At 39.1% G+C, this 129,768-nt stretch overlaps 1 protein-coding gene across 1 annotated transcript; it reads left to right on the top strand.

Annotated features, from left to right (window-relative positions):
* The first annotated feature begins 56,695 nt into the window (after window positions 1-56,695).
* LOC126191509 (nucleolar protein 9) lies at window positions 56,696-106,965 on the top strand. Its single transcript, XM_049932404.1, has 8 exons — window positions 56,696-56,900; window positions 56,981-57,207; window positions 65,163-65,370; window positions 68,938-69,272; window positions 78,539-78,667; window positions 85,980-86,153; window positions 99,049-99,192; window positions 106,590-106,965. Exons 1-8 carry the CDS (start codon window positions 56,723-56,725, stop codon window positions 106,869-106,871), a joined length of 1,677 nt encoding a protein of 558 aa, XP_049788361.1. The 5' UTR covers window positions 56,696-56,722; the 3' UTR covers window positions 106,872-106,965.
* The last annotated feature ends 22,803 nt before the right edge of the window (window positions 106,966-129,768 follow it).

Raw genomic sequence — 129,768 nt, 5'->3', positions numbered from 1 at the left:
ATTCGAATACATTCAGTGCTACATTTTTTAAAACGCAATTCTGCTCTCTGCTGAAGTTATCGATCTAATGGAACTTTGAACATAATTCCCTTCACTTCTCAACCCAAAGTAGTCGCATGTGGAAAAAGGACTAACTACTGTGACATTTTGTTCTATTCAGGTTTAATAGACAGCAGGCAGCAGATGCATCTCGAAGATGTGCAAGGAGAGCACATCGTGCCATAATATGTCAGAAAAGTATTTTCTACATTAGCCGTCGTGTGGTAGTGATATTTTATTCTTCTTCAAACTTTGATTGACAGCTTTAACTCAGAACAAATTTTCTACATGCATGTAATCAATAAACTGCATGTGCATTGTCAGACTGTCATAGGTAACATCAGAGAATTCGCATTTATCGTTGATGATTAATTTCTCTCTCATGTTTACTATTGTTTTAACAACACTAAAGGAAACCTTACGAAAATTGTGCACTGTATTATAAGAAATGAAATAAAACTAACCTTACGACGAAAGTATCTGTACACAAGCATGCCTCTATCGACATGAATTAGTAAAATACTACTCACTTAGATTTTGATTGGGTCTGTGTTTAATCGGTATGCTGTGTCATACTCAAGAGGTATGCAAATGTGGCATTTCATAAATATAGTTACGTATTCCTAGAAACCCAAAATTCGCTGGTCAGCAGCGGAAAGAGGCGTTACCTGTTGTGCAGCATTGTAAGTTTTTCAACATTGCACTATGAGCTGAAAGCATTTTCTTGCGATTTCCTTATTGATGTTTGATCTGACTGCTTGTAGCTCATTCACAGAAGGGATAAAAACGTTTCAGTCAGTGAGACTGGAACTGCGAACCGTAACAGACGCTGTTTCACAGGTCAGCACGTTACCACAGAGCTGGCGAGGAGGTATGGGTCTCAGCTTCCTATTACGACGGCAATAGTAACTAGAACTCGTAAACCGCTATTTAAAGGTTGAGATTAGTTGCGATTTCCACCTGCAACGACTTTCCTGGGCTGAAAACCGTAAATTTTCAATCTTTTGTTACCCTTCAAGCTATAATACCTCAGATTATTCAATGGAAATGACAGGTAAAATCAAGTGAACTTTGAGGCTTAATTCCGTGCACACCAGGAAGTAACTCGTCGATCACAGAGTTGCCAAACATACGTTGCCTTGTTGCCAAATCTCAGTTACAGTACCAGCAGGAAGAAGACGAACCGATGTGATCCTACAGCGGTCTGGGAAGTGACCATAGCTGGTGTCTCCAAGTCGCGGCTGCTACGGCCTGGAATACGTAATGCGTCTGATTCGCTTTCTGTAACAAGGTTTAGGGACTGGAGCGTAGTTACTAATAATACTCAGAACTGACTGCAAACTGAGCATCATAAATCAGTAACTCTCATTGTTGTTTTTATATTTCTTTCGTAAGTGCACTCAAAACTAAGAAAGTCATTCACAGGCGTTTTCGTGCCTCGCTGATAGTCGAGCACAACATACAAATAAAAAAAAAAAAGAATGTGTGTGTGTGTGTGTGTGTGTGTGTGTGTGAGGGAGAGAGAGAGAGAGAGAGAGAGAGAAATAAAAAGCAATGAGAGAGAGTGTAAAAAATTGTTGTAAAGAAACTGAATCATGGTATTTAAAGAAATCTTTCATTAAAATGACACGTTCCACATCATTACGAAATGTCGTATTCATGATCTATGGAACAAGAGTTAATCTAATGTAATCTAATCTAATCTAATCACATCATATTGATGATTAGCCATGAAGAGTCGTGAATTACCGAAAGTTTTGCCAATACCAGTAACCAAATCTAAACTTGAAAATAAAAGACGACAATTTTTGTAATAAACCGTGACTCCTATCAAGACCCTTTCATCCCTGTTATCTAACCACGAAAGATGTCGGATATACCTCCATTCTGAAGTAACAAAGTGTGCATGCATTTAAAGATGAAGTGCATGATGTGAAGTTCTGTGACGGAGATACGAACCCAACACGTAATCCGATTGTTAACTAAGAAAAATCAAATGTTACGTATCGGTTTTTCTTACGAGCCGCTAGATGTCTGAATCTAAAATAAGGATACAAACGTTTGTGCCTAAGCGACAATCGAACTGCACACCTACCGTGCATCCACGAATATAGCTTAAGTATCAGTTGCTTACTCATGAACAGTAAGATGTGTGCGTGTTTGACCATAAATAACGACACCTGTTGCGATTGTTGGCAACACATGAACAGACATTGAAATTGCGCGTTAATTTTCACTAGCAGGTGGGTGTGCACTTGATAAAGCTAGAAATGAAATTATGAATATTTTTGTACTGGATCATGTTTCAGACCCACATACTCACCTTTGGAGGAGACCTAGAGAAGATTGCAGTCTTGGGAAAAGGAACGAAATGACTGAACTATACTGTTCCGAGAGATTCAGATCCTCGAAAGAGGAGATACGAATTCGAATCACAATCCAGCACCAAATTTTTGAACGTCTCTAGTTCAATCAAGTACAAGTAAAATAAGAGCCCTGTCCCTTTAAATGGCTATCGGTTCATCAAATAAAATAAAATTTTCTAATGTAAGTAAGCTTACTGGCGACTGTATTTCTTTTTACCATGACTTCCGCTGTGTCATTTCCCAACGTAAACCGGCTCTGCCCAGTTGTTAATGAAGGAACGTGATGTTTAATGCGGATTCTGGATTATAAAGTCTTTCTCTTGAGGTTACCAGAGGTAAAATAAATCTGTTTGTGCCTCTTAAAAGTAAATGCCTGAACCCACGCATTGCACCTGTGATAGCTCGTACCACCAGACCATTGTGGCCACATTACCCAGCCCCAGGAGTGTGCTGTAACGGATGATGTGCTTAGCTTACAAAATTAGTCACGGTGGAAAAAATGCGTGTCTATTAAATGGTCAAGTAGAAGCAAGCTTCTGACGCAGAGATTATGCTATTCTCATGTCAGCAGGATGTAAAGACTCTTCTAGGCATCATAGGCTGGATGTGAAGCCATTTTGATTTTTCACATATTCAGCAAATTTCTTAGTTCGAGAAAATCCACTGTGAAGTGTGAAGTTGCCGGATAATTCGATTATTACTGTTATTATTAATATCATTTTATTCATACCGCTGATGGAACACGACCGTAGTCTTGAGGTAAAACGCGAGACCAGCTAATATGACGTCTGGCGACCGAAAGCACATATCGACAACATTTTTATCGCCCCTTTCCTCTCGGTGCTGAAGCTATGAGTGTAATTCAAGCGAATTACAATATCATATTAGCTGGTCTCGCGTTTAACGTCAAGACTACGGTCGTAGTCAAGAGTAATGTACTAAGATTGGAGTCAAGACTTCCTCTGGGAAGTGCCGCAGTCTACATGTTGCTAGATCGAGCATATTGCCAGACATAGAATTCTGAGAGGAGCATGACTGTATTGTCCACCTTACGTGAAAGACTCGGCGGTCAATTTTTTGGTCTGAGACTGTATCTACAACACATATTGCACGCTTAAGACCCAGAAGAATTAAAAAAGAAAGTAGTTTATGAGAGCAACGTTAACCATAGCGTTCGAAGTATTCATAGTATTGTATACGTGTGTGTAAACGCCTTCCAATGACCACTCAAGAAAGACAAGGATACACAGTCTAGCTTCAATATTGTAAATACGCCTCAGTTTGTGGATGAACTCAGACTTAGGTTGATTTCAACCAATGATTCCCACAGCTACAGGGATACTACTTGTGATACCTCTTAGACAAAATACTTAAGCCGTGTTATCAGACGAAAAGATCAACCTGACACAAACTGTGGGAAGTTTGTTTTACAACCTTCGTACCTGGATATTCAGCTTTTCCTGTTTGAGATATCTGTGAACGTTGCTGCTTAAGACGATTTAAGCAGAAAGTAAATTCCCTCAGCTTCGACAATGTTTAAAGAAATCGTCTTATCGGCACTAAATCGTGGTTTGTGAATTGTTTACCGGCCGTACTCTTCCGTATTTTGCCGGTTGGAAGGCGAAAGCTTACTGACAAATTTCACACAGAAATTACTGTTACAGTGTACTTATGGAGCCAAATGAGTCAATTGCGTATTTTCCGGTGAGAAAGAGCACTGGCAAACAGTCTTCGCTACATTAGGTTATTTAAACTGGTGTCACTCTGAGCTAGAATTTATGGTCAGCGACTAAGTGTAAGGTCAACGTTTCGGATGCGAGTTTTGCGACTGTGAAATATTTTTATACATTATAGAAGCGAATATTAAATTTGCACTAATATTGCGAAAATTTTGTACTTGGACAGCTTAGAATGAAAATATTTCTGTTTATTGCAAAGGGAAACAATAGATTTTCTAAAACACTGTCTGTCATACACTACTTGATACAGGTCATGTCGACCAAATCATGTGGAAGAACTAACAGCAACGTATATCGGAAGGCAGTAAGATCTCTTGCCTTTTGGTTTGTCAGTACTCGATAGCCATTTCTAGGCGAAAGTAAATGAAGAAAGGCAGTGCGTTTTTGTTACCAAGTAACGTCTTCGTCAATTACTTTAGTTTTAATGTAATCTACGAGTAATTGCTGGTGTTTGATATTAACATGAAAATGATTCCGTAGACAGGGAAAGAACCTGTTCTTGGAAACTACTTCTATAGTGACCAAAAGGCACTATATGATGTTCAAGCACTTGTTACAGCAGCAGTATGAATTAAATGATATTAATAATAACAGTAATAATCGAATTATCCGGCAACTTCACACTTCACAGTGGATTTTCTCGAACTAAGAAATTTGCTGAATTTGTGAAAAATCAAAATGGCTTCACATCCAGCCTATGATGCCAAGAAGAGTCTTTACATCCTGCTGACATGAGAATAGCATAATCTCTGCATCAGAAGCTTGCTTCTACTTGACCATTTAATAGACTCGCATTTTTTCCACCGAGACTAATTTTGTAAGCTAAGCACATCATCCGTTACAGCACACTCCTGGGGCTGGGTAATGTGGCCACAATGGTCTGGTGGTACGAGCTATCACACGTGCAATGCGTGGGTTCAGGCATTTACTTTTAAGAGGCACAAACAGATTTATTTTACCTCTGGTAACCTCAAGAGAAAGACGTTATAATCCAGAATCCGCATTAAACATCACGTTCCTTCATTACCAACTGGGCAGAGCCGGTTCACGTTGGGAAATGACACAGCGGAAGTCATGGTAAAAAGAAATACAGTCGCCAGTAAGCTTACTTACATTAGAAAATTTTATTTTATTTGATGAACCGATAGCCATTTAAAGGGACAGGGCTCTTATTTTACTTGTACTTGATTGAACTAGAGACGTTTAAAAATTTGGTGCTGGACTGTGATTCGAATTCGTATCTCCTCTTTCGAGGATCTGAATCTCTCGGAACAGTATAGTTCAGTCATTTCGTTCCTTTTCCCAAGACTGCAATCTTCTCTAGGTCTCCTCCAAAGGTAAGTATGTGGGTCTGAAACCTAATCCAGTACAAAAATATTCATAATTTCATTTCTAGCTTTATCAAGTGCACACCCACCTGCTAGTGAAAATTAACGCGCAATTTCAATGTCTGTTCATGTGTTGCCAACAATCGCAACAGGTGTCGTTATTTATGGTCAAACACGCACACATCTTACTGTTCATGAGTAAGCAACTGATACTTAAGCTATATTCGTGGATGCACGGTAGGTGTGCAGTTCGATTGTCGCTTAGGCACAAAAGTTTGTATCCTTATTTTAGATTCAGACACCTAGCAGCTCGTACGAAAAACCGGTACGTAACATTTGATTTTTCTTAGTTAACAATCGGATTACGTGTTGGGTTCGTATCTCCATCACAGAACTTCACATCATGCACTTCATCTTTAAATGCATGCACACTTTGTTACTTCAGAATGGAGGTGTATCCGACATCTTTCGTGGTTAGATAACAGGGATGAAAGGGTCTTGATAGGAGTCACGGTTTATTACAAAAATTGTCGTCTTTTATTTTCAAGTTTAGATTTGGTTACTGGTATTGGCAAAACTTTCGGTAATTCACGACTCTTCATGGCTAATCATCAATATGATGTGATTAGATTAGATTAGATTACATTAGATTAACTCTTGTTCCATAGATCATGAATACGACATTTCGTAATGATGTGGAACGTGTCATTTTAATGAAAGATTTCTTTAAATACCATGATTCAGTTTCTTTACAACAATTTTTTACACTCTCTCTCATTGCTTTTTATTTCTCTCTCTCTCTCTCTCTCTCTCTCCCTCACACACACACACACACACACACACACACACATTCTTTTTTTTTTTTATTTGTATGTTGTGCTCGACTATCAGCGAGGCACGAAAACGCCTGTGAATGACTTTCTTAGTTTTGAGTGCACTTACGAAAGAAATATAAAAACAACAATGAGAGTTACTGATTTATGATGCTCAGTTTGCAGTCAGTTCTGAGTATTATTAGTAACTACGCTCCAGTCCCTAAACCTTGTTACAGAAAGCGAATCAGACGCATTACGTATTCCAGGCCGTAGCAGCCGCGACTTGGAGACACCAGCTATGGTCACTTCCCAGACCGCTGTAGGATCACATCGGTTCGTCTTCTTCCTGCTGGTACTGTAACTGAGATTTGGCAACAAGGCAACGTATGTTTGGCAACTCTGTGATCGACGAGTTACTTCCTGGTGTGCACGGAATTAAGCCTCAAAGTTCACTTGATTTTACCTGTCATTTCCATTGAATAATCTGAGGTATTATAGCTTGAAGGGTAACAAAAGATTGAAAATTTACGGTTTTCAGCCCAGGAAAGTCGTTGCAGGTGGAAATCGCAACTAATCTCAACCTTTAAATAGCGGTTTACGAGTTCTAGTTACTATTGCCGTCGTAATAGGAAGCTGAGACCCATACCTCCTCGCCAGCTCTGTGGTAACGTGCTGACCTGTGAAACAGCGTCTGTTACGGTTCGCAGTTCCAGTCTCACTGACTGAAACGTTTTTATCCCTTCTGTGAATGAGCTACAAGCAGTCAGATCAAACATCAATAAGAAAATCGCAAGAAAATGCTTTCAGCTCATAGTGCAATGTTGAAAAACTTACAATGCTGCACAACAGGTAACGCCTCTTTCCGCTGCTGACCAGCGAATTTTGGGTTTCTAGGAATACGTAACTATATTTATGAAATGCCACATTTGCATACCTCTTGAGTATGACACAGCATACCGATTAAACACAGACCCAATCAAAATCTAAGTGAGTAGTATTTTACTAATTCATGTCGATAGAGGCATGCTTGTGTACAGATACTTTCGTCGTAAGGTTAGTTTTATTTCATTTCTTATAATACAGTGCACAATTTTCGTAAGGTTTCCTTTAGTGTTGTTAAAACAATAGTAAACATGAGAGAGAAATTAATCATCAACGATATATGCGAATTCTCTGATGTTACCTATGACAGTCTGACAATGCACATGCAGTTTATTGATTACATGCATGTAGAAAATTTGTTCTGAGTTAAAGCTGTCAATCAAAGTTTGAAGAAGAATAAAATATCACTACCACACGACGGCTAATGTAGAAAATACTTTTCTGACATATTATGGCACGATGCGCTCTCCCTGCACATCTTCGAGATTCATCTGCTGCCTGCTGTCTATTAAACCTGAATAGAACAAAATGTCACAGTAGTTAGTCCTTTTTCCACATGCGACTACTTTGGGTTGAGAAGTGAAGGGAATTATGTTCAAAGTTCCATTAGATCGATAACTTCAGCAGAGAGCAGAATTGCGTTTTAAAAAATGTAGCACTGAATGTATTCGAATTCGCGACATCTTATCTATGCTACAAGCTGACAGGTAGCTACAACAGCTCCAGAGCTCGGCAACTATTCCTCCAGAACTTTTGGATTCCACAGCACTGTGAGATTATGCATATGGCCAGGTCTTGACTTCTGAGAGACAAACAGTTACAGCTTTTCTTTTGGACTGAACGACGTTTTCTAGTAACAGATAGCACAATAGAATAGCTCAAGTGGAAAGAAACACTTCCTATTTAAACTTCTGCATCCAACAATGTTGGCAGTTGTGTGTAGGTGGCAGTAACGTGATTTTATTTCTGTGATTACAAAATAGTCGAATGTATGCACTGGGTAGCCGAGGCAGCTAGTTCATGGTGATTCGGTCAACAAAGTAAATGAATTTACTGAACATGCTGCAAATTACTACAGGGAGCCTGTGTGTCAGAATTCTCATCCAGTGTGGCGCAACTGCGTTACGATAGAAAAATGACTCGCAGAGAAGAGGATTTCGTGGTCTGTTGGACGGATGGTAGGTTGTTATACCTATGGTCTGGGTTCGATTCCCACTTCTGTCAATGATTTTAGATAGGGAGAGACAGATTCCATTCTCTCCTGGCTACACCAAGTGAAGGAGATATAATGGCTGCGTGATCTGAAAATTCACATTAAAGATGATATTCCTTCTTTACCAAGTAGACGGTAGGTTGAACCACAATAAAGTCTGGAGTGGCGATATGTAGAAACTCTATCACCAGTAACCTTTCTTATACTAGTTATTTATTTCAAGTGACGACACAAACGCTATGTATGGTCACAGGACACTTATTCCATCTTTTATTTGAGCTTCTGTATGTCGATAAAATTGGTTCTGAACTGGGAATGCAACTCAGACCGCCCTTAACGCGGAATTTGATCCCTTCGTGGCAATACAGCTCGGCTACAATTTGTTGTTTGTACAAAACTGCAGATTCCTCAACACCTTCACATATTATGCGTGAATGGGATCGAATCCTGGCCCGGCACTAAAGATTTAATTATGTATTATCAAGCTCTAGCATGAGAACACCTATCTGCTGGTGGATAATAATTTTGATTTTTAATGTATTTTCATTCGCTGTCAACACTAACGATATCCGACGTTTTTAACTCCCAGTGAGACACAGAACTATTTGCGAGATGACTGTAAGTTCAAGATGCTATTCTGAGCAGCTGGTGGAGAAAAATTCGGTAGCTGACGTCTCTTTGTGTGTAGTCAACAACGATATGTGTGGGGCTCTGTTCCCAGTGAGCTCTGAACTCTTCGTCATATTATTTCAGTTCAAACATGCTCACATGTCACTGCTGGTGCAACAAACCCATACTTAACGTTAGTTTTCTCTAGAATATAACAGCGATAGGTGCCGGGTTGGAGTCCTGGGAAGGAAAAAATTAATGTTTCGTCTCGTCATTTCAGTTAAAACATCTAGTTACTGCCGCGAAATTCCGACATGTCACATTTGACTGTGTTTCGATAGCAATCCGATTAGGTTCCGGGTTCGAATCCGTGTCCAACACACAGCTTTACCTCACGGCATTTCAAGTAAGTTACTTGTGAAGAAGCACTATTTAACATCTCTCGTAGTTCGTTAACAGGGACAATAGATGCTGGGTAGGAATTCGCGTCTGTTAAAAATGTTTGCGTTATGCAATTTAAAGTTGATATTTGCTAACTGATACTGTCTAAAATCGAGGTATATCACTCTCTGTATGCCTAATCAGGAATGACTGTTAGTTTCCGTCAGTCACGAGATCTTGGCTTAGTCTGCATGAGCTGGGTTTGAATCCGTATGCAGAACAAGACGGTTCGTCGTGTCATTTAATGTTCATACATATTCTCAACTAGCTGCTCGTGAATAACTTAAATTTTTAATGTCATTTTGTGTTAAATAGTTCAAATGGCTCTGAGCACTATGGGACTTAACTTCTAAGGTCATCAGTCCCCTAGAACTTAGAACTACTTAAACCTAACTAACCTAAGGACATCACACACATCCATGCCCGAGGCAGGATTCGAACCTGCGACCGTAGCGGTCACGCGGTTCCAGACTGAAGCGCCTAGAACCGCACGGCCACATCGGCCGGCCCCCACCATCTGGTATCAATGCATTACCTTATAATCCATTATATATAATCATTTTCAAAGTACACTTGATATTATAGATGAGTAGGACATAAGACGGGACATAGATAATGTCCGTTTGACGTCAACAGTGTGTAACATTTTACTTTTTTTGAATAGGACAATGTTCCTCTCCAATAATTTTTAGATTAGTTACATTAAGCTTACGCTGCAAGAGAATTCGCTTGTATTTTTCAATATGTGGTCTGTTGTCGGTTTGAAGGCCTTCCATAACATCGGCAACGTAGTGCAACTCCACCGAGAGCTGTTGGAGTAGGGTGGAGATACCAATGTGAAAGTTGCGAGCTGTCGAAGACGATCTTCATATTCCTAATGCGATTAGGACATCGTATACTCTTGACGACGTTTAGCACCTGTGCGGTCAGTCACCCAATTTCAGAATTCATTTTGAGTAATCCTGCTAAATTCCCAAAATATTGTCTTTTTATATTGATGAGTAATATGGATAGTCGTCACGTTCATGTGCCGTCTACAACGCAAATTTAATGTTACTATCCTAGGAACTAACCTGCAATACGTTTTGTATTTCATAATCGGAACTATCTGCGTTAACCGTCATCAGAGCAATGTCAGGGAACAGAATGCAGTAGTGCCTACTTGAGGACCTGCTTGAGCAGTGTTCTAAGGAAAGGGTAGTTGCTGGTTCACATTATATTACACTAGCGAGAAGTACCGACTTTTCCTTTTCTCTGCAAACATCCAGAACTATATTCAGTAACTAAATGCTAAAAATATATTTGCATTGTGCCAACTCAAAGATCAATAGATATGGATATAGATATAGATTTTTATATTTAAAGCCATTCTCGTTCTGCGTTGGAATAAACATCATTCATTATTTGCTTGTTCTTGTTACGATTGTTATTGTCATTCTCTCACTCGCAAGAGTCTTATGCTGATGCTGTATGAATAAATTATGCCATTGGATACAAAGCGGTTTAGTTTTGAGACCTAACCCACGAGGGGGGAAGGCACAGTGGTCTGCTTCAGGAATTCCAAGCAATAAAACACAAAAAACAACCCAGGAAGGGTTCGAACAGCTACTTTCACGCAGAGACATGCATTTGGAATCTGTTCATCGTTACGGGGTCAAACAAGAGGGTAGCATTACTGAAACAATGATCGGGCTACTTAGTATATAATAGAGCATACAGATTTCAAGGAGGAAACGTATGAAGACGCAGACTTCCTCGTTATCAATATGTGCGGCATATCTTTCGTGTTAACGAAAGTAAATTCCCGCTTTACCTCTTCTTACGTGTCAAATGAAATGAATGCCATGAGGAATAGAATATTTGTTGACTGCGTCTCTTCTTGCTTCCATCCTTACCAACATATTTCTTCATTCTCGTGGTAATCATGACATTCTATGTGCATGCTGCAAACGATTGCAAGTGGACAAATTCGACATCGAGGTGCAAAGCGTTTGGTATCTTACATTATATTCAATTCGAATAAGCTTCCGGTGTATTTTTACTTCGTTTGTATTTTTAAATGATTATGAACGTTACGGAAATTTATCTCACATGCTTTATGTTGAATGAGAAACATTGAATGATTCGTTTTGCTTTCCCTACGTTGAAATGATATAATGTCGGCGTCAACAGCCTTCTTCCACGCCGGAAGCTGAAACTTGTATCATTCTGGATTAATGATAATTGAATGTCTCATATGTATACATAGCCCACAAGGCGACGTCAGAAACCATCAGGGGAGAACGCCGCATAAAAACCAAACGTGCGCGCGCGTCTCCACTCTGAAGAACCGTATCGGAGAATCACGGCAAGCATTTCGCTGAAGAGCTGCCTCGTCAGAGAGCCAAGAAATGGCAGCGTCGTAGCAAGTATTTGTCAACACTCTGATAGTGCATTTACTTCCGGGTGTAGGTCGGCGTTACCTCGCTAAATTCACTTGACATTCGTTTTCCACATCGAAGACTCGTACGATATAATCCACTGCAAGATGACACAATTAGAAAGTATATTTAATTTCTGGACTCCAAGAACGGCGTTCTTCACATAACTAACACCTGTTTGTGTGTGCATTCGGGAAGACGACGGTGCAATCCCGCGCCCGGCCATCCTGATTTAGGTTTTCAATGATTTCCCTAAATCGTTTCAGGCAAATGCCGGGATGGTTCCTTAGGAAGGGCACGGCCGATTTCCTTCCCCATCCTTCCCTAATCCGAGCTTGTGCTCCGTCTCTAATGACATCGTTGTCGACGGGACGTTAAAACAGTAATCTCCACCTCCTCTGTTTGTGCGTTTAAGGTTGCGTTTTGAGGCTCAGGCAACATCGCAGTGACTATAGTCCGCCTCTGGCCGCCAGTGTGTCGTTAGCTCAGAGGTTCCCTTTGTGCGTTGCAGTGCTTGTACTATAAGTTCGAATCACGGTTGAAGCCGCTGACTACAACCTTTTATTTTCCATTTTAATTAATGGAGTTGCAAACTGCTAGTAAAAATTTCTTATGCGAAATCTGGAGAATGCCTTTAAACATCAATCTTCGTCCGATTTCGACTTAGTAAATTAAGTTAATATCATGGATTTCTGCTTTGCAAATTCCAAGGTGCTTCACTGTAAAATAGGTCCTGAATAGATTCAAACCGACTGTCAACGATATAAATTTGAGCTTTGTTCGTCATATAGGTCTAACATGTTGGAAGGTTGTTTATGAAGTGCACATGTTCATTAATATAGTTCCCATCTTCTAAATTTTTGCAATAGCATTTAACTGTAGACGTTTTCTAACACCGGCGTTAGCAATTCCTTTCCGTTCTCTGAAACCTTCAAAACAACACATTTTTCTGGTTTAAATCTGATGACCTTAACTATCACTTCCGATCAACAATAAATGCCCGCATCTCGTGGTCGTGCGGTAGCGTTCTCGCTTCCCATGCCAGGGTTCCCGGGTTCGATTCCCGGCGGAGTCAGGGATTTTCTCTGCCCCGTGATGGCTGGGTGTTGTGTGCTGTCCTTAGGTTAGTTATGTTTAAGTAGTTCTAAGTTCTAGGGGACTGATGACCATAGATGTTAAGTCCCATAGTGCTCAGAGCCATTTGAACCATTTGAACAATAAATACTTCATGAATCCATACATGGAACTCCAAATGTGCAGTGTGCCTGCACTGCTACAGAGCATGCATTGCAAGGTATTCACACAGTTTATCGCATAGACTTACCATAACGAATGAAACAAGAACTGTAATACACTTTACACCACAGACGCTCACTCTGGCTTGACGAAAACATCCAAACATTGACCAAACGTTGCACAAATAATTAAGTTTGAAAGGAAAAGAAACGAGGTATGAAGCATTTATAAATTCATCAAATGTAGTGAGGTGGTTTAATTTCGTCCCAGTCTATAAAATTAATTTCGGGCCATACTCAGCTCTTGCCGATTACCCGCCTACTAATCAGGGCGTCTGTCTCCGTTGCTTTTGAGCGTGAATGGAAATTGCAGAAATTTTCTGTGGAGCAACATTTAATAATAAAGCGTTTTAAATCATCAAAAGCGATGAGCGGTAGCAGGCGCTTTCGATAAAGAACGGGGGAGTGCAGCGCCGCTGCTGTCTCCACGGCCGCTGCCAGTAGCCAGCAAATGGATCCCGGAGCTTTGCCGCATACGGCGTCCAGAGGAGGACAGTCTGCAGGAAATCTGCCGCAAAATCGTTACGAGATAAAATTTTGATATCGGTGTGTCACAAAGCGAAATAGATTGAATCTGCGCTACCATTACATTCACGTCTTCAGCATTCAGACAGAAGAGGCTATAAAAATATTTTATGCCAGCTGCTCTCGATCCACTGACACTATGAACAGAAACAATGCACGCTACCGCTAGACCACAGGCGTAATCAGCCTAGAGTCTCTCTATCTTGGGACAAGTTTTCCTCCAGGAAGTGCCGCAGTCTACAGTGTTGCCAGATTGTGCAGATAACCGGACTTAGAGAATTAGCGAGTTGGCCAGTTTTTTTGTCCCATGTTGCGATCGGCGCGGACTTTGCCTCTGAAGCGGCCGGCCGCCGGTCGAGTTTTATGTCAAAGAGTGTACTTAATCATAGTTCACACATTTGTTGTTTTCTTTCATGATAATTAAAAGGAAAAACTGTAATAAATGCCTGATTTCAATTTAACATTAATATAAACTGGCAAACTGTGTCTGTGGTACTCAGCAAGCTAGGACTTCGTGGATCCATGTTTAGAATTATACCCGCGAAAGATAAACTCGAATGTATTTTCTCTCTTCCTAACTAAGCTTCATTACTACATAGAAAAATCATTTAACAGCTCTTTACTTCAAAATACCCAGTGTGATTTCTTAGAGAGATAAACCTTACATTACCTTTAGCCAGCCCTAAAATAATAATTGAAAAGTGGGTTAAATTTCATTGCAATAGTTTCAAAAAACAATTATCGTAGCTGTTGTTTTTCTTATACTTCCTTTCATCATAAATATATCATAATATTACTATTATGACAATAGAGAATTGCCTGCCACTATATACCTCCTCTGTTCGGTGAGTAACAATCCATCCATTTTGTACTGTCATCTTCTACACTTATATATCACAATTACTTTTTGCTACAGTATTATGAAAAGGGTTGCTACTCACCATATAGCAGAGATACGACAGGCACAACAAAAAGGCTGTCACAAATAAAGCTTTCGCTCATTAAGACCTTCGTCAACAATAGACGCACACATGCACCTGCATGCGCAACACTACTCACACACACAACTGCAGTCTCAGACAATGGCGTGGTTTTTTTTTTTTTTGTTGTGCCTATCTGGGACTCAGCATATCTGCTATATGGTGAATGGCAACTTTCTTTTTCATAATATTGTTACAGTCCACGCTGGATTTTCCATTGTTTACTTTTTTCTACATTTATTTTTGTTTAGCTGAGCATGATTCTATTAAAATTTCGATCTGGGTGGAAATATTGGAACCTTTCATGGACCATCCACTGAATTAATCTGGGTTTATAGCACTAGTTCTCACTGTACTACATTTCCACACTCAGTTTTAGTGTGCCCATCTCTCCCATGTGTGATTCTGTGTCACATAAAAAGAATAAAAGAGAACAAGGTTTCAATATGGTGTTGTCTAACTTATTATTCTGCACTTGGAAGAGAAAGCAATGGAATTCAGAATGATTAGAATGCATGATTTGTTATACCATCTGGCCAATCAGGCACAGGACTGCAGTAGCACATGCATAGGCAAACTTTCATACTTGTGCAGAAGCATCACAATCTTTACTATTGAAGGGGAATAGATACCTGTTAACACTTTCATGGTGTGTGCAGAGTGCAAAATTTATTGCAGTGGTGTTTCAGCAAGGTGATTAGGATTTGTCAGTGCTGAATTGTCAGTGCTGCACACCATCTGACATTTCTATCACCTTCATTGTAATTTTTTAATTGTTTGAAAGAATTAATGCCTTTTTGTTCAGTAGCAATAGTTATAGCACATTTCATTATGAAACAGTTTCTTGTTTTTTGAAATATGAAGGAATGCGCGATTCAGTACTGTAGCTTCGTTCCCACAAATGTGTCATGATTGTAGGCCCATCTTTTGTTTTACCATACACAACACATGCTCTCGTTGAGATTTGAATGTCAGCTATTTCAAATAGTCTTGAGAGTGGCAAACATGCTAATTATCTCTTTCACAGCATCCATGGACATTTTGCTTCAGACCTTAATCTTACCTGCAGCAGCATACGGGTTAAGATGAATACTAGAACTGAATTTTCAGCATTCTTAAATCTATGATGTAGTTTTCATTTCGCCCTAAATAAATAGCCCAAGGCACGTAGCATAATATGTATATATAGCAAGCAATTGCTATCATAGTCCGTTGTAAAAGTTAACATGTAACTGCATGTCTAGTGCAATATTTCATATCAAACTCTGTTTTGAAACTTCCTGGCAGATTAAAACTGTGTGCCGGACCGAGACTCAAACTCGGGACCTTTGCCTTTCGCGGGCAAGTGCTCTACCAACTGAGCTACCAAAGCACGACTCACGCCCCGTCCTCACAGCTTTACTTATGCCAGTATCTTATCTCCGAGTTCGAGTCTCGGTCCGGCACACAGTTTTAATCTGCCAGGAAGTTTCATATCAGCGCACACTCTGCTGCAGAGTGAAAATCTCATTCTGGAAACTCTGTCTTATTCATATGCAATTTTGAGTCGGGAACACGAGTTACTGCAAGCCTATCTAATTGAAGGAACTTAAAGTGAATGTTTGCTACATGTGGAACCCATTGGAGCTTGCTGAACGGGTTGAGAACAATCTCAAACATTAAACAGAAGCAAAGAGGGTAGCAAACAGAATTATTAAACACAAAAATGAAAACTGATTTTACAATGTAGAGGATAAGAGGAGTGGCAGCGAATCCATTAAATCAGTAGAGCTCTCATATAGAATAGTTCAAAGAAACTATGTGTGAATTCAGATGTTAATTTTAAATATAGTGTTGAACTGTAAAGAAATATTAACATACACTTCAACAGGTTTAAAATGTTCCGAAATTAATAAATCAGCTTTAACTGGAACTGCGATCTGCAATAAATAAAATTAAATGGAAGTTACCTATATTTCAAAGAGACAGTGTGTGAACATGTGGAAAGAGTTAATGTTGACTACAGCTCAGCAACTTTTTGAGATATATATATATATATATATATATATATATATATATATATATATATATATATATATATATATATATATATATATATATATATATATATGGTTATACTAGAAGGAAACATTCCACGAAGGAAAAATATATCTAAAAACAAAGATGATGTGACTTACCAAATGAAAGTGCTGGCAGGTCGACAGGCACACAAACGAACACAAACATACACACAAAATTCAAGCTTTCGCAACAAACTGTTGCCTCATCAGGAAAGAGGGAAGGAGAGGGAAAGACGAAAGGATGTGGGTTTTAAGGGAGAGGGTAAGGAGTCATTCCAGTCCCGGGAGCGGAAAGACTTACCTTAGGGGGAAAAAAGGACGGGTACACACTCGCACACACACACATATCCATCCACACATATACAGACACAAGCAGACATATTTAAAGACAAAGAGTGGAAACATTCCACGAAGGAAAAATATACCTAAAAACAAAGATGATGTGACTTACCAAATGAAAGTGCTGGCAGGTCGACAGACACACAAACGAACACAAACATACACACAAAATTAAGTAGGTGGTGGTGGGAGGGTGCATGGGACAGGTTTTACACTGGGGGCGGTTACAAGGGTAGGAGCCAGAGGGTAAGGAAGGTGGTTTGGGGATTTCATAGGGATGAACTAAGAGGTTACGAAGGTTAGGTGGACGGCGGAAAGACACTCTTGGTGGAGTGGGGAGGATTTCATGAAGGATGGATCTCATTTCAGGGCAGGATTTGAGGAAGTCGTATCCCTGCTGGAGAGCCACATTCAGAATCTGATCCAGTCCCGGAAAGTATCCTGTCACAAGTGGGGCACTTTTGTGGTTCTTCTGTGGGAGGTTCTGGGTTTGAGAGGATGAGGAAGTGGCTCTGGTTATTTGCTTCTGTACCAGGTCGGGAGGGTAGTTGCGGGATGCGAAAGCTGTTGTCAGGTTGTTGGTGTAATGCTTCAGGGATTCCGGACTGGAGCAGATTCGTTTGCCACGAAGACCTAGGCTGTAGGGAAGGGACCGTTTGATGTGGAATGGGTGGCAGCTGTCGTAATGTAGGTACTGTTGCTTGTTGGTGGGTTTGATGTGGACGGACGTGTGAAGCTGGCCATTGGACAGGTGGAGGTCAACGTCAAGGAAAGTGGCATGGGATTTGGAGTAGGACCAGGTGAATCTGATGGAAGCAAAGGAGTTGAGGTTGGAGAGGAAATTCTGGAGTTCTTCTTCACTGTGAGTCCAGATCATGAAGATGTCATCAATAAATCTGTACCAAACTTTGGGTTGGCAGGCCTGGGTAACCAAGAAGGCTTCCTCTAAGCGACCCCTTTCACGCCGATCACCTGCCACCCTACCTAAAACCTCTTTCCTCATTACCTTAGCCAGCTTCATCCTGACCCACAACTTCTTCACTTTTGAAAACCAGACATACCAACAATTAAAGGGAACAGCCATGGGTACCAAGATGGCCCCCTCGTACACCAACCTATTCATGGGTCGCTTAGAGGATATATATATAAAGTAACGAAAACACTGTGGTGATTGGAATACAAAAAATATTGTTCCATTTCCTACTTATGTACAAGGTGTACAACTTTGCTTCCACTGTTTTTCCCCAACATTTGAGGCTTTAATGATGCAAATTGGTTACAAATGTATCATTCAAAGTATTTTCCATCGCTGGCCACTACTTTCTCCCATCTTTCAGGCAGTGTACGAATCCCGCATCAAAAAAATTGTTCATTTTTGAAGCGGTCCACGAATCGATCCAATTTGTGAATTCTTCATGAGATTGGAAATGTTGGTCGGCCAAGCCATGCCCCATTGATCTAAACAGGTGATAGTCTGATGGAGCAATGTCTGGAGAATACGGTGGGTGAGGTAGGACTTCCCATTTTAACATTTCCAAGTACATTTTGACCTCTTTTGCAATGTGGGGTCACTGTATTGTGGTCGTTTGTCTGTTAATGCTTTCTTCAAGTGCATTAATTGTGTTCAATAACAAGCATCTGTGATTGTTTCACTTGGTTTTAACACCTCATAGTACACGACACCGAGATGGTCCCACCAAATGCAGAGCATGATCTTGGAGCAGTGAATATTTGGTTTGGCCGTCGACATGGAAGCATGGCCGGGATATCCTCATGATTTTTTGCGTTTAGGGTTATTGTAATGAACTCATTTTTCGTCCCCAGTCACAATGCGATGCAGGAATCCCTTCCATTTTCGCCTCAAAACCAACTGTTCACAAACGCCATTCAACGTCTCTTGGTTTCAGCTCACACGAGACCCAAGTTCCTTCTTTCTGAATCATGCCCATAGCCTTGAGACATTTTGAAATGGCTTGCTGTGTGACTCCCACTAATCGTGCCAATTCTTCTTCAGTTTGATGCGAGTATTCACTCAGCAATGTCTCCAATTCTGCATCTTCAAAAACATTCTCTCTTCCACCACTATGCTGGTCTAAGATGTTAAAATCACCATTCTTGAAGCGTTGAAACCATTCAAGACATGTCCTTTCACTAATGGCGTCCTTACCCTACATACTGAGAGCATTCGATGAGACTCAGCGCTGTTTTCTTCATATTGAAACAAAACAATTGAAACAAAACAGTAACACCTCCCGCAAATGACGAAAATTAGGCTCGTATACTGACATTTTCAATCAAGAACAACTTTATGATGCAGACGCAAATCGACTAATGTTTGAATGACGTTATGTTGACAGAGGCCCAAGCTAACTTCCTGATGTCTGCAATCTGTTTCTTTCGACTGCTACTTACTGTTGTCGCCACCTATCGGCAAACGGCGGAAGCAAAAATCCAGAGAAATCTAAACCTTTAGAAAGAAACTGAGTAAAACGGATTGTTTTATCCTCGTCAGTCTCAAGATGCACACATGTACACTCTGTGCCTTTGCTGTGTGGTTCATAGAACGACATTCGTTCTGAACTGAGATCTGATGTGCACAGCTGTGTTCTTCCTGCAGTTTTAATTTCTATCACTAAGTTTCATAGAGAATTCACTGTATCAGATTTTGAAACACGACAGAATGGACAGATTCAGTATTAGTTCCTTAGAAGAATTATTTTTATTGTTTCTCAACCAATAAGAGAGACCAACGGAGTGATATGTGTGTGCATGTAAGACTATAGTTAAGTAGTTTCAGTAGCAATGATTGTTGAATTTGAAGAACACATATGCTTACCTCAGTTCTTACACATAAACTATCAGCCAGGAGTGATTATGATCACTTTCTAAATTACAATTTACACTTTGTGATGCTGCAGTTAAGTACAAGACCCTTCAAATTACATTATGTGATACTGCTTCCATGGTATAATGCACAGAGCTCATGGATTTGATTCACAGTTGCAATTTTGTATTATTATTTGTTGACATAGCAGTACAGTCCTTTATTTATTACATCAAACTTTGCCTATTTTTGTTGGAATTTTCACATCTCAGCTCTAACAGCAGATAACAAAATTGTGTGGAGCAAATGATTTTAAATCCACTACAAGATGACGATGATGATGATTCATCATAAAAGCACTGGTGTGACTGATGAGGAGACGTCAAGTAAAGATTAATCAATTTTTTAATAAATCATCTGAATGATATTATTGCTGATGGTATATGAGTTGTAAAATATTCAAATTGTCAATACATCAGGTTTCTATACATCAGAAAGAGTCTTTCTTATTTAAAATGGGCTGTAATATTCAAAAAAGGAATTTAATATTGTTTAAATTTGCCCTATAATAGAGGTCTGTCATTGTTGATTTAACAAATTAATTAAAAAAGTTTATTTACTTTTTGTAAAATATGATTTGGCATTCTCTTTGCTTTTAAATTAAACAAAATCAATAGAGCTGGTTACTTACATTAAATCTATAATAAAATAGACAGTGGTAATACAATGGTTTTAAATTGTATTTTGAAATCACCAGCATTGATATTTTTAAAGCTCTGTTTAGTATCATAATTCAGTGTTGGCTGGAAGAGGCAATATTCAAAAATAGTGTCAGTTTACATACAATATCCACAGATCTTAAATAATTTTAAGATCTGCCAAAAGCTGTAGAACATTGAATTTTAAAACTGAGCCCGTCTTCCTTCTTTCTTTCATTCTTTCTCTCTACTACCCCCCCCCCCCTCTCTCCCTCCTGCAGAAGGTCTTATTTCTCTCTTTTAAATGTAATGGTTACACGATTTTTATGCATATATTCTCATTTAAATTGAGGAAATATTCTCATTTCCTATATTTTTGAGCAGTCCAATCAAAAATGAACGTTTGACAAGAAATTACTACACATACCATTTCTTGTTTTGCTGCTGTTGCTATGTCTGAAATTAACCCCTCTGCTGCGACATAATAAGTAACCCCCCCCCCCCGCCAAATGTCTCCGTGCATCAGTATTACAATCCATGCTTCGTTACATTTAGTTACTTGCGTCACACTCAGTAAAGAATCAACTTCATCAGTGGCTATCCACCAATTATTCGCACATGCAGCACTACATGGACTTAACTGATCAGTGGGACTCAGAAGATTGAGACACACAACTGAATTTAGACAAGTAGAGGAATTACTGACTTGGTGATAGGTATAAATGAGGTTGACTGACTGGGCAGCTATGTTATAGAGTGAAGGACATGAAAAGTACGATCCATACAGTCCAGGCACTTTAATGTGGCCACTGCCTACGTTTGATGTCAAAGGTGCAATAGCCACTCAGAGACGGCAGGTGGCAGCCCTAGCAGTGGAGGGTATATAAAGCATGTCAGGCAGGAGGTGGAAAAAATTACCGTTGTTGCCATGATGTGGAAATGGAGCAATTTATGTGATGTCCATAAGGGCATGATCATTTTCTTTTGGGCTAAGGGTGGAAGAATTTCTGAAAGAGCTAAGTTTGTAAAAACTACTCATGTGCCACCAAGGGGAAAGATTACCACACATTGCAAAATGGCACTATTCAGAATTGGCACCAAGGCAACTTGATATACAGGGGCCGTAGTTGACAGGGGTGATAAATGGCTGTGGAGATATGTAGGGGTGAACAGATGTGCAACTGTTGAGCAACTGACTACCCAGGTCAGTGTCTCCTCAACACTGCACAGTTTCTCTTGTTTGCATTCAGTGAAAGTTGAAAGTTGTAGCGTATGGGCCTCCACAGCAGGTGCCTGGTTCATGCGCCCATGTTGGCTACTGTTAGTCAGCGGGAACTTGTATACCAATACCGCTGAGTTGCAACAGGTGGCCTTTTCAGATGAATCGTGTTTTATGCTCTATCTGACAGATGGCCTTTGGCGTGCACAGCGTGAGATATCTGAAAGCAAACACCTTGCAACAATCATTGGATGGGTCCAGGGCAAAGGCGGGAGCATTATAATCGGAGGAATGTTTTTGTGGCATTCCCTGGGTCATCTCGTCATTCTGGAACTCACAATGAATCACGACAAATATGCATCTTGGGTGTATTTTTTCTTCCTGTTCTGCTGCTGTTTATTTTGTAAGATTTGTGGTGGGTCTTATACCAGCACTAGCGAGAAGTTGCGTCCCTGGCCGATATAACAGGGCAATGTTTTCGCGACCCCAATACACCACCAGATGAAAGTAGTATTACCTACATCCTCTCTTCTCAGAGTGGTCCAGATCCTTTGGTGCCACCTCCCTGCCGATCCAACTGCAGTGAAGATCCCTGGAATGCTTCCGCATGTTCTCTCTATTGTGCTACTAAATAAATAGCCACTCTTCTCACAAACTAACACTTGCATTATTACTTTCCACAACACAACTAACAATTGCTACGGTAATTCAAATGTCTATACATCCATACTGTAGGACGTGAGACAAAAACTAGAAAACCAACTACTGCTCTTCAATTGTTCATTATGCCCTTGTTGGTGCATCATTTACTCTATGGCTCTCGGATTCAGGCACTTGCTGCACCATGGCATAAATGACTCTTGGATGACCAGTGGTTGTAGTACCATTTCTACTGGTCCCCTTCTCGCTGGCTCCACCACTGCTCCACATTCACTGCATACAAGAAAGGAACACACAGAGTTTCCCTCTCCCACTACATATCCTTATTCAGTTTACTCATGAGCATCTCTTGTCAACAGCTTTCCAATGGTGCATTGGGATGTTTATAAATATCCCAAAACACTGCATATCCCTCCACTCAGACAAGAGATCTCGTGCTTGAGTCTCTAGTTACATAAACATTTTTATTAACAATTCTTTTATTACTATTATCCTACTTTTACATCTTTAAGCTGTCTTTACATTATCTCTCCAACATAACTTTTTATAATCATTAATGGTCACTCGTGACTATGTTCACTCTACTTTGTTCCAGTTTGGCACAATTCATTCATTTTCTTCATACTTGTAACGTTATTCCTCATATCTTATTACTTTCTTTAATTGTATGGCTGTCTTTTCTAGATCAGTCGAAGTATTTGAGGAACATGCATAATAATACGAACATTTTACTTGTCATTAATGTTATTCTTAAGTTATTTTTATTTGTGATCCTCTTGACCTCATAACCAATTACCCGTTTTCGATTTAAGACAATTTTACTATTTATCAACTGGATACTTGTGAGACATTTATTTTGGTATACTTAGACATAGTAATATTATTCCTCTTTAAATAGGAAATTCAACATTAACCTTCTTTATATTGGTATCTCATCTTTCATTATTACACTGATTATAAACTTCCAGAGTTTCCATTATATTGACATCTAGTTCTTCTCTTTTTAGAGAACTTAACTTCTTAATATCCACCTTCCAAGAGTACAGATTATTATCCCAAAGCCTTTGTGCGCAATTATGTTAAGGTGTAATTGACTTGACCAGTGCACTCAAATCCTTTCACTTCTTTACTATAAACAACTGGTAAAAAATCTCTTGTTCTTTATATCCAATTTTAAGAATAATCTGTGGATTATCCTTTTAACAAAACTTATCCTCACTTTCACCAAAGACCACTTCTGTCGATCATGTTTCTAAGTACTGTAAAATATTTCTATTTGATTCAATGTGGTAGTGCCCCATATTAATTCCTATTCTACTATAATACAGGTCATTCCTTTTCTTGATGCCCCTGCCTGCACAGTATAAGTCAACCTTTCATAAGTCCGCCTATGTGCCTTTTATTCGTCATTCCTAATTAGAGTGTACAATCTGCGTTTCAGATATATTTATATCTTCCATTACATTTTCTTCTACTTTTTCCCATATTACTTTGAGGTTCCCTTTTGACTTCCATGTCTGTACTCTATTTCATGTGTTAAGCCTTTTGCTTACAACCTTCTTCATTTTCAACTCATAGATTACCAATTCAAAATATTACTGTTTCTACTGCCCTCTTCTATTAATCCATTTTCTGTACCTGTACCCTATCTTTCTATTTGTCATCCTATTATTACAGTCACGTCAAATACTATTTAGTACTTAGTTTGTTTGTTCTCTCGCCCCTCCTAATTTATGACATGATAATTTTTAAGTTTAGTTATTGCACAGTTTGATTACATTTCTTTAGTTTGTCAGTATCATATAAACCTTTCTCCTAACCAGTTTGTGGGTCAATGAAATAGTATGCTCTCGGGTGTGGGCTATTATGGTCTTAAATTGTCTTGCATATTTCAGAAAAAAATTCTGTGATTCTTTTTTAAGATTATAACTATGATGTACTTCTTTTACCAACAAAAGGTCGTTTATTTCAAATGTTGGGTTTATTGCTGATGTGTTATTATTTCATTAATCTTTTATCAGTGGGCCTACACAATTGATTTGTACTATTTTTGTCTAAGTTAGCACTTTCTTCCTGCAGTACCTCTATCCATTTGAAGAATTTTAGTAGTGGTTTCCCTATAAATTTTCTTTATAGTATTTCTACAGGAGATAGTTCCGTAGACAAATGGGGTAGTTCATTCAAAACCATTTGAAATTCTGGCACTAGTTTTGCCCAAGTTGTATGTCTCGGTGAACAGTGAGTTCTGCATAAACATGCTATCTCTTTCATAACCCTTTCACATGGATTCGATTATGGATTATGTTTTGATATTATGGCCTGTATTATATCTCGTAAAAAAAATAATGCATACTATTTATTTAGACACTCTCCTAGTAAATTTGTTTGTCCTTTGATTTATCGTGATCTGTTACTGATTTTTAGTGGAGTTAGTTTTTACTTTTAACTTTCAAAAAAATACAAAAGAGATATAATAAGCAAAATAATGAATTTCGTAGGTTGCCAATTACGTATTATATCTGGTTTTATCGAGCGCCAGGCTCCCTACAAATTACTGTAAATCTAATAGCGTAGCACTACTCAGCTCCATATTACTATCACAGAAAATAGACAAGTTTTAATACAATTATTTCATTGGATTCCTTCAATTAATCTCACTGAATAGTTTTACATAATTTCTTCCGCTCTGGCTATCAGACATTGTGCTGTGAAAAAATATTTTTAAATGTACCGCGTAATGGCGGCTAATTGTTAACATCAGAGATCACTGTTACTCGCTCCACAGCAGCTGGAAACATGCTAAATAATTTTCATTAAATATTCTTTTCATAAGATAAATGTGGCGTAGGTTCTTGAAATAACACACGGAGATCACTTTATACTAATATATTCTTACTAGGACACAGTTTACACCATTAAATATTTACAATTACGTTACGACAGAAACAAATGCTAACGCAGCACAATAGCTTGCATACCTTATTCCAGCTAACACCAGAACGAACAGAACATAACAGACTAGACAGAAGAGTGAACATTGCATTGTTTTTTATACTCTTCCAAAGATAACAATACTCCTTTTAATTACTTACACATTATAATCTCATACAATAAACATGTCTTTTCTGCATCTATCGATCTATATTGCATATTTTTACAGTTAGTGTTATTACCTTTCGCAGATAAATCGATGTTTGGAATTCATTTGGAGTCACATACAGTCATTTTTATTTATGTTTCACCTCGATAATGGTGAATATTGCAAAAGGGACACTACACCTGCCTTACATTCTCCCAAGTTAGAAACACTTTAAATGAATGACTCACAAACTGTGAACCATTATACGTTAATAATCTCTTTCGTTTTCCTACCACTACAAAAAATTTGCACATACAATTTATAACTGTCTCTGTGTTGGTATTTTTAATTGGATATAATGTAACATATTTAAACCAACCCTTTAATAGATCATAAATATATTTGACGCCCACTTGGCTTGTTGGTAGTGGTCCATAAAAATCCGAAGCTGTTAAATCATGTAAAGCTCTAGATATTATAGGATGCGTTATGTAATGTGTTCCTTTATAATTTTCCTTCGCCTTTTGACAGACTTAACAGGTTTAATAGTAATATTACAACTTTCTTACCTAGGTGGATAAAACGGTAAAACTTTATGTTATGTTTTATACACTTCCTTATTCCAAAATGCCCATAACCCTTATGTATAATTTTGTGCACACTCAGGTACACACAGTTTCCAGTATGATATAGTTGTATTATCTCTCCAAAACAATACTTGGTTGAACATGTCCAAAATTTGTCTTCTGTAGGGGGTAACTCATTTTTCTCATACTTTAAGATTTTAAGATTTAACTCTTTTTCATCTTTCATTCATTGCCTCATTTTATTAGCTAATACACGTACTTCGTCTTTCATATAGCTTATTTTCATAAAATTTGTATTAAAAATCGTTCCTGGTCCAGTAGTTCTCTGAGAATTACTCATTCCTAACGGCAATCGTGATAATGCGTCTGGCATTCAATTTAATGTTCCCTTGATGTATACTATTTGTATCCAAAACTGTTGTAAAAACAATACCCACCTCATGAGCCTCTTACGTAATAAACGACTTTCCATTAAGAATATCAATGCTTGGTGATCTGTATAAATAACAATTTCTGAACCCCAACTCAGTGTTTCAGATTTCTTTAAGCTCATACCATAGCAAATAATTCTTTCTCCATTGCAGTATAATTCAGCTCATGTTTGTCTAGGCTGCGACTAGCAAAAGCAGTGGTTTTACGTTCTCCCTCTTGCACGTGCCATTTCCCTTGAAATACTTCTACCACTATGCCATATTCTGATGCATCTGCTACGATGCCAAATGGATCGCAAAGACTTTGGTTTAAAATATGAGCATTTACTAGGGTATCCTTTACTTCCTGGAATGCATTTTCTGCATTTTCATACCATACCCATTTTGCCTTTTGCTTTAATAGCGATAGTAGATGTGGGTTATTCATGACTTGACTTTGTATATATTGTCCATAAAATCCCACTAATCATAAAAAGGAATGTAGCTGATTCACATTGTGTGGATCTGGACAGTCTTTAATCACCTTAATGCGTTTTGGATCTAGTTTAATTCCTCTTATTCCTACGAGATATCCAAAGAATTTTAGTTCCTCTCGCCAAAAATGTGATTTAGTGAGCTTAGTAGTTATTCCCTTGGTATAAAATTTGTCTTGTGTTCTTGCAAGTAAATCACAATTTTCCCCCCACGTTTCTGAAACAATAAGTATATCATCTACATAAATCAATAGCTCTAGTAACAACTTTCTCCCTAATGCTTGATCTAATGCTCTCATAAACACAGATACTGGTATGTATAACCCAAATGGTAAAACTTTAATCTGGTATGACTTTCCATCATATAGGAATGCGGTATAAGGTGTAGATTCTTTAGCCGATTTTGCCTACCAGTACCCATCATGAGGTCCGGGGAACTAAAATAATTTGCTTTTGCAAAATGAGCAAGTAGTTCGTCAATGCTTATGGGATGATCTCTCTCCAGTTCAGTGTGATGATTCCAGGTTCTTGCATCTAGTAGTAGGTGCAGATCTCCCGTTGCCTTTCTGACAAATAAAAGTGGATTGTTGTGTACTTCTTTCTATAACATAGTTATCTACCATTTTATCTATTTCCTCCTGTAAGGCCAGTTTTATGTCGGCAGGTGCAGTGTAAGGTCTACAGAAAAAAGGTTCCTTGTTTTTAATTTTAAGACTACAAACATAATCTTCTATATTCCCTGGTTTGTCTGAAAATACATGTGAATATCTGAATAATATTCCGTATAGCTCTTTCTTTTGAGTAAGGCTTAACGGTAGCGATTCGTAAGCCATTGCATACAAATCAGCTTTATTTGCAATTTGTTGTAGATTACTTACATCCTTCTCCATTGAACTCGTATTCACTGTTAACTGTAAAGTATTTCTCCAATTTATCCTTGACAGCAACCTTTCCTAAACAAGATCTCTTTATTATAGTTATCTAGATGGCACTTAAAAGAACCACTCTGAAAGTCTATTACTACTGCATATTCCACTAACCAATCTACCCCTAGTAATGCGCATTTATTATAGGGACTATTAACATGGTTTGTTCAAACACCAGTTGATCTATTTCAAAAGTAATCCTTGTTTCCCATTTCACTACATTGCTCTTAATACCTACAATATGTACTCCCATAACAGGTAACTTAGGAAATTCCTTTATTCTTCCGAAATTATTGATACTTCGCTACCTGAACCAATGCTAATTTCCACTCCTCTATTTGCTTTTCTTCCGATTACAGTTGGTTTGCGTTACACATTTTCTAAATTTTCCTCTTCTGCTAATAACCAATTGTAAATAGGTGATATTTTGCTATAAGCAATTATTTTACTTATATGTGGATTGAGTATTGTTCTGTGACATCCTGGAGTCTGGCCCTTGGCCCAGGATTGTTCTCATTTTTCGTCACTATGACTGGATATCGGTTGGAACTTTCTTCAATAATAAGCTGATTTGCTTCTCCGTCATTATTTTGTTGCGTATTTATTTTCTGGTTTGAGCTGTAAACACGTGCGAGTTTATGTTATCAGTCTGATTTCTTCCCCTCTATGGCTATTGTGATTTAGATCATTCCCCCTTCTTTCAGTATTCGGTGTGTGTAAATCTTCCCCAAACGTTAATTACTCATTCACAGTTTTCCACCCTCTGTACAATATTCCTAGTCAAGCATGGTAAACGTCTAATGTGTAGTTTTATGAAGTGCACTTCATCTATTGGTTCATCTAAGTACTTCGATTTTGTCAAATGCCGTTCTATGTACTTTTTATATGTGCCCCCATGAATTATTGTATGGAGTAAGGTCTAATAACTTTAAGATTGATTTTTCCTGAGTACTTGATGACCAGTACTTCCTCTTAAAGCTTTCATCAAAATCTTTCCGGGACACAAATTCTTCTTCATGAGCATTTCCCCATTCCTCAGCGTCTCCCATTAAATATCCTAGTGTGAAATCTATTTTCTTTAAGTCATCCCACTTTTTAGGTAAAGATCTGGCAAACACACCCAAAAAAAATTGGGTGTACATCACTGTCTGGTTTATACTTTGGAAATTGCTTTGCTAAATTAAACCCATTTCCTGTACATAAATCCTCTATTGATCTTTAGTTACTCCTGTCACAGTTTCGGTTGTCTAAGAAAACGTAGTAAACACATAAGAATGGAAACTAATTTACTGTCACAAATCCGAAACAGAAAGAACTAATTTCTTTTGATTGTTGTTTGTTGCTTCCCATATCCTATCAAGTTCTTGTTTACTGCTAATTGTACCTTCCCTAGTGCAGTGATTCGAGAATTTCTGTGTAAAATCTAGAACCACTCGTCCTTCTACCGTCTCGAACACATGATATTCTAGATACGAGTGTGGGATGGTAAAATCTTACCTACTGCTTGTCACATGTCTGTGTGTGAAAGTTTAAAATCAGTTGCCGGAAGATGATTGACGCAGCGGTCAAACAGCACCAACAAGTACCTGTCGGATAAGCCATAGATGTGTTAGTGCATGTTTTTGGTAGAACCATGGAGTTGTTATGCAGCTCTGTGCGTATTGTGACACTGACTATTGTTATGTGAAGGGAGAACAGTTGAAAAAGTAATTTTAAAAACTCTTAATCCAGCCTTGGTAGAAGCAAGACCTTTCTTTATGATTCATGAGAAGTAGAGTCTTGGCTATAAATGTAATTAAATTTGTTTCTCACATTGGACAGAGTGAGTGACTTACTGGAGGTCATATATGTATGTGGAAAGTAAGAAGTCGATTCTGTATGGAGTTCAAATATACCGTTGGTTAATGAAAAGTAAAGTTCATGTATCTACAGTACTTATTTCACAAGTAGAGAGAGAGAGGCTTAAATATTCCCATACCTAGCATCATTCTACAGCCACCAGCTAGGCAGCAAAGAAAATCGGCTGCGAATCTCAAGTAAGTCACCTTGTATAAAAGAAGTGGGAAGTTTGTACTCTACTTCACACTTTAAATCGCCGTCAAAAACGTTAGACCAGAAGTGATTTTGTCGTTATTTATTTCTGTTTTATCTTTTACTTCTTGTTCTACGAATAACTGTAAACGTTTTTCCAAATGTTTTATAGCATAAGGTGTCCCTATTACAGCACTTTTCTGTATGGACATGATACGCTTATTTGCATCTGAAATACTAGCTCGTACTACATGGAATCGGGAATTCACAGTATCTACATAGCCTGTCTGCTGTCTGGTTGTTATTCTGTGTACACTTTCTTGTAAATCATTTGTTAATACGTGTTTAACAGCTTGTTCTACCTCTACTGGCACTGATTCTCATAATTCATTTACTTCAGAGTTTATTTCCATTATTTTAATGTTTTGATTATTAATTTGTGCGTTAAAGTTAGTTTCTAAGATAGCTTTAATGTCTTGTATTTTATGGCTTAGTATGTCCTGTATTGATTCAGTAATTTGTCCCTTAATGGACTTATTTAATTCTTCTTGTTCTGCTTTCAATCCTTCTTTGTCATTCTCTGCTTGTTCTTTAATTATACCTTCTATTTTCAATCTTAACTCCTCGTTTTGCATTGCCATCTTTCTTGTGATCGGCATTCACTATTTATTATCATTCGAGAATATTAACATTAGACTCTGTACTCACAAACTGTTTCTACTTTTTAAATGTTCACGGCTCACCCTTCTGTGTAACTGTGAACTGCATGCTGGTTGTAGAGCAGCTGATGCCAAAGCCAGTGCAGAAGCTGAAGCCAACGTCTGCTCTTGTGCTATGCACTGCCACTGACTGGACAACACAGCACCCCGTACTTGTGTAACTGCTCACCACTCTGTGTTGATAACTCCCCCCGGATCGACGTCTGCCATATGCATTATCCAGTTGAAAGATTTTGTTAAGTTTTGAACTAATTCTGTGCACTCATAATTGTTTCTAATATGGGTGCACTTTCTGCTGTCACTGTCTTCTTCTTTCTTTCTGTTTCAGATTTGCGACAGTAAATTATATTTTCCACTCATTATGTGTTTATTATTCTTTCTTAGACAATTCATTCAAAAGAAGCTCTTAATTATTTTTTATTTCTTGTTACATGCTTTATAAGGCACTGTTGTTGATCGCTAGTTGTCAGAGGCAATTTCTGTCTTCTATTCTTTGGAGTCATAATTATGACTCGAATCAATTTTCAACATTTAATTGCTGGTGCATTCTCCATTCACGTTTACCAGGTCACCGTATGGGGTGTATTTTTTCCTTCTTTTCCTGCTGTTGTTTATTTTGTAGGATTTGTGGTGGGTCTTATACCATCACTAGCGAGACGTTGCGTCCCTGGCCGATATAACAGGGCAATATTTTGCCGACTCTCGGACAACAAGTGGTTGTAATACCATTTTTATTGGTCCCCTTCTCGACGGCTCCACCACTGCTCCACATTAACTGCATTCAAGAAAGGAAAACACGCGGTTTCCCTTTCCCACTACATTTATCCTTATTCAATTTATTCATGAGCATCTCTTGTCAATGGCTTTCCAGTGGTGTGTTGGAATGTTTACAAATATCCCGAAACACTACAATCTATCCTTGGACGCCATGTCCACTCCTTTATGTGTTTTTTTTTCCACCCATGATGGCATCTGCCGGCAGGACAGTGCACGTGTCATGCAGCTCACAGTATACGTGCATGGTTGAAAAAGCAGCAGGATGAGTTCACCATCTTCCCCTGGCCACCAAACTCCTTGATTTAAGCCCAATCGAGAATCTGTGGTACCACCTCAATCAAGTTGGTCACATTAATGTGACTGCACATTGTATGTGAAGTGTCTAGATTGCTAAGACGACTTTTTCTTCACCTCTTTATAGATCACTCTGGGGTGCAGGTGTAAGGGTCAGTGGTTGCTCATAGACATTTAACTGGACCCGTTAATGAATGATTTGTTACTTTCTTCTGTGTTGTTTTGTAGTTATGTTTAGAATGATTACACTTCCCCTAAACATTTCTATAAGAATTCTACTTTCAACTTTCTCTCTGGGCAAGGTGGAAAAGTCTTGGTCCTCTCTCAAAACTAAGGGTTGGTTCAAATGGCGATAGCATTACGGAGATGATAGATAAACTCCACTGGAAGACTCTGCAAGAGAGATGCTCAGTAGCTCGGTATGGCCTTTTGTTGAAGTTTCAATTTCATACCTTCACCAAGGAGTCAATGGAGGTAATGGCCAGGTAAATTTGGAGTATTTATCAACAACCATTAAAATATATTTGCATCCATTATTCTCATGTGAATATTCCCTCATATCTACAAGATCAGCCAGCCATAAGTCATCCAAAGCTTTAATCATTACATGCCTATGAGGGTATGTTTTGCGTGCTGGTTTGTGCAGTTCTCGAACTACTGTCTCCATATGTGTTTGATGATACCTCCCTCTCTAAGCTCAGAGATTATTGAAACAGCCTCATTCGAATACGCTGTATTACCTGCAGCAGCTGATGCTATGAGCAGACCTAGTTGACGTATTAGCTCGCTGGTGTCGTCATAATATATATACTGCGGGATGCGATTGTTCATTTCTTTATGCTCAATATCAGTACCATCACCGCTGCTGCTGCTGTTGTTTTCACCATCAGGTATTGGTTTCATATTTCTTGTTGCTCCAGCTTCTTATGATCTTATGTACATCAGTCAAATGCAGTATTTCACACTACATTTCCCTATCATTAACTGACTAATTTATGGTTTTTTCATAGGTTTTAGGAAAATAAGATTCATTAAACCCAGTGTTCTCACAGTTACATTTATAGGCTGCATATCCAACATGTACAGTCTTCTCCTGCTGACGTCGAATGTCATATCTACCAGGCCAGGGGCGTGATGGATAATGAACTTGTCAATGGCAACACCATCGTTATCGCGTCATTTTGTTTTTTGCTGAGAGCTGCCTTAGAAGTTCATTAACCAGCTTAAAGGTCTCTCTTAGTGTTTGCTGTTGGTTCGAATGCCCTAACCTTAGCAACCATAATTTCTCTCGAAAGGCTTTCCACGCCTGAATGACTTTCTGCTTTGTCGACATCTTGGTGTATACCAATAAGATGTCTCTTCAGCGTGAGGCTTCGTATATCTGCTATTCTTCCTTTTATTATGTGCCTGCTCCCCTTCTCAACAACAAGGGCCCTACATCTATTTTGCTCTCAATAGTCCGAACCTTTACAGTTAAGTAGATTACTTTCTTACCGATTTCATTAAACAACTCATTTAACCCATTGATCATTCTAAGAGGAGTGTGGTAATACGTCTCTAGTTCCATGCCCATACCTCCAACTTTATGGACAATAGCCTGAATTTTTGTTTCTGTGTACAAGCGAATGTTATGTCTATATACACCCAGTCTCTCGGGTTGAGAGCTAGATATGAGCGTGAATTTGTCCATGGTGCAATGTGTACTCACCTCTCTTACCAGGCTATATATACAGAAACTCTTGGAAGTTTCACCTGTACCTACCTTCATCCAGTTCTCTTGTTTTATCAATAATGAGAAACCCATCCTGTGAATGATTCCAACAAGCGCCACATATCTTTAAAAAATCACTGAAAGACTTGTCAGTTCCTACATATGCCCGGTAAATGTCTTTTAAATTCAAATTGTCTTGTTTGAAGGCTATAATGAAGTTTGCATTATACGTAACTAACATTTTCAGCACTCTGGAATATGTTTGGCTTAGATAAAATAAATTGCCCATATGGCGATCGAAAAACATATGTTTTCGAATTTGGTAGTTGTTTTCTAGAGCATCATTATCAAATATAAACTCAGTGTTTGGCTTTACTTTTTCACGTGGGGCAATATAGCCGCTTCCACTGAAAGTCCTGTATGTTACGCCTTTTACACCACACAGTATCTCCTGTAATAGCTGATGCTTGGGCTGAAACGGTGTTTTTGAAAGTGCACAAACATTTTCAAATCAGACTCCACCTACATGTGTTAGCAGCATCATGAGGACATTAGTCTTGTCACATATGGGTTGACCTACAATAACTGCTTGTATATTATCAGGAAGGAGTATTCCATTCTTCTTCTTCTTGAGGTCTTCTTTTGCATCTTCACAGGACCAGTCACCAAGAAGAAAGTGGCAACGATGTTTCACCCATCCTGCCATGATACTGACTACATCGGGTACTGACAAGTAGTGGGCATATATGGACAGATACACTTGTAAGGATGCTAATAGTACGTGTAGCCACTATAGCTCTGTCACTTAACCAACTGAGCTATATTGCCTACATGGAGAATTCACTCAGGTGTTTGAGGCAATTGTCTGCTGCTGCATGATTATAGTGCAGCAATGAAAATAAAGATATTAATAACTGTAATACTTGGACTATAAATTAACATTAATATTATATTAAATAAAACACAAACACAGTTTGAGGTTATATATACACATTATTTATTTAATGTCGTACATCGGATGCAGTATTTCAAAAAAATCGTCAGACTCTTTCTTTATCTTCTTTGTACTTGTACAATATTTCCCAAACAAAGCTTTTTGATATGCAATAACTTCCATCCATATCTCCTTCAAACTGATGGGTAGCTCACAATACTTTCGATGTTCACATGCACACTTAACTTGTTTCTCTTTTGGATCTTCGCTCATGTGGAAATAAAGATACTGCTCCAAATGATCAACATGTTCATGCAGAAAGTTTAAAACATCATTGTATGTGGGGTCTATGCTTGGCAACCAAAGACTCAGCCTCACCAGTGCAAAGCATAGTGCATTATCCACAATGCATAAGTTCATAACTGAGGCATTCTATAGATAAACACACTTGTCACCCGATTTCACACAAGACGAATGTCCGGATGGGGGGGGGGCAGGGGGGGGGGGAGATTTGGATAATTTTCTGTGGTAATTTTCTGATTGTTGTAGCGCTCTGTGCAATATGTTTTGTCCCAGTCGAACTCAGAAATAGGCACTTTAACACCCTTCAACGCATTTGCTATTTCTATGCTCACATGCAAGCCAATGTCCTGATGTGCTTCTGTACCCACATTTACACGTTTTGTTCCATGAGGAGATAAATTGTAAGAGACTGAAAAGCATGGGCTCACTTAATAGCTGTTTATTAACAGCATCTGCACTCTGGCCCTGTGCTAACACAGGGATGTTCTGCTGGGATGGGTCGTATGTCGAGGACTAGTACTGTCCTCCATCTTGCTGTTGTTTAGGACCACCAGCAGCATTCAAGGCGATGGGAGCAGATCACCCATCCTCATCACACAAATAGATGAGTGAGACAGATAATGACAGCTCCGTATCCTGCTCCAGCTATGTGTGGAACCTTTTTCCACCACATCTGCACTCTGTCCCTGAACTACCACAGCAATGTTCTGATGGTATTGGTCATATGTTGGAGACCAGTACTGACCACCATATTGTTGTTGATTAGGACCCTCAGCAGCATTTAAAACGGTAGGAACAGACCAGGCATCCTCAGCACCCAAATCTATGGGTGGGATAGACAATAACTGCTTCTTGTCCTGCTCCAGCAAATGGGCTACATGCACTACAGGATTTCACGTGGTCACTAGAGGTTCGGACATTCTGGGGGCTGTTGCTACCACAGGTCCAGACGTCCGTGGAGGTCTCGAAAAGATGCTGGCTGAGGTTGCTTCAGATCCAGATGCAACAGAGGTCGACATGTTGGTGCTCGCTCCTGCACGCCTCGGCATGTCAAAGGCTACTACTAAACAAGAAAGTGGAGGAGGAAGCGTTACATACAGACCAAGACACGAAAGTAACCGATAATAGTAATGCTAACTACAGATAAAGATATGATATGAGATACTTGCTTTTCTGTTTCTTACTGTTCTGCAGGGCTGTGCTGGATCTCGACTGTATGCTGCTGACGCTTCATGGTTCTTCTTCTTCTGCTGCTGCTGCTGTTGCTGCTAGCTGTCTGAGAGAGACTGAGGCTGCAGAGCTGCTGAGCCTACCCTATATCCCCTCCAATGACGTCACCAAATAGTGTCATCCTATTGCCAAAGTCTATCATGTGACTGGATTCATGGTTCCGTTTGGTTCCCAACCTTTTTAATCTGGGCCATCATCTTGGATTACGTTCCAAAAGGGGAGTGGGGAAGGACCAACAAACACTGCACTCTGGTGGCGGTGTTGTGAACTAGGCTAGTTGGTCTACTAACCTCAAGGTGAAAGCTTATGGTTCATTGTGGAATAGGGCAAAGTTGATTGAGGTGTTGGGCAATTTAAAAAAAAAAAAATTAAAAAATGGCAGCGCCAGCAGAAGCATCTCTATGCGTGAGTACTGAGATACATCTACACGCCATTCTGCTGCATTCCCAATATTTTTTGGAAAGTATTCACTACACACTCATCTGTTATCTTTTCTTTCTACTTATTAAGTAGGAGGCTATGGATAAAGTCCTCAGCAGTGTGTTTGCATGTAGTACACATACTAAATTCATCTCTGTTCATCACCAGCATTTCCTCAATTATAGAAATAGCTGCTTGCACCAGACTGGGTGAATGCCTCTTATGGTTTGGAAAACTAAATGGACTTTTATCGAATGGTCTACAGTTACAGACCTACATTTATCAGCATGAGTTGCAAAGTGTAACTTAGCCCCGTCCTGCTGCATGTTCATTATTTGATGAAGCGTATTCCTCTTCTTCACACATTCACCAAATATCATTGCTTTCCAAACATCCATTGAACACATAATACACACAGTAAACAATTATGTCCGTCCTCCCAGTACAGCAGCTAGACACAGACTGAGCGAATTTCCCGCCACTTTTCCTCAGACCGCCATCTTGGATTACATCACGGGGGGAAGAAGGGCAGGGCCGACAGCGTCCTCTAGTGGTGGTTTTGTGAAATAGGTCACGTAGACTCTGGACCTCATGGTGAACGCACTGGATGGAGCTACTGTCTATGACGACTCAAATTGTTTAAAGAAACAATGCATACAAATTAAAGACTTCATCTTGTCAAGCAGCCCAGCCACCAATTTCCAGATGGGAGCGATGAGGGGGGAGGGGGAGTGAAGGGAGGGGATGGGGCTGGGGATAGGTTAGTGGAGGTAACCCAATTGGCATATTTTCCCATAAAATTTGAAATTCCCGCCATGACATGACTGCTACGCAGCCACATCTATGCCCGCCATCTTGGATCCGCAATCTTGAATAAATTTGGCTTCAGTGAAGCTTGGGGTGACATGCAGGTTGTCCGACTACTGCAATTATCTAGCTTGGCACTGATTAAAAGTCGTTGGATGTCCTCCTGAGGGATATCATACAAGATTCTATCCAATTCGCCTGTTAGATTGTGAAAATCTTGAGATGGGTTGTGGGCCCTGCCCGTAATGCTCGAAACATTCTTAGTTGGGGATAGATCTAGCGAAGTTGCTGGCTAAGGTAGGGTTCGGCAAGCATGAAGACAAGCAGTGGTAATTCTTGTTATGTGTGGGCAGGCATTATATTGCTTAAATGTAAGCCCTAGGATCGTTTACCATGAAGGGCAACAAAATGGGGTGTAGAAAATCGTCGACCTACCGCTGTGCTGTATGGATGTACGCGGATAACAACCAAAAAGTCCTGCTATGAAAATAAATGGCATCCCGGAAAATCACTCCTGGCTGTCGGGCCGTATGGTGGGTGGCAGTCAACTTGCTGTCCGATCGCTGTCTGGGGCGTCTCCAGACACGTCTTTGGTGGTCATCAGGACTCTGTTCGAAGCAAGACTCATCAATAAAGGCAATTCTATTCCAGTCAATGAGATTCCAGGTCGAAGACATGTCTGGAGGCACCCCGGGCAGCACATGACTGCCAACCTGACTGTCGCAGCGTATTTTAGCCGCGCACACTCATATTTACGGTAGCAGATTTCGCGCTTTTGCGTCTTCTTAGTCTTTATATCATTACTAGCTGACAAACCCGGCGTTTCCCAGGTATTCATTTTCCCAATTTTCCATTAGTTACGGAAACATAACAAAAAAACTGTTTGAGCGTAAAACCGGAAACATTTCATTTCCATGTATTCGTGAAAACATCTTTGAAATTATGAATCACTTATACACAGAAGTATGCATAATATACAAATGTATAAGTACAACTGCTTTGCATGTCTGCAACGCGATTTTGTAAGCGTCTCTATGGTAATGTGTCTTCATAGCTCTCTAGATGGCTATTGTTTTTGCCTACAGCTGTTTGCTCTTTGCAGGTGACATGATGCATGACGTCATATCTCCTGATGTGTGTGTCATACAATGACATAACTTTTTAGGTACATTCAATGGTATATATAGATACTATTGTCAAATGTGTTACGAATAAATTTAGTAGCAAAGAAGTAACAGATTTTAAGGGGCATGCATAAAGCAGCAGTTTTTCAAGCATCTCATTGTTTGTGATTTTGTATCTCCTGAATTATGATAGAAAGGTCGTCCTTACCCTGCTAGCATTTGTTGCCTGACAGTAACGGATCTTGTTGTGGTCTACAGACCAGAGACTGGCTTGATGCAGCTCTCCATGCTACTCTATCTTGTGCAAGCTTGATTTTTTACCCTCCATGCCGCCCTCCATTATTAAATTGGTGATTCCTTGATGCCTCAGAACATGTCCTACCAAGCGATCCCTTCTTCTAGTCAAGTTGTGCCATAAATTGCTCTTCTCCCCAATTCTATTCAATACCTCCTCATTAGTTATGTGATCTACCCATCTAATCTTCAGCATTCTTCTGTAGCACCACATTTCGAAAGCTTCTATTCTCTCCTTCTCTAAACTATTTACTGTCCATGTTTCACGTCCATACATGGCTATACTCCATACAAATACTTTCAGAAACGACTTCCTGACACTTAAATCTATACTCGATGTTAACAAGTTTCTCTTCTTCAGAAACGCTTTCCTTGCCATTGCCAGTCTACATTTTATATCCTCTCTACTTCGACCATCATCAGTTATATGGCTTCCCAAATAACAAAGCTAATTTACTACTTTAAGTGTCTCATTTCATAATGTAATTCCCTCAGCATTACCTGATTTAATTTGTCTACATTTCAATATCCTCGTTTTGCTTTTGTTTGTGTTCATCTTATATCCTCCTTTTAAGACACTGTCCATTCCGTTCAACTGCTCTTCCAAGTCCTTTGCTGTCTCTGACAGAATTACAATATCATCGGCAAACCTCAAAGTTTTTATTTCTTCTCCATGGATTTTAATTCCTACTCCAAATTTTTCTTTTGTTTTATTTACTGGTTGCTCAATATGAGCATTGAATAGCATCAGGGATAAGCTACAACCCTGTCTCACGCCATTCCTAACAACTGTTTCCCTTTCATGCCCCTCGACTCTTATGACTGCCATCTGGTTTCTGTACAAATTGTAAATAGCCCTTCACTCCCTGCATATTACCCCTGCAACCTTCAAAATTTGAAAGAGAGTATTCCAGCCAAAAGCTTTCTCTAAATCTACAAATTCTAGAAACGTAGGTCTGCCTTTCCTTAATCTAACTTCTAAGATAATTCGTAGGGTCGGTATTGCCCCATGTGTTCCAAAATTTCTATGGAATCCAAACTTTGGTTTCTACCAGTTTTTCCATTCGTCTGTAAAGAATTCTTGTTATTATTTTGCAGCTGTGACTAATTAAACTGAGAGCACCATAATTTTCACACCTGTCAACACCTGCTTCCTTTGGGATTAGAATTATTATATTCTTCTAGAAGTCTGATGATATTTCACCTGTCTCATACATCTTACTCGCCAGATGGTAGAGTACAGATATAAGTACCATTTTCCGTTCAAATCGGTTCAGTGGTTTAGGAGGAGTTGTAGGACACACACACACACACACACACACACACACACACACACACACACACACGCACACACACATAAAACACAAATTCATTCTTATAATATGTATGAATTTCGCTTTATTTTTGCGTCACTTTGTAAATGGATTTCAAGCAAGTATTGTTCTATAAAAAACTGATACCTAAAACCGAATAATGTTTTATGTGTTACAATATCTGGAGAGAAAATGCCTCCACTATGCCTAGATAAGTACATAAATTAATAATGCAGTTTTTAATAATTAGCCTTTTATCAACTGTGAAAAACTCAGCTCTATTGAAGCAGAAAAATACAGTTATTTTTGAAGTTATTTGGTACATACAAAGAAAACAACACGAAGGATGAGATAAAAAGACTCCATGTGTTGCCATCTATACATTGTTTGATGTGTTTGTGGTATACATTTTCTCTAACAAATAAATGCTGATGTTTTTTTAATGTTTGGACGACACTTTTCCTGTTGTTCCACTTCTCAGCAATTTACATAAAATTTTTATCATGAGCATGTCCTATGATGTGATAATTACTTTGTCCATTAACAAACTTGATCGTTACTGAGTGATACAGCAAGGGTAATTCGATAAATGATTCTCCAGTTTTTTTTTTTTTCCAAGCCCGGAAAACGGCTCTCAGGTGCATCAAATTTGACGTTTCTTCTATGTGTGTGTGAAGTTTAGAACAATTCCGACAGATGGCAGAGCTGTAGCGAACTATCAAAAATAGTGTCTACTCAAGATGGACGCTCGTTACGTGCAGTGTGCTGTAATTGAATTCTTGGTTGTGGAAAAGGAAACCTTGGTGACCGTCCATAAACGTTTGTGGACAGTGTATGTTAGCAATGCAGCTGATATGAATACTTAAGAGCGATGACTAAAGGGAGTTAAAGCTTAGGAAGTGCACAAGTGGAGCTCGATGATGGACTGTCGGAATGTCCTGTTACAGCCATTGCCCCCGACATGATGAATTGTGTGGATGCCATTACTCAGGTAGAACAATGCATTACGCTCTGCAGTTAGCTCTATAGTTTTCAGTTAGCACTTCAAGCACATGTGCAATGAATAACACACTTGGATATTCATACTGTATACAAGATGAACTCCACGAAATCTCATAACAGACTGCCACATTCAAAGAAAATCCATTTCATCTCAACTGTTGCAGTAGTTCGAGGCTAATGGAGAGGCGTTTCTGTCACAGACCGCTACAGAAGACGAAACCTGGGTGATCACTTTGAGCTGGAAATAAAAATGGCAAGTCACTAGAGCAGCACCACCTACAATCGCCTGAAAAGGTTATTATTATACGGGTGAGTGCCTAAATAAAACTGCTCTATCACTTCTGTGTAAGAAGGAAGGAATGAACGATGGACTGTGTTAATGACCAACACGAATTACTACCTCCACACACTCTACTGTTTTGTGAAAATATATAGCAGAACTGCACAAATGTCTACGCTGCATTAATATATGGCTACATTCCATGTCTGCAGTTGCAACTCGAAAGTTCACACACACACACACGTGTGCATAAACCGGTACAATTATAACCTTACAATAAACTTTAGTATTTTAGTCGGTAATCAGTTACGTCTCAAAGCAGGAAGAGTTGCTGCATTTTAATGTTGGTACTGCAATTTCCCCGGCATAAAACTAGGAACGCTTAACTTGCTAGAAATTATTTGGAATGTACTGAGCGGTCTGCGTTTAAATCGTGTTAACTGAATTGAAACTATAGTGTGAGGTAGCTGTAACAAAGTTACTACAGTGGTACATATAGTCGAATATGTCCAGTGAATACCTTTATTATTATACTGATGCAATCTCCCTATTGTGCTAATATCTGAGAAATAAAATTCAATTACAAAGATGAACTGTTTTAATCCAGAATGAACTAACACTTTTCCTTTGAGACACCTAGCAAGGTGGCGCAGTGGTTGGCACACTGGACTCGCATTCGGGAGGACGACGGTTCAATCCCATCTCCGGCCATTCTGATTTAGGTTTTCCGTGATTTCCCTAAATCGCTTCAGGCAAATGCCGGAATGGATCCTTTGAAAGGGCACGGCCGATTTCCTTCCCCATCCTTCCCTAAACCGAGCTTGCGCTCCATATCTAATGACCTCGTTGTCGACAGGACGTTAAACACTAATCTCCTCCTCCTTCAAGACGACAATTTCGGTTTTTTTTATACAGTAGTGTGAACTGGCAAACTGCGAGTATGATAATACTTTAACTTTTATGTGCAGAATATAATGTACTCAGTTTCATTATTTTCTTTGGTAATAGTTATCACTGTTCTGATTTACTTTGCTGTGGAACATAGTTACTCAACAGTGGCGTGTTCTTAAAGTAACATATAAAACCTCGTTGCCTTGTGTAAATGGCTGCGTTCATAGCTGCACAGCTTCATTTTCTCTTTCGCCTTGGACTGCAGGAAGAAGACTGCTGACTCTAGTTCGACAAATGCTTCGTTTTAAGTTAGTGGGAAGCTGCGTAGACAGTGACAAATCCTCGGTTCAAACGTTTGAAACTATAAGAAAATTATGTTCCTTCCAAATAGCTGTTCCAAAAAAGTGATATGATGGTGTAAGAGCATAAACTACTTCAGGTGAGGTATGGAGTGGGGTTTCTCTGAATTATATTGTGTACATGCAGTCCTCCGATTTCAACAATGGACGCTCACCTAATAATTTATTTCTGTGGAATTATGTCAATTGCACACCTAGTGATGGATGTTTCACCATCAGGCAATGACAGGTGCATGGTGTAAGGCTTTGCTGTGACTGCCGGTGGCCACACGGCGGTCAACGTGTTAAAATTTCCATGGCTATGGCCATCACATTAAACGATTTTAACAAATGCTGCATTGTTCCCATTCTGGCTTCAGTAAGCATAGATCCTTAAATAGCCACTCTCTGTGGTTTGTTTATTTCTCGCTGTATGTAAACATTGTGCATGGCACAGCGAAGGCGACGTGGCACTCGCACTGTTGGCGGGCAGATGGCAGTACAGTCTGTTTCAAGAGTTTATACTACTGAGATCTCGATATATTAAAAGATTGAGGTCTGTTCAATTTTTTTTTTTAAACTTCAAAGTTTGTTAACAGTCTACCAATGTCCAGTCGTTGCTGCTAACATATGCACTCGAAGAGCGTTCATATTATCACTGATTTGAGTGATTTATTACTGCTTAACAGTTTTAAAATGAAAAATCCAGTTTGTGCATATCCACTTGATTTTTTTAAGTTCTCATGAGACACATAGTACAAATATTGATTACTGCTTGGTCTCATAGTTCCACACAACAGACGATTTTTATATCACTTTACACTTACACAGCAATGATATTTGTTCATGACTACATTTGGTATTATTCCGAAACATGAAGACAAAAATTATGTACTATACTGAGCATCACATTAGAAATTAACTGATAGAATTTTCTAGATTTGTCTTGATCAATAGATCACTTTCGAACCGTGTAGATTTCAGTACATTTCCATAAGTTGCCATGTTTTATTTGTTTATTGTTATTCATTCACAATCAATTAAGTCTAATAATTAATATTTCGGAACAGATGCACATATTCGGCACAGTAAGTAGCTCAAAGTGCTCATGGCAAAGCAAAACCTGATTGTTAGACGTACCCAAAGTGGTATGCAGGAACGCAAATGCTCCAAAGAGAGCCAAATCGGAAGTAAGCAAACAAGGGGACTAGCACTCAACTAATATCTGTTCGTGTGTGCACTACATAAATCAAGGTAAAGTACATTCATGACTCATCCACATTCATAGATGCATGATATACTTAAAGTATATACATATTTACCCTAAAATAACTAAGATAGAAAAAATCAGAAAACCATATTACATTAAAACATTTACTCTTAACAGTTTAAAAAGTTTAGTGAATGAACTTTCAGTATTGAAACTTCAAGGCTAAAAATTCCTTGATTGTTCTCTTGTGGGAACTTAGATTTGATCAGGAATTGAAGTTACAGTTAAACACATCATCTGGTCATACATGACCTGAAATAAATCCTTGTAAACTAAGACACAGGAGTAAAAGAAATTACAGTAATCCTACTCTATAGCTACTATTTACATATTTTACAATGGTGCTTGTACACTGAATATTTTGTTACTTTCAATCAATGAACTGTGGTTCCTATTGCAAATATTTTTAAGGTCCCTATGAAAATAGAGTTCCTGTTTACTTTCAGTATTGATGTCTTGCAGTAAAAAGCAACTGTCATGACGAAATGAAACAATCTTGAATGGCCCTTTGTATAGTAGATGCCACTTTTTACTTTTCTTCTTAGTCATCATTGGCTTAGGACGCATTCTAAGCAGTACTAGTTCGTCGACTGAGTACTTCTGTTATTTCTAGGCTTTTTGTCGAATTTCATTTTGCGAATTTCGGTCTGGCGAGTTATATTGTCTAATGTAATATTGACCTCTTGTTGGTGGGTCATACTTTGGTCCTGAATCTTTGGAATGGCATTAACCTGCTCATTTACTTCATCTTTCTGTTCCTACATTAATTCAGTGTCTGTAAACCCAGTTGAAATGTGGGGTAGTTTATTATAGATTTCCATGAAGCTGTTGATATTCGACCCACTTGGCGTGTTTGTTGAGGGCATACATCCTAATGAATCGAGCATTTCTCAAAATGTCCTCTCCACTGGATTACTACTAGATGAGAAACGTGAGATGAGGACATGTCTGATACCATTTTCTTCTGTTAGAGCCTTCCATTTGTCTCCTGTGAATTATGAAGCATTATCAGCGAGCACAGTTACTGGGAAATCAAAAGATTTTATATATTCACCTGTTTGCTTTCTCCCAATGCTGCTTGCCATTGATGTCCGGAGAGGATACATCCTAATGTACTTTGTGAACAAATCATACACTGCTAAAATATACTTTACCCCTCCTCTTGCAGTAGGTAGGGGTACCGTTATGTCAATTGCTATGATTTGTCCTGGACATCCTGCAACAATGGGATCCAAATCGGCGTCCCTGCAAACATTAGTCGGTTTAACCTTTTGACAGATGTTGCAGGTTCTGATAACTCCTTGTACACTTTCTTTGGGTTTGGATGGTAACAGTATTGATTGATCTTCATGGTACATTTGGCAACACTGAAATTTCCCCATTCTCGGTGTGTAAACCACATTAGGTCTCTGGGTTGATCGGAAGGAATGCACACCCATCACTTACTATCTGGGTTGTCTGATTCGTAGAAGAGGATGTTGTTGTTTATTCGATGGAAGGTTGTTTATGACTGATAGAAGGCACTATCGTTTTGTTGCCGCAGTGTATTGTTAATTTTCCTCCACATTGGACCAATCTCTTGATATTGTGGCACATTCTTCGATAGTGCAAGAAAGATCTTCCGATATAGTTTATCTTTAATCAATAAGATCTTGTACTCGGTGGAGTTTTCTACTAATGGTGCAAACTCGGATATGCCTTGTGGCACTTTAGATAACGCATCAGCGACGACACTATCTGGACTGTGGGCATGCTTTATGTCAAAATTATGCTCCTGAAGCATGAGCGTCCACCTTGCTAACCTTCTAATCTTTTGAAAAGCAAAGACCACCGCTAATGCCTCAAGTTTGGTTACTGTATATGCTGTTTCGCATTTTGTTAGTATCCTGCTGGCGAACCCAATCATTTTAATCTTCAGCTTATCTTAATTCTGATTTGTCTGAAATAGGCAATGGCCGAATTTGTAATTTGGAGCATTGGTCGCAATGTAAAAGACCTTTGTCATGTATGGCTGGCTAAGAATAGGTGCATTCACCAGCGCCTCTTTAATGCTGTCAAAGTCCTTTTTACATTGTGGTGTCCAACATCACTGCGCATTTTTCTTCAATAAACCCAGTAGTGCATCGCTATTCAGCTGTTGCATTTTTAGGAACCTGCAGAAGAACGACGCTAGGCCGAGGAAACGTTTTGGTTGCTTCTTTGTGCGTGGGTAGGGAAAATTCCCTATTGCCTCCATTTTATTCGGATCCTGCTTGATTCCATGAAGCGAAATAATTTGCCCTAAGAATTTAATTTCTTGGCAGGCAAACTTTGATTTATTTAGGTGTACTGTGACACCCCTTGTTGAAAACTTCTCTTAATACATATTGTATCAATAATAGGGGATCCAAATAAGCAGTGTCCCGTTTTAGTAGCTGGGGTCCTAGTAGATTATCTAGGGCTGCTATAAATACTCCATCACTAATGTTTAAACCAAATGGGATAACACAAAACTGATTACTTCTTCCAGTGAAGACAAAAGCAGTATGCTGCCTGGATTCCTTTGATAGTAATATTTGCCAAAATGATGAGTGCACGTTGATGGAAGTTAAATATTTCTTGCCGAAGAACTTTTGTATCCGCTCATCGAGATTTTAAGGCCAAGTGCGTACCAGCACAGTAATTTTATTTATTTTCCGTGCATCTAAGACTAGCCGTATGCTTTTGTCAGCTTTCGTGACGGCTAATAATGGGCTAATATAGCGTGAATTTGATGGCTCGATAATTCCCCAATCTTGCATTTTTCTTATCTCTCTCATTACCTCATTCTTCTACATGCAAGGGACCAAATATGAAGCTTTACAGTAGGTCTGGTGCAGATATAGTTTCACATCATAAATACAGGGTTATTACAAATGATTGAAGCGATTTCACAGCTCTACAATAACTTTATTATTTGAGATATTTTCACAATGCTTTGCACACACATACAAAAACTCAAAAAGTTTTTTTAGGCATTCACAAATGTTCGATATGTGCCCCTTTAGTGATTCGGCAGACATCAAGCCGATAATCAAGTTCCTCCCACACTCGGCGCAGCATGTCCCCATCAATTAGTTCGAAAGCATCATTGACGCAAGCTCGCAGTTCTGGCACGTTTCTTGGTAGAGGAGGTTTAAACACTGAATCTTTCACATAACCCCACAGAAAGAAATCGCAAGGGGTTAAGTCGGGAGAGCGTGGAGGCCATGACATGAATTGCTGATCATGATTTCCACCACGACCGATCCATCGGTTTTCCAATCTCCTGTTTAAGAAATGCCGAACATCATGATGGAAGTGCGGTGGGGCACCATCCTGTTGAAAGATGAAGTCAGCGCTGTCGGTCTCCAGTTGTGGCATGAGCCAATTTTCCGCGGGCTACGCGTGAAACTTGCCCGCACGCGTTCAACCGTTTCTTCGCTCACTGCAGGCCGACCCGTTGATTTCCCCATACAGAGGCATCCAGAAGCTTTAAACTGCGCATACCATCGCCGAATGGAGTTAGCAGTTGGTGGATCTTTGTTGAACTTCATCCTGAAGTGTCGTTCCACTGTTATGACTGACTGATGTGAGTGCATTTCAAGCACGACATACGATTTATCGGCTCCTGTCGCCATTTTGTCTGACTGCGCTCTCGAGCGCTCTGGCGGCAGAAACCTGAAGTGCGGCTTCAGCCGAACAAAACTTTATGAGTTTTTCTACGTATCTGTAGTGTGTCGTGACCATATGTCAATGAATGGAGCTACAGTGAATTTATGAAATCGCTTCAATCATTTGTAATAGCCCTGTATAACCTTTTATAACACCTGGGCGGTCTATAAATACTTTTTCATAGTTAGAGAATAGATTTACTAATTGCCTAGCTTGGATTTTGTGAATGCAAGAAGCATCTTTCGCTTTCTCCTCAATCATGGCAGAGATGTCACTCACATTGTTGTGAACATCATCCTTTTGGCTAGTATGCCACTCTTTCGGATGATCATACTCTAATGTAAGCAATTTTCGTTTGCTGACCGATATACTTACAGGTCTTGTCAGCTGGAGGCCTGCCTCGATTTCCCTATTTAGCTGTAAGGTTATCTTTCACTCCTGGTACTTCAGTTCGCAGGCTCCTTGGGCGAGATCTTCCCTATACCAGAGAAATTAGAAGCCCAAAATTATTGGTACAGACAAGTTTTCGATAATTAGGAACGTGCACTTGAGGCTATCATTTCAGAAGGATAGCTCTATCTGCGTTTGGAACTTCACAATCTGTGACTTCTTCCCCAAAGCTCCTATAACTTTACAGTTATTCACTAGCAGAACTATTAATCGCTTGACTTGTAAAACCCTCTTGAAAGATTGCCCACTTATCACTGAAATACTTGCGCCAGTGTCAAGGAGTGCTGAGGTAACAATTACGTTTGCAGACACATTGACTGTTGCTTGTACACATTCTGCTCTTTCATTATCAGAGACGGTATCTTCTTGATATAATTTGTGCTCTGATTTTATTCAATACTGATATGTAATCAAATTAATTCTGTTGGGAATAGACCTATTGCTTTCATTTTATAGTGTGGTCTCCTGGTATAGGCCTACAGGGACCGAATCCAGTTTGTCGGATTCTTTGTTCCTTGTTCCGTGTCCTATGATACTTCCACTATTCTCATATTCTGGGTAATATTAGATGGAGGTGTTCTGTTTGGAATCCATGTCTGTGAAAACGGACTGTTTGGTACAGATACAGTCTGTATATAATTTACAGGCTTACCTTGGTTTGCAAAATTGTAGTGTGGTTGCCAATAACTCAGCTCTGGATGTTGCCAGCACTGATTGTTATTACGTATATTTTTCGCTCCATTCTTGTATGGACTTCCCGATTTGCTATCGTTTCTCCCTTTTTATTATTTTGATGGTTATTATTTGTATTTTCATTGGAATACTGCTTCTGATTATCATTCGCATGTTGATAATATTGGTTTTCCTGATAATTAGTATTACTGGGATTGTCTTGTTTCTTGCAATAATTACCGTTTCAATTGTAATTGTTACTATCATTAAATTTATTTTTATTCTTCTTTGGACTGTTTTCGACCCTAGTACTGTTGTTCCCATTCCAAGAGCTTTTTCCATTGGAATAGTTGGTGTTAGAATTTTCTGAATCTGAACTTTTCATACATCTTCCTGGACCAGGTCTACTGATTCTATTAGAGACAGACATTCGTTAAGGCCAGTGTCCATAACACCAAACAGCTTTCCTCTTTTGTTAATTGGTAACCTTGATTTTAATACTCTCAATAGATCTCGGGTAGTGACCCGATCGTCCCAATACCAAGTCATATTGGTGTATTTTTCAAAGTATTTTCATAGAGACCCGGTCTTTGGATTATATACTTCTGCACTGTAATCAATTTTTGTAAGTCTTTATTGTATTGAGGCTGACCAAAACTTATCAAGAAATGCCTTCTGAAAATCACTGAAAGTGTGGCGAATCTCAGCAGCATTTAATGAACAAAGCGAAGCGTCCCCTGCAGTTAGTGATACCACAAATTGTATCTTCTGATCCCACATCTAACGATTCAGAAGGGCACTTCTGAAGCTACGTATGAATACGACTGGATGGATATTATTTTTGCTCTCTTCATTGAAAATCTGATATTGACGATGTTTAATAAGGCTTTCCTCTTGCATCAATGTAGTCAAACCCATGGATCAGCTCTCAGTAGTAGGCAGTGTACTCATTTTTCTACAAGTACAGTCTGCTTCTAGTTTTGAATTTCTTGTATGTATTAGTGGTTGTAGTAATAAAGGTTGGCTACCATGGCATGATTCGTCATAAATTGCAACAGTGGGAGCTGGCAAACTTTGTCAATTACTCTGATTTATAACATGGCCAGTGGTCAAATGTTGTGGTCTATTCTGCACTGCCACACTATCAGTCGCCAAATGTACAATTTTGGTTTCCCCATCAGGACAAGATTCTTCATTGCTGGTTTCTGACATTACCTCTAAGTTTCAATTGTCTAGATTAAAAACTCTGGCTACCTCCGTTTGTACTTGTTTCTTCACTTTGGTTTGTATTTTACCTTCAGTTCTTCCTATGGGAGTAGCCAGCGTTTTAAAACTAATTTCTAAGTTGCTGATTTCAGTCTGAATGTCATTTACTTTGGTGGGAATGTTTGCTAACAGCTTGATTGTGTCTTTAACTACGTTTATCTCTCCCTTAAAAATGTGCTGACAATGCTTTATCTCTGTTGATTAACACTTGGTTAATATTTTGAACAATTTCTTTCTCCCACTGGATAAAGACCTCATTCATTTGTTCTAAGAATATCTTTCCTGTTCTTTTAATTCACGTTGCTTTTCTTTAAGGGCTTCTTCTTCCCTATGTCGATTTTTTTAAAGTCTTTGTTTCTAAACGCTGCTGCTCTTTAAGAGCTTCTTCTTCTCTACATTGCTTTTCTATCAACTCTAATTTCTGAAATAACATGGCTAATATATTACCATCTGGCAATGGCATAACGTGAACATTGCTAGGTCCTGCTCCTTGCCTGGTGAAATTACTATCAGTTGCTTCTAAAGCTTTCACCGCAGGCGTGTCACTCAATACTGGCAACTTCTCATTTTCAGTATTAGTTGACATGTCCGGTAAAATCATATTATCATCAACATTTAATCTATCTAGCTCCTGCACTGAAGTGTGCGGAATTTGGCTCACTTGAGCATCTGACACCAAATCTGTATCATCCTGCTCATTCAGTTTAGTCTGCTTCTTAGAACTAACATGTTAACCAGCAAATATTCCACACAATAAAGCAAACTACAACAAATTAAAATCCCCAAAAATATTCTATAACTAACACAAGAAATAATCACTATGACTAAATCTGTGTTTGTGTAACAAGAAAATATTGGAAAATGCTTCTCACAGTCAGAATATGATACTGCTACTTCTTATGGCTGGAGTGATTTTGGCTGAAGTGCTGCAAAAATTTTGTAGCACACCAATAGATCTTAGATGTATGCTTGTATACTGGGATAATATTTGCATGTGTTCCTACCTTTAGCTGACAGGCGACGCTATCAGTGAAACAGGACTGTGCACTGCTTACAAATTCCAAATGAGATCATATAGCACTTCAGATCCGGTTTGTTTAGATAATTACCATAATATTGCAGGTGTCAGTTTGATATTTACAACAGTATTTTGTACGTTCTCAGTTGGTACATGGAAAAGCAAACAAAGCAAGCATTAACACTTTACAGTGGCAACCTACACACAAAAAATACACTGATTACAATAAGTACAATTACAATATTTGTACTCTGGCCCCACGTGGCATGGTACCAATGTGCTGGGTTTTATTCTTTTTTTGAAGTTGTTATGGTGGTGTGTACATGTTGTTATAAAACGTATGAAAATGTAGCAGCAAGGATAACAGTATTATTAAAAGAAATAAACAATCTGTTATAATTCTTATTTATGTGCTGTTGAGCCCCACTATAATGAATTACTCTGTCATAACTTATCACTACAAATAAATATTGAAATGCTATTTCATTAATTCAGTAAGTAACATTAAAATGTATGCACCAAATAATTAATATATCACACCACAGCCTGTTCCCTTAACAACACTGGTGTCGTAAATATTTTTTTTTTTAATTCACTGATAATTTACTCTGAGAAAAATAAATCTTACACACACCCTCAAAAATTATTTCATTTACGTAAAGTTTATGATTGTTCTACTTTTATGTTGTTTTCACTGTTAGGATAGAAAAATAATAAATTACTGTGGTTCTTGTCTTCAGAGTTCAAATATTGTAATATCAATCGAAAGAATTAATGTCTGATTATTTCTGCAGTTTGAAATTGCCACTCCATACGCTCACATAAAACACAATCTTGGCTGGGTATTCTCACCAACGTAATTTTCCACAGAAAACCAATAACATCAACCTTTGTCTTTGTGCTGGATTAAATGTCAGAATCATACACCGTTCTGACTGTTCACATTATCAATATTATTCACCAGTTACCAATAGTTAAGTATCGCCATACCAGGCGCTAATGGCCGCTTTCCTGTCTACTGCGGGCACAAAACTTAAAACATTCATAGCGGTTATCTACTTACAAATAAAAGTCCATACACTAGAATTCCATTTAGTAAATTGTACTTTAGATTTTAGTTTACTTGTACCTCGCACAACACGATTATTTTTTACAGTATTTAAAAGAACAGACTTCAGCTTAACCTTTGATCTCAGCTGTTTCATACATCATAGAGAACAACAGAGGAAAAAAAACTTTCACAGACAATATAATACCAATTTTAGTGGTATTATCTTGCATTGTGTGATTATTCTTTGTACAAAACTGTTCATAAAAATAATAAAACATATTGTTGTTAGAAATTATTTACATTTCACAATAAAATAATAAGTCTTTTCTTTATCAGTTTGCACATATAGGGTCGAAAGACATTTCTGGAAAAATGTTCATCACTTCATGAATCTCGAGCACTGTTGGATACACTGGTGACACAAAATATTGGTGTTGAGATTATAGAGAATGTTTTGCACAGATGCTAGAAGACATTCCTCTGCTGACTAGGAGGAACCGGTGGTACCAACATGATGGCTGTCAAGCCCATAGTGCACGAAGTAGCACAGCTTGCCTTCACTAGTTGTTTTCAAATCTTTAGAGTGGATGCAAAGGACCTGTACCTTGTCTGATCTGGTCACTGGATTTGACGCCTCTTGACTTTTTTTGTGGGGAAAGCTGAAAGACGCTGTCTACAAAGACATACCAACTATAGGTGATGATATGCAATGAGGTATTACTGAGCCTGTTTGGATACCTCCACTGAAATGCTAGCACATTTGCAGCAGTCATTTATACCTGACTGTAAGTATGTATTGCTGCTGCCAGTGATCATTTTGAACACAACCTGTAATGGTCAGTTGTCCCATTACTGGTCGGAATCCACATAACTAGTATTTGCATTAGTGGTGTTCTTTAGTCTGTGCTGCCACAGGAACAAACACCACTGAAATTCTAATTCTAATTTTTAGTTTGTTGATGGCAATAGTCATTGTTCCTTTTGAAAAAGTGTGTGTTTGCACAGAAAGTATTGTGACAACCTGTTGTTGGCTAACAATCCGAGCCCCTGACTACCAAGCCACTCTGTGAAAACCGTACATCAACAACAATTTCCATTTCTGCAATATTTGCAGTGCAAGTTTCAGGTGAATCGCCCTGTGTAACAATTACAATATTGGGTGAACAGATCTTACTAACACATTAAGCCCTTCGTATTTTTTTTTCCAACTTATCACAGTGCAGCCCATTCAAGTTAACTGTCGTGCAGGTCCTCTAATCACCTTTCAGTACAGGTGTCTGACTATGCAAAAATCTATGTTTTTGGTACCTGTTTTCTATTTGCCTGTACCCATAAACAGATTTACCTCTCATCAACTTTGCGTTGTTTTTATTTTAAACTTTCAGTGTTTGAACATAAACCGTTTCTTGACATTATGAACAATAATTTTTAATGCATGCTCCTTTGTTATAAAATTTACTATCACAACTATACACATAGCACTACATTGAGAAATGTAGCCAATTTGCAGAAATTGTCACTGAGCCCTTTGGTTTGATTTATCGATAAAACCTTGTTGTTCACAGTAACTACTATTTCATATACTGTATTTAGCTCAGAGCCTATATGAAAATGAAGGTTCCTAGTACTTTTTTAACCTATGGTTCTGCATCAAACATTTTTCTCTACGAGGAGGAACTGTACAAAATTTGCAAATGTCTCTTGTTTCACTTCTTTTCTTGTGGGAGCACAGATTGTATAGTTTCTGGTACAAAATTTCTTTTTTCCACTGTCTGAAATGGACACAGTTTCACACTGCTTCATGCCATCTGACAACATTGTGCTCTTCCTGTTCCATTAGGGGATGGAGTGGACACATCTCTCCCTGGTCCAGAGATCATCATTGGCAATTTAGCTTTTCGCCACCAAGTCGAGAAATGCCTTATACTTTTTTCTCTGAATTCAGGGCATCATAAATCTGAACAAATTGAAAAGTCTACAGTTTATTTGATAACAGATGTCTTTTTCGTACATTTCATCAATTTCGTTAGAACAGGATAGCATGAAAGGTACTGGTCCACACAGTCACCTACCTAGTTTGATATGGACATTGTACTGGTTTACACACACAGGCTTCATTCAATATATTCTCTCTGGTTTTTCTATTTTTCTTTCTTTTGTGTACAACAGAAGCGCTATGAATTGTTGATATCATTCTGATATTCCGCTTGTCTTTCCTTACGAGGAGAAGAGTGTCTGTTTCTCTACAGAAAACCATTCTTGATGCTTTGGCTTTCAGAGTTTGTGGTAAACTTCTATTCATCCTACTAGTAACACAGACTTTGTTTTTCAGTAGTAACTCTGCAGCAGAAGTACTGTTATGTATGATAATCATCCTGGTCTGGAAGACCAAGAACTGAGAGAAGTTCTTCCAGTTTCACCTCTTCACCACTTATATTGCAGATAGCCTGTGTCATTCTCGCACACTATCCTAACAAGTAAACTGTACTTTGTAATCATTGCAGGGTTGAGTGTTCGAAACCTCAGGTGACGTCTCCATGGAGCCATCACTTCTTCCAGAGACTACTGTTGCTCTGGTTGTAAAATTCCTGAGTTTACTGAGGAAATAATCCAGGAAAGGTGAACTTGAAACAGCTATTGTTCCATTAAAGTGCCAGTATATCCAAATCTGTTCAAATCTATTGCACTCATAGTCTGTGAAAATGTTGGTGTAGCTATTAGAGGGTATCTTAACCAATAATCTTTCCGTATATCTTTTCTTGTTTGTCCCGTAAGAAGAATAAGGCCAAGGAATTTCTTCGTGTCTCTTTCTGTAAAAGGAGTCCAGTTCAGTGATTTAGGCAACATTTCACACTTCCCTGAGATTTAGTCATGGCAGGGGCACACCTCCTTGTGAAATAAGGCCGAGCGGTTCTAGGCGCTTCAGTCTGGAACTACCCTGATGCTATGGTCGCAGGTTCGAATCCTGCCTCGGGCATGGCTGTGTGTGATGTCCTTAGGTTAGTTAGGTTTAAGTAGTTCTACGTCTAGGGGACTGATGACCCAAAATGTTAAGTCCCATAGCCCTTAGAGCCATTTGAACCATTTTTTTCTTTTGTAAAACAATTCAAACAAGTTATCACTATACAGCAGGCTAATCACAGAAGCTACAGAGTCACATTGCACTGGAAATGTTATGACTCCATTATGACCTTCATGCGGTTGTAAGTGTAGATGAATGCCAGTTTCACATCAATCAAAAATGGTTCAAATGGCTTTGAGCACTATGGGACTTAACTTCTGAGGTCATCAGTCCCCTAGAACGTAGAACCACTTAAACCTAACTAACCTAAGGACATCACAGAGATCCATGCCCGAGGCAGGATTTGAACCTGCGACCGTAGCGGTCGCGCGGTTCCAGACTTTAGCGCCTAGAACCGCTCAGCCACTCCGGCCAGCTCACATCAATCACTCCTATAATTATGACAAAGCAAATAGGTAACCTTCATCGTTATTGTCAGAATCACTTGACAACACTCCCACCTTACGATTATTTACAGGTCCAGAAATGTCACTGTCACTGGAATCGTCCTCAGAATCACAAATACATTCCCTCACATACTCATCCAGATCTAAATTCTCACAGGGAACATCTGAACACTCATCGGCAAAGCCTCCGAAAGTATTTCATAGTTGTGCATTTCGTTTTCTGAATGGGGCCATCGCAGGAGGATCTTCAAGATGGAAATGGTAACTATCTGAAATGTCAAAATACTGTCACAAAGCAAAATATACCAATGGTACATGAAGACAAACATGTTTTCTATAATACTCACGATCGTAAAACCCAGCGAGATGAAGTCTATCAGCAGAGTTTATTAAATATAGTAAATAGTTATCTTGTGTCCCGTCCGCAAGAGTTGGCACACGGAACACACGTAAACCTGAGATTCGTCTGCAATTTGTTAACGAATCTCAGAACAGAACAGAATGATATTTCTACTCTCCTCCGTGTTCCAGGTTGCTAGCACACACAATTGACCTGGGGATAAGCCAATTCGAATGGTGGAAAAAATTTTTCACTGTCAGCATTTGGCTGGCGAGGGGAGGTGATGGCGTAAAGTTTATGATCACCAGACTTGTCCTTGTTTAAATACCAAAACCCCCGGCAGTGTCTCATGAAGTGAGGCCATGTGACACGTTTGATGATGATCCCTCTGTGGATAGGGACATTAAGCTTGGCGGTCCCTTGGTGCTACTCACAAGGTGTAGGCTATGTGTTGGCACTGGGTTTCACCCTCTCCCTTCTCTCATCATCATCATCATCATTATCACCACCACCACCACCATCATCATTATCATCATCATCACCACCACCAGTACGCCCCCCAAATACACACACACACACACACACACACACACACACACACACACACACAAAATACATACATGTGGTATTATAAATATTGTAGAGGAGCATGTTGCAAGTAAAAAAAAATGACTTTTCCCTTCACGGCTTCTTTCAACTGTCTCTAGGAGATTTCTTTGTAAGCCCTTTCATAATACCACCAAGATGCGACGCCGAAGCATAAGGGACCTCTTGATGGCACGCGGAAACGTCCAATCGCCGATGCGCCTTGGTGACGCTCTGTGTTCGCAAATCAAACCAGAGTGCGCCCAGTGGAAAGATCTTCGCATGCTAACTACCTAAACAGCGTCTTTACACGAACATCCTTCATCTGATTGCGAGGAAGAGATGGGACATTGAGTTAAACAATAATGCGAGTTAATCTTCATGAGTCGGTGTTGTCTGCAGGTATCATGACTTATCGGATTTATGTAGATCGTTCCTGATAGATCGACGTACTGAAATGATCGATGTTACTTGACTTCTATCGCAGCACTCAATCGACTGCAACTAAAGCGGCATGGACAACAAGACTCGTGGGTTTAAGCGCAAGAAGAAGTCGTTTTTAAAAAATGCAAGGAAATATGGCAAGAAAGGAAAATTTGGTAGAGGAAGTCACATAAATGAAGAAACGTACCAATATTTTCTTAGGGTTTTGGAGCTTGACAAAAGTGGTTTCGACAACGCGGAAGAAAAAAGTGAGTGAACGCATGTATAAAGAAAGTTTGTTTACAAACATCATTATGAAGTCTTACACGAATTTTCCTTTCTATTACAGAAATATTTGTGGAAAACGTCTTTCAACAGACTGTAGGAGAAGAACTGAATTATTCATACAATCAGCTTGCTTCCAGAGCTCTTGAAAACATTTTGCCTTTTTCAAGTGATGACGTGATTAACAGATTTGTCAAGGAATTTGATAAAGAAATAAGAGTCGTTTGTGTTGACCAGTTTGCAAGTCACGTCTTGCAGAAGTTAATTACTGTTGCTGCTGACAGGAATCTGGTAAGTATGAATGTTTGTCGTGTTTGCACTCCGTCTTCAGGCCACAAGTGGCCCATCGGGACCATCCAACGGCCGTGTCATCCTCAGTTGAGGATGCGGATAGGAGGGGCGTGTGGTCAGCACACCGCTCTCCCGGTCGTTACCATGGTTTTCTTTGACCGGTTTGTCGTGTTTGATTTGCTGTAAACGCTCATACGAACTGCCATTGTGCCAAAACAAGTAGTATAGTAGAAACTGGTACATCCTCAGTATCTGCGATACATTGCAATGTCGACAAAATTATTTGCATATGGTATCAACAATCCTGAGTTGGTGGTACGTTCTTTTCACACTACAATGTACACAATATGAAAATTCTATACCTAACGAAGTTTCAAGTTACAAGACATACACATGTACTTGGTCTTAATGAGTATTTTGTGCATATTATGTTGTAGGCTCTACTACATAATGTAGGCCTACAAAAATGATGAGGGTAAAAAATGCAAAGGGAGGACTCTACTTAAATGCCCATGTATCGAATCATGGTGCAAGTCTCCTACAATTTTGTTATGGGGTGAACGGTTAACATTTATTTCAGCAAAAGAATTTTACCAATTAATGTAGTTTCCTTATGCCTTATGAAATACGTATTTTGCAGTAGTTGTTGAAGTTGCGTTGCAACTAGCACTCTAATCTCTGTATTATATATTGTAGTTATGACATGAAGATTGCCCTAAATATTTGAGTCTTAACATGTGTAGAATATTGTTTTAGAGAATCTTTAGCTTAATTAACTGTAATGGAAAGACTTTGAGTGTGGTGCTGGTTGTGATTGTATGAAGACACCAGTTGTTTATGTAGAGAATGACCACACAAATGACAGATAAATTAGATTCCATATTTTTTCATTATAAAATAAGTTAGCACAGAAGTGAGTGAAAATTATTTTTCAATTGGGTCATATGATGTCTCTATCACTGTTCCCCCCCATATATTTCTATTTCCTTGTAAGTAATTTGAATGGCTGGATGTTGTAATTTAATTGTTAAAGGAACTATGATAGAGATGTTGGGTCAACAGAAGAGTCCGATCTCACCCGTCGTCATTGCTCCGTGACGTAAGGGTGGCCCCCTGCGGGTTCGGGGGTTAGAATAGGCCCGCGGTATTCCTGCCTGTCGTAAGAGGCGACTAAAAGGAGTCTCACATGTTTCGGCCTTATGTGATGGTCCCCTCTCGGGTTTGACCTCCATCTTTCTAAATTCTTCCGAAGAGCGAGCCAATTGGGGAAGGGCGCCTTACATGGTGCACTGTATCCGTCGTGCAATTAGACCTTTAGCCGTCTTTCTCGTCGTTGCAATGGTGTCCCGCTCGTTTTCGATCTCTTGGGCGATTACCACACTGCACTCTGCAGTGTTTCTTTTAACTGCGACGACGACCTTGGCCATTTTTGCACCTAAGATCCAGCACGGTAGCCAGTCCGTTGTGGTGGGGCCGCCATGTACCCTCTTGGTTGTAGCCCCCTGACAACACAGGGATCGCTCTACTGATGCCTGCGCCGTTAACTCCCCACGTATGCCAAGGAGTAGATGCCCATCACCCTGGGGCATCGGGACTCCCGGCAATGGCCATCCTGCCAGGTGGCCTTTGCTGTGGCTGGGTGGCACCCGTGGGGAGGGCCCTTGGTCGGAGTAGGTGGCATCAGGGCGGATGACCCGCAATGAAGCGTGGTACATCATCTATCGCTGGTGGGACTCCACCGGCAGTCTCTAAGCGATCGAGGTCTAACCTCAACGGGAAGAAATTGGATCAGAGATCGTTTCCCTCCCTAGCTACTCCATGGGAGGAACGTATTGCTAAAGAAGGCAGTGGAGAATATTCACCCCGGTACCTCGTGTGCACGCGGGTTGATGGAGAATCGTTCATGTCGACCAAGCCCCAGTTTTTTGTGGAGCATTTAGAGGTCCTGCACCTTTCCCTTTCTGTGTCTTTTGTCCTTGTGTCTGTTGCTGTTCTGGTGTGCCGTGAGAGGGTCCTGTTCTTGTCTGTAATGTTTGTTGCTCCATTTGTGTTCTTTTAGCGCCTGGGGGGACGTCTCCTCCCCCTTTGGTTTTTACCTGCTCCGTAGATTTTCGGCTCGCCTGATTTTGGAATGGGGGACTGATGACCTTCGCTGTTTAGTCCCCCTTAAACATCCCGACAACCACCACCACCACCACCACCACCACCACCACGTAAGGGTGTTGTGGTGTGTGACGTCATGATGGCGTGGAGTTTAGTTAATGAGTGTGTTGTGTTGGTAGATGTCGTCTTGTTTTGGTGTGGTGGTGTTCTCTGATGGTGTGTGTATGTATGGTCCGCATGTTACGTGGTGTATAGGGTTCATTTGGGAGTCAATGCTTGAAGTGTGCATTTATCGGTCGTTACTGTTATAAAAGAGCAGAAATTAGTTTCAGTGAGTTAAGAATTAAATTTCCATTGTGTTTATGTTATTGCCATGTCATTTGATGTTATTGGTTTGTCATGCAGTAAGTCATTTAATTCAATTTGTGGCTGCTTTTGTTAGGTATAGATATGACTTCTAAGTTAATAGTGCATGTCTGTGGACTGAAATGGGGGATGACATGTTGCCCGTCATTTAGTTTCTGCGACTTTTTGGGCTTGTGGCGGAGGTAGTGAAATGTGACGTAAGCAAGCAGAATATGCAAGTTGGGGGTTTGTTTTGGTTGTGTTTTTTTGTTTGCTTGTTTGTGTGTGTGTGTGTGTGTGTGTGTGTGTGTGTGAGAGAGAGAGAGAGAGAGAGAGAGAGAGAGAGTTTTGGTGGCTTACCTAGTGTGTAGCGGTGGAACTTTTTTGTGAAGTAGTAGTTGTTTTTTAGGTCTATTGTTCGCGTGTTATGATGTTCGGGGGGGGGGGTTGTGTGTTGTTGTCTTGATATTATTTACTGCATATGTTGGTGGTTGATGTTTTGGTATCGTCACTTGTGATTGATTTATTTATCTTATGGGAAGTACTCAGTTTCCATTTTTTTTTGTATCATCAGTTGTATTTGAGCTATATAGGTCAGGGGAAGTGACTGCTTCCAATTTGTCGTCATGGCTATGTGTATTTGGTATCGTGAGCTGTTTCTGACATATATAGGTCAAGGGAAGTGTCCGATTCCAATGTGCCCTAGCTGTGTGTATTTGGCACCGTGAGCTGCCGTTGACCTGTATAGGTAAAGGGAAGTATCCAATTCCAATTTTTGTTGTTTTAGATGTTGGTTTTGTGTTATAATTTTTGGAGTAGTTGGTTTTTATTTTGTGGTATCGACAACTGTGGTTGAGCTATGTAGGTGAAGGGAAGTGACCGATTCCTGTTGATGTAGTAAGTATAGCGGAATTTGGGAATTTAGTGGTGTTTTTATATCGTCGTTTTTTTGTGGTTTGGGATCGCGATGTGTGTCTGTATGTGTTTATATTTAGTTTGTCGCCGCCCAAAAACCCCAAATTTTCTGCACTGATCTCGTTAGTTTGATTATATTTTTGGATGGAGATGTGTTTGTTGTCATGTTTGTGTAATGTCATAGGCGCCATATTGGAGACATTAAGAATGGTTGTTTCCGCCATATTGGTGATGTCATGGGTCAGAGCAGTCGGGTGGAATCGGACATTTCTGTAATCCCCAGATGTGGCATACCTGTAGTGTTATGTATTTTACTTCTCATATGTATAGAAACTCATAGTATGTTATTGATTAGGTGTCGAAATTAATTTCTGTGTTTCTTTTTCTTAATAGATATTAATGCAGATAACACCCTGATGGAATTGTGAAATTGTTATATACCACTTTTGAATCAAAATGCTGTTTGCTGCTATATAGTGCAGCGAATAATCAGCTAGTTATCAATTGTTGCTGGATGTCAGTAATGTGCTTGATTCATGTTTTTATTACTTAACTAGCTGACAAACCTCATATTGACCAGATATTCATTTTGCCAATTTTCTATGAGAAAAGGCAACAAAAAATGAACTGTGTTTATAATGTAATATTAAAAAAAAATCTCATTTCTAGGTACTTGTGAAAACACATTTGAAATTATGAAACGGTTTACAAAGAAATATGCATAATGTACTGATACACAAGTACAGCTGCTTTGCGTGTCTACATCACAATTTTGTAAATGTCTCTGACAACACTTTTTCGCAGCTCTGTAGACAGCTACTGTTTTTGCCAACAGCTGTTTGAGCTTAATGTTTAAAAGCTGTCAGAAGCACTGCCAGTTGTGAGTGATTTCCTTGCATTGACTTGACGGTAAAAGTGCCTAAGTAGTAAAGGATAAATGTATTAAAACTTGATGCATGATGCAACATTTTTCACACATCTCAGTGTTTGATGTCATATCTCTAGAACTGTGTGTCGTACAATGATGTATTTGTATAGGTGCAGTCAGTGGCATATGTGAATACTGTCTGCAAAATATATTGCAAATAGAGTTAGTAGCAAAGAAATAATAAATTTAAACATAATGCATGATGCGGTAGTTTTTCACACATCTCATTGTTTGACATCATATCATATGAAGTATGATAGGCACTTGGTCCTTATACCAACAACAATTGTTGCCTGACAGTAAGTAATGTGTGTACCAGGTTTGGCTGAAATTGAACTAGTGGTGGTGATGTGAAAAACGCACACACACATTTTTATAAGCTGTATCGTCTGACCATTCATAGTGAAAACCACCTGTATTTCTGTTTACACCAAAGGTACAAGGAATACAGTGGTGTGGCATTTATGTTGCAAAAGAGGTTGTCTATCTTGTTTTATTAGTGTTCGTAACTAGGATATTCCCCATACCCCCCCCCCCCCCCCCAACGAAACTTTTACATCGATTTCTATGGACTTACCTTAGAAACATACCTAATACTTGTCCATTGTGCCATTGTGTGAGCACCTAATCTGTTAACATTATTCTCACTCACAACACAGTCAACAAATTCACCATTGTTTGTTATTTGATGAGTATATAGGCTAATGGATTTAATAGATAAATTGGACGGACTAATACTGAATGATAGGTTTGTCCTCTGACGTAACGATGTTGCAACGTTGCATGTGTGCAGATATTAAGAGAACAGATCATTGTCAATATTTTTTGCATCTATGTTATTTTTTTGGACTGTAGGTTCTGATGACAGCCTGATGTGCAAACGACAGTGTAGCCCAAGATTTGGTTTAGGCAATTTTGTTGGGGCTTTGCAAAGTGGTATCAAGGTCTTCACTTAGTGTGATATAAGTTGTCATTTGGGAAAGTAGTATACTTTTGTTGAAAATGTTGAGAAAACAGGCATATTTAGTTCCATCCAAAAACCCAGTGGAAGAGAGAATGACTGAACAAAAATTTATCATTTTTTGAACTGTATGTGAAAACAAGGCTCCAGAGATGAGGTGTCACCTAATTATCGTGTTGATAATACATCTTACCATTGTTCTACTTTAAATATTTCTTTAGTAATGCTTACTGTTATATACTCTAATATCTTGCTAGAGTCGGTGATTGTGTACTTTTAGTGTTGTGGGCAGCATTTTGGGTATCTATATCACTTCTCCTGTTCTTCTTCTGTTTTCAAGTGGTGCCTGGGAAGAATAATTGTGTGTTAGCCAAGGTGGCTTATATCCTGATTCTTCTGTTCCACCTGTTAATGTATTTTATAACAACCAAAATAATCAATTATTGATAATATAATATCAACGGGTAGATAAGAAATCTACTCACCAAGCGACGACAGGGGAACACATGCACAAAAGGATTTAATCATTTTCTGTGTGTGTGCCTCGTGTGCATTCCCCTCCTACTGCTTGGTGAGTAGATTTTTTTATCTATCCTTTCATGTTAATGTATTTTGTATTTAAGTGCTTTAAAGGTGGTTTTAACTATTAGTTTGATAACTTGTGAGGTAAAGTAATGTCAATACTGACATGTCGATGTTTCTTGGATAATTTCCAGCATACACAATGCAGTGTTGTTTTACAAAATACGCATTTCTGTTAAAGTATACTGTAAGAATGTTATATATTTTCATGATATTCAGTTAGGGCATCTGGGGAGTGGCAGCGTACTGTCAGTATTCCATTCGGAAGGACTTTGTGGTTCACAACAGGTACATTGGTTGTTTCATGATCATAAGTATTTGACTCAGTAGTGTGGAATAAGTGTGGAATAGTAGTTATAAAAGCTCACGAGGGTTAGTAGTGTGGAATAGTAGCTATAAAAGCTCACGTAAAAATGAGTGCTCTCCAGTGCTGTGTTTGAGGGTTATCAAAAGCTTTCAAACTACTGATTGCAGAATTTCATTGGCTGCAAAGCACAACCATGACTTCTGAACCTACATTTGTACTCTGTAAGCCAGTTTATGGGGAGTACATTTTGCACAAATGTCACTTTCCTTATTTTATGTTCAAATTTTAAATGATGCGCAGGCAGATAGATTGCTTGTAGTCTCAGTTCCCTTATTTTATCTGCAAGATCAGTGCTTTTACTGTCTTGAGATATCTAGGCACAACAGGTGACCCATTCTCAAAGCCTCAGTTTTCATAGTATCCAGGCTTCACAAAAACATCTTTGACTAGAGCAATTCCCCTGAAAGTCAGACACTGATAATCTCTCAGTTTTTTGCTGAAGGAAATTATGAATTGAATGTGATTTTGCAGAAGATATAACACAGTACTACTCTCTTCAGCATTGGTGTAACATAAGCTTTCATGTGCAACAATATCAGTTCTACAAAAAATAAAAACACTGTTTGCAGATGTGTTTGAAAAAATGATTGTTTTTGAAACTATTCTAAAAGCAAGAAAAGGTGCATTTGTTTTACAAATTACAAATTATTGAAACAATAAATGTTTTGTATTTGAAATTTATCTTTTATTCTTACACTCATTCATTCACAAATGACAAAGAAATACTGTTATTTCTCATTGACAAATAATGAATAATTTTATCTGTATTTGAAAGTCTTCATTTGAATAAACTTTGTCTGTATGTGCTGTCAATCCTACCTGGTAAGAGTCCAAGGCTGATGAGTAATACTCAAGTGTCTGATTACGAGGGTTTTGTAAGCCATCTCCTTCATGGGTGGACTAGACTTCCATGGGATTCTTCCTGTGAATCTCAGGTTGGTATCTTTCATTCCTGCAGTGAGTTTTATCTGATTATTCCACTTTAAATCCTCCGATATCAGTCATACAGGTCTATAGACATGTTTGTCTCTTCATCAACCTCTCTTGATGTCGGGAATGATCTGTGTATTTGTTGCTTGGAATATTTCATTCCTGCAGTGATCTATGGCATGGTGCTGTTAGAAGAAAAACAATGTTTTTTGATATATTCTTTGTAGACATGTGTAGGTATTCCATCAGGTTAAGTTGCCATTTCTGTGTTGTGCAATTTTAGTTGATTTTCTGTCTCACAGTCACTTATTTTGGTATCCGACATTTATGTGTTTGTATGACAGTTAAAAGCAAGAACTGTAGTACAATATCTTCTCCCTATCTTTGCCTCCTTTGATGCCTTTGTGATCCCTGAGTGTCAGGGCGGATGACTTCAATCCATTTTCTAGTAAAAGACCACAGCTTCTGTGGACGCTCTTCTTTTAATGTTCTTAAATGTTTGTCAAGAATTAAAGTTAAATTTTCAAAAATCTCACCAAAGCCATTGATACTGAGTTTGGCACATCCATTTCTGTAAATGAAGGTGGACAACAACATTGGAAGATTCATGCAAACTTTAGAGCTGTGGTGTAGATGATGAAACCCTATTGGAGAAGGAACTTGGAGGCACTTTTAACTTGTAGCAGATATTTTCTTCTTGGTTATATTGTCTTCAGTTTTTGTAGTACTCTCTGATTCACTAAGTTATGTCTTTGTAGTTTGCTGTGTTTGAAAAATGCTGAAACCATTGGATGTAATGAGCAATTCAATGTTACCTCTTTTAGCGTGAACCTGGAGGTGAACGGCTGTGGCTGACAAAGGTTGCGCTATTTGTATTGAACAATATAGAAGAGTTTGTGTGGGATCAGTATGCTAACCACATAGTACGAACTGTGATACAACAGTTAGGAACTCGTGCTAATAATCATGAGGAGTTAAAAAAAGTGTTGGTGAGGTATTCTCGTGTCCTGGCTGGTTTGCCTCAACTTAGGGGTAAGTAAAAGTTGGTGTTGTATGTTTTGTAAACTAAATAAGTGCTGTAATATAGTATCGACAGCAGTTGGTGTGAAGAAATTAGTTTTATTGTCGTAAAGGGTGACACATTTGAAATTAGAAGAATTTTCAGTCATGTATATTTAGAAAAAAATCACTTACACATTTAATATTTTGATAAACCATAGGCAGTGTTTTGTACTTAAGTGCTGGGCTGGCACTCTTGAAGACTATCTCAAATGCAAACAGCATGTACCTTGTAGGAACAAAAATTCGCTGTGGGTTGTTGTATAAAACATTGTTGGTATTCTTGTCACATCAAAATAGAATAAAAACATGACACACCTATGATAACTTCCATTGTTTTTGTCAGAAACAACAGACTGCTGTGTTGCAAGAGGTGTGTCTGTCTGTCTATGTCTGAGATTCTGGTGGTGGCCAGTGAAAAGTAAATAACTTGAAAGATATTTCTGTAGTCTCTCAAATCTGAGAGCCTGCTTCCGTGCACCACCTGGGTATTAGTTATTGTCCCAGTTCAAGTTAATGTTGCTTTTTCTGATCTCTATGGCCTCTTGGATGACATAGTCCCAGTGAGTGGATGCTTGGGTACAGTTTTTGGTTCATGAAATATACCCACTGTGCCATGTTAGCAAACTGCTCCGTAAACAAAGAGAGCTTCATGTCAGATTCAAGAGAAGTCAAAATCTAGCTGACAAACATAAGTCAGAATGAGCATAAGGAGAGCAGTGAGGGGAGCATGCAGTGACTTTGAAAGTAAAATTTTGTCAACCGATCTGTGTACACCCCGGAGAGGTTTTGGTCTTGTGTAAAACTAATAAGCCATTCAGAAACCTCTCTTTTGTGTAAAGTCAGCATTTCGTAATCCTCTATTCATTCACTCAGTGATCATACTGGCACCAAAACTAAAGATAACAGAGAAGGCTGAAATATTGAATTTGGTATTCCAAAAGTATTTCACTGTGGAAGATAGTAACACAGTCCCTCCTTTCACCCATTGTGCAAATGTCAAATGACAGATTTTGAGAATCGATCGCTTAATGGTAAAGGAGCTGAAGCTGATTAGTTGTGGAAGGGCATAGGAACCAGATGAGATATCTATAAGACTCTACAAAGATTATGTGAAAGAACTTGTTCCCTTCCTAGCAGCAGTTTAGCATATATCGCTGGAGCAATGAAGGTATCTAGCAACTGGAAAAAATCATGTCATTCATGTTGTCAAGAAGGGCTGCAGGACAGTTGCACACAATTATAAGCCTGTGTCATTGATGTCAATCTGTTGTAAAATTATGGATCATGTTTTATGCCCAAGAATTATGATGTTTTTCAAGACTGAAAATATCCTGTATAAAAATCAACAGGGATTCAGCAAACAGAGCTGTTGTGAAGCTCGGCTTGCTCTGTTCTTCGATTATATCCTTAGCACTGTAGGCAAAGGTGCATAGGTTAATACCATGTTCCTTGCCTTAAGGAAGGCATTTGACACTGTTCCCATATTGCCAGGTAGTGAAAAAATTATGAAATTTTCGAGTATCGGACCAGACTTGCAGATGGCTTCCTTGCAGATGGAACTCAACACATATTTTTTTAACAGAACAAAATCAGCAGATTAAAGGTAATTTCCAGAACCGTTATTGTGTATAGTGTGTATAAATGATCTAGTAGAAAGCGTCAGATGTTCTTTAAGACTGTTCGCAGACAATGGGGTTGTCTAAAAAAAGTGGCAATTTGCAAAATTATCTGCAGAGGATTGATGAATGGTGCATGCTCTGGTAGTTGACCATGAAGATGAATAAATGTAACATATTGAGCATACAATGTAGATGTACACACATAAGAAAAGAAAGCCACTACTTTACAACTACACGATAGATGGGAAACTGCTGGAAACAGTGTCAACCATAAAATTTCTAGGAGTAACTATCCAGAATGACCTTAAGTGAAATGACCACATAAAACAAATAGTAGGAAAAGCATATGCCAGATTGAGAGTCATAGGAAGAAGACAAATGTAATTCATTCCATGAAGGAATTGGCTTATAATGCACTTCTTTGACTGATTCTTGAGTATAAAATGTCAAATCCAGACACCTTCAGCTGTCTAAATTTCCAGTTGTATTTTACTCTTGCTACCAGTTTCAGCGTTCCCCTGACCGACATGTACCTCTTGTACAATAAAAATAGGTACCAGCAGACAGTCACTGGTATCCTGTAGACTTCTGCAGGATACCAGTGACTGTAAGCTGTCCCCTATTTTGATTGTGCAAGAGGTAGAATTGTTTCTACACATCGGTCAGGGGGACGGAAGATGGTGTAATTTAATGCTGTTACTGGTAGCAAAAGTGAAATGAAACTGGAAATTTAGACATTTGAAGATGTTTTGATTTGACATTTTACAATGAACCGCAAAGGTCTTTCAAAAGATGGACTAACAGATTCTTGAGTATTGTTCATCAATATGGGATCCTTACCAGGTAGGGCTGATAGAACAGGTGGAGAAGATACGATGACGAGCGGCATGTTTAGTCGCGTAATCTTTTAATTGGTGCGAGATTTTTACCGAGGTGCTCAGCAAACTCCATTTACAGAAGCTACAAGAGAGGCCTTGTGCATCATGGAGGGGTTTACTGTTGAAATTTTGAGAGAGCACTTTCTAGAAAGAGTTGGAAAACATGTTGTGTAATGACAATGACGAGAAATTTTGAGAAATTAGAGCCAGTACAGAGGGTTACTGATGATCATTCTTACCGTGCACCGTTCACAAATGGAACAGGATAGGAGGGATCAATTAGTGGTATCAGAAGTAGCCTGTGCCATACAAAATTAGGTGGCTTGTAGACATCCATTTTCCATAAAAAATGACAATTAGATCAGTGTTGATTAGCATATATTTGATGCCATAAGTATTCAAACTGAACAGAAAAAATGATCAAAGTTTTTGAAACAAGACTTGAACCAGTCTGTCTTGGGGACTATAGATTTTCTTTTTTTTTCCAGCTTTATGTATTTCATGCTTCACAGACATGCTCATAGAACATGCACCTTAAAAAAAAAAAAACAGACGTCAGTATACAAAAGCAAGCTGCCCATGTGACAGGTGAAGATTCTACCACAGAGCCAGGAGACCCATCAAAAAATCATCCTACCTATAGAGAATTAAAGATGCTCAGAGGACTTCAAAGACGTTTTTTTTAGAGTTGCATCAAACTGCTTTGGTGTATTGATATTTTTGTGAACGCAACATACCATAAATGTAAAAAAAAAAAAAAAATGCGATGTGCTCTCCTTGTAACATGATGACAAATTTGTTACTGTATTGTCTTACTAAATCATACCATATGTGTTTTGATTTCTGATGAGACACTTTCAATTGTCATAGGCTTCTTTTCATTATGTAGTCCTGAGCATAGTCTCATTTCATTTAGTTTTGAACAGAAGTAGATGGCAAATGTCAGTTAAAATTCCTATCAAAATTTGCATGTGAAACATTTGATAATTGCTCGTGTTGGACAGTTTACTCTATTCTGACAGTACCCCATTTGTTTTCAGATTTTGCAGGATCAACACTGCCTTCAGGGTTGTTGCAAGTGTCGTTACAAGCATTGGGCGAACACAGCAAACCTCTCATTGAGCGTCTTTTAGCTGACGTATTTAGATATGAACGTGCAGAAGACAGTGAAAGTGAAGTTCCCACAGAATTGTCATGCGAGGCAAGTTGTCGACTTGCTGAAGCAATTGTCGCAACTGTTGCTGCACACCATCCATCCCTGCTGACAACTGTTCATAATCAGCTGTCACATGGACGTGTTGCACTACTTTCTCTTCACCCAACTGCGAACTTCTTTGTCCAGAGGCTGCTGCAAAACTGCTGTGTGCCGTCTGAGGTGAGTGTCTTTCTACTGCATTGATGTATTAGTGGTCAGACGTTGGTAAGATATATGTTGAAAATCCCAAAAGTGACATTCTGCTTTAACCAGTGATGTCATTACATGATTTTTAATTTATTTACATAGATTGTGGTAACTATCTGATCTGCAATCAAGACAAGGTCTGGGATAGGTGGGAAAGTGGTAATTTTGTCTCGACTTGGCAAAGCCGAAGAATGTGTCATGACAGTCTTTTAGAAATGCATTATGCATTCAGTAGTTATATTTACATCCCTGATAAAAGCCACTATTTAGCCACTTTAATAATATTTTGAAGGCTTTAATAACAAAACAGTCCATCCAAGATTCTCATATTCTCTCTGTGGTCCTGATACTTTGATAGCTAAACATAGAGATTAAAATTCCATGCAATGTTGTTTGGGTAATACTCCGTATCAGTTGTTGATATAAAACTATAATTGGATCCTTATACCAACCTCCAGACACCCCCTCCTCACCCCACTTCCCAATATAACTGAAACTTCATCTCCTTATGTGTGGATGGGTGCTGAAAGAGAGTATTAATTGTCTTCCAAGCTACTTAAATCACATAAACAACTATACTTTGAACCTTCTGTATTCACAATTTCTTTTATAACATCACCATCTTTCACAACACAGGCTGTTATACTAAGGGAGAATCAAACAATGGAAACTCTTAAGTTGGAATATCGGGTCTGAACTTATGGAGATGGTGGTTGTGTGTGCGAGGTGTGCTTGCATGAATGAATGTGTGTGTACATTCTTTTCTTAAGAAGGCTTTGGCCATAAGCTAATGTGTGTCTTTTTGTTGTGCCGGACCATCTGTTTTTGTACTAAGGAGGTTGACAGGTTTCTTAAATATACGTAGCTTGTGCAAGATCAAGAGAATAAGTACATCTTTTTATAAGCCAATTTGACAGTCATTTTTCATGACATCTATTGCAACTATGACCTTTCCTTTCTTTTTCCTAGTCTTCTGAACACTCTCAGAGCATAATGCCAAGGAACAAGTGACCCCGCACAGCAGATGGAGTCGCTCACTTGCTCTCATGTCTCATGGAAATGATGAGTTAAAGTCATTCTCCTATCTGCACATATCATAATAAAATCTCCCACAGTGAGCTGTCCCAATACTTACTTATTACTAAACATCACAAACATCTTTCATCATTACAAAAGCTTGGAAGCGGAGCATGCCCTCCTAAAAATTTCAGCTTACACTTCAGTCCAATAGTCAACAACATGGCCTATTTGAGAATGTTCACTTTTAAACAGGTTTTAGTTAGCATGACTTAGTGCCAGCAACAATGATTACCAAAATACGAAGGGCAATGAAAACATGTTGGAAGATTTAGATATTAACTAGAAAAGAGGCTGTAGTGTTGTATCTCAAGGAAGAACTTGAAACTGTTAAATCTTGATGCATTATGTAGAACTGTAGTTAAAGGTTAGAATGATAATTGACCAAGCACTGGCTAAATTTATGCCTAATAGAAGCATTTGTGATTGGAAAGAGCTTACATAGTGCACAGTCTATGTGATGAAGCTTCTAAAGAAACAGCAACTACTGCACGATAGGTGTAAAACAAAGCAGAGAGTTAGAGAGATGCTAAATGAAATCCCTTTAGCTGTAAAAAGACAATGCTAGAAGGCTACAGCAGCTGCTATAATGGAATGTTATTCAAAGACAGCTCACAAAACCCAAAGAAACTTGGGTCATTGTGAAACTGTTAATGGTACAGTAATTAGTGTTCAGATACTCATGGATGGCATAGTATGTGAAACTGAGGATGACAGTGTAAACACAGAAATGTACCTCCATTTTCCAATGAAGGAACGAGGTATACTGTCCCAGTTTAACACTCACACCACAGCAAAGGTGAGCAATATAAGTGGCAGAGGCATGCTAAAATCACTAAAACTGAACAACGCCCTATGGTATGAGGAAAATTCCACTATATAGAATTTGCATCTGAGGTAGCCTCTGTTTTAACCATAGTATACCATAGATCCCTCACACAAAAGACTGTGCACAGTAATTGGAGGAAAGCACAGGTCACACCCATCAACAAGAAGGGTAGCAGAAGCGATCAATGAAAGCACCATCCAATCTCATTGACATTCATTTGTTGTAGAATCTTAGGACACATTCTGAGTTCAGACATAATGATTTATCCTAAACACAATGTCCTCCTTCGTACCAACTGTAATTAATTCCAAAAACTTTGGTCTCATGGACGGAACATGTGCTTCTTGTATGTGACATTCTAAAAACCAGGGATCAAGTCAGTCAGGTGGATGTAGTATTTCTTAACATTTGATTCAGTACCACATGAATAGTTACAACAAAAGGACTATAATAATGATGAACTTGCAAATTGCGATTATGGTCCCACATCAGTTGAAGAATATTTCAGAACAAATGAAAATTTGTGCCAGTTACGAGCGGTCACCTTAAGCTCTCTGGCTATCTTCTAGAAGCAGCCACTATCTCCATTTGTCTTTGTGTCTACTCTCCCGTGTGCTCCTGGAAGTGTGCTTGGATAGCCAATCTGGTTAAGGCAACAATTGAGAAAACCGGGCTCAAGTCTCAGTCTCACATAAATTTGCATTCATTCTTTCTGAAATATTCTAAGCTGATATAGAACGATAATCGCAATTTGTGAGTTCATTCTGTATTGAAATATTATGAGGAGGATAGGTTGCAATCACCATACAATGGAGATGTTGAGTCACAGACATGCACAGCGAAAAGACTGCTAAACAAGTGAGATTTTGGCCAAAAAGCATTCTTCTAAAGTAAACAACACACACACACACACACACACACACACACACAAAACCACTGTCTGTAGCTGCTGACACCTGACTGCGAATGAGAACAATACACTTGATGGGAGTAGCGATCTGGGTGGTGGGGTAAGGAGGAGCCTGCGTCAGGGAGGGGGTAGGGTGTGTGACGGTAATGTGCTGCTTGTGTGAGCATACTGGGATGTGGTGGGTCAGCTAGGTGCATTTGTGGGGTTGGATTGGAGGGGGAGGGGAAGCAGAAAAGGAAAGAAGTGGGGTGTTGATGGAATAAAAGGCTGTGTAATGCCAGAGTGGGAGGAGGGAAGGGGACATGTGAATGAAAGACAGTGACTAATGAAAGTTGAGTGCAGATGGGTTATATGGGAACATAGGGTATATTGTAGGGAGGGTTCCCACCTGCACTGTTCAGAAAAGCTTGTGTTAGTAGGAAGGATCCAAATGGTACAGAATCTGAAGCAGTCATTGAAGTGAAGAATATTGTGTCAGGCAGTGTGTTCAGCAACTGGGTGGTCCAAGCATCTCTTGACTACAGTTTGTTAAAGGCCATTCGTGTGGACAGATGTCTTGTTGATTATTATGTCCATATAGAACACAGCACAATGGTTGCAGCTTTGCTTTTAGATCACACAACTACTTTCACAGGTAGTCCTGCCGTTGATGGGATAGGTGATGGTCGTGACCAGACTGGAGTAGGTCTCTGTATGCTCACGCAAGCAGCACTTTATCATCCCCCACTTCTACTCTGCTATCCCTCCCCCTCCCTGACCCAGCCTTGTTCATAAGGTGCCTTGCAAGTAGAAGCACCCATGTGAGCACAGGTGTGAATGCAATCACTCACACCTCAACATGTTCAGGAACAGCCATTCATCTACATGCTTGCCTCTACTTCCACGTAGGGCAAGCACATTAGCACGGCACATAGGTGCAAGTTGTTTAGGCATAAATGCAACTTTACCTCACCACCCAGATTGCTTCTCCCATCATTCGCAGTTGCTCGCAGTTTGGCCTTGGCGGTCAGAATAGTGGTCGTGTATGTGTGAATTGTGCTTGCGTGAATGTGCTTTTAGATGTGGTGTCTGCTTTAGAAGAAGCCCTTTTGACCGAAAGGTGGCCTGGGAGAAGGAGAAAAAAGTCTTTAACAAGTTGACCGCCATCCCTCCTCCATATCGAACCTATCATCCACCAGCAATACCTCCACTTTAACAGCTGCCACCCATTCCACACCAAGAAGTCCTTTGCATAGAACATAGCCACCTGTGGCTGCCCCATCTGAAATGACAATCAGACCCTCTCCAAATATACCAAGGGTCTCACTGAGGCCTTCGCAGACCGAAATTACCCTCCCAACTTTGTACAGAAACAGACCTCCTGAGCCTTATCTCTCCAGTCAGCCAGCACTTCCCAGAATCCCACCATCCAGCCACAAAGGAGCATTCTCCTCGTGGCTCAGTACTATCCAGGACTGGAGCAACTGAATCATATTCTCTGCCAGGGTTTGTCATTCCCTGCAATGAGGGATATCCTACTCATTATCGTTCCAACATCTCCTACAGTGGTTTTCCGCTGGCCATCGGACCTACACAACATCCTCATACATCATTAGTCCACCCTTGCTCCCAACGCATTGCCTCATGACTCATATCCCTGTAATAGATGAAGAGGTAAGTTCTGTCCCATACATACTTCCACCACCACCACTACCACCCCCCCATTCCAGTTTGGTCCCAAGCATCACCTATCCAATCAAAGGCAGAGCTACCTGTGAAAGCAGCCATCTGATCTACAAGCTGAGCTACAACCACTGCAGCGCATTTCATGTGGGCATAATAGCCAATGAGATGTCTGCGTGAATGATCACCGACAAACTGTTGCCAAGAGACAACTTGACAACCCAGTTGCTGAGCATGCTGCCCTTATTCAGTTCAGCGACTGCTTCACAGTCAGTGCCATCTGGATCCTTACTATCAGCATCAACTTTTCTGAATTGCGCAGGTGGGAACTCTCCCTGCAGTATATCCTACATTTGCATAACTCCTCTGGCCTCAGCATTTGTTACTGTCTTTCACTCACATGTAGCCTTCTCTGCTCCCACTTAGGCACTATATTGCCTTCTTTTCCACCAACACACCCACAGTCTTTTTACTTCTCTCCTTTTTCGAACTCCCTTTCCTCCTATGTCGCTGTCCAACCTCCCAATGGCACATAGCTGCCCTACACTGTCGCCACCACGTCCCTGTATGCTCACATAAGCAGCACTTGACCACCCCACACCCCTACTGTCCTATTCTCCCCCTTCCCTGCCCCAGCCTTCTCCTCCCTCTCCCAGCCACCTCCTTATCCCACCATCCAGATACTTCTCCCATCATGTGTAGTTGTTTGCAGTCAAGCTCGGTGGCCAGAGATAGTGGTCATGTGTATGCTTGAGTGATTATGCATGCGAGTGTGTTGTCTTCTTTAGAAGAAGCTCTTTTTGTAGTGCCTGTCTGCAACTCAACATCTTGACTATGTAGTGAGTAACAATTGATCTCTTTCATATTGCCATAATTACATCCTGGATTTTTCATTGTTTGATTTAATTCTTAATAAATGTGGCTGTTGATCAGCAGTGCAGTGTCTCAAGACGCTGCATGCCATAACAAGGTAGTGACGAGAGAAAACAGCGTGTCAAGCTATGCGAGAATCACGCTGATATAGTGCAAACATGTAGGAGAGTAGACACCAGTACAAATGGAGATCTGAGTCACTCTTGGAAGCATGCTCAGATAGCCGAAGTGGCCAAGGCGACTACTTGTGACAACTGGGTAATCCAGATTCGAGTCCCAGCCCGGCGCAAATTTTCATATGTTCTGAAATATTCTACACACTGCACTGCACTATAATAAGGACTATGCCTGTTATCTTGCATGGTGAGTCATCAACAGGTGTAGAAATGACTTCAGGCTTGTCACAGGGAAGTGTGTGTGTGTGATCCTTGCTGTTCATATTGTGTATTGGTGACCCAGCAGACAATGTTAATATTTGAGATGATGGTGTTATCTACAATAAAGTACTATATGAAAAATGTTGCTCAAACAGATTTTGATAAGATAATGGTGAAAAACATTGACAACTTACTGTAAATGTTCTGAAATGTAAAACTGTGCAATTCACGAACTGTAAGAACATAGTGATACTGTGACTACAATATCAGTGGGTCACAATCGGCATAATTGAACTCGTACTGATGTGTAGGTTGGACACTGTGCTGATCTGAAATAGAATGATCACATAGGCTGTCATGGGCAAAACTGCATTATTGTGTTGCTACATTGACTAATATTTTGCCCACTGTTGCAATTTGCTACTATCTCAGTATGTACCAATTGTTGATCCTCTGCATGTCTGCATAGAAAAGAGAAAATAAATAAATGTTGTCAATTTTCCATTCAACTTCACGTTTGTGATCATTCTCAAATTTTTTAGAAAAAGTAGCATAAGCTCAACTTCTGCTAAAGGGTTATGACATTGTGAAGGCTAGCTACATATACAGTGAAAATGTACTAAATTCATTAGACAGTACATTACAGGCTACTGGTATATTTTGTGATGTGTCAAAGTTTCTCATGTATATACTGGGTGGTTATAATTAAACTTTTCCTATTTAACACCTTATAACACAAAAACCAATTACCGTATGAGTACCAGACTTGGTAGCATTAATGTCAAGAACATGGGGAAGAGAAATAATTTAGAATCAATTAAATTGAAGAACTTTTAATGTTCTGCTACGATATGTCATACCATTACATACCGGTACCATTACTGTCCATAGGTACGCCGGCTACCTTTTCTTGATATGCTGCACTTCAGATCCGCACATGTGTGAATGTGCCCTGATAAACCCTGTCCTTCAAGTAGCGCCACAACCAGAAATCACAGGGAGTGAGATCAGGTTATCATGCTGGCCAAGCTTTTGGAAACATCCACTGATAATTTGATCATTTCCAAATGTGTTTCAGAGAAGCAAGTGATCTCCACAATTTCACTAGCGATGTGCAGTGGGGTCCACATCTTGCATGAAAACTGTTGAGGTCAATGCATCTCTCTCCTGTAGAGCAGGTATGACATGCTGGTGAAGCATATCACAGTAATGCTGGCCAGTCACACTGCACGTCTTTGGTCCTTGAGTGCCAGCCTGTTCAAAAAAGAATGGGCCAATGATGAACGTAGCCATGAAGCCACACCATATGGTGACATGTTCACCAACCAGAGGAACTTCATGCACAGTGACTGGAGGTCAAGATCCCCACACTCGGCAATTCTGTGTGTTCGCCTCATCTGTCAGAGAAAAATGAGCTTCGTTTGCCCATAGGATGGTCCAGGGCCAGCCCTTGTCAACTTCAATCCTTGCGAGAAAGTGGAGAGTGAAGTCAGCATGTCGTTGCACATCCTGTGGTGCAAGCTGCTGTATGATATGGATCTTGTATGTAATCCATTTGAGAATGGTTTGAAGCAACTTCCATACAGTGGGCCATGGGATGTTCAACTGTCGTGACACAGCATGCATGCCGCCTGACAATTGGGAATTGCATGTAGCGTTGTCTGCCATAGCAACAGCTACCTGTGGTGCAACCGATTATTAGCCTCTTACCAGAGAGATGCCCAGTTCTCCAGCTGATTCAAACTTCATCATGCTCTGCGTAGCAGGTGGAGAAAGAGTACCATTTCATAATCCTTTAGCTGGCGATATCCTCGAAGTGCAGCTGCAGCATTACTATTGTTTTGATAATAGAGCTTCACCAATAATTCCCTGCTCCTTTTGTCCACGCTCATGTTGAGACGTCAACAAGTGCACTGTGACTGGTCAGGTGTGTGAGACTATGAATCACAGTGACTGATCACAGCACCTGGTGACTGTAGTGACGCATGGAAATCGTGCACCCCAACTCTGGACATTAATGCTACCAAGTTTGGTACTCATATGGTAATTAGTTTCCATGTTATAATATGTTAAATAGGGAAAGGTTAATTATAACCACCCAGTATAGCAGTGACCTTCCATCAGTTTACATTATCATGTGCAAAGTTTTTTTTTTTGTTTGCAGGTGATACGAACATTGCAATAAATAGTAAATCACGTATAGTCTTAGAAAGATCAGTGAGTGTAATTCTCATGGACATTAATAAATGGCTCCTAGCCAGTTCTTTGTCCCTAATCCTTGAGTCTGTCAGTGACCAAATAGGACTATGAACATCTGGCATTTACAGACTTAGTTCCAAGTATGGCGTTCAGTACATCGGCCATACACATTGTGCATCTCATGGTGATGTTTGGAGCATGGGAAGAACAGTTGCCTCGGTTAAACTTCAAAGCTGTGCTGTGCCAATGGCTTTAAGGGGTTTGGTCATCAAAAAGGCATTACAAATGTGATTACATGAAAGCCTTGTCAACTAGGACAGTAGTCTCTAGCTGAGCTCTGCAAGGGATTTGGCATTAGCAAAAATACATCAGGAATGCTGTAATGTGAAAGTGGCAGAGGCAGTGTGTGCAATAGACAAGCAGCAGGAGGGCTCAACACCTGGGCCCCTTGCACCGCGCCAGTCTGACCTCCCACCCCTTCCCTCTACCCACCCCGCCCCCTGGTCCCACCACCACTGGCCACAATATTTCTTCCAGAGGCTAGCAATTGTCCCACCTGTTGGGCCCTCAGCAGAGGAGTATGTGGTCCAGTGGCTATAAAGGAATGAATTGGACTTGAATACGACACCTCACCTGAAGACAATGATTGGGAAACCGGTCAAAACATTGCAACATCTGACACTACAACTCGGCTGATAACCTGAGAAGATTTCATTAGTGAAATTCAGCGATAAATTCTGCATTCCCATAATGCATTTTGAACATCACTGCTGCCCTGTGCAAAATACTTAATTCCTTTAGCTACCATGTTCCCTAAGTTTTATATTTAAGTTTAATAGTTAGGTGCACTTACTTTTCTTCTGTAACTTGTAGTTCCTTTTTTGCATTTGCAGACATAAAACACACCCTTTCACTTCACTGATGCAATGCAGCATTCTCCACATGGCCAGCTTATCTTTCTGAAATCCAGTTAGCAATGTCGTATGCTTGAATTTTAGTCAGGAATCTGATCCCTCATTTCTTCTTCTGAGCTACTACAACAGACTTCCACCAGGGTTAATATGAAGTTGTAATTAGTATACAAATTGAGCTCCTCTCGAGCTATTGTGTTCAAGAATTTTTACATAACTCTTTAAATATGGCTTTTCCATAGTGTTCAATAAATCAATTATATTGTAGTGTCACTACACAGAATCCTATACAGCATTCATTACTTCCTTGGTTGTTTTTCAAGACTTCCATCCATTTTTGAATTTATTACAAATAGCAGTGTGTAAACATGTAATGATGGGTGTAATGTTTCACTGTGCAGCTGGAGAAGATATTTGACGAATTGTCAGGAAGGCTAAGTGAAGTGCTGTCTGCACGTCATTCTGGTGTTCTCTTAAGCCTTGGCCAGGCTTGCCAGCGTCTCGGGGTACAGCAGCATCGTTTTATGAAGGTGAGAGGACACTGTCAGCCTTACTTCTGCTGACAGTCTTTTTATACCTAGTTAAATATTTATGAAAATTATGTTAAGGGTTTAAGATGAAGGATAGCAAATATAAAAAGTAAACCTAAGTCATTTATGCATTTTTTCAATCACTTCCCAATGTGTCAGGTGTTATTTGATGGCTGTAATATGTAGGCCTGTACATAGAAAAGATAACTAAGGTAATATTGTGTGCAGCACATAAATATGCTAGTTAGCTAATTGTTAAATTGAGCAAGGGACTCCTGGAGAGGTTGATAAATTTTGCTATCTCAGAAGTAGATCTGAAAGATGCCTGAATTGCATGAGGCAAAACGTATTTCTGTTGAAAAAAACACTATGAAGACCAAGGTGTGGATCTTGAGACCAGAAAAAGATTCATGGAAATCTGCTTAGAGCACAGTCTTTTGTAGGTGCAAAATGTAGACTATTGGGAAGACAGAAATGATAATAGGTGCAGAAGTGTTTGAAATGTTGTGTTACAGGAGGCTGTTAAATATGAGGTGGGTTGCTTAATAAATGAAGGAGTCATGCAATGAGTCAAAGAGAAAATTTTTTATTTAAGTTGTAGTTTATCTGTAGTTGAACGGATGGTGGAAGGAAAGGATTGCAGTGGTGGTCAGAGCAAACCTAGGGTTGAGGGCATCGTACTAGTGTAACAAAAGAGAATATTTTGGGTTTTTTTCAGACTATGTTTTTTGTGACCAGCCAGTTAGACAATGTAATTTTTCTTCATCATCATCATCATCATCATCATCATCATCATCATCATCATTTAAGACTGATTATGCCTTTCAGCGTTCAGTCTGGAGCATAGCCCCCCTTATACAGTTCCTCCATGATCCCCTATTCAGTGCTAACATTGGTGCCTCTTCTGATGTTAACATTGGTGCCTCTTCTGATGTTAAACCTATTACTTCAAAATCATTCTTAACCGAATCCAGGTACCTTCTCCTCGGTCTGCCCCGACTCCTCCTACCCTCTACTGCTGACTCCATGAGTCTCTTGGGTAACCTTGCTTCTCCCATGCGTGTAACATGACCCCACCATCTAAGCCTGTTCGCCCTGACTGCTACATCTATAGAGTTCATTCCCAGTTTTTCTTTGATTTCCTCATTGTGGACACTCTCCTGCCATTGTTCCCATCTACTAGTACCTGCAATCATTCTAGCCACTTTCATATCCGTAACCTCAACCTTGTTGATAAGGTAACCTGAATCCACCCAGCTTTCGCTCCCATACAACAAAGTTGGTCGATGGTACTGACTTCCTTCTTGCAGAAGAGAGTAGATCGTAGCTGAGCGCTCACTGCATTAGCTTTGCTACACCTCGCTTCCAGTTCTTTCACTATGTTGCCATCCTGTGAGAATATGCATCCTAAGTACTTGAAACCATCCACCTGTTCTAACTTTGTTCCTCCTATTTGGCACTCAATCCGTTTATATTTCTTTCCCACTGACATTACTTTCGTTTTGGAGATGCTAATCTTCATACCATAGTCCTTACATTTCTGATCTAGCTCTGAAATATTACTTTGCAAACTTTCAATTGAATGTGCCATCACAACTAAGTCATCCGCATATGCAAGACTGCTTATTTTGTGTTCACATATCTTAATCTCCCCCAGCCAGTCTATTGTTTTCAACATATGATCCATAAATAATATGAACAACAGTGGAGACAGGTTGCAGCCTTGTCTTACCCCTGAAACTACTCTGAACCATGAACTCAATTTACCGTCAACTCTAACTGCTGCCTGACTATCCATGTAAAGACCTTTAATTGCTTGCAAAAGTTTGCCTCCTATTCCATAATCTTGTAGAACAGACAATAACTTCCTCCTAGGAACCCGGTCATATGCCTTTTCTAGATCTATAAAGAATAGATACAATTCCCTGTTCCACTCATAACACTTCTCCATTATTTGCCGTAAGCTAAAGATCTGGTCCTGACAACCTCTAAGAGGCCTAAACCCACACTGATTTTCATCCAATTGGTCCTCAACTAATACCCGCACTTTCCTTTCAACAATACCTGAGAAGATTTTACCCACAACTCTGATTAAAGAGATACCTCTGTAGTTGTTACAATCTTTTCTGTTTCCATGTTTAAAGATTGGTGTGATTACTGCTTTTGTCCAGTCTGATGGAACCTGTCCCGACTCCCAGGCCATTTCAATTATCCTGTGTAGCCATTTAAGACCTGACATTCCACTGTATTTGATGAGTTCCGACTTAATTTCATCCACCCCAGCCGCTTTATTGCACTGCAATCTATTGACCATTTTTTCCACTTCCTCAAATGTGATCCTATTTCCATCATCATTCCTATCCCATTCTACCTCGAAATCTGAAACATTACTGATCGCATTTTCACCTACATTGAGCAACTCTTCAAAATATTCCCTCCATCTGCCCAAGGCATCCACAGGATTCACCAGCAGTTTTCCTGACCTGTCCAAAATACTTGTCATTTCCTTACTACCTCCCTTTCGAAGACTGCTAATTACACCCCAGAATGGTTTCCCAGCAGCTTGAACCATAGTCTCCAACCTGTTTCCAAAGTCTTCCCACGATTTCTTCTTGGATGCTGCAATTATCTGTTTGGCTTTGTTTCTTTCTTCAACATAACTTTCTCTGTCTACCTGGGTTCTGGTATGTGTAGCCATTTTTGATACGCCTTCTTTTTCCTTTTACCGGCTGCCTTGACTGTATCATTCCACCAAGCTGTTTGCTTCATCCTACTTTTACACACTACTGTTCCAAGACATTCTTTAGCCACTTCTAGTACTGTATCCCTGTACCTTGTCCATTCCGTTTCCAATGACTGTAATTGACTACATTCAACTAACTGGTACCTTTCTGAGATCGCTGTTATGTACTTGTGCCTGATTTTCTTATCCTGAAGTTTCTCCACTCTTATCCTCCTACATATGGACCTGACCTCCTGCACTTTCGGCCTCACAATCCCAATTTCACTGCAGATTAAACAATGATCAGTGTCGTCAAAGAATCCCCTGAATACACGTGTGTCCCTCACAGCCTTCCTGAATTCCTGATCTGTTATTATATAGTCAATGACAGATCTGGTTCCCCTGCCTTCCCAAGTATACCGGTGAATGTTCTTATGTTTAAAAAAGGAGTTTGTGATTACTAAGCCCATACTGGCACAGAAATCCAAGAGTTGTTTCCCGTTTCTGTTGGCCTCCATATCCTCTCCAAATTTACCCATAACCTTTTCATACCCTTCTGTTCGATTTCCAATCCTGGCGTTAAAATCACCCATGAGCAGAACACTGTCCTTGTCCTTTACTCTAACAACTACATCACTGAGTGCCTCATAAAAACTATCCATCTTATCTTGATCTGTCCCTTCACAATGCGAATATACTGACACAATCCTAATTTTCTTGCTAGACACTGTCAAATCTATCCACATCAGTCGTTCGTTTACATACCTTATTGCAACTACGCTGGGTTCCATTTCTTTCCTGATGTAAAGCCCTACACCCCATTGTGCTATTCCTGCTTTGACTCCTGACAGGTAGACCTTGTATTCTCCCACTTCCTCTTCTTTCTCACCCCTTACCCGAATGTCACTAACAGCTAAAACGTCCAGCCCCATCTTACTTGCAGCATCTACCTATATTAATAGCTCCCCATCTCATTACCATTTGTTTGCCAAGTCGTATCTTAGGAGTCCCTAGTTTGTCAGTTAGAGGTGGGACTCCGTCACCTCCAAAGGTCCGAGGCATTTTGCTCTGATTGTAGCCAGCATCATATTTAAAGTACCAGGGATGCAGGTTGCTAGCCTTACTTGCCCCGAGTCCCATTGGGTTTTACCCCTAACGGCTGAGGGACTAACTGGTGGATTTGGTAGTCTTTGCCGTATGAGCACAAAGGTGACCACGACTCAGAATATGTCCGAGATGCCCAGCCTTATTCCAAAGTAACTGGTATCGCGACTTTCAGGACCACTTACTTGGCCACTCATACGTTGCCCGTGGTTCATGAACTAGGACATGACTACAGGAACCCACACCATGAACCATACGTTGCCTGTGGTTCATGAACTAGGACATGACTACAGGAACCCACACCATGAACCATACGTTGCCTGTGGTTCATGAACTAGGACATGACTACAGGAACCCACACCATGTAATTTTTATACATAGTATTTCAAGGATTCACCTAGCCATTTTGAAAAGTCTTTCATTCACATTCATTATGGTTTGCACAGCACCTGACAATGCAGTGTTCATTGTTAAATGAAATTGTGCATAAAAATTAACCTGGCTGGACACCTGAAATTACACCATCCATCGGTCTTGTGTGCATAACCCCATGATTCATACCTGCTTTTTATTTTACAACAAAACAATAACCAAAAATTTTCTCCTTTTGCTTTGAGGTGTCATGACCTTCCTAGGCATAATTTTTTTTTTTTTTTGTATTAACAGTAAAGTTGTTATAACAAGGGAACATGTTATGCATTCATTGTAAGGACATCAAAAACTGGTTTTCCATTCCATTGCAAGTACACCAACTCTTCATGTACAAAGGGTTTAAATGCATGTCCATATCAAAAATGAATACAGCTTTTTTTATTTCAAATACAAATTGTTTTCTCAACTTACTCCCCTTTTAGAGTTATATGCATTTCCCAACATCCTAGCCATTTTAAGCCCTCCAAATAACGCAAATTGTCAAGCTTTTTAAAAGTATGATAACAATCTCAAAGACAAGCAGAACTTTTTATATTTTATGTTCATGAACTAGAAGCTACTCAGCTATTGACACTCTCGCTTCAGTGAATCTGACTGTTTGTCAGTGAGAACACAATTGTCATCAAATTGGTGTTGACAGATTACCATAAAACTACAGTTAATGGAAAGAGTGTTATCCTAAAGAAATGGCCTATGTAGATTCAGTATATGAAGTTGTGCCAGTAAAATTGAAGATAGTGTGTATAGAATACATCTCGTAAGAGATGTTGGGCAGGTTTCCTGATGTTTTGCAGATACTTAAAATTTTGTGTTTACAGTGTGTTAACGGAGTCAACCCAAAACAATACTTTCATGGGACATTCAGCATTATCGTAAATGATCAGTTTATTTCTTATTACAAATGTTTTTTTGTAAATTATAATTTTGTGTGTGTGTGTGTGTGTGTGTGTGTGTGTGTGTGATAGAGCTGTCTAAATTTAGTCTGGTGCAGTAACTGGATTAATGGCATTTAGTATCAGATACTAAAAAATATGAAGAATAGTGACAATATTATGAAAAGGATAGTTGATACTCGCTATATAGTGGAGATGCTGAGTCCCAGATAGGTACCAGAAGTCCAGCATCAACTGAGTAACACTGCTGTGTGGTGGTAGCAATTAGACAGCGAGGAAGGGGTGGTGTACAAGATGGCAGATCATGCAAGACATGGGGAACAAACGTTCTCGGTTAAACACCTCAAATGTGATAACGGTATTGAGTTGCATTAGTAATTTGGCTGTGTGGCTTGCTCTTGATCTATCTGTAACAACATCAGACGCTGAAATATGGATAAACATTTGTTCGCCCTGTCTTCCTTGCCCAACATGACTTTTCTCGCATGCTGATCAATGTAGCATTGCCTGGCCGCTACTGGCTTACAGCAGCCTGTACTATTTACACACATCATTAGACCAAATATAGCACTAAAGCAATTCATGACTTCTCTGTTGAATTGATACACAAAATATTAGTGAGAACAAAATGTGAACATAGAAATCAGCATCTGAAGCTATTAAACAGGAACACATCACAAATGTGCCCTCCATTGTCTGACAAAGCACATCTTAGACCCACCTGGTGGCTGGAATCACTGCTAGGAGATGCCTCATGGTGTTTTATCAAGGTTGATTCTAAATATTAGATTGATGAATAAGTTTGTAGCATTTTTTGTTTTGCATGTTGGTATTCCAATTGCTATGGGTTTATTTATCAATTGTCATTTTTTATTTCTAGTTCACTGTTGCTATTTTAGTTTATATTTTGCCATTAGGAGATAGTGAGTGGACCTATGGATGCTAGTAAACGGAGTGCCAAGTGGAGAAATCAGAACATTTCCGACATATTCTTCTGTTTGAGTTCAACAGAGGGTAACGGCAGCAGAGGCATTTGAGAAGTGTATGGGGATAATACCATTTGACAGAGCAGGGCAGGAAAATGGTTTTTCCATTTTAAGGAGGATCTTTTTTTTTTTGACATTAGTGACTCTCCACGTTAAGGAACCTGTTCAGGGTTTGATGATGATCATTTAAATACTTTAATCCACAGTGATCCACGTCAGTGTACTTGAGAACTGGAAAATGCGATCAGTCCACCATCTTATGACATTTTCATGCTAAGGTAAAGGTTAAAAAACCAGGTTATGGGTACCACATGCTCTAAGCAAAAAATCACCATATCAGCTGGTGACCGTATGTGATTCTCTGCATGCTCATTATCAGTTGGCTCGCAAACAACACTGACCATTCCTGTCCTGTATTGTTATTGGTCATGAGAAAGGGTGCCTTTGTGCTAACGTAAGGAAAAGAAAGAGATGGATGAGCCCCAGCAAAGCAAAAACTCCCCATACAGAGACCTGTCAGAGTCCTGAAAAGGTAATGTTGTGCATCTGGGGAACAGTGGCGGTGTAGTGTACTAAAATAGCTTCCCCGAGGTTTAAACCAGCACTGCTAACATTTATTTTCAACAACTGAGATGTTTTGCAGACACAATCCAGGAACAAGGACCAGGAAGACTGCATGAAGTGATGCTACTCCACAACAATACTCCCCTGCAGTCTGCTAGACTGACAAGAAACATTGTATGTGAGTTAGGTTCGGATGTCATTCTGCACCCACCTCATTCAACTGATCTCTCGGCCTCAGATTTTCACCTTTTCCACTCTGTGTCAAATAATTTTCAAGGAACTTCCTTTCCAGATGGAAATTTGCTCCAAACACGGCTCAACAAGTTCTTCACTTCAAAACCATGTGTTTTCTGCAGTTGCAGAATCGAAAAGTTACCCCGCATAGGCAGATCTGTAAATAGTGGAGGAGAACACATTCTTGATGTATAAAGTCTCTGTTATTTTTGTCTGTTGTGTTTATTATACTTACAGAAAAATGCCACAAACTTATGCACAAACCTAATATTTGAGGGATTAATCATAAAGTTGCTTGTTGCATTCTCAGATCAATAAGCATTTCTGTTGTATTTCAAAATAGCTTGCATTTATAATTTTGCTCATTTCATTTTTAGGAACTGTTCCAATGTTTTGAGTGTTGGGAACCTGATGACCGACAGATAAAATCTGTGTGGCAAATTGCCACGTTAAAAAAATTTTCTGAAAATGACTCGGAACAGAAGGTGAAAGTTCAACTTCATGGGTCGCTGCTTCTTCAGGCACTACTGTCTTTCAAGAAGCCTATCAAGGTAAATATCTGTGAGATAATAGCACGTTAACAATGTGATATGCTGTAAAATATATGAAAAATAACAAAGAAAGTTGTCAAAAGAGAAAATGTATTTAATCTTTTGATTGCTGTGTACACTTACAGCAGTCAGAGAGCATGATGCCCAGGTGTGGTTCACTGCTACAGCAGATCAGTACTGAGCTCTTGGTGTGGTTGACTGCTGTAGTGGTTTTGAGGTATGCATTTGGTCGTCATTTAGCTGTGGTGGAATACAAGGCCCATTTTGATTGCAGTGCTGCTGACATACCGTATTTACTCGAATCTAAGCCGCACTTTTTTTCCGGTTTTTGTAATCCAAAAAACCGCCTGCGGCTTAGAATCGAGTGCAAAGCAAGCGGAAGTTATGAAAAATGTTGGTACGTGCCGCCACATCTAACTTCTGCCGTCGAATATATGTACCGCTACGCAGGCAATTTTGTAGGCACAAAGATAAATACTGGCGCCAAAACCTCTGCGTCAGTAAATAATTTTTTTAAAAAAAGTGGAAGACGAGGTTTTTTTCTTCGCCGCGAGTTTCGACCACTGCATTTTCATACATTATCCAACGAAGTAAATACAAATTCCGTATTGTTCATCTTCAAATGTAACACGATTTCAGTGTACTACGAAAATCTGACTGGCAAGACTGTTTGGGATGTTTGTCAATATGGCCAACTCTACGTTCTGAATTTTTTCCTATCTGTGAGAAGAGATGGTTGCTAATAGGAACCTGATGAAATTTGAATCACATACAGTATTCTCTTCACCATAAGAATAATACGAATATAAACATTTTGCCATGTATTCTTTCGTGTTTGCTGCTATATCATTTAAATCCTGTCTGCCTAATAAACCACGAAACTAGAGTGAGACAACAGCAAACGCGGAAGAATATACGTATCATCTCATGTTTATATTCGTAATATTCTTATGCCTAATAGTGATGCAGCCAGAAATGAAGAACGGCAATTGACTTACATTTTTACATCTAATATGACTCTAATTTTTGTGCAGAATTTGATGTAATAAAGAAGCGGCCGCAAAGATTTTCAAACGGAGAAAAATTTTCGCCTAACTCTCGTTCAGAACATGTTCTATCATACGCAGTCTATTATTTGATTCTTGTTGATCATTATCAAAGAAAGCAGCAGTGTAAGTAACAACAAATAGCAGTCTTGTCATTGTTTCGCTTATGAGACGATTCCTCTCTCTTCTTTTTATTGTACGCGGCGGTAGCGCGCACAAAAGCAAGCCATGCCGCGAGCCGCGACAGGCCGTAAACACGCACTATCAGAATGCGACAAACAATGCATGACACAGTGCAGTAATGCATTTTCAGCCTAAGAGTGACGCAAACACCTATAACAAAGAAAACGGCATTTATCAGATCAAAGCAAAATAAGCAATCGATTCAAACCAGACGAAGCACGTGAGAAAGGAAGGGTACCCGTATAAATACAGACGGAGCGCCTGACGCATAGCAATGGCTGCATGGTAAAGCTTAACTGCTAAGCTTACGACTGGAACCAAACTACTGTAGCTGTATCGTCATTCATTCGACCTACATTGTGTCTCATATTACAATGGACCAACTTTGTTTCGATTTGGAGGTGCGGCCTAAAACTTTTCTCTCCCCTTGAATTTCGAGTCTCAAATTTCAGGTGCGGCTTAGATTCGGGAATTTTTTTTTTTTTCCTTTATTTCGAATCAAATTTTTCAGGTGCGGCTTAGATTCGAGTGCGGCTTAGATTAGAGTAAATACGGTACTCTCAACATTCCTTATCATTTGCTCTTAACCCCTTTTTTTGTCTGCTTTTGATGGAATTTCACTACACTTTATTGTTTACTATAAGCCCAATAAATGGAATTTTGATAAATGTCCTGCAGTTTGTGACAATTTTGTAGTTTCGTGTTCGGTTGTTGCTGCAAACTGCAGTGAATAGTGTTAATATTGTAAATAAACACTACTAAATCCCTTAACATGTGTCCAGGCCTGAAACAATAAAATATTGAGTAGTGGCTAGTGTGTTGGAAGTGTGCAGCACCTAGTATCTGATGAGACCCACAAGATAACACCAAGGCAGTCCCACATGTTACAGTCAAAGGACTGTTGTAGATCTTTTAAAGTATCTGAGCTGTAATAAATTATTATATACACAGTTGTAGAGAATGGTCTACTAATTTGGGAGGGCAGGGGGGTTACAGAAAGTTGTGGCTCCTACACATCAGCAAAAGGCTAATCATATCAGTTGTGCATAATAACATGATTTTGTGAATATCCAGGCAGGAGGGTGTATGTCTTAATGAATGTCTGCCAAGAGACAGTGGGATAAAAGCTACTGCTTTGTAGTGACCTGGGTGATAAGACAAAATGGATAAGTGTACAAATATAGTGCATGTCACAAAGTATTGCCCATCTAATTCATTCCATAACATAATCTGTTCCATACTTTCAAGTAGAAGCAAACTTCTTCTTGCTCATACTTTGTGTAAATCCCAGCAGTTGAAATATGCACTGGTCTGAACTCGCCACAGTGCTTACCAAAGTACTTTTTCTGACATCATCATCATCTTCTTCTTCTTCTTCTTCTTCTCCTTCTTCTATGATCGAACAGTCCATGCGTGTACTGCTGGTTCATAGTGTCCGGCACAATGTTTCAACAATCAGATATGTCACCACCATTAGGTATGCTGATGAACTGAGCTCCTGAGGGTGTGCGGCCAACTAATGTCCCCTGCCCCCACAAGCTGCTAAGTCCACAGCTGGGCGGCGGCGGTCGCAGACACACTAGTACCAGCATCTGTGATAGCATTGATGTAAGTTCTCTGTCCCCCTGGTCACCAGATCAGTTTGTTTGCTGAGAGTCTTCTTAATTAAACTCAGTGCTGGTTCCCAAGCCAACATTATAGTCGCAATCTCGGTTGATGAGATTATCCCTGGTGCTAGTTTCTATGGCTTCTAACAACACTGTCCCAGTATTTGGAAGTTTGTGAAAGATCCTGGTACGTTCCATGTGTACTGTCTGTGCAATGTGTGTATCCCACATTGACATGGAATCTGATACACGCCAGCATTCTACAAACTAAGATCATCTTTGACGCTTCCCAATAATTCTAGTGTTTTATAGGGTGGGCAAAGTTTTTGCTTGGTGCTTCTTCAATGTGTCCCATTTTTTTCCCAATAGTGTGCCTCTGTGTGGCATAAAGGCAGTGGCTCCCTCTTTCTCTGTGACTTCTTCTGTCTCCAGAGGTTGTACTGTTGCAGTGGGGCAGAGGTGGCACGTCGTGTGCCATTCTGGGTATTCGTTTTTTCGGAATACAGTTCTGAGGTGTTCCATCTCCTGGGGCACGCACTCTGTATCTGAAATGGTGTGTGCCCTGTGTACTAGTGTTTTTAGTACCCCATTTCCGTGTGAAGAGTGGTAGCAGCTGTCTTCCTCATTGAAGTACTCCATATGCAAATTCACAGCCACAGGAGAGAGTGTGGTGCCTACTGCAACTCCTTCTGTTTGCTCATAGTATTCTCCATTAAAAAGAAAATATGTGGAAGTCAGGACATGCCTGAAATGGTCGGTGGTCCTCTCCCCCAACAGGAGGAGTTGCAATCGGCAACCCACTCTTGTCTGTGATCACGAATTTATATAAGAAGTACTTGAGAAGGAACCCCTGGCATCATCCATATGGAAACCTACACATTTTTTTCATTTTGTAGATGACACATTCATCACCTGGCCCCATGGAAGGGACAAACTGCTTGGCTCCCTTATACATTTGAACTCTACACATCCCAACATCAAATTCACTATGGAGACCAAAGTAGAAGGAAGATTGACATTCCTGGATGTCATGATCAAGAGAAGAGCTGATGGTGCCCTGGGCCATGGTGTGTATTGGGAGAAAACGCACACTGGTCTGTATATGTATGCAGAGAGCTGCCACCATGCTTTGCAGGGGAATGGGATACTAAAAACACTAGTACTCAGGGCGTGCACCATTCCAGACGCAGAGTCTGCCCCAGGAGCTGGGACACCTCAGAAACGTATTCTGAAGAAACATGTACCCAGAATGGCAGATTAGGTGCAATCTCCACCCCACCATAACAGTACAACCCGTGGAGATGGAAGAAGTCACAGAGGAAGAGGTGGCCACTGCTACTGTATACTCACACACTATTAGGAGAAATTGGACACATATTGAAGAAGCAATGAGTAAGAACTGTTTTTGTCCTCCCAATAAAACATGAGCATTGTTGGGAAGCATCAAAGGTGATCTTGGTTTATGGAAGGCCAGCATATACCAGATACCGTGTCAATGTGGGGTACATATGTTGGGCAGACAGTGTGCACTGTCAAAGGTTGTTGCTGAGAACACCAGAAGCACATTCAACTGATGTATCCTAACAAGTCAGCAGTCGCAGGGCACTGTTTGTCCAAGAATTACACGATGGAGTATGAATGTACCAGGTTCTTGGCACAAACTTCCAAATACTTGGAAAGAATCATTAGAGAGGCCATAAAAATTCACACCAGAGATGATCTCTTCAACCGAGATTGCTGCTATAATCTTAGCAAAGTCTTGGAAACCAGCACTGAGTTTAATTAAGAAGAATCTCAGCAAACAAAAAGATCTGGGGACAGATAACGTACATCAACGCTATCACAGACGCAGGCCCTAGCATGTTCGCAGTTGCCTATGTGCAGCCACGGACCATGGACAAAGCAGCTCACGAAGACAGAAGATATTAATTAGCTGTGCGCCCTCAGGAGCTCAGTTCATCAGTGCACGTGACAATGGCGACATGTCTGATCACTGAAATATTGTGCCTGTTGGGCGCTGTGAATTGGCAGTACACCCTTATACAGTTTGATCAACAAAAATGCCAGGAGAAACTGAAGAATCACATCATCTTTGTTTACCGCCAACGGGGTGTATATGAACCAGGAGATCTGGGAATTTTTTCATCAGGGAGAAAACTGGGAAAAACCCGGGATTTTTTTTAGAATTCCGGGAATTTTTTGTTGTTTTAGTTTTCAGTTAAAAGTTTTGTAATTTTGACTGGTAAGGACTGATACTCTAACAAATAATTTTACTTTAGTCTGCTACTACAGAATAATACTGCAGCAATAAAAAACATTAACAAGAGAAAGAAAACCAAAACAAACTTAAGTTGCAAAGGAAATGCGCCGTTTCCACCAACAAACAACAGTGCACACACAATCGCCTGCCCACACCAAAATGTGTCGAAGGCTTTAGGACGAAGACTATGCAACACTTCATAACAACAAACTGCTTTCGATGACTGTGAGATCACAATGGTTTGCATTAGGTTCATTTGAGCAGTTGCCAGCGGGCTCGTGCGCATGCACAGTTGATGCGCGTATGAGCAGAACCTGCTCCCGCTTATGGCTATTTGAAGTGCGGCTGTATCAGCAGTAGCAACAAGCAGTCACACACAGCTGGAAAAATTCTTCTGGCAAGTCCAAGTTGCCAAATTCACGCATGCACAGAGCAGTTTAAGTATCAGTGGAGAGTACGGTAGTCTTCACGTGACCCCTGTTTAGCTTTAGTGATTTTGCTGTTTCCTTCATTTACAACTCTCATGTCAAATGAAAACAAAACGAGAGCTAGCAAGTTAATTAAAATAGTCATATAATTATGAAAGACTGAAATGTTATTAGTTTTAGTTTTATTGTTTGTTCTCTGAAGTGCCGGCAAGTTCTACGCCATTGTATAAAACCTTAACAATTCAAAGGGTTTCCAAATTTTATGGTTCTGAGAGAAAGTTTACTGTCAAAAGTGTATTTTCACCCGGAAAAAAGTGTATTTTTAACCGGAACATCTGAGAAAAATCAGAGATTTTTTTTCCTTGTCCACATGTACACCCTGACCAACCTCAGCACTGGTTGGCACCTCTTATCCTTTGACCTGAGCGACCTGACCTTCCTTTGTGACCTCTCCAGTCTTCCCTTTCTCATCCCCAAGAAAGAAACTATGTTGTTGTTGTTGTGGTTGTGGTCTTCAGTCCTGCGATTGGTTTGATGCAGCTCTCCATGCTACTCTATCCTGTGCAAGCTTCTTCATCTCCCAGTACCTACTGCAACCTACATCCTTCTGAATCTGCTTAGTGTATTCATCTCTTGGTCTCCCCCTACGATTTTTACCCTCCACGCTGCCCTCCAATACTAAATTGGTGATCCCTTGATGCCTCAGAACATGTCCTACCAACCGATCCCTTCTTCTGGTCAAGTTGTGCCACAAACTTCTCTTCTCCCCAATCCTATTCAATACTTCCTCATTAGTTATGTGATCTACCCATCTAATCTTCAGCATTCTTCTGTAGCACTACATTTCGAAAGCTTCTATTCTCTTCTTGTCCAAACTATTTACCGTCCATGTTTCACATCCATACATGGCTACACTCCATACAAATACTTTCAGAAATGACTTCCTGACACTTAAATCTATACTCGATGTTAACAAATTTCTCTTCTTCAGAAATGCTGTCCTTGCCATTGCCAGTCTACATTTTATATCCTCTCTACTTCGACCAATATCAGTTATTTTGCTCCCCAAATAGCAAAACTCCTTTACTACTTTAAGTGTCTCATTTCCTAATCTAATACCGTCAACATCACCCTACTTAATTCGACTGCATTCCATTAGTCTCGTTTTGTTTTTGTTGATGTTCATCTTATATCCCCCCTTCAAGACACCATCCATTCCGTTCAACTGCTCTTCCAAGTCCTTTGCTGTCTCTGACAGAATTACAATGTCATTGGCGAACCTCAAAGTTTTTATTTCTTCTCCATGGATTTTAATACCTACCCCGAATTTTTCTTTTGTTTCCTTTACTGCTTGCTCAATATACAGATTGAATAACATCGGGGAGAGGATACAACCCTGTCTTACTCCCTTCCCAACCACTGCTTCCCTTTCATGTCCCACGACTCTTATAACTGCCATCTGGTTTCTGTACAAATTGTAAATAGCCTTTCGCTCCCTGTATTTTACCCCTGCCACCTTTAGAATTTGAAAGAGAGTATTCCAGTAAACATTGTCAAAAGCTTTCTCTAAGTCTAAAAATGCTAGAAACGTAGGTTTGCCTTTCCTTAATCTTTCTTCTACGATAAGTAGTAAGGTCAGTATTGCCTCACGTGTTCCAGTATTTCTACGGAATCCAAACTGATCTTCCCCGAGGTCGGCTTCTACTAGTTTTTCCATTCGTCTGTAAAGAATTCGTGTTAGTATTTTGCAGCTGTGGCTTATTAAACTGATTGTTCGGTAATTTTCACATCTGTCAACACCTGCTTTCTTTGGGATTGGAATTATTATATTCTTCTTGAAGTCTGAGGGTATTTCGCCTGTTTCATACATCTTGCTCACCAGATGGTAGAGTTTTGTCAGGACTGGCTCTCCCAAGGCCGTCAGTAGTTCCAATGGAATGTTGTCTACTCCGGGGGCCTTGTTTCGACTCAGGGCTTTCAGTGCTCTGTCAAACTCTTCACGCAGTATCGTATCTCCCATTTCATCTTCATCTGCATCCTCTTCCATTTCCATAATATTGTCCTCAATTGCATCGCCCTTGTATAGACCCTCTATATACTCCTTCCACCTTTCTGCTTTCCCTTCTTTGCTTAGAACTGGGTTTCCATCTGAGCTCTTGATGTTCATACAAGTGGTTCTCTTATCTCCAAAAGTCTCTTTAATTTTCCTGTAGGCAGTACCTATCTTACCCCCAAGTGAGATACGCCTCTACATCCTTACATTTGTCCTCTAGCCATGCCTGCTTAGCCATTTTGCACTTCCTGTCGATCTCGTTTTTGAGACGTTTGTATTCCTTTTTGCCTGCTTCATTTACTGCATTTTTATATTTTCTCCTCTCATCAATTAAATTCAATATTTCTTCTGTTACCCAAGGATTTCTACTAGCCCTCGTCTTTTTACCTACTTGATCCTCTGCTGCCTTCACTACTTCATCCCTCAAAGCTACCCATTCTTCTTCTACTGTATTTCTTTCCCCCATTCCTGTCAATTGTTCCCTTATGCTCTCCCTGAAACTCTGTACAACCTCTGGTTCTTTCAGTTTATCCAGGTCCCATCTCCTTAAGTTCCCACCTTTTTGCAGTTTCTTCAGTTTTAATCTACAGGTCATAACCAATAGATTGTGGTCAGAGTCCACATCTGCCCCTGGAAATGTCTTACAATTTAAAACCTGGTTCCTAAATCTCTGTCTTACCATTATATAATCTATCTGATACCTTTTAGTGTCTCCAGGGTTCTTCCATGTATACAACCTTCTATCATGATTCTTAAACCAAGTGTTAGCTATGATTAAGTTGTGCTCTGTGCAAAATTCTACCAGGCGGCTTCCTCTTTCATTTCTTTGCCCCAATCCATATTCACCTACTACGTTTCCTTCTCTCCCTTTTCCTACACTCGAAATCCAGTCACCAATGACTATTAAATTTTCGTCTCCCTTCACTGTCTGAATAATTTCTTTTATTTCATCATACATTTCTTCAATTTCTTCATCATCTGCAGAGCTAGTTGGCATATAAACTTGTACTACTGTAGTAGGTGTGGGCTTCGTATCTATCTTGGCCACAATAATGCGTTCACTATGCTGTTTGTAGTAGCTTACCCGCATTCCTATTTTCCTATTCATTATTAAACCTACTCCTGCATTACCCCTATTTGACTTTGTGTTTATAACCCTGTAGTCACCTGACCAGAAGTCTTGTTCCTCCTGCCACCGAACTTCACTAATTCCCACTCTATCTAACTTTAACCTATCCATTTCCCTTTTAAAATTTTCTAATCTACCTGCCCGATTAAGGGATCTGACATTCCACGCTCCGATCCGTAGAACGCCAGTTTTCTTTCTGCTGATAACGACATCCTCTTGAGTAGTCCCCGCCCGGAGATCCGAATGGGGGACTATTTTACCTCCGGAATATTTTACCCAAGAGCACGCCATCATCGTTTAATCATACAGTAAAGCTGCATGCCCTCGGGAAAAATTACGGCCGTAGTTTCCCCTTGCTTTCAGCCATTCGCAGTACCAGCACAGCAAGGCCATTTTGGTTATTGTTACAAGGCCAGATCAGTCAATCATCCAGACTGTTGCCCTTGCAACTACTGAAAAGGCTGCTGCCACCCTTCAGGAACCACACGTTTGTCTGGCCTCTCAACAGATACCCCTCCGTTGTGGTTGTACCTACGGTACGGCTATCTGTATCGCTGAGGCACGCAAGCCTCCCCACCAACGGCAAGGTCCGTGGTTCATGAAGCTAATAGTTTCGAAAGCTAGAATAGTGCCACGTACTGATACACATCTATAGCAGCAGCACTCAATATTTTGTCCCCTAGAAGTAATTACTGGCCATGAATTGTGTCTCGTAATTTAACAGTTTTTACTGATTGTATTTTCCATCTTATAGAAATGTAGGTTTTCTACTTTTTTTCTTGATCAATTAAGAAGAATGGCAGGATGGTTTTTTGAAATGGGATGCTGCAAGTTTGCTTTTTTATCCTTATAGTAAACAAGCTTGTATTCCTCAGATGACCTCAGCCTCAGTGGAGCATGAGACCTTAATTTCTCTCCTTTAGATCAAGACTGGCCAAGATTTGCAGTGGTTGCCACACTGGACTGGCATTCAGGAGGATGACAGTTCAAACCTGTATCCGGCCATCCTGATTTAGGTTTTCCGTGATTTCCCTACACACACAGAGTGCAGCTGCATCCGTCTAACTCATCTGTCACAACTTTACTATTGAGAGGAGATATGCAGAGGAGATGTTTATATGCTGAACGCTGGGCAATACAAGTGAGGAAATGTAAATTTAGCGATTTGTAAGAATGTGGGTATTGCAGCTCACACTTCCCCTATTGCCAAAGTAATTTTTCCTTGATGCCTCAGGGTGTGGCCTATTAATCTATCCCTCCTTTTGTACACCATATTTACCTGATGATGAGGTTTTTCCCCAAATCTGTCATTCAAGAAATACAGGTATTCTTATATTCACAGATCAAACTATTGCTGCTGAGGTGAATATTTTTACATTGTCTAATAGAGTACATAGAGTTTGTCTTATGTTTAGATACGAAGCTTTGGCTATTGAGGTTACATGCAGATTTATTTTGAAGAATTTAGGAGGACAGGGCAGGGCAAACGATACTCGCATCTAAACGGGTTGATATGCCAAAGCACTTGGTACAGTATCGAAGTAGCTCGAATGATCACGTGACATTTGACTCACGCGGCTCTAGTGCAAAGGGTACGCAAGAAACTATGAACTAGCCACTACAACAGTCTATTGCTGTGCTTAAAATTTGAGTTTCATAAAACAGGAGAAAGTAGCACTGAATTCTATCCTCTGACAAGCTCTTGTTGTATTTGAATAGGTTTGCAATAAAAGTTCTCATACATGTGTTGGTACTGTGTACAAACATTAATGCTGCATTTTATGTAAAGGTAACATTCAAAAGTAGAAATGTTGTATTTCAAAAAGCGTTACTTGATTCTGAATCCAGATAAATACTTTGATTATGAGAGACTTTAATGACTTACTAAATGGGTTGCAAACGAGCAGTTCAATCTCCCTGTTCATGTATTAGAATACAGGGTAAGAACAGTACAAGCTTTTAATCAGCGTTAGAACATGATGGTGACATTAAGATGAAACAAGGGAAATTAATCCAGAATGAAATGTGTAACAAATGAAGTAAATCATAGTAAACTGGCTGTAATTATTGTCATGAGAATATATTACAGCAGCAAGACAGTACCAACAGAAATCAGTAAATCATGGGACAAGCGAAAGTTCGAAAATTTGACTGAATTGTGATTGTGATCTTTTATTTATGTTTTAGTTGCTGTTGTTACACATGACTTGTACCCTAGAAGATATTGCAGTCTGTGTTTCACACTTGCTAAAGCTCAACACTATGTAAAGGTTGGAGGGGGGACACTGATGCTCACTTGACTGAGAACCAGAGAGTGCACAGAGGAGAGTAGTGAGTGGGCAGCAAATTACATCATGTTACCAACCATGGGCATCTGTACTGCGTACTTTGGCTTTTTAGGAACATCTACCACATTTAAGCTGTAGTTTGCCTGAATTCATTTGTAATCAGAATTGAATTGACTTTAAAATTGAATAAATACTCAAGAAAAGTATTCATTTCTGCAAGAGACTGTAAAAGCCTACATAGGTGCTAGTCGTGTACTTACGTGTTTCGTGCTGCAGTGTTATTGGCACTTACCATGATGTATTATAGAAATGAAAGGGTGTGCTTGAGCTGCTGGTTCTATGCTGCCAATGAGAGAGCGGTGGGCAGACGACCAGTTTGAAAGCAAAAAACATTGTAACATCCTCACGTCAGCAAAGAAGCGAAATCTGATATGCATTAGGATAAAAACAGCTGTATTCTCAGGTCCCATGGAACTGCAACCTCAGAAATTGTAAAATATTCGGAAGAAAGAGCCAAATATTTGTGACAGCGAATATGTAAGTTTCACAGCTATGGTGTTAGGGCGATGAGATTAAAAATAGTGATACCACAGATGACAGAGCTAGTAAGTGAAAAATGTACAAAAGAAAATGGCCCACAAAGTAACATAACCTTTTTTCTTTTTTTCCATGTATTTATTTCTCCTTTTATTATCAAAATGTAGACAATCAATAAACGGCAGAAATTTAGGATAAGTATGGTATTAGCTTTTTAGGCAGATGCTTTGTCAATAAAACAGTTTGTAATTTTGATTAGTCAGAATTTGTTAAAAATAATTTTTTTTCAAGAAGCCTCTTGAAGAAAGAGTGTTGTCTTATAATCAGGGTCATCTTGTACTTGGGTAAATATGGTAGTTCTGATTCTTATGGCTGTGATCCCATTTTATTCGGCTGTCATACTGCCCCTACAAATCTCCAAGGAAAACAAGCAATATCACATGAATGGATGAAACTCGAAAGATCCAGAGACTTAACTATTCATGAAACACTGAACAAATTACTGTGCACTCGATTAAAATCTAGAGAACCAATCTGGGTAAACACTGGCCAATTTGCCCCAGAAAGTTTTAATCTAAGAGATGAGTGGAGAAATGAGTGGATGTCATTCCATGGTTGTAAGAAGTTAGGCAACATTATCCAACCGACCAAGAAAAATGTGGAGCTCCATATTGTACTGATTCATATTATTTTATCTTATATCAACTTACTTGTATATATTTTTAAAATGTAATTCTGTAAACCATACACTAAAAAAATAAAATCCCTTCTTTTAATCAAGTTTTGCCATAAAAGCTCTTTTCTCTCCAATTTGACTGGGGATCTCATCATGAGTTACCCAATATCTAATTTATCTTCAGCATTCTTCTGTAGCAACATGTTCCATTAGTTTATATTCGGTTCTTGTCTGTACTCTTTATTATCTCTTTTACATTTCCAGATAGCACTAAATTCATACAAATAATTCCAGAAAAGAGTTTCTAGCACTTAAATTTATGTTCAGTGTTAACATATTTACATTTTTTGGGTAGCAGTTTCATGTTTCCCAGAGAGATCTCACTTCTGGCATGCAACTGCTTTGGCAAGTAAGCTGTTAAATTTGTTTATTAGAAAGTAGTTTCTCACTATGCTAGTCTATATTTTATATTCCCCTCATTTCTACCATCCTCTGTTTTTTTGTTGCCCAAATAGCAAAACTCCTTTACTATTTTGTGTCTTGTTTCCTAACCTAATTCCCGTAGCATCAGCTGACTTAATTCATCTGCACTCTTTTACCTTAGTTTTGTGTGTTGTCTTATCTCTCTTTGTGACACTCATCATTCTGTTCAACTGCTTGTAAACTGATGTTTATATTTTTGTTCCAGATTGTGCAAAGTCTCTTACAAATGCCTGTATCTAATTTGACTTATCTCATCTGTGATCCCTGTGGAAGTCATATAATGGATGCTTTTGTTAACAGTCCTACTGTGGGAGAGAAAAGCCGGGAAAAGATGGCACATAGGTTAAAGGTTGGTAATTACATCTTCTAAGTCTCATGTTTGGAAAGACTTAAGTGGATTTTAACCATGAGTAATTTTGTGGTGACATTTAAAATGTCTCCATCAAGATATTGACATTTCCTTATTGCTTTAATGGTTCATGCTGCTTGGGGTCGAGGAGAAGATTCTGATGAAATTAATACAAAAGGATATTCATTACACAATAAACATGCTTGTTAGTGAACCTAGTGTACAGTGGAGAAACTGGCCATTTCTTCTGTATGTAAAACAAAGTGGTAATTATGAAGTTGCTTAGGCTGTTGGACATTTGGTTATTATGATGTCTCTGAGACTTTGCAATATTTTGATGAAAAATATGTTGTTAGTCTCCTTCAGGTGGTGAAGTTGACAAAAGGCTGTAAGTCAGTAATTATTCTAAAGGTATTTAAACTTTCTAGCTTGCTTGCTGGCATTTATTTTGATTTATTTTTGTTTTTCCATCTTCCTTTCTTGTATATTTTCGTAGGCCTATCTGTATGCAGTTTCTTTAGTAAAATTGATCTTATCTGAGCTTTTCCTTTCATTTAAAACAAATGAAAATCAGTGTCTCTAAAAGGGAGAATGATTTTAATAACAGTAGTTTATCTTATATTGGTTTGATCAATCTCCCCAGTTTCGTTTGTCCTTAAATGTGCTTAATTTTGACATATATCCATCTCAAATTCTTGTCCTTCCTGTGTTTGTGCATTGATGTCACCAAGATAGTTTTGAGAATGTTTCAGCTTTGCAACGAACAATTTTGTTCAGTTTTTGCAGTCCATAGTTTGATTATTGTAAGTTTATTACCAACAAATAATGATGAAAGGCTGCTTATTAAGCAGGAGCATGTGTACATCTAAACAAAAGGCTACAAAATCATTCTCTTATGGAATAGATTATGCCTCATTTAACTATAGAGACAAAAGGTTTGGAGTTAAAAATGCTTTTCAGGGTTACATGGGGAGCTGCTGGTGCTGTTAGTATATGGATAAATTATTTGTAACATTGCGTGATTCCTTTTATGTTTAAATTTGTAGACAAATTTAGTAATAATTTATGAAGTTTTTCACTTTCTGCCTTTATTCAGTCATTGAACCCATTTGAGTAGCCAATATGGTCTGGACCAGTGCACATTGTGTTTTTGACATTCGATCTTATTATGAAAACAACAGATCTGTGACCGCTACACAACGAGCTTTAGTGTGTGTGTGTGTGTGTGTGTGTGTGAATAAGCAAAACTTTCACTACTGGACTGAAAATAACCCCTGAATTATTCATGAAAAACTGCAACATTCTACTAAAGTGACAGTGTGGCGTGCCATATCACAATTTGGCTTGGTAGGCCCTTACTTTTTTGAGGAGGAAGGAATGATAGTGACAGTGAATTCCACACGTTATGTTTCAGTGTTGCAAAATTTTCTGCAACCTAGAATGGACGAGATTGTTGAAGAACATGGACTGGGGGACTTGTGGTTCCAACAAGATGTAGCCACTGCTCAAACTGTTCTAATTTCACTTGATGTTTTGAGAGAAATTTTTACGAGACGCCTCGTCTCTTTGAGGGGTCCCAAGATTTGAGCATTTGTGACTACTTTCTGTGGGGATATCTGAAGGAAAAGGTTTTCAAAAGCTGCCCTCGCACCCTACCAGAGTTAAAAAAGAGCGTATTATTAACAAAGTGAATGCCATACCCCATGATACGTGTGCAAGAGCTGCTCGTAACTTCAGGGATCATCTACAAAAATGTATTGACGCTAGCAGCTGCCATCTTGAGGACATTATTTTTCAAACTAAATGAAAGTAAAATGGGATATTGCACTAATTTAGGAAATAAAAATATGTTTTCTTTGTACATCCAGATTTACTTTTTATTGCCCCTTAAAACTGCTTATTTGGTTCTGCCACACCCTCTGTTAATGGGAGATTAAACTGAAGTAAAAGAGTATCTGAAAATATTACCACAGAGTGACTAAGTCTGCTGTCATTCACTTCAGCAACCATAATCTCGTACAAACATTCATGACCAGTTCCTACACTCATGCTCATATATTAAGGATAATGTTGATACGTGGTGGAACAACACTCTGGTGGGTGGTGAACGGGTTTAAATCACCTCGAGGTATGACCATGCGGTGCATTTGACCTGTGGTCGTCACACTGTGGCACTGGCAGCAGTTCACACACGCAGAGGTGTGTTGGTGCATGTCGGAGTATGGTGCAGCAAGTAAGTGTGCAGACGTTTTCAAACATGCTAATGGTGACTGTGTGTTGAAAATGGCTCAAAGAACACATATTGATGACGATATGAGGGGTAGAATGCTAGGGCGAATGGAGGCTGGTCGAACACAGCAGGTTGTAGCACGGGCCCTCTGTGTGCCACAGTGTGATCTCAAGATTATGGTAGTGACTCCAGCAAACAGAAAAACTGTCCAGGCACTACAGTACGGGACGCTACAGTGTACAATATCACAAGAAGACCGATATCTCACCATCAGTGCCTGCAGATGGCCACGGAGTACAGCAGGTAGCCTTGCTTGAGACCTTACCGCAGCCACTGGAACAGTTGTCTCCAGACACACAGTCCACAGACGACTGAACAGACATGGTTTATTCGCCCGGAGACCTGCAATGTGCATTCCACTGACCCCTGGTCACAGGAGTGCCCGTAAAGCCTGGTGTCAAGAACTACATACACCCCTGCACGTCTTTGACAGAGGAACTGTAACAGGTCAGGTGTACCGGGATGTTATTTTACACCAGTATGTCTGCCTTTTCAGGCGTTCAGAAGGTCCCACCTTCCTCCTGGTGGATGATAACGCATGGCCCCACTGACCTGCCATCATGGATGAATACCTTGAAACAGAAGATATCAGGCGAATGGAGTGGCCTGCCTGTTCTCCAGAACTAAAACCCATCGAGCACGTCTGGGATACTCTTGGTCGACGTTACGCTGCATGTCTTCAAACCACTAAGACAGCCCCCTCCCCCATGAACCATGGACCTTGCCGTTGGTGGGGAGGCTTGCGTGCCTCAGCGATACAGATGGCTGTACCATAGGTGCAACCACAATGGAGGGGTATCTGTTGAGAGGCCAGACAAACGTGTGGTTCCTGAAGAGGGGCAGCAGCCTGTACAGTAGTTGCAGGAGCAACAGTCTGGATGATTGACTGATCTGGCCTTGTAACACTAACCAAAACAGCTTTGTTGTGCTGGTACTGCGAACAGCTGAAAGCAAAGGGAAACTACAGCCGTAAGTTTTCCCGAGGGCATGCAGCTTTACTGTATGGTTAAATAATGATGGAGTCCTCTTGGGTAAAGTATTCCGGAGGTAAAATAGTCCCCCATTCGGATCTCCGGGCGGGGACTACTGAAGAGGACGTCGTTATCAGGAGAAAGGAAACTGGCGTTCTACGGATCAGAGCATGGAATGTCAGATCCCTTAATCGAGCAGGTAGGTTAGAAAATTTAAAAAGGGAAATGGATAGGTTAAAGTTGGATATAGTGGGAATTAGTGAAGTTCGGTGGCAGGAGGAATAAGACTTCTGGTCAGGTGAATACAGGGTTATAAATACAAAATCAAATAGGGGTAATGCAGAAGTAGGTTTAATAATGAATAAAAAAAATAGGAGTGTGGGTAGGCTACTACAAATAGCATAGTAAACGCATTATTGTGGCCAAGATAGACATGAAGCCCACGCCTACTACAGTAGTACAAGTTTATATGCCAACTAGCTCTGCAGATGATGAAGAAATTGATGAAATGTATGATGAGATAAAAGAAATTATTCAGGTAGTGAAAGGAAACGAAAATTTAATAGTCATGGGTGACTGGAATTCGACAGTAGGAAAAGGGAGAGAAGGAAACATAGTAGGTGAATATGGATTGGGGGTAAGAAATGAAAGAGGAAGCCGTCTGGTAGAATTTTGCACAGAGCATAACTTTATCATAGCTAACACTTGGTTCAAGAATCATAAAAGAAGGTTGTATACATGGAAGAATCGTGGAGATACTAGAAGGTATCAGATAGATTATATAATGGTAAGACAGAGATTCAGGAACCAGGTTTTAAATTGTAAGACATTTCCAGGGGCAGATAGAATCCACATCTGCCCACAATCTATTGGTTATGAACTGTAGATTAAAACTGAAGAAACTGCAAAAAGGTGGGAATTTAAGGAGACACGACCTAGATAAACTGACTAAACCAGAGGTTGTACAGAGTTTCAGGGAGAGCATAAGGGAACAATTGACAGGAAAGGGGGGAAAGAAATACAGTAGAAGAAGAATGGGTAGCTCTGAGGGATGAAGTAGTGAAGGCAGCAGAGGATCAAGTAGGTAAAAAGACGAGGGCTAGTAGAAATCCTTGGGTAACAGAAGAAATATTGAATTTAATTGATGAGAGGAGAAAATATAAAAATGCAGTAAATGAAGCAGGCAAAAAGGAATACAAATGTCTCAAAAATCAGATCGACAGGAAGTGCAAAATGGCTAAGCACGGATGGCTAGAGGACAAACGTAAGGACATAGAGGCTTATCTCACTAGGGGTAAGATAGATACTGCCTACAGGAAAATTAAAGAGACCTTTGGAGAAAACAGAACCACTTGTATGAATATCAAGAGCTCAGATGGAAACCCAGTTGTAAGCAAAGAAGGGAAAGCAGAAAGGTGGAAGGAGTATATAGAGGGTCTATACAAGGGCGATGTACTTGAGGACAATATTATGGAAATGGAAGAGGATGTAGATGAAGATGTAATGGGAGATACGATACTGCGTGAAGAGTTTGACGGAGCACTGAAAGACCTGAGTCAAAACAAGGCCCCGGGAGTAGACAACATTCCATTAGAACTTCTGACGGCCTTGGGAGAGCCAGTCCTGACAAAACTCTACCATCTGGTGAGCAAGACGTATAAGACAGGAAAATACCCTCAGATTTCAAGAAGAATATAGTAATTCCAATGCCAAAGAAAGCAGGTGTTGACAAATGTGAAAATTACCGAACTATCAGTTTTCGTCACAGCTGCAAAATGCTAACACGAATTCTTTACAGATGAATGGAAAAACTGGTAGAAGCCGACCTCGGGGAAGATCAGTTTGGATTCCGTAGAAATATTGGAACACGTGAGGCAATACTGACCTTACGACTTATCTTAGAAGAAAGATTAAGGAAAGGCAAACCTACGTTTCTAGCATTTGTAGACTTAGAGAAAGCGTTTGACAATGTTTTGACTGGAATACTCTCTTTCAAATTCTAAAGGTGGCAGGGGTAAAATACAGGGAGCAAAAGGCTACTTACAATTTGTACAGAAACCAGTTGACAGTTATAAGAGTCGAGGGACATGATAGGGAAGCAGTGGTTGGGAAGGGAGTGAGACAGGGTTGTAGCCTCTCCCTGATGTTATTCAATCTTTTGCTATTTGGGGAGCAAAATAACTGAGGATGGTTGAAGTAGAGAGAATATAAAATGTAGACTGGCAATGGCAAAGAAAGCGTTTCTGAAGAAGTTTGTTAACATCGAGTATAGATTTAAGTGTCAGGAAGTCGTTTCTGAAAGTATTTGTATGGAGTGTAGCCATGTATGGAAGTGAGACATGGACGATAAATAGTTTGGACAAGAAGAGAATAGAACATTTCGAAATGTGGTGTTACATTAAAATGCTGAAGATTAAATGGGTAGATCACATAACTAATGAGGAGGTATTGAATAGAATTGGGGAGAAGAGGAGCTTGTGGCACAACTTGACAAGAAGAAGGGACCAGTTGGTAGGACATGATCTGAGGCATCGAGGGATCACAAATTTAGCATTGGGGGGCAGTGTGGAGGGCAAATATCATAGAGGGAGACCAAGAGATGAATACACTAAGCAAATTCAGAAGGATGTAGGTTGCAGTCAGTACTGGGAGATGAAGAAGCTTGCACAGGATAGGGTAGCATGGAGAGCTGCATCAAACCAGTCTCAGGACTGAAGACCACAACAACAACAACAACAACAATAATGACACTTCAGTAGTGCCAACAGGCTCTGGTGCAAGAATGGGAGGCTGTACCCCAACAGCTGCTCGACCACCTGATTAAGAGTATGCCAACCCGTTTTGGGGCCTGTGTACGTGTGCATGGTGATCGTATCCCATATTGATGTCAGGGTACATGTGCAGGAAACAGTGGCATTTTGTAGCACAAGTATTTCGGGATGGTTTTCTCAACTTATCACCAACACTGTAGACTTACAGATATGTGTCATGTGTGTTCCCAATGTGCCTATGCTTTTATCGCCAGTTTTGTGTTGTGCCACGTTGTGTGGCACCAGGTTCTGCAGTTATCTTTAATATATGAGCAAGAGTGTAAATCAAGTAAGTGAAAGTGACAGCTTCTGAGATGGGGAGGGGACGTGGTATTTACAGAACTATGCAGAATTTGTTATGATTGTCCTGGAAAAAGAAATTTTCAAGTGCAAACAGACCTCTGAGTATACTTCGTGAAAGTTTTCTGAATGAGGAGATACATATTTAACACAGAAATGAAACCTGGATTGTTTGGCATGTTATTGGGAGTTTGAGAAGGTTATTAATATGAAAGACAACACTGAAAAGCTTCGTATCAAATCAGATGAGGATGGAATGTGTTGGTATTTCTAAGTGAATGAAATCACTGTGCATGGTCTGGAATAGTGACTGTATGAGGGCTAAGAGAATACACCTTAACTTGACGATTATGTTACAAGCAGAAAAGTATGAAAAATAAAATACAAAATGTGGTAAGGTAATGTGACATTACAACACAAGATATGAATCTTGATTGTTTTTCTCCATGCTTTGATTTTTCTGTCATTTTCCTACGTTCTCCTATATTCAAAGTATCTCTCCGTATATACATTGCTCTTATAATAGGTACTTCTGTTATTAAAATCCTAATTTTACGCCTCTTTAAGTTGTTTTTTTTTTTTTTTTTGAGAATGTAGGTATTAAATTGATGTGATCTGAAATATCAATATTTTTAAGTTAGTGGCCAATAATATGTCAGAAATCCAAATGTGAGAGGAAAAGACATGTATAAGGTTAGGGTCATGAGAAAATGGTGATTTTTGAAAGAACAATGTAGAATTTGTTTGATAATCTGCAGAGATGACTAGTACCTACATACCATGATGTACCTGTAGCTGTTTGCCAGCAGTATTCATTCAACAAATAATTGATGTAGAGATTACATATTTTGAAACTTCAACACTCCAAACCATAATTAATTATGCACACACATTCTGAATTTTCATACTGAAATACTTGTAGATAACATGCTAATCACTATTACAAGTTCATTTCCTGTTTTTCATTGATAATCATCTTTGTTATAAATGGTCTGTTCCGTGATATATTTGGTGTCTCTTTTCTAGGATAATTTTGTGACCCTGTCATGTTCAAAGCATGGCTCTCGCGCACTTGATGCATTGTGGGCAGTACTGCCCTGTAAGCTTCGAGAGATGATTGCAACAGAATTGAGTAACTCCCGAAGTAAAGTTATTGCAGACAGTTTTGGATTTGGTGTGTGGTCACGTTATGCCCTTGATACATTTTGCCACCGTCGGGCAGATTGGGTAGCTGCTCAAGAGGGGAAAAGAAGAGTTCAGAAGTTGTTTGCTGACATCTTGCCAGCAAATTCAAAGTCTGTACAGTGAGGCATTAGAGTTTGTATGCATTGCCTTAATAACTGTGAATATTACTGTTGTTAAAGACTGTATTTAAATAAAGTGTATAATATGATTGAGATAACCATTGAGTGAATGGTGTTCTTTACTCCTAATTATTGATATAGGTTGTTATTTCAGCAGAATTTTTAAAAATTTATTTTGTACTTTCCAATGTAAGTGATTTTATGTTTCCAGTATTTGTTACATCACAGAAAAGTTTTTTAATCTTGTCCCTACCTAGTAAATTTTATAACAGAAGATTCAAAACTATAATTTCTGGAATCTTCAACACTACATAGTAAGAGCAATAATTATTGGATATTAATTTTTTTAAATGACTAACAGAGTGAAGTGTGTACATCAAAATATAATTTCAGAACCAAGAATTGCTTTTTGGAAAATAATACAAAAAAATAAACAGAATATTGGAAAAGTGAGAACTGTGTATTCAGAATCCAGTTTCACACTATCTGAACTTCATTTTGTACAAATAGGGCACAACTCCCAACATATATAAGATGTTAGCTTATCATTCATTGAAGTTTGCTAAAAATTAATTTTTGAAGCTTAATTACTCATCATACCCAAACAATTGTATGCAGAATTCATCAGTAGTTGCAGCTCTGTTTTCAGATCACAATTTTGAACTAAAATTCATGTTGAAGTAGGGGCACACTGTTTTTGAAACTTCCTAACAGATTAAAACTGTATGGCACTCTGGTACTGGAACCACAAATTTCGCCTTTCGCGAGCAATGTCCAAAGTGACTGAATTATCCAAGCGCTACTCATGACCTGGCGTCTCAGCTTCAGCACTGCTCGTACCTTTCATATACTTCCAGATTTCCGTTCTTTCTTCCAGGTGTGTCAATTTAGCAAGGTATGCAGGTGTGTGTGTGTGTGTGTGTGTGTGTGTGTGTGTGTGTGTGTGTGTGCGCAGTCGAAAGTAAGGAGACAGAAACTGCCAAAATTGAAGCTGTTTAGGCAACATACAAGCTGTTCATGGATAGCTCATTGATTAAAAGCTATGCTCACAAAGGCAACGCAAGTAAAATCTTTCTATTGTGGTGCAATAAAGGATGAGAAAGATGAATCATTGCAAACAGTAGTAGAATTAAATTAAAAAAAGAACAGTTATCGATTAAAACAAAAAAATGTGGAAACATTTCCAACACTGATTTACCAAAGTTACGCATCCCAATATTAAATAAATAATGCTATGATTGCCGTAATGGAGCTTGGAATTTTGTATGTGATGAAATGTTACATAAAAATGGTAGCAGCCAAAGACCATGTGTGTATCACTTACCACTCTTCTAGTGCCGTATCTGGTAGATAACTTGATGATGATAGAAAAGGCATTTTGTTTGCTGGAGATTGGCAACATGCAAAGGCTTTCTAAGCCTAGGATCTATAATTTTCACTTAGCAAGAAACACCGATCTTGTCTTGTTTTTCCTCCTGTAAACCTAGAGTTCTGGGTGGTATTCCTGTTTTTCAAGTTCTTTCTCCAGCAAACTGTATCAGCATCTCTAACATCAACCAGTCTTCACATGCTTGGGCACAAAAAAAGGAGAAGAAGTGAAAAAACTGAGCATATTCATGACATAAATTAATACTACATGTTGTACGTAGTTTATTTCTCATTGATAAATATGAAATTTTGAATTCTTCTGCACTTGCAGTGCTGTAGATGTCTTGTAAGGACATTATATGTATTGGAGGCCAGAGCACCACTATATTTGAAAACTTTTTATTAAGATATTTCGGCTCCATGGCCATTATCAACCTGTCTGCAAACATATGGAGTTGTTATTGCATATAGCTGTGTCTGTTTGTAATGAACAACAATTTCGTATATATCTGTTGTAGTACTACTTCCGTAACACTTCATTAATGCTAATACCTTGTAGTGCTGTGTATCATAGATGTAGCTCAGACGAAATTATTCTCTAGCTATGTAATGTCTCAGTAGTGGAATTTGTTGCTGATAATATTTTCTGTAAGTTTGAAAGCTAAGTCAACAACGTTATATTGTTACATAGTTGGCTTACTTATCTTACCTGGATATTTGCAGGTCTATATGTAGATTGCTGTTTCTTCTAAAAATTCATTATTGTTCCTTTTACTATAATGTACAAAATTTGTATTGCATTTTCGATTTGGTTTACTTTGTGGTTTTCTCTCTGCATGTGGTTGAAGACCATGGATGGGTTTGCGTCACTGTCTCTGGTATGTTCTCAGTGTCTGATTTTGAAATTTCTGCCTGTTTGGCCTATATAGGTTCTTTTTCTTTCTTTTAAAAAGTCATGACATCCCCAGACATATTTACAATTAATTGTTGTAACTGCAAAAAATGTATGAAAACTGTGGACAAATATTAATGCAGTGGCACCTTAACAGCACAATTGAGAAGCCTGGCCTCTGAACAAAAGAAACAATGGGGTAACTTATGTGTAGCTGCTCAATAAACAACCAGAAATGGAAAAGGAGGACATTGATGATGCAGAAAGTACAAAATTGGAAAATACAACCTCCGTTCTAATGGATTCTGGCATACTGACCTTCCCGAATTTGTTGAATCCAAGGGTGCTAATCTGCATGTAATCTTTCATGATTAAAGTTCTGTAAACAACTTTTTAATCAAATAAAATGGAAATTACACATTAAAAGTTAATTACAACTAAGAGCCTCCCTTAAATATTTCTGTTGTAGGGATAATCACTGAAATTTTTTGTTTTGGAATTTGAAATAAATATTTGTAACTGGTGTATTAGTCACAGTTACTGCTAACAAAATGTGGTTGTAAGTGCTGAAGTTTCCCAAATGGAAAAGTCAGGCTCTGACTTCCTCATGAAATTTGCAAACAAAATGTTGTCACTTTGCACTTTCTCTGTTATTTAGATACTATTTTACCTGCAGTTACCTTTGTTTTTTCCTTGTGTGTCTGCTTTCCATCACACAAACTCCAAGCAAAGACAGGGACCCATAGAAGACTGCTTGCTCAATGAGGCAACTTGTTGACACAGGAATCCCATGCGTACATGCGTTCTTTCTGCTAATTTTTGTGCATCTGCTTACCTTTAAGGTTTTGTTTTATTAGAGTCACCCACAGGCATTAATACTTTTAAAGAATCATATCCAAGTAGCATACAACATTTATTCTACAAGAGCAGGGAATAACTAACTACTACAAAATAAAGACTAAAATGTATGTCAATGAACATGTAAGTTTATTTGTAACGGTGATATGGTACAGGACAGAAATCACCAATAAGCAATTCATTATCAAAAACTGTAATGAAACATAGTAGCACAATACAATTGGACAAGTCGTAATTGTGCACAGACACAAAGAGAGCAGGGTCAAAGATCATAACATCAACAATGAACGATAATGGTCTAGAGGTCGATATCACAAAACATAAATACTTTGAGCACTGTGTGACATCCCATATTCGTCACTGCAATATACGATCACTACATTACTCTCCCACTAGTGTCAGTGATACTTGATGTTGAAACAAATGTAGCTTCCTGCTTGCATGGCCATTTTCTTCATGGAGTCTGTTCCTGTATTTTGTGGACTGTCGTTTGCTGCATATTGTGGCATAGTCATGTTTGCTGCAGTTTCCGTGAGTTTGGCGTCTGCTGATTGTTGTGGCTGGTTCTTGACAGGTCGGTTTATGGTAGCTGAGTAGGTGGAGTAGCTGTGTTGCTCACACTAATGTGGGAGCTGCTAATGTGGCTTTGAGGCAATCTCCAGAGACTGTGTTGCGAGTACCCATAATATTGATCTTAAGCATCTTTCCATCCCTGGCGAGGGCTGGGTAAGGTCCGCCATACTGGGGTTGGAATGATTTGTGTAGTGCATCATACTTGGTCACTCGCTGGATGCTTGAAAATAAAAGGATGATTTAATTTTGTTCATTGTATTAGATGTGTCATTTATGATTTAAATAATGACCAGTAACAGATGGAGTTGTCATTATTTTTATCATAAAAGGATGATGAGTGAGTTGGCTTTGTGGTGTAACAGTGTGGAGTTGACTGAATTTGTGCCCACAGCTTCATGACAGTGACAGATGCCTCGACACAGTCAGTAGGTATATGATGAAGGAATTTGTCTGTTAGTTATGTTGTTTGGCATAAAGGAGATCAGCTACTGTAGCCTTGAAATCTCCTTGATGGGTGTGTGGAGGCCTAGAAGCACAGTGGGCAATGCTTCCATCCAATGTTGAAAATTGTGATATCTTAATGCTGCCTTCAATTGTCTGTATAGCTATTCCACGAGTCCGTTAGTTGCAAGGTGGTGATCTGTAGTATGTGTGAAACCTAGCAGGACTCGATTGTTGGTCTTGACCTGTGGTGAAATTGAGGACCTTGAAAGAATGTGGTTGCTACAGCATCAGCAGTTATATTACAAATAGGGAAACCTTCTGGCCAATACGAAAAGCAGTTGATGGCCTTAAGGCATTAAGTGAAACTTAGAGATGACGGTGATGGCCTTATGAAATAGATGTGTTCAAATTGTTGATTAGGTGGTAGAGACACGCCATGTGGTGCTGTGACAAGTTGAGAGATTTTATTCGTCTGGCAAGTTATATACTGAGATACAAACATTTTACAATCTTTGTCCATATTCAGCCACACAAAAGCGCACTTCACAAGATTCAGTGTATCGTGGCCCCTTGGGTGTGACAAGTTATGTAATGAAGCTATGGCTTTGTGTCAAAATTGCAGTGGGACAAACAGTGACATCTTTCCAGAATGAGATTTTCACTCTGCAGTGGAGAGTGCGCTGATATGAAACTTCCTGGCACACAGTTTTAATCTGCCAGGAAGTATCAGTCACATCTTTGCCATTGAATCTTCAGAATACACCCATATGTTTGCAGGTGGTACTGGGACGCATTGGAGCTGCAGTTCAGTTGGTTACTCCAGTAAAGCACGTAGCTCTGGCTCAAAGTGTTTATTTCTTTGTTGAGAGTCCTCAGTGTTGATGTACTGCATTGTTATAATGGCTGAAAAATTGGGGGTGGGGTGGAAGTTCAACAACGACTACTGTAAATGATTTAGTCAGCAGTTTCACAATTGTATTTTATTTCTTTACTTTCACTGATCACAACCCCCCAATATTACACTATTATTTGGCCAGTTCACTATTGGTAAATGTTGATAAGTCTCATTAATAGGTTGCAGGCAACTTCAGCATGCTGCTGCAATAGTTTGCTGTTGAGCCTCTGTGAGCAATAAAAACCTAACCACACAGTTCTTGCAGAACAATACAGTACTTGTGACACTATTTTTCAATTAAATTAAACAGATATTGTCATTAAATGTTCTAACATATGGCCTATATGTGTTACACTTATTCCAATATTAAGTTGATGCATTGTTGTTAATCTAACCAATACATGTTTCACGTCCGAAAATCGGCCTTGGACTAACTGTCTTGGGACCAAAAATGGTCCTTTATATATCCTTAGAATAATAGGCACTGAAACTATACATTGTTCGATGTTTAAGTTACAGAAATTACGATTAAAACATAACTCATTCAATTAACTGAATACATGGAAAAAATCCTTCTTTTTAACAGTTCCTTCTACCAAAAGGTTAGGCCAAATTATTTGTTTAAATACTGAAATTAATAGATATAGTTACACAAACAATACTTTTTGACAAACCTGGTAATTATTTTGGAATTAATTAAGGACTGGCTTTGCTAATATGTTTTCGAATAGAGCCAAATAAATACTTTAAGAATCCTAGTAGTTCTTCCAAATGTTTATAATTAGTACAGAATTTATATTTGTTTATAAGTCAAGAAACAATTACTGATTTCAGCCTATGGTCAAAATAAATTAGGAAATTAATTTCATACACAAAACTAAGCACATAATTAGACCTGGTGCTATATTCCTTAACTCTTTCATGGAAATGCAGATTATACTCATGCATGTTAATGGTAATTAGGCAGAAATGAGAATGAAATGAATTTAAGGAGGCAGATGGCAAAACAAGAAATGAAGTAAAGAGATCCCAACTTGCTTCATCACAAGCTTTGTAGTTGATTGTGGTTGTAAGCATTCCAGAGTGAGTGAGAGCATCGCTGGAAGTTTCAAATCACACTGAATGTGAATAACCTGTCATAAGTTGGCCAATATAATCTAGGCGGCATAGCTGTCATGGTGATGCCTTGTCTGGCTTCTGATGAAAGGCAAATGCCAGTGGCCTGTGGTCAATGACCAAAATAAACTGCTGCCCTTTGAGCTTTTTTATGGCGGCATATCTCACGTACAGCTTGTGATTGTATGTTGACCAGCCTTGTTCTGCTGGTGAAAGTTAGTGGCTGAAAAATGCAAGTGGTTGCCAACACTGCTCTGTTTGTTGCTGTAGTACAGTGCCTATCACTGTTGCCAGTGCATCTACCATCAAAGGGAGGGAGGCCTGGATGGCAGGGTGCGTTAACAGTGTAGCTTTTGTGATGACAGTTTTCACTTTGGTGATCGCGGTTTCTGCTTTGCTAGTCCACAATATTTCATCCTTCAGTTTCGGAGCACGTCTTAACAAGTCATTCAGTGGAGCTGTCAACAATGCATGTTTGCATACAAAATATTGTCAATGTAGATGTAACAAAAATCAAGGTAGCGCATTATCTCTTCTATAAAACAGTGGAACATTTGTGCGGCATTGCATAATTTGAATTGCATTGACATAAACCCAAAGGAGTAGAAACAGCAATTTTGGCTGTATCTTTGGGTGCAATAGGTGATACGCATGTACTAAGTTGGTGGTGCAAAATCTTCAGTGTGGGGTACCAGATATCTATTAGGGATTGTCCTCACATTGAGTTGTCGGTAGCCACAGCATGGATGCCATCCAGGCAGGGAAAAGATGTAGTCGTTACAGGTGTGGCATGGCAGACGAGTAGCTGGATACTCCAACACCTCGGCGCCTGTGTGCTCTAAAACTGCTGCTTCAGATATTGCTCTATGACAAATAGGTGATGGTTTGCATTGGGAGAGCGTGTCACTGTGATCACTAGCTTCCTGCTGTGTTTCACACCTCGTGCGGGGGTTGCATTTTCATGCTTCCGGCTGAAGTTTTTGTAGCACCGACAGACCTTTGCTGCTGCTGATGGTGATCAACTGCACCTCCTCCCCAACCAGTGGCATTTCGGCTGATGATGGGAGCACGACATTTGCGAAGTGGTGATTTGGGCCATAAGCTCAGCAATTTGTGCTTGTATTCTTGTGAGGGCCACTGCAGAGATGCTGTACATCATTGGGCCTACAGCTGAAATGCTTGTGTTAGGAAACATTTCTGAAATGTCACGTGCAGTCTGAACTGGTGCGTTGAGATCACTGGTGTTCACCATTAATATTTTCTGCACATCAGTTGGTAGGTGGACAGGAAGACATTCTAAAGTATATCATCACTGACAGCTCGTAGGTGTCCACAGGCAGTGGAGAGGCAGGTGATTAAAGCATTCTTGATAATTGCATATCAATCAGTGCTTGGCAGTGCAACCAGAATATTGTGCGCTTCTGTATCCATATCTTTGTTTGATGCTGCGACAATTATCTGTACTTAGTCTCATCTGTTGTCAACTGCACTAACATTGCAAACCATAAAAAAAAGGACTTAGCTGCACTTGTAGGCATGAACTATGGGCCTTGCTGTTGGTATGGAGGCTTGCATGCCTCAGCTATACAGATAGCCATACTGTAGGTGCACCCACAATGGTTGGGTATCTGTTGAGAGACCAGACAAACGTGTGGTTCCTGAAGAGGGGCAGCAGCCCGTACAGTAGTTGCAGGGGCAACAGTCTGGCCTTGTATCGTCAACCAAACCGGCCTTCCAGTGCTGGTACTGTGAATGGCTGAAAGCAAGGGAAAACTACATCCATAATTTTTCCTGAGGACATGCAGCTTTACTGTATGGTTAAATGATGATGGCAGCCTCTTGGGTGAAATATTCCCGAGGTAAAAGAGTCCCCCATTAGGATCTCCGGGTGGGGACTACTCAGGAGGACATTTCATCAGGAGAAACAAAAGTGGCATTCTGTGAATCGGAACATGTAATGTCAGATCCCTTAATAAGACAAGTAGATTAGAAAATCTAAAAAGGGAAATGGATAGGTTGAAGTTAGATATAGTGAGAATTAGTGAAGTTCGGTGGCTGGAGGAACAAGACTGCTTGTCAGATGAATACAGGGCTATAAATACAAAATCAAATAACAGTAATGCAGGAGTGGGTTTAGTAATGAATAAAAACATAGGAATGCGGATAAGCTACTATGAACGGCATAGTGAGCATATTATTGTAGCCAAGATAGACACAAAGCCCATGTCTACCACAGTAGTGGAAGTTTATATGCCAACTAACTCCGCAGATGATGAAGAGATTGAAGAAATGTATGATGCAAGTAAAAGAAATTATTCAGATATATAAGGGAGATGAAAATTTAGTAGTCATGGGGGCTGGAATGTGATTGTAGGAAAAGGAAGAGAAGGAAAATTAGTCTGTGAATATGGACAGGGGATAAGGAATGAAAGGGAAGCTACTTAGTAGAATTTTGCACAGAGCATAACTTAATCATAGTTAACATTTGGTTTAAGAATCATGAAAGAGGCCTGGAGACACTGGAAGGTTTCAGATAGATATAATGGTAAGACAGAGATTTAGGAACCAGATTGTAAATTGTAAGACATTTCGAGGGGCAGATGCTGACTGACTGCAATTTATTGGTTATGAATTGTTGATTGAAACTGAAGAAACTGTAAAAATGTAGAAATTTGAGGAATGGGAGCTGGCTGAACTGAAAGAACTGAAGGCTATTAAGAGTTTCAGAGAGAGTGTTAGGGAACAGTTGACAAAAATAGGGGAAAGAAATACAGTAGAAGAAGAATGGGTAGCTCCGAGAGATTAAATAGTGAAGGCTGCAGAGGATCAAGTAAGTAAAAAGACGATGGCTTGGAGAAATCCTTGGGTAACACCAGAGATATCGAAATTAATTGATGAAAGGAGAAAATATAGAAATGCAGTAAATGAAACAGGTGAAAAGGAATACAAATGTCTTGAAAATGGGATTGACAGGAAGTGAAAGGTGGCTAAGCAGGGGTGGCTAGTGGACAAATGTAAGGATGTAGAAGCATGTATCACTAGGGGTAAGACAGACACTGCCTACAGGAAAATTAGAGAGACCTGTGGAGAAAAGAGAATCACCTGTGTGAATATCAAGAGCTCAGATAGAAAATCCTAAGCAAAGAAGGGAAATCAGAAAGCTGGAAGGAGTATATAGAGGGTGTACACAAGGGCGATGTACTTGAGGGCAATATTATGGAAATTGAAGAGGACGTAGATGAAGATGAAATAAGAGATATGATACTGTGTGAAGAATTTGATTGAAAGACCTAAGTCGAAACAAAGCCCCGGGAGTAGACAACATTCCATTAGAACTACTGATAGCCTTGGGAGATGTATAATAATAATAATAATAATAATAATAATAATAAAGATGATATATATAATTAAAATGGAAAAAATTGAAGGATAGTACAATTGCATTATTAGTAAATGTTCTGCATGTACAAAATTGTGCTGTTCTTCATTCACTTTACCTTTTGTAGCTTCTTTTTTTCTGTGTGTGTGTGTGTGTGTGTGTGTGTGTGTGTGTGTCCATCAATAAATATATTTTAATTATATTCTCATCCCCTGAAAGCTCTTCTACCTCTGTTAATCTTACGAAATAGGACCATGGACTTCCTCTCTTACATTTCAATTGTAGATGCAGGCAGCCGACTCCAAGGACACCAGTGCCTCTCAAGATGAAGGAAATTCTCCCAACTTAGCGCCACTTCACTTCAATAAAAATACTTTATACTTCCCTTATTCAGAATCGCATGTAATACAAAACACTCATAGCATGTCATACTTCGAGCAATACATCTTAACCATCCTTCTATGTATGAGAGAGTGAAACAAAATCGTGTACAAAGGAAAGTGATATATGATTTCCATTCATCTGTCTGCACCTTACTGCACATTCATAGTTAACGTCTTTGCCAACGCTTATGGTCAGTCTTTGCTTCCGTCGTCATCATTTCATACTTTTTTTTGTTTTTTAACCATATCCGGGGGTATTTCACCAGGTATCTACACAGAGAGCCAGTCCTGACAAAACTCTATCATCTGGTGAGAAAGATGTATGAGACAGGTGAAATACCCTCAGAATTCAAGAAGAATATAATAATTCCAATCCCAAAGAAAGCAGGTGTTGACAGATGTGAAAATTACCGAACTATCAGTTTAATAAGTCACAGCTGCAAAATACTAACGCGAATTCTTTACAGACGAATGGAAAAACTGGTAGAAGCCGACCCCGGGGAATATCAGTTTGGATTCTGTAGAAATGTTGGAACACGTAAGACAATACTGACCCTACAACTTATCTTAGAAAATAGATCAAGGAAAGGCAAACCTATGTTTCTAGCTTTTGTAGACTTAGAGAAAGTTTTTGACTATGTTGACCGGAATATTCTCTTTCAAATTCTGAAGATGTCAGGAGTAAAATACAGGGAGCGAAGGGCTATTTACAATTCGTACAGAAACCAGATGGCAGTCATACGAGTTGAGGGGCATGAAAGGGAAGCAATGGTTGAGAAGGGAGTGAGACAGAGTTGTAACCTATCCTTGATGTTATTCAACCTGTATATTGAACAAGCAGTAAAGAAAACAAAAGAAAAATTTTGAGTAGGAATTAAAATCCATGGAGAATAAATAAAAACTTTTAGGTCTGCTGACGACACTGTAATTCTGTTAGAGACAGCAAAGGACCTGGAAGAGCAGCTGATTGGGATGGGCAGTGTGTTGAAATCAGGATACAAGATGAACATCAACAAAAGCAAAACGAGGATAATGGAATGTAGTCGAATTAGACGATGTGATGCTGAGGATATTAGATTACAGAATAAGACATTTAAAGTAGTAAATGAGCTTTGTTCTTTGAGGAGCAAAATAACTGATGATGGTTGGAGTAGAGATGATATAAAATGTAGACTGGCTATAGCAAGGAAAGCACGTCTGACAAAGAGAAATTTGTTAACATCAAGTAAGATCTAAGTGTCAGGAAGTCTTTTCTGAAAGTATGTGTATGGAATGTAGCCATGTATGGAAGTGAAACATGGACAATAAATAGTTTAGAGGAGGAGAGAATAGAAGCTTTTGAAATGTGGTGTTACAGAAGAATGCTGAAGATTAGATGGGTAGATCACTTAACTAATGAGGAGGTACTGAACAGAATTGGGGAGGAGAGGAGACTGGTACAATTTGACTAGAATAAGGGATTGGTTGGTAGGACACATTCTGATACATCAAGGGATCACCAATTTAGTACTAGAGAGAAGTGTGGAGGGTAAAAATCGCAGAGGGAGACCAATTGATGAATATGCTAAACAGATTCAGAAGGATGTAAGCTGCATTAGCCATTCGGAGATGAGGAGGCTCGCAGAGGGTAGAGTAGCACGGAGAGCTGCATCAAACCAGTCTCTGGACTGAAGACCACAACAAGAACAACCGGCAGCTCAACTCTAGGTTGCACGTCTGGCATGAGAGTTAATAAATGTCGTGTGACTAGGGCCTCCTGTCGGGTAGACTGTTTGCCAGGTGCAAGCCTTTCGATTTGACGCCACTTCGGCGACTTGCATGTCGATGGGGATGAAATGATGATGATTAGGACAACACAACAGTCAGTCCATGAGTGGAGAAAATCTCCGACCCAGCTGGGAATCGAACCCGGGCCCTTAGGATTGACATTCTATCATGCTGACCACTCAGCTAGTGGGGGTGAATGGCATGGGAGTTAAAAGTAGGATGCATAATGAAAATACAATTATGATGTGACTGGCACGGTTGCTTCATGTATGTCAAGCAGCTGGAGTCGCACGGTTGTTTCCAATCACATTGTGTGTTCAAATCACGCCAGGGACACCAAAAATGTTGTTTATGAGAGTTACCCACAGGTGTCAATAATCTTAAAGCACCATGCCCAAGCAGCGTACAACATTTATTCAACAAGAGTAAGAAATAACTAACTACTGTAAAACAAAGAATAAACATATGTCAGTGGACAAAGTAACAGCAATTTTTTTTTAATTTCACATGCTTTATCCATCCAATTTTCAAAAATTTTTTTGCTTGTTGTTGATACCATGTTCATGATGTATGTTTGCATTTTCAATTGTTTTGAATATTTAGATTATTGTTGAGAGTTGAACAGGTTATATGTGTTTTTGAGTGCTGAGTGAAGTTTTACTTGCAAAAAAGACTAATGAAAGAATTTGCATTAAATTTTGCTTGAACAATGGAAGAAAATGCAGCACCACATTTGAAATGTTGACTGTGGCTTTTGGCAAAACTGCTATGAGTAAGACAAAGAGTTTATGAGTTGTATAAACATTTCAGAGAGGGTCGAGATGACATTGAAGATGGCGACCTCCTTGGACATTCTAGCACATCAGTAACTGACAACAATGTGAAAATAGTAAAGAAAATGGTTTCGGAAAATTGCCAAATCACCATCAGAGAGATTGCTGATGATGTCAGCATGTCCTCTGGCTTATACCAAGCAATTTTTTTGAATGTTTTGGGCAAGAAATGTGTAGCAGCAAAGTTTGTTCCAAAATTGTTGAATCCTGATCAAAAACGACGTGACACATAAACATCACTCGGGAACTGCTGAGTGAAGTCGCCCAATGATCGGAACTTCTAAAGAAGATCATAACAGGTGACAAACATGTGTATACAGGTATGACACCAAAACCAAGTCACAGTCGCCCCAGTGGAAACAGAAGAACCAAGACAGAAGAAAATTCGCCAAGTTTGATCACATGTGAATGTTCTTCTCACTGTTTTCTTTGATTACAATTGGATAGTTCATCAGGAGTTCCTGCCTTATGGTTTTATGGTCAATAAAAAATAATACCTGGAAGTTAAGTGCCATTTGTGTGAAACAATCTGAAGAAAATGGGCAGAATTGTGGCAAAACCAGTTGTTGAAATTGCATCATGATAATGCTCCCAATCACCCCTTAATGCTTGTTCGTAATTTTTTCACAAAAACAAAACTGTTATAGTGACTCAGCCACCATATTTTCTGGACATGGCCCCCTGCGACTTCTTCCTGTTCCTGAGGCTGAAGAGAACCATGGAAGGACATTGTTTTGCCACAATTGATGAGATGAAAATAGAGTCACTGAAGGAGCTGAATACCACAATGAAAAGTGAGCTCCAGAAGTGCTTCCAGGATTGGAAAAAGAGCTGGTGCAAGTGTACTGTATCTGTGGGGGATTACTCTGAATGGTGAAAGTTGATGTTAACAAATAATAAAAGATTCTTTAAGAAAAAGATTCCCGTCATGTTTTGATCATACCTCGAAAATAGTTTGAGCAGTGAGTGATGTCACTGTTAACATCACTGCAACACTCAATCACTACAATGTATGTCCACACGATGCCTCTTTCCTCTTGCACAATCACAGATACACAGAATGAAAGGGCATGCATAAAAAATTGTGGAAAGAAAGCATGTATATACGGGCGCTCTTGTGTCCACACATTCTCTCACTGTGCAAGCAGTCTGCTATGGATCCCCTTCGTTGTTTATTGTGGTAAAATGCTGACAGAAAAACAAAAGGCAGAAGTGACTGTATATATAGAAATATCTAAATAACAGAGACATGAGAAATACAAAATGATGAGAACATTTTGTCTGCAAATTTTAGAAGATGACGGTGAGATTTTAGATTTTCTGTCTTAAAACTGCAGTGATATGGCTGGCAATAACATTTCATTAGCTAGCAAATGGTGACTTACGTACATGTTTGAACTGTTTATTTACATATAAAAATGTATTTCAGTGATAATCTCTGAAACAGAGAAATACTTACGGGACACTTTTAGACATTATGTGAAGGTTAATTAACTTTCAGTGTATCATTTTATTTTATTAAAAAAGGTTGTTTACTGAACTCTAATGAAGAAAGGTTATAAGTAGATTAACATCCTCAGGCTCAACAAAGTTGGGAATGTCATATATGCCATATTCAACTAGAAGTAAGGTTGTATTTTCCAGTTTTGTCTAGGAGTGTAGGTGACTTTCCTTGCATGCAAATACAACCAAAGCAACATTAGGCTATGTATTGTTGTCCCATGGGACAATAGAAGAACATCTCACTCATATTTTATATGTGTGTGCTCAAGTAAATCACTTTACAAATGAGCTCAGATCAGCAACACAGCAACTTTCTACAAGAACTGCAGAATGCACTGCAGTTGACAGTGGACTTTTTGAACATTTTTTTTTTTTTTTTTTTTTTTTTTTTTTTTTTTTTTGGAGGGAATGTAGGGAAATTAAAGAAAATATTAGATCACAATATTTCATTTACTATCACCTGCATTTGACCTTTTCCCTATTGTTTCCATTAATTTCTTCAGAATCAATTAAGAACAGTACGAATGTTGATGTGACATTTTTTGTTTAGAATCACTAATACTATCATGCCTCAAAGCATGTACCTTCTTTCCTGGCCCATCCTGTATACCTATAGTAGCATTATTAAGCATAATAATTAACCATGCTGTGAAATATAGGGTTCGTAATGCCAAGAATAAGACAGCAAACCAACAGTCATTGAGTTTATCCACCAGATTGCTGAAAGACACATACAACTAGAAAGGAGCATGAGCATTCCTAGGTTAACATATAAAGGCTTTTCTTTGTCACAATAGGTAACATCAATTTCAGGCCATCAAATGTACACTGAAAAGTGCTCACAAAAGTGGCAGAAAAACAGTTTCTGCCTGTATTACTTCTGCATGCAATATTCATTATGGATTAACCATAAAAACTGAGACACTTCTGGCATATGAATTTTCTAAGGGGAATGGAAAATCAGGACTAAAGAAGTGGGAAAGAGAGAACATAGCAGGCCTGGAATGGCTTAGGACATTCATTAAACAAAACAGACTTTCATAATGTACACCAAAGTAGACAAGTACATCAAAGGCCACTAGCTTTACAGAGGCAAATGTGAAAGTGTTATTCGAAAATCTGTTTTTCTTAAAAAAAAAAAAAAAAAAAATACAAATCTGAAGTGTAAGAGATTTAAAACTTGGAAGAGATGGCAGCTACCATTGTGCAGAAGCTACTGAAGGTATTAGCTGAAATTGGCTGCAGGGCAGCTGGACAAGCTTCATCTGCTGAAAGACATGTGACTATGGTTGCAAGTGCTCACATTGCTTGTCTTCCCTAATGTGTGCTTTAAAGATTACATACTGTATAGTACCTGCCTGACCAGGGGTGGAAGCCCTAACCTCAGGTTGGATGAACAGTGGATTATTTTTGCCAGTTCTTCAACACTTAGTCACACTTTGTCAACCATGAAATCCTTCATAAGGGACTACAGTCTTTGGATTTACAGTTTTTCCAATAGAAAAAAAAAGAAAAACTCCTTGCAAGGACAGTGGTAAAAAGTATTGTTTTAATTTTTTGGGCCTAAGACCTGCTTTTGGGCAACATTCAGCTCCTGTCTCTTCAGTGTTGAAAATGCAGTCACCATCAGGAATTACATCATATGAATTTTCTTCTTAAAGGTATTTCTCATGTTGCTCAAACCAGTCTCACATAATGTGTTCAGCGAAGCTCTCTCTTTCTTTTGGTTACGATTTCCATATTTTGATGTAAAATAGCTGGATCTCTTTTTAGGAATAGTTTCACCCATTACGCTCCTGGCTTATAGTTGGCAAAGGGATTGTTTCTTCTTGTATCAGTCATGAATTTTCCCACTTCTCCTTTAACTTTTACAGAACGGATCAGAAAACCAATGTTTGCTTTTCCTAATATTTGGTCTTCCAAAAGCTGTTCTTATTCTGTTGTTGAGCACGTCTGCCTCCTTCAATTGTTTTGCCACTTGGCTTTGTTGATAATACTGCTGTTGTATATTATACTGTGCTGGTACTTGGTTTAAATTCAAAAGGCCTGATCTTATTGCACCTACTGAATCATCCAATTGTTCATATTTATTCATCAGGCACTAATCATGTACAGGATAATTGTTCTGATATGTATACAAGAATAAGATTTTACATTAAGAATTAGACATTATGTATATACAGGGTGTATCAAAAAGAATCATCTGTTTTTAAAAAAAATCATAACAATTATGTTGTTTGAGATACGTGCATGAACAACATACTGCTCGAAAGAGAAAACTCTCGAGTTTTACATGGTTCCCACTAGGTAGTAGCAGTGTGTGCCCACTTCAGTTCTTCCAAAGATGCTGTCATGACAACCGAAAGTATTTTGTGTTCTACATTTTGCGCAATTCAAGTCAATAATAACTGTTAAGCATGACTTTTGTACTGGGTATGGTGTGGATCTTCCTACAGCACAGAGCATTAGACGATGGCATGAACAATTCTAAGAAAAAGGTTGTTTCTGTAAAGACAAATCGCCAGGCTGTCCCTGAGTGTCTGACACAGACGTCGAACGCATCTGCCATAGTTTCACAAGGAGTCTGCAGAAATCTGTTTGCTGTGCAGCTCATCAGCTCAACATGCCCCCGATGTCCGTCTGGATGTGTTGTATCGATGCTTATACATGAAACCATACAAAATTCAGCTACAAACCGTACAAAATTCTCTAGGTTACAAGAAACAACGTGTGGAGTTCTGTAATTTTGTTCTTGGCAATTTTCTTCCAGACTTAGTGTTTAGTGATGAGGCAGCATTCCATTTAAATGGAAAGGTGAACTGTTATAATGTGAGAATATGGGGTACGGAACAACCACATGAAGTTGTACAATATGAGAGGGACTCTCCAAAATTTAATGTGCTTTGTGCAGTTTCATGGGAAAAGGTGTATGGTCTGTTTTTCTTTGCTGAGAACACTTTTACAGGAAGCATATATCTCCATAAGCTTGAGAACTTTCTTTTCCCACAGCTGGAAACTGACCGGAAAGACTTCATTTACCAGCAGGATGGGGCACTGCCACACTGGCATCTGGAAATGCGGCATTTTTAAATCAAAGGATTACTTAACGATGGATCAGTCACACTAGACCAAACAATTCATCCTTACATTACTGGCCTCCCAAGGTCACCGGACCTGACTGTATATGATTATTCCTTGTGGAGGTTTATAAAAGTCTCTGTTTATGTGCCTCTGTTACCAACAACAATGAATGAACTGAAATATCACATAACAGCAGCTGCGGAAGCTGTAACTCAAGACATGCTCGCTGCAGTCTGGGAACAGTTTGAATACCGAATTGACATATGCCGTGCATCTCAAGGGAGCATATTGGAACACCTATGAAAAGACATGAAAAAAACTTTGAGTTTCCCGTTTATCAAAAAAACCAAATTTATTGTATAGTTATTAGTTTCAAAAATATAGACCTGCCAAATCAGATGATTCTTTTTGATACACCCTGTATTTTACATTAAAAATTAAACATTAGGTTTAGGATGCCACACTATCATAGAATTCTTCTAGTTTATAAACACAGCTTTTGATTAATTGGTGCTGTAGGGTGACGATAATGGGATCCCATACTCTGATGAGCGTAGGGCACGATGCGGGAGGCCCGCACCACCATACTAGGCAAGGTCCTAGCGGAGGTGGTTTGCCATTGCCTTCCTCCGACTGTAACGAGGATGAATGATGTAGGGTAAAGTTAACTTCCATTTTGATTTTTTAATTTATATTTTTAACAATAAGTAAATATTTAGCACACCATTGTTTTGGTTTCTATATAATAAGTGTCTGAAAAAATATTAAGAGCTTACCTATAGATTACCAAAAGCAGAACAAAAACGTAACACAGTTGTGATGACTGCAGGAGGTTAACTGAACTACTGTCATTAATTGGTATACATTCAGAAACAAAATACAGATGGAAGTAGCCAATGTCTGCAAGCTATGGAACACTGTACAATGACAAACAAGAAATAAATTACAGAATCACAACAGCCTACAAAACGCTAATAAATAGCTAATACAACATGAAGTCCCTCAAATCAGAATTAAAATAAAACATATTTACACATTGAGCTGATTTTGATTGAAATGTTTTAGGTAATTTCAATATAACATCAGTCTTTTCTATAAAACTGCTTCCATTTGCTCATGAATTTAATTGTTCCAGTCCTACATATGTAAAATAACACTTGAGCTTCATCTTTTAGAACTTGCAAAACCTTAGCAACATAATCTCTGAACATTGTAGAATATTTGCCATAGACTTTTGAAAATCATTTAATTTTCTCTAGAACTCACCATGCTTTCTTCATCTGAAAAAGATTCAATGCTGATGATGAATGACACACCTTTCTCTTTTAAGTTTTTATTCCTTTCATTTCATTTCTAGACCATTTGCCTATAGGCCTGTTAGATTTCTTCATTATATATTTTTTCTCTTAATCTAGCTTCTTCTTCAAGGCTGTTTTAGATGGGAGTGCATTTCAGACTCTTTAATTTAGTTTGTTTTCTTCATAGAACAGTAGTTTTTGAATGAGACCAAATGTCTTCCGGAGGCTTTTCTTCACTTGTTTTGCCACTGATCTTGACTTTTGCATAAAGTTGGTGAATGTTCAGATGTGAATTATGATTTTGTCAGAAACATCAACAGTGGAAATAAAAGGCAAACCAGTTCTTTGGGTAGATTCAATTGGTAAAAGTTGATTAGTCAAATAAGGTGGCAGATAACCTTCAGGTCCAAACATATCTGTAGTCAGTGGTTCAATATCTCATATCTTCCACTGCTTTATATACTTCTGTCGGTGATGTCATGGGGAATGCTCCACCAACTAGTCCACGAACATCACAGGCCTTATTGATACCTCTGTGCTTGCCATGAGATCACAAGGTGCTGTATTATGGAACTGCTTGAAAGATGGAAAACTCCAAAATCAAGAGGATGTAGCTTATGGCTTGTGTGAGGTGCCAGAGTAAGCAAAAATAATACTGTTGTCTCTTGCATATGATACTGCTGCCGTGCTTAGGTGACTCATGAGTGTTCAGAATCGTGAGTTCAGGGTGCTTTTTGCACTAACTTTTTATGTGTATGTCTCCAGTCACCTGTATCTTTTCCATTTCTGGAAGGGCACAAATCTCATTTAAACTTAGATCCAAGTATGTTTTATTCAGTGAAGCTAATCCTTACTTTCAGTTTGTCACCAAATGGAACAAACATCCTTAAAGTTGGAAAAAAAGCATGTGGATCAAAGTCAAAAAGGTATATTTTTGCTGCTCTCTTCAAAGAATCTTTTGAATCTGTTTTAAGTGAACAGAAAATACAGAAAAGTTTTAAAAATATGGAACTTTTCTTTTAAACAAATTAAGAGCCAGTAAAGAAAACATACTAGATGAAGGAGAGCTACATCCTCAAAAGAGAACTCATATTTCTGCAGATTCTGAATCTGAATTTCCTTCAGATACTCTTGTTTGTTCAAAACAGTTTTTCTTCATGTGTAGAACCACTGAGATTAAAAAGCCAGTTTCATTTTTCAGTACGAAAGAAGTATTCAACCAAAGTGAGATGAGGTAAGCAAAACATTACCTTAGATGAAGCATTAATTCATTTAACTAGCCCACATGGAACTGAATTTGAAAAACCTGCTGAACTTGTGCACTGCAAATAACTCCTCCTGTCACATCATAAAGGAGATGTTGCTCAGACAGACAGAAGGGGTATTTTTATATGCTATCTCAGCCACACGTTTTCAGCCTGAAACACTAATTTTTGATGTACTGAAAGGTATTCATGTGTCTCAGGTTCAGAAACTTGTGCGTGCAATAACACTCATCTCAGGAAAATCATGTAACATTTTAAGAGGTCTTAAAGGACCACCTTCATTGCCCAATAACTGATGAAAGAAAGAAAATAAATAACAAAAAATGTTCAAATGTGTGTGAAATCTTATGAGACTTAATTGCTAAGGTCATCAGTCCCTAAGCTTACACACTACTTTACCTAAATTATCCTAAAGACAAACACACACACTCATGCCCGAGGGAGGACTCGAACCTCCGCTGGGATCAGCCGCACAGTCCGTGACAGCAGCGCCTTAGACCGCTCGGCTAATTCCGCGCGGCAAATAAATAACAATAAACTTCCTTATGCAATTACTCTAGAAAAACAGAAAGAATATCATGAAGCTTTAAATAAATCAAAGAAAGTAAGAGAGATTACGGCAGTAAAACAAAAGCAAAAACTGGATGAATCCCTAGAAAAATACACTGTCAGGATAGTGAGGAAAAATGAAGATAAAGTCTTTGTATCTGATTCAAATTAAGTTTAAGAGATCTGTTTCAAGTCCTTGATTGTAATCTTGAAGACAGAAGTAAATAAAACCTATGTTGTTTTAGTTGAAGAAGGTGAATATTTTCAAAAACATTTTCACAGAAAAGGATAAGAGTTTGAAAGAAGTACTACAATAGTAAATGGGCCACCACACTGGCAATGACTCAAGAAAAGGGTTATCAGCTGGTATCCAAGAGAGTAGATGAAAGATTTTATTTCAGATGCTAAGGCAACCATCATAATATATTCACATACATTTCAGACTTATATTATTGAAAAAAATTAAGTATAGAAAACTTTAATAAGTTTCTTTTGTTATGTACTTAGCAGTTTCAGCCACTGGGAGCAAGTAATTATCATTTTTTTTTTTTGTTTTTTTTTCCATCAGAAGGAAGAATAACTATAAGGCAGAATATTGATGTAAAAAGATTCATTACTTTCGGTTAATGTGTTGTGCCCTAAGATTTTATTTGTATATTTAAATTATCTCTATTGCAGAGAGTGAGTCTGCAAGTGTTGTACATTATATTTCTTTTTGGGTTAATTGTAAGATATAATTTTTGTACTTTGTGTTTTCATATGACTGTTTTGATTCATAACACTTATTAATAAAATATGGAACTTATTAAGTACTTGTACTTTTTTTTAACATATTAATTGGCCTTGAAACTACATTTTGTAAAATAATATTCATCTGTCAAGATGTTCATTAGTTTGGTAATGCTGTTCATTTATTTGGTTGTCTCATACTTTTGTAATATGCGGTAATTACTCTGAAGATTTTTAAAAGTTTTTTTTTTTTCTTGGTTTCAATTTTTGTACTTATACAGGACAGTTTGCAGTATATGTTTTCAGTTCAAAAATTTACCAACAACTTTTTTTAAAATGTTGAGTATGTATTTTCCAATGCACTTGTGCCCATAACAGTCCATTCACTGGCTGAACCATCCTAATGGAAGTTAATAAACTGTGATGCAATACAGTTATTTAAAGAAAGAGATTTGAACTATGTTTCATACTTTCTGAGGAAATTTATTTATTTTACAAAACTGAAAAAGGATTACAAAATTTTAAATGAGGGAAAATGAAATATGAATGAGATGATTCACTGGAATTTTTAACATGTTGTGATCCAGAGAATGTTATATGAAATTTATCACATAAATGAGTGACAAGTGATTCGACTCTAAAGAGCTATGAAATACGCTTTTCTGGTGCAAGAAATTAGTCTTTCTGGTAGTTTTCTTTCTTCTGTGCCAAATAATGCAATCAAACCGACCTTCAAGAAAAGCAAAATAGCAAAAGAACCTACATGTATTTAGGACTATTTGTTCGAAAAATGTTTTTCCTCATTTTGCTACAATTTCTGGGGACAAATTGGATCCGTTACATACACTGTCATTGAAAATTTAGAATAAATTATAATAATTATTCAAAAGAGAAAGAAAGTTAACTCAATCAGTAGGAACAAAACAACAAGTATTTTGAAGTCCACACAGAAATGAAATGAATATTATGGTCCAAGGAATTGCTGCTAGACCCAAAGTGATTTCATCTGAATATCTGTGTCTACAGTGTGTCAGATGGCAAACTTCAATAATTGTAAATGGCATTGTGCAAAGCATTTTTATTTCTTAGGAGCTCTTTGAAGTCATATCTTACACAAGTTCAACACATTCTACTGATGCTTTGGCTGACAAAATTGTTACGACCATTCGTTACTGACTGAACTCATAGGTTCATCACTGCAGTTCAATAATTAATTAACTCGTCACATGCCTGTTGGACAACAGCCACTGATCCAGCATTACAGTTGATTACTGTTACTGTAAATTTAGTTGTGATGTAGCCTTGTATTATCCTTTTTGGAAATAATGTAATTACACACAAATGAACAAAATGAATCACCTGTTCTCCCTTTTAACACCAGCAGTTTCCCGTTTGTGTATTTGAGCATTCTTAAGTATTGCCATTTTACATTGGGTAGTCTGTGAGTTTTGCAGAGTGTTAAGGTATACAGGTATTAATAACTGTTTCTCTAAAGTGAATTTATACTTGTAACAAAAAAGAATTTAAAGAAAAGTTTGCTCCATCACTGTAGCTATTATTCTACATAATTACAGAAATATACCTAAAAACAAAGATGATGTGACTTACCAAATGAAAGTGCTGGCAGGTCGACAGACACACAAACGAACACAAACATACACACAAAATTCAAGCTTTCGCAACAAACTGTTGCCTCATCAGGAAAGAGGGAAGGAGAGGGAAAGACGAAAGGATGTGGGTTTTAAGGGAGAGGGTAAGGAGTCATTCCAGTCCCGGGAGCGGAAAGACTTACCTTATGGGGAAAAAAGGACGGGTATTCCCTCTTTCCTGATGAGGCAACAGTTTGTTGCGAAAGCTTGAATTTTGTGTGTATGTTTGTGTTCGTTTGTGTGTCTGTCGACCTGCCAGCACTTTCATTTGGTAAGTCACATCATCTTTGTTTTTAGGTATATTTTTCCTTCATGGAAT

This window comes from Schistocerca cancellata, chromosome 6, assembly GCF_023864275.1.
Source record: "Schistocerca cancellata isolate TAMUIC-IGC-003103 chromosome 6, iqSchCanc2.1, whole genome shotgun sequence".
Classification (NCBI taxonomy): Eukaryota; Metazoa; Arthropoda; class Insecta; order Orthoptera; family Acrididae; genus Schistocerca; species Schistocerca cancellata.
Note: the sequence above shows the minus strand (reverse complement) of the source record. Positions and strands in the feature narration are given on the sequence as shown.

What these genes read in the sequence shown, in the direction of transcription:
- LOC126191509 (XM_049932404.1), top strand. Translation starts at nt 56,723, where the DNA reads ATGGACAACAAGACTCGTGGGTTTAAGCGCAAGAAGAAGTCGTTTTTA. An exon ending in AGCAGCATCGTTTTATGAAG is followed by an intron (nt 78,668 to 85,979) that starts GTGAGAGGACAC and finishes TTTCATTTTTAG; the next exon opens with GAACTGTTCCAATGTTTTGA. An exon ending in AGATGGCACATAGGTTAAAG is followed by an intron (nt 99,193 to 106,589) that starts GTTGGTAATTAC and finishes TCTCTTTTCTAG; the next exon opens with GATAATTTTGTGACCCTGTC.